This window comes from Strigops habroptila, chromosome 10, assembly GCF_004027225.2.
Source record: "Strigops habroptila isolate Jane chromosome 10, bStrHab1.2.pri, whole genome shotgun sequence".
NCBI lineage: Eukaryota > Metazoa > Chordata > Aves > Psittaciformes > Psittacidae > Strigops > Strigops habroptila.
Window position 1 is genome coordinate 16,086,878 of NC_046359.1, and position 132,708 is coordinate 16,219,585.

Here is a 132,708-nt window from a genome sequence, read left to right on the forward strand (position 1 = left end):
TCTCTGCGAGATGCCTCCCAGAGATCCCCATCTCCACCCAGCACCTTTTCCTTCCTTCTCTCAGAGAATCCAGAGAGGAGCTGCTTTTCCACCTTTTCTTATCTCAGCCAGGTTTTCAGGGAGGAGGCAGCTGGGGGGTAGGGGAATGTCTCTGCTTTGAGCACCATGGCTTCACCTGAATTGTAGTCACAAATCCTATGGGAAGAAAGGACACATAGAGACATGTGCAAAGTGACATGCCTAGGGTTTCCCATTTCCAGACTTACACCCCTCTCATCCAGTTTGACAGCCACATGATGTAGTCCATTAACAGAACTTTCCCACTTCATCATTTTTAAAGTATGCAAGACATGAGAACCAGCAGAAATTGATCTGGAGCAAGGTGTGCAAGGTCCCTAAATGAGAAAAGGGGAAACTAAGCCAAAACCATATTTCTAATCTCAAACAACTTGATACAAAGATCTGTTTATTACCCAACAACATGACAGTATATATACAAAGACAGTGTGGAATGTGACATTTACAGGAAATTTCAGTACACATCATGCACAGATACTATTGCAATGTTATTTGAATAGTTCCAGAATGTTAAGCTGAATAAATATTCCTTGCTTCAAAAAAATCATTTTTACTTTTACATAAAAATATATAATATTGCACTCTTTACAAGGCCAATAGTTTTGCATATTGATTTGTAACAAGTGGAATTCTACTTTATAAAAATAAGCCTTTGTGAGCAACACCCCAAATCAGGGAGCACAAAAAGACCCCCAAACCACAATATTTGTGTGGATTTTTTTCTCTTAGATAAAGCACATCACTTCAACATGAGCTAGGAAGCTTTTCAGTCTGTATTTGGACCTTACATTAACATTTAGACAGTGAAAAACATGACTAAAGCCAACCCATACAACGCTGCTACAATATACACAGTTTAAAATTCAATTCATACAGTATGTAGCCACTTGCTTAATTAAACCAGAGACCAGGTAATGTGCCACGGACCATGAGAATATTTCTTAAGTTTTTCTAGTTTGAAAAGTTCTTCAGTTAGGAAGTTACAAGAATTTCTGAAGACTGTTTGGAATTTTCAAAAGCGGAAAGATTCCCTGTGTGTATGTTGTCTTCCTCACAATTTGACAATTTCATATACAATGCTGTGAAGGCAGATGAACCCTCACATGAGAAAACATAGCGGTTCATCTGTATGGCAAGAGCAGAGTATGCCAATGATCAAAAAGTAAAGCAATTTAAAAGAAAAATGACATCAGACTTGCGGAGCACTCTTGTTTTACCATTCACATAACCGGTAGGCACTCATTTGTGGTGTCAGGCTTAGGGGTCTTCAAATCCACCAACTGACATGCTAATTTTTGATCCGGCCTAAGAATTCAAATGTTAAGCCTTTATGGAGGCTTATTTTCCTTCCCCTCAAAAAAATAGCACCTAGGAATAAATAACATATTTGCACAGTGTATCTGTGTAAACTCTCCCAAATCACCTGACGCCTATGAACATTGATTATTCAAGCAGTTAGATTCAAACATTTTACGGTGTATTGAACTTCAATGACACTAGAACAGGAGCACGTTTGTGCCTTCCTTAACACCATTTTTAGAGCTCTGAAAGATAAGCTGTGGGTATATATAACATATTTTGCCACAGAATTGCAAAAGCTAAGTGTTGCAAAGGTTGGGAGTTAACACCACATTAACAAAACCAAAACATGATCTATTACTTTGTGATGCCATGAGGTGTCTACCCATCACTAAAGACAAATTTTAATTTTGCCTGTTGCAGACTATTATGCTAACAGAGAAGATGACAAAAATTACAAATATAAAGATAACAGAAATTCAACTTTTAGCATTACAATACCATAAGATGGTGCAAAAAGCACCTACTGAGTTCTTTGCTTCTCAAAAAAGCAATTTTAAGTGGCCTTGGATTTTTTAAGTTTTGGGTTGCTTATCCCAGATCTAACTATACCACGCTCAACAAATCAGATATACATATGCTGACATTTTAATAGATATTTACAGAACTTAACGCTGCCGATATTTTACAACAGAAAAGGGGGAAAAAGCATTATCAGTTATTTTTTTTAAATACTTCTGTTCAAGAAGTGATTTAAAAAAATACTATTATGTTTTATATTGCAGCATTTGACTTGTATGTTAGAGCATTTACGAGTCACTTTGCTGGTATTGCAGTATATGACCAGAGCTTCCTGGTGACCTGGATATGCTTCAAGTTTGTGCATGCACATACATAATTTTACAACCACCTTAGACTGCTCTTTTTCAAAGATCTGTTCAGTCATTCTAGAGACATTCAAACTACTTCAAAATCCAGTTAAATAAGAGATTCTATAATCTATTTTGGATTTAAAGTGCATCAGAGATGAGTTAGCGGCGAAAATTGTCATCACCCAGCCGCATAGCTGCTAAGGAATGAATAGAACATGGGTAGCTTCAAGCGCTGCTGGTCCTTGCGACACCAAGCTATAACGTTCCCATCACTATTAGCTGTGAACAAGTGATGACCATCACAGGAAAATGTGAGGCTGAAAAACAAGAAGACAATCTATTTTTATAATAGATTTGGCTATTTAAAATGCTAGAAGACATAAAAACCCCTTAAGAGTATAGCCAACAAAGATTAGCTCTCCGGAGAGACCTAGTGAGTACCTTTACATAGTAATACATTTGTATATACCCACTTACTCATTTTTATAACCAAAAGGCTGAACTACAGCTTTGTCCAACAGTTCAATGCGCAGTTTAGTACTTATTTTGTTGCAGTGTCAAAGAAAAGCGTAGGATCAGCATCAGAATCCTACTCTCTCTCTGGGCTGCCCCTTCTACTTCTGAAAGAAAGGCTTTTCAGCAACCGAACTCTGTGGCCTCTGAACCTGCTTGCTGACAAAGGCAGAAACTAAATCCGTCAGATTTCATGGCACAGCATAGGACTTTTCTTCAGCCAGTCATTTCTTGAGCTATAACAGTAGTAAAGCCCTTCAGTCATGCTATGGGTAGTGTTAGAGAGCATGAAGGTCTGCATCCGTTTTGTGTCTCATTTAAACAGGAAACTTTAAATTATTAAATAGCCACTAAATCATTATCAACAAGCTTTGTGAAATATGCTTCTTAAAGGAGGTAACAAAGACAGTAACTGCTATCAGTCAATGTTTTTAATTTCTAAAAAACAGTGATTAGTGGTTTGGGTTTCAAATGATACTTCAGCAATGGTCAAAACATTTTTCCAGAGTGATTTGTTACTATGCTAACATTAAGATGATAAAATTTTGGCATAACTCTAAGACCTCTGTGCAGACTATTGTACCACTGGGGATATCAAAGACTCAATCCTCTGACTGTGCTCTGAAAACTCTTTGGCATGAGAGTAATTCTGCTTATATAAATCATCAAGGGGACTTGGAAAAAACTGCACAAGCACTCCAAAATGGCAGCTTCCAGGCTCCTCCGAGTTTCCTTTACTCCTTTCTCCACAGTTTTTCCCCCCAGCATCAGAAAAAAAAAATAAAAATAAAACAAAAAAGTCAGTGAAACTGTGGTGTTTTAACTTATTTCTGAGGGAGACAAAAACTCTGATCTATTGGAGTCTGACAGTTATCTCATGATTTTTACACAGATTCTGGGGAAAAAAATACTAGACTTAAAAAGAGTAGCTATTGTTCAGTTCTCAAGGGAATCCTGCTTATTTCTATCTGTCAGCAGCAAAACCTACTTATTAGTGCCATTACAAATACAGTACGCTTGTGCTTATTTTGCTTTCATGGACAATTAGCAGGATTGCATTGTTCTTTTTAGACATGGGTGTTTACCTCCTGTTCTCATGTCAAATCCACGTTTAACACTCAAGGCTATTTTGTCGTGTTTTTGTTTCTTGTTTTTTTCTAAAGAAAAATATCCATTTATTGTATACTGAAGATCTTTTTACCTTACAATAGGTTTGGCTGACTTCGAAAATGTTATTTCTCGTACTGGCTTCAAGTCCCATGTACTCCATAGTCTGAAAGAAAGTAATTTTTCTCCACATTTAATTTTACAAACATTTCAGTGATAAACAATCTATTTAGCAACTGTTAAGATCAGAAACTGAACAACAGCTTGTCCACCTTCTTCAAAGCCAACGATCAGCATGACGTTTGGCTACATGCTCTCAAACTGTGAGCCCAAGTTCTAAGGCATTTTAACAAAAATATTTCAAATGCTTACCTTACAACTCCATTTTCAAGCCCCCCTGCAATCACATTGACAGACACTCCTTCAGGCTGGTTAGAGAAAGCAACAGAGCAAATACTTTCCCTGCAGTGTACATGTCCCACGAGATCACCGTTAACAGTCCAAAGTCTCAAATCACTACCCCCTCCAACTGCAACAGAACATAGCATAGGAACATTAAAAATAAATCTAGACCACAGGTAGGTCTATGCAACAGAATCTTTAAGTGTTAAAGAATTAAACTCCTTGAAATATCACAAGGTTTAAATGACTTGGAGTGATGTGTTATGCAGTGAACAATTACCTCTTCCTTCCTTTTGTGACAGGGAGCATGCAAACCACCAAGCCACTGCAGTGATTTAGAAGATATCACTTCATGTTTATGGAACATTGTACTTACAAAATGCTATGTGAATTTAATGACCAATTTTCATGTACTAACAGAAAAGCACTAAGAGCTTCCCTGGAATTCATACTATCTGCTTTAAACAGCTAGTTCTTGCACCCTGGCTTGCATTTTAAGTAAAATGCTTAGAAGTAACAAGCACAGTTATCTTACCTGGTTATCTAGGATTATTTGATTCTGTTAAAGAACTAGCAACCCAGCTACTGCTTTGTCTTAGAAAGGATTGAAACTCATGTCTCTTGCCAGTTAAATACAATCTTTTCCAGAGAACAAAACCAAAAAACAAAAGAAAATCAAACCCCCCCCAAAAAAACCCCAAACCAAAAAAACCACAGCCCAAAAAAAAACCAAACAAAAAAAACCCAAAACAAAAAAAACCCCCAAAATACCAAACCACAACCAAATCCAACCTGATTTGTGAGCTACAGAAATGGAGTTGAAAATCTCCATGTCAGTTTGAAACTTAAATACTAGGTTTCTGAAGCTATCAAATAATTTTCCCTTGTCCTTTAATACCACAGACTTGTACTACTTTGCTTCTCCTCCCAATTTGGAACAGTATTAGTTTCAGTTTAGTCTGTGGAGGACTACAGTAAGAAAAGGTGACTAAAAGATATTGCACTATGCAAGGCCCATCTTACTCAAGGCAAAAGAGAAAGAAGATTGCTGCAAAGTGAGAATTGGGTCGATAACCGTCTTCTAACAATACGGATAAACAAAATTAAGCTCTCTTCCTTTTTATTCTGTGCCTCCTTGGATCAATGGAACAATATTCTGGCATTTAGATGGAGCCTATTCCCCACCCACTCCCAAGATAACACAATACACTCAGGTATCCTTATAGACAGCAAAATGGTGTGAGGACTTGGACTTGGCCCTGCTTTACAGATACTAAGTCTTGCAGCATGCAGTCAATCTTCAAGTCAATGAGCATACCATTTACAAGACACTCAAAAACCCACTGCTCAAACAGGTCATAATGACCTCATTGAGATACAGGACTCTGTGGAACACAAGACAGTACAAAAACCTGGTTTAAAATAAGATGGGGGAGGATCTATGCTTGCTTCTAGGGATATGGAAGCATTTAAAGTGATCAAGTGAATAACAATTCTGTTGCTCTGTAATACACTACTCCCCTGAAGAACTGCACCTTTGACAGCAAGTCTCCTAAAATGAAAGCAGCCAACTTCACAGAATTTAGGTCTCCCAAGAATCTGGGAGATTTAAAGTCTTTTTATAAAGAGATCAAGCTGTTAGCTTTTATATCTCTCTATTTATTCCACCACCTACCTAATAATTTCTGGATAAATTATGTTACTATGTAAAAAAAGAGTGCTCCTATTTGACCAAATGCATCCTCAGATGATTAACGCACACTCAGTAACTAATTTAACAGCAAGACTCATGATATAGTTGGTCTGCAAGACAAAACAGTTTTCTCCACTAAAAAGTATACCTGAATCACAAACTGTTGCAATATCACCAGTTGTTTCGCTAGCTGAAACTGCAGTCACAGGACTCTTGTGTCCAGCCAGACTCTGGACATAGCACAGCCTGAAGAAAATAAAGAAAACAAGCCTTAAGTTCAGACTCAAACACAGAAAAGGTTCTTTGAGGAAAATATTCAATCAGCATTTGCATGATGATGGTAGTTTTCATATTCATTATAGAATTCCAGCACTGTTCATGGGGAAAAAAACAGTAAGGGTTTGACCTCACATTGAGATATACACAGAACAAACTGAGTTAACTTGAAAAGGGTAAAGATACCCTTGAAGCTAGAGAACAGGCATTTAAACTAAAGCCATTGGAAAAAGCTACATATGTACTTGTACCTGTTCAAATCCCATATGATGCAGGTTCCATCTTTGCTGACACTTATCATTATACTGTACGGTTTGCACACAAACAAGCTTGTTATTTCTGCTGTGTGACCATACAGATGGACTTGCGATTCCATTTCTATCTCTGAAGGCTGGAAAAGAACAAGGTAAAATATGAACTCATTAAAAAAAAAAAAGTTTGTTTTTGCTGTTGTGGTGTTGTTCCGGGATTTTTTTTTCCTCCTGAAAAGGATAAGCCTAGGGACAAGTTTCATTCTTAGATTTCAAAAAATGGTTCCTATTGCTTTTAATGATGCTGTTGATGCTTTAGTGTTACGTTTACTGCCTTATAATGTGATCATTAATGTTCAGCTTTTTGCTTCCAGTGCATTAGTCTAAACAAACATTTTGATGTGGCCCAATGAATCGAAATGAACTATTGTACTTCTGTCTCAATTACACACCTCGAAATTGGATGATTTGTTTTCTACAAGACTGCCATTTCCACATGACAGCAAAATGACAGTCTCAATATTTTAGCATCCAGAGGAAGCACTTGGAAATAGAAGGGAAACTCAGCTCAGCACGTATTGCTTTGTGTACAGGGAATTATTGGGAATTCCTCAAATTGGTGCCAAGTCCTTCAGTGATGCCAAGATGGAAAAATACACAGGAAGTCAATTTAAATATAGAAACTTCCAGATGAAAATTAAAGCAGCAAATTTAACACTAAATAATACTTCTTACTCAAGTTATATAATTTGAAATGATTCAGACTTCCTGACAACTGGGTAAATTGAAGGAGCTGCTTAATCAGAATACTAATGCTTTAGGACAACTGGCTGTACAGAGATTAGAACAATCTTTGTAAAAGGACAGAGCCTTTTTCTGCTTGTTTCCTCACCTTTTTAGAATTTTAGCAGCAACTATGTTAAGGTCTAATAAGTTATTAAATAATTACCTAATGGCTAAAATAACATCCCCTTTTTACTTCCCACTTGCTTTTTGATAACAACCACTAAACCAATATTCAGGTGTGGTAAAACATGCAGGTATGCATCTACCTTGAAATAGCAGTTCTTTCTGCTGGCTACCCCAAATGATCACCTACAGCATTTGAAAGGAGAATTTAAACAATCAGTGCCCAGTTTTACTCAAACAGATCATTAAAGAGTGCTCTCTTTCTGTTTGCAAGACAACCCCAATAGTCAGCAAATGGAGGCTGGAGTACTTTGTACAACCAGAAACCCTTGGCTGAGGTTTTCTTGAAGGTATGACTTATTGTCAAGATAGATCACAGTTTCAAAGCAGTACTTCATTGGTTTATGACCATCTTAAAGGCTAGGAAAAAACAGAGCAACTGAGATACAGAACAGAGGTATTTTTGAATTCTGGCAGCATGCTTTTGAATTCTCATATTCAATTAACAACATGATCTGTTTTATGCCTATGCATTGAAATTTTAAATGTGAAGCAGGGCACAATATTCATGTTTCAAGTACTGCATTATAACACACAGTTCGCTTTATCACCGAACAGCTGACAAGATGCATACAGAACAGATGCTAGGAAGCACATTTGCATTCCCTGCAGCCCTGACTTGGGTAACTGAACTCAACAACAGGAGCTACAAAATTGGCATACGGTCAGTCTGCCTGGGGCATGTAAAACTGTCAGCACTGAGAAATTCAGCAAAGAGAGTCTCAAAGAGAACATCTGCGCAGCTGAACAAAAATCATTTGTTTGTAGGAAATGCAGGGAAACCCCACTACTAGTTTTTTAACATTGCAGAAGGCAAGTATATGGAATTTCTACTTTAGTACACCAAAAACCTTTTAACCGGCATCCAAGTCTCAGTACAGGTTATTTACAAGTTCACTATTCTGGTGAGCAGTTAAGGTGCCTGACTTCAGATCCAACTGACTGAAGCTTGACTTGCTTGAACTGTTTGTGCTCTTCCCAGTCTAAGCGTCTGCTGTTTGCCACCACTGAAAACAGGAAACTGGATAGGCATAGCAGATCATACCAAGGTTCCTTCTAGCCCATACTAATGCAGTGATTCAAGAGCATCAAGGAGCACAATACTATAAATGTGTCTGCCAATACCTGTATCTGCATTAACCTAAATTCAAGAATTCAGTTTAGTTACTACAGCTCATCCTACAGAAACCTAAAAGTTACCTTTCGAGAAAGCTGCAAACTCTTTGTTAAAACCATGAAGAGTAGAAGTTACTGTTGGCAAAGTCGGACAGAACTCAAACTCAGTCTGAACCAGAAGATGCATTTCAATTTCTATTTATGCTTTTATACCATGGTTGTTACCACATGGTTTTAGGGTGATCTCTACTAGTATCTCAGTATCTTCCACTAATGCATTAAGTAATACAAGTTACTTTTCTTCCTTCCCTCCTCGCAGCTTTTCCCCTTGGGGAATAAGACAAAGTGAAGAAAGAAGCTTTGTGGTTAATATATACATTGTCTGAGATTTCATCCTGGCTTTTCATAGTCTAAGTGTCTTCTGCATTTGAAATGTTTACTTTGGGAAAATGCATTCCACCGTTTCAATTAAGGCTTTGAAAAGCTCTGTATCCTTCACAGGAATTACTCCTCAATGTAGGGGACTTCATTGTGCCAGAGTGCTTCAGTTCCAAGCCTTAGCCTGAATATAGTTGGAGCTGTATGTGTATTCAGATGATGGGGGCTGACTGGAGGCTAGCAGTATGAGCACATCATCTTAAGAAAAACCCACAAATAAACATGCTGAGACAAATCTATTTACCAATGTCAAAGAAATACTAAACAAGCACTTTAAATTTTTTGAAATCATATGTAGAATTAAAAAAAAAAAAAAAATCTAAATCTTTTTAGAAATTGTCCTGAATATAACAGTCTCCTTTTCTCACTTTTCCTGTTTAAAGAAAACCTGAAGTAGTGAATACAGCTAAATCCTTAAATATAAATCCTATCCAATGGAACTTACCGTATTGCTAGTAAATCTGTTCATATATGCTGTGATGACACCAGATTTACTGCCTGTGAACAGCTGACAACTGTCTGGCACCCAAGCACAACTTGTTACCTTGGAAAAACAAAACAAAGCCGGAAAAAATTAGAACAGAAGCTATTCTGACTGGAAAGACATGTAAAATACCTAAGCTAAAGAAATCCGTGAGTTAAAATATACCTGCTCTAGGTCATATTTGTTATTACTTCAGAAACCAAGCAAAAGGAAAATTCTGTGTAGCTCAGAATTTACAGCTAGAGCAGTGAATTACTGCAGACTTCTAGATCTACAGGCATATCATCAGCCAAAGTCTTTTGTGTAGAATCTCACCAAACACTGGAGCACAGAGATTATGCAGTGTTCCTCAACAATCTTTTAGACAATCTTTTCCAGAGGAATCCTAAACTAGAGAGGAGTTCTGCTTCTAATATGAAGCATCTATATTGTTTTCTTGTATTCATTTTTCTTGACCCAGAACTTAAGCTTTTATAAATGCACACCAATATTCCATAGGAGGTAACAGCTACAAAGATCGAAGGCATTCAAAAGGTATCTTTACCTAGTACAGGAGCACGTTCAGGGATGATACACACTGGAGTAATGAGACACACACTCCAAAGCAGAATCAAACATATTAGATAGTGGTGTTTGGATGCTCATCTCCAAGTAAAACGAAAGCAGGAGTACCTACTGCCAGGTCAGGCCACTACTTAAAGGAACAGTATTAAATTGAGGAAAAATCTGATTTTTTTACCTGATGGAACTGTGAACTCTGTATAAAGTTGACTGGAGGTTCACTTTGCTTGCTTTTCAGTCTTAAAATGTTATCAGCATATCCCCAGCTCAGGATAGCTGACCACTGAATATCTGTACTGTGCATGCTTCTCACACCTGAAGGAAGGCACACAATATTGCATCGCATGCAACCAAGAAGTTGATCACTTTTTTAGTCAACAATAAAAATCTCAGGTCCATGTTTTACCACAAGCTAGAATATAAAAACCCCAGAAGTTACAAAACAAGATATTTTCTGTTGAGCTATGGCTTAATCCATAGTGTATTATAAACAGCTTTCAGAAACTATGTAAACATTGAGCGTTCTTGAAAGACAGTTTGCAACCTGGACAAAGCTTTTTTGAAGAAATGTTGTATCTACTGAGAGTGGAGAAAAGGGGAAAAGGCTGATGATACTTCCCAGATAGAGGATTGATTGTTCATAACTTCATAGAATCATGGAATGGTGTGGGTTGGAAAAGACAAAGATCATCTAGTTCCAACCCCCCTGCCACAGGCAGGGACACCTTCCACTAGACCAGGTTGCTCAAAGCCCCGTCCAACCTGCCCTTGAACTCTTCCAGGGATGGGACAGCCACAGCTCCTCTGGGAAGCCTGTTCCAGTGTCTTCTCCTTCAAGGAGAAGGTCACTTACTTTTGTTATCAAAAATATCAACTTAGAGGATACCTCTACTGAAGTTTTGAAAATTGCAAGTAAAATCCACCCTCCAGGAAAGATACGACACATGGGGAAGCTGTTACTGGATTTATAAACCAGTATTTGGAAAAAGTGACTAAATTTGGGAAGTTAGCTGGAGAGTAACAGTAGCATTAGATTTAAATTTTTTTTTATGGCTCATTTTCACATGTATTGCACAAGTAGCGAATAAGCACAAATTCATACCTTGCTCCTTGCTATATATCATCAAAAGGCAAAACTTGCGGGACAAACCGCAGATAGCTTTAGTTGGTAAAGCCTGGAGAGAGCCAAACCTTTCTCCATGTGGTTGGCTAAAACAGACAACAGGATCTGGAGCACTTGGGGAACCGACATATTCTCCCCACTTCAAGCCTTTTATCCATGGTAATGGACTCTAAACCAAACACAGATAAGGTTCAAATTAAAAGGCTGTTAAAAGTTTTCAGAAAATGTTATTTCATTAGTAAGGGAGAATTATTCATATCACATTCCTGTAAGCAATGACATGGTAAAGGACTGTGCAGTATTCTAAAAATACTAGAAAGACAAGTATGAAGCACTGTAGTGTCATCAGGTGAACTATCAGCTTTAAGGGAGTTCTCTCACTTTAAGGGCTGAGGTAGCAAGCTTGCAGTTTAGGTAGTTTAGTGAAAAATACTTATTTCTTTAAGTGCAAGGATTCAGTTTCTCACTGGACTTTAGGGAAAACAAATATTTAAAGTGAAGAAAGTTCAACTTTGTCTGTAGGACAGTTCAGGATGGAAGAAAGCACAGTATGTGGTTACCTTCTATAGGTTTGCAGAGATTCCAGAATTCACCACTGAAAGTATGAAACTGGTTAAGTGAAATGCTTTTCAACACCTATTTGCTATAACCAAGAGTTCAGATCTTAGTTATAGACAAAATATAGATATATACAAAATGTATCAAATACATGAAAATAATTTTCACTATCACCTTGTGTATTTTCTTTACAGAACAATATGGGTAGGAAGATGCAGTTTTAGGGAGAAAATTGTAAACACAATGGTACAACAATTACAGCATATGAATGATAATTAAGCCATCTTGAAATCAAACTGACGTACTGGATATATTATTTCTTTAGTGTGTTCTCTGGTTTCTCTGAAAGCAAACTGCACTAGTAATCCCATGGCAGCAGGAAGTTCTCCTTCCATGATAAGCCTGGATCCAGGTCTGCTAACATGAGCTGCATGGAACAGCTGGCGAGGTGTTTGCCCATATGTTTTTATCATTGTTTCAAGAGCTCTTCTCTGAACAGGATCCTCAACAGCAGAAACATCCATCCCAAAGTAGGTCTAGAGAGGGAAAAAAAAAATAAAAGGGGAGAGGCAAGAATAAGGTTTGTCTTTGGGAAAGATCTCTCAACACATGCACGCAAATTTAGAGGCAGACTCTTCACTTGTTTGGTTAAGACTTGGACCAGAAGCCATCCCACAATGGCTGTGCTGACTAAAGAGCCACTGAGAACAGTAACCTTGTCACCACTTTAAAGATTTACCATGGGAGCTGCTCCCACGTGTATTCCATGACTCATTTCTGTCAAAGAGGTTCTCAGTAGACCTTTACCAATCTGTGCAAAACCAGACAGGTTGCTGATAAAGAAAAAAATTGGAAAAATTTGTTTTCTTTATCTTTTTAATTAAGATGTTAAAGCTCTGGTTGGGGGTGGGGAAGGAGAAAGAACCTTCATAGTTCAGGAGAGCAGAAGTTCTTCTTTCTACTTGTCTGTTTCATGCCTCTCTCTGTAGCACACTTTTCCTCAGTCACACTGACAAAGGCCTTGACTTTTCGCTTTAAAAAAACCCAGTGAACACACTCACACAAACTTAATATCCGAGATCTAAGGTAATAACTAGATCGATACTTAAGCACAAAAAAAGGAAGGAAAGCAGTTGGATGGCTACTTCAAAAGAAAAAGCCACCACTGACAAATACTACTGTTTTATTAGCTCTTTCAGCTATAGAATGAACAAATACATGGATAACATTTTAATGCATTTGAAACCAGGACTGCCTGGTTGAGCCAGCCTTGTGATAGTAAGGATTGAAGCTAAAGAATACAATCCAAGATATCTGTGTTACAATTAAGCAGCGAAACTCTGGAATTCTTTACATTTAATGAAGACTTATTTGAAATTAAATTCACTGGAGGGGAAGTTCTCATTAGAGGGACAAAGCACAAGATGTATAGGAAGGGAAGAACACAGGTAATGAGCTCAGGACAAACTGAACTATTTTAATTGTATCAAAAGCTGCAGCACAATCTGCCTAAATTAAAGGCTTCTCTGAATGACATGGAAGCAGGTACACGTAATACCTACGTACCACTGCAAACAACTATCCAGAAAGGCTGAACCCCATACCTGATCCCCCCCGCCTATTACAAGGCAAGAAAGGCAAACAAATTCACTAAGTCTCACAACAGTTCCTGGGATCTTATCAGTTCTGCATTGAAATGGTTAAAGCCTTTTCTTATTCAAGACTTCACAAGTAAGGGATCTTGCTTCATGCTGGATGTTTTCCAAGCAAGGCAGACCAAACTTTCTCCCATTAAGTTACTATGTACAATGAGCAAACACACTGCTTAACAAATACTTACTGCAGGATGAAAGACATTAATAGCCTGAACAGAGGCCTTGCCTTTTTGCTTATAACCAAACACCAAGTCAATCCAGTGACAGATTGTCTGGGAAACATGGTCAGACTCTAGGGCCTGACGATGAATCAAGATGAAGAGACGAGGATCATTACGAGCCCAGGGTGGAAGATTGACATGGTTAACTCTGTCACCATTTTGACGTACTCCAAAATCAAAACCTACAGAGAGGGGAGTAAATGTTACAACGTTTTAGTTGACAGTAACTTCAAAAAGGTCTTTATAGGGTTCTATGAAAGGTAGCCATTAAGCACGGAGATTGCTGATCAGCAAAGCAGCAAGCCATTAACAAGCCACCCCCCTCCAAACACATTCAAGCTCTACATATTCTTTCAAATGGAAAAATCAGACAACAGGAAATGCCTTTGCACCACTGACATAATTATGAAAAGACTTCCCTCAAGTCCTACATAACAGCTTTTTAGCATTTCCTGCAAACACGTGCCAGTTTCTCCCATGCATCTACTACTTAGTATATTCAGTCTAGGCATATAAATGTTCTCAGTTTCAACCTATAGGGTCAACTGTACAGCTGTTTTGGGAATATAGTTTTATCATCCTTCAGTATACCTTCTCTGTTAACTAGAAAGTCAGGAAGATAAAAAAATTCTGGGATAAGCTCCTTTACGTCAGTCATTGATTCATACGAAGACAGTCGCCAGGTTGTATTGGTAGAGTGAAAAGTTCTGTCTGGGATGTCAAAACTTTGATCTGTAAAGAAATCCAAACTGAATTTGTTACATCAATGGCAGACAGCATAACAGTTGCACATTTGCAACTTTGAAGTTAGTTAACTGCTCTCCGGTTAGCTTAGAACATTTAGAATTCTCTCTCAATTACTGTGTGTTACACATGGACTTAAGGTCAGCTTTTCATTCTACATTAAGTTATAAATGTAAGATGTACAGCTTTATAGTCTAGATTGATAATTTCAGAATGGGTCTACTGTGAAAGCATACCAGATTCCATTTTATTGAACTCAGCTATTTGGAATTGATAAACTATGCTAAACAGAGTAAGAAATAGCATTCCTGGGTCACTGGGACAAGGCCCAGATGTGAAAGGCAAATGCAAGCAAAAGTAACTTTACCTTGATAGGCTAAAAACATTTTAGTAAAAGGTGGCAGCCTAACTAGGAAATGAAGCACAGTTCCACTGTTGGAATAATGAGATCCATAGTGATATGGTTGTACAGGAGGCATTGGATCATCCTCTCGTGCTCCTTTACGGTACTCTTCTTCCAAATACTAGAAAAATAGTAGAAAAAAATCATAAACCTCCTACTTAGACTGCACTCCAGTAACAACAACAATAACAAAAAAAAGAGCTTGCCTAAGTTGTCTAGGAATAAAACTTGAAACTTTTAAAGGAACATACATTTAGAAGTGATTTGGAATCAAATAAACTGTCTAAAGACATGATCACTTTCACAATCCAGGTCAGTATCAGTCTTAAGCCAATTTAAATAACCTGTTTTCCATTATTTATTACTTTTGCTTTAGTTTTTCCCCTCGTTTTCTAAGGGGAGGAGACAGCGGAGTCATTGCAAAGGTTTTTCAATACTAAATGGAAAAAAAATATTTGCAAATAATACACTAAACCACGATGATATAGACATGTTTGAAGGTCCAGCTGCAGATGCTTTCACTCTCCAGCACCTTCTAATTTCCTACAGCCTTTAAAGCATTCCAAAGAGAAAAAAAAAAAAAAAAAAAAAAAAAATCAAAAAGCATTGCAATCATATTAGGCCATGTTAAAATAACAGCGTACTGGAGGGAAAACAAGTACTTTCTGTTATCAAATAAAGAACAGACTTAAGTTCCACAGAAGTAATCTCAAACAAACAGCAGTAAGTTATCTTTCTGATCTTTGGAGATATTTAAATGTATGTGTGGTCATATGTAAGAAGATACCAGTTTAACCTCCTCAGCAGTATCACATGGAAAGACTAAACTGATTTAGGATTTCAGGTACAAGAACAAAAGAGAGGTTCCAAGCATGTTATAAAACAATTACTAAGAAACATAGCATACTGAGAGTACCAGAGGCATAAAATACTAGATATGTGGTTTCTTTTCACCCCATCAATATATGTTAGAAAAATTAAAGCCTCTGTAACATTTATACACAGGAAAAAGGCAAGAAACAAGTTACCCAAATTACCTTATAAGTATCCACATAACGATCCTCTTTTTCTTTAGACTGCACAGCTATTGGTTTGACCAGATTTCTGTAACAGAAGTAGTACTGATATCTTGTCATTTTTATAAAGATGTTGATTCACATCATTTAATACTGCATTATTTTTAATAATGCCTTTAATATAACAAAAGTGACAAGCAAAATTTAATAGCACTTATTCAGAAAATAAAAAGACCACTTTTAGTTAGTGCTGAAGGCAAACTCAGATCCACAGGCCACCCCATAGCACAGAAACAGGCAAGTGAATGCAAAGTGCCTCTGTCAAATCAGAGGCATAATATAAAGGCAAAGATTTTGCGCACACACATTAAACTGGCTTAACAGAAATTTGTTAGGGTGGGACAATTCACAATGTAGACAATATGATTTTGTAACTGGCCAAGTAATGTACAACATTATTTCCTTTTCTTTTTAACTTTGACTAACTGGCCTGCAAGTCTTCAATCACATCAGTTTAAACATCCAGCTTTTATTTAACTCTGTGGACTATCCATATCCCATTAAGACAGTAAATAAGTCCAAATCATAGCATCATTTGATTATACACACTCATAATACTAGGCATTTTATTTAAATAACTGAGGTAAAGCAGCCACTTATTGTAAAAAGCCTAGAGTTATTACAGATCAGGCTTGTCCCTGAACAATTCCATTTGTGTATGTGTGCAGTTTAGTACAATGAAGTTAAAAAGCTATACTGGATGATCAGTTCAACTCTTTGGAAATAACCAGTTCCAAGCATTTCATATTACCTATACACCGATGGATCATTTAGGTCCAGCGTTTCATTGATGTAGTCAGAAAGTATAAAAGGAAATACTGGATACTGCATGAGATCATTGAAGGAACGGCCCGCATGTTTGTTTAAATGAGTCAGATATTCAAAGTTAGTAATCTGTCCTGTGCACCACAGGTGGGTCAAAGCAGTAATATTTCCATATTCCAAAAGGTTAGGCAAATTGTTAGTTAAGATGTTGTGGTACACATCATCACGGACCTAGAAGAAAACACCACAGATTTAATCATGTAATTTAAAAAGCTTCAAACTATCAAGACTTAGTAGGTTTCTCTCATTTTACACATTTCCAGATATCTGCTGTAATGCACTAATGTTTATCATTACTAAGATTCTTCTGTGTCTTAGTACATCATAGATGTGTTTTACAACATGACTGTGTTTGTCTAGCAGTCTAGCTGAGCAGTTTTTTCTAAGGTATTAGAATTTAATTAGTCCATGCAACAGGTCTCCTTAAAAACCAATGCATGAACATACATGTTAAGACGACAAAGCAAAATGCTTTGACACATTATGTATCAGTGCCACATTACCTTTGTGTTATCAAAAGCCAAGAGTAAAGTTCTGCCATTTGTTAGAAATATTTCCACGGCATTGTCTCTTAACTGCCACCAGCGCTTATGAACTTCCTTAATTTCCTCATAGGTCCAAGAAAATGATGCTGGTTCAGTTTCTCCATGAAAACTCTGCAGAATTTGCAATTAAAAAAGTTATTTTATACAGTGGATTTTTAAAGAATAAACCCTTCAATGCAGCCAACATGTAGCCACGTGTAAGGCAAACTTTAATTTTGCTGTGATTCGTTAAGACATTGTTGTGATTTTCTTCATACATGTTTCCCACCCTCCACTCTCCTCAAGACAGTGGACAGAACATCATATGCATACTCCTCAGTTGCTCCAGTTCCCTAACACTAACACATAATGCCATATTTTTGCTGGCTCTTAAGCTAAAATATTGGACAGCCAACCAGAGCAAGTAAAGCTTTGCCACAAATCCCAATTCTGACAGTTCTAGGAAAGACAAAGCAGCAAAACAGCTAGTACCATCTTAAATTACAGCAGCTGTGTGCTTAATGGATGCAAAGAAGAGCTCCCTGAAAACAGTTTTATGCTTTCAACAGTATAACCCATATCTTCTTTATTTTTCTGACATCTCTTGGATGTACAAACGTATACAAAGGCTCTGATGTATTATTTATCAAAAGGATTAGGTCAGGTCCAGTTTCCTCCAAGAGACAGTCCTCTCTTGTATAGGATAAGGGGAGAGCTAGAACATCCTATGCTGTAGAGTACAGCACAGTTCATACACTTGTGAGTTTCTGTACTTCCTAGTGCTCCAGCTTCCAGTAAGGAAAGTTATCTCAGGTGCAGACCAAAGCAAGCTCTGCACACTTACACCAATGAACTCGGAGCAACAAACAACATGGTGCAGAAGCCTCCCCACATCCCTCTTCCTTCCTTCTCAGCCCCAGGCCCACATCTTTGTTTTTTTCTATCACCAGTGATTCCACGGCCAGAGGCAACAGAAGCCTTGTCCAGAGACTGTAACTCTAGTACTAATCAGTTTGGCTGGCCTTTCCAGAGACCTCTGACTCTAGCATTCTGGCAATCTCAGTGGCAGTAGACAAAAGCTACTCATGGTCATAGTTTGGAAATATTAAGAGCTAGACAATATGCTCTAATACTTACCAAGTTTTCAATTGTGTCTGAAGCATTGTCTTCAACAAAATACATGCCACATTTTCCTGCAGGAAAAAATAGTTGTAAAAAGGTACATGATATTACTATTTGTATAATGCATCTTACTGTTATGTAAACAGTGTCCAAGGGTTAGGAATACTAAGAACAGTAACCTGGGTAAGACAGTACTTGACAGAAATACAATTTATCATTCCACATCTTTTACCAAGTTTAACTTTTAAAGTCTGCAACTTTAAAACTTAACTGCAGTCCAAATAGCACTCATGCAAATAACAGAGAAGAAAGGCAAAACCAATCTACAAAGTATACAATCCAGGCATCAGATCAATGACTTTAAAAAGAGCTGAGTTTATATATACAGAAGAATCTTACACAAAAATCTATTTACTAGGACTGAAAAATCTACTTACCTAGCAGCAGTTCTCCAGCAGTCTCTCTAGAAGGTGCTACACTTATACATCTTCGATTAACTCTGAAATATTTCAAAGTGTATTATCGCTTATGGATTTATGTACCTTTCAGCATGTACCCAAGACTAACAGCCTCAAAGGCTACAGTTGAAGACTTTTCAACACCATGATTCTAATGACTCAAATCCCAAGGAGGGGAAGAAAATAGAACCTCAACTTTCTACACTTGCACATACTGTATTTGTATTTATTTCTTTGTGTGCTCTCAGCTGTTATTTTAGGCAGTATTAGTGCCTGTAATAGATGGTAAATTGACACAACTGCAGACTTGAGTAGCACAATGGTAAAAGCAGAAAGGATGAAAATACTGTTTGCTTTTGAACACTGATGAAAGACCTACCAGATCTAGTAGCACTGCCTGTCTTAGATATCTAAGTGACAAATAAGAAATCCCATCAGGTTATCCCACAGAAGTCCCATCCCCATATCACACCAAATGGTATTTGCTTTTAATGATTTTTGAAGTTGTGGAGATAGATTAAGACTCAGAAAACATACATGTTGGTAACTCTGATCTTTTGCTCATGAGTATAGCAAGAGAGTCTTTTATCTCGCTTGATTATTTTTCAATGTTTATTTAGACAAAAAGGTAAGGAGAACTGTTTCACTGGAATAGAAGAAGGCAGGAAAGGGACGTAAGCGTTACTCTAACCCTACCTTATATGTTCACTTGCAGCTTTGTCCTTTACAGTAGAAGAGTGAGAAGAATGTGTTTTGTCTTCAAATAGATAAGATAATGGAGTTTTTATCATGCCTATAAAAAAACCCCACAAATAATAAGGCACTAATAGTCATTACAATTCAGATACACTCCTAGAAGGTGCTGTAATTACCTTCCTGTTTCTGCCTGTCTGGGAGAAGATACTTGTTTGGAATAGTCAGGTAGCACCTCTGCAAGCGACGCCTCTCTCTGTTTGGGCCCTCTGTTGGATCCAGTTGCCAAGAAGTTGGGTAATAGACTGGGTCATACCAGAGTGCTCTAAAGAAAAAAGGTAAGAGTATACATGTTTATTCATTCTGGTTTTCTTTAAATAGTAGAAAGGCAGGAGTTTCAGAGTAGCACACTGGGCAATTTTTTCTGAAAAAGTATCAAAAGACTGAATCTGTAGTTTATTCTCATAAGCTATCCCATTGACTGACTACTTACGAGCTACTATTGCAAGACTGCTCTTGCAGTTGCTAATTCTGATAAGAACAGCAATACAATGCGTCCAGTACTTTATTTTGAAAACTCTGCTGCAAGCATGGCGTAATACTAGTTCTGCAGTGGTAAAAATACCACTGTTTTGTTTCTTGTCAAGACATGTTTTGCACTACACAGATTAGTGAACACAATACCTAGATGCTAATGTGTAACATGACCCCCAAAACATTGCTATTCCATCCATGTAATGCCAGATATGGAAGTTTTATGACATTCTTCATTCTAGTAGGCAGAGCAAAATATATCTGCCAAAAAAGCTGTCTAAATGGCATAGAAACAGGACTTGGCTACTAACCCTAAAAAATAGAAGAATAAATCAAGTCTTGAAACATATGATATTAAAATGAGAATTACTTTTGCTAATCATCTACATTTCATGTGCCTCTAAGTAGAATGAGAAGCATGTGTCAGGCATCAAGTCTGTCTCTCACTTTTTCACTGAGATGAGGGAACAACTTACCGATCATGGGTAAGCTGCTGAACAAGTTCCTCCCAATGTCTGCTGGCACTTAGCTCTGCCTTATACATCCCCCTGATGTGCTGGATTACTTTCTTCCTTTCCATTCCTTGGGACAGAGACACAGCTTGCGTGATGTCTCCAGCTATTTTAGAAATGTCTTTAGATTTTGTATCCAGACGTTGAAAGAGACTAAGGAAAAAAAGTTGTTTTAAAATGTCAAATAAACACACTGAAAAGAGAAGGCAAGACACCAAAACGCCTTATAAGATAGTCAACTTGGCAATAGATACCCATAGTTCATTACAGCAGATGCAGAGCAGCTTAGCCTACATGATTTTCACAATACACACAAATACCTTCTGCCTCGTAGCCTTTCAAAAAAGCTATTATTTGTGGTCAGAGACAAGCCAAGCCATCAGAAGATCAACAGATATATATTAGCATGGTTTACTAGTTCATGTATAGTCATTATAATAAACATCTTAAGAACAGTAATTTAACACTGCTCAAAAGATATTTAACATAGTAAAGTCTTATCGCTTAACTGAGCTGACCTTTACAGCTATTAGTTGCCTACACTGAAACATGGGTGTGCATTTCAGATCTGATTTTTATGGCAAAACTTGCAGTGTAAATTAACAGAAAAAACCTCCTGATCTACCACAAGCTACCAAAATCCACATTATGCCAAATAGCAGCAGTCTACATAGCTCACAAAAGTGTTCAAATAATACAATGCTTTATTCATTGAAGATCAGTTGATTGCAGGGGCACCTGCCTTACATTTATTGCACAGCCCACAACAGGAGAGGTGATTGGACAGACACAACAGCATTAAAGCTATAGGTGAAATGCCAAATGAGCAAAAACTGATCCATGCAGCCCCGTTAAGGCAGCACTTACTTTTGCCGATTGTTAGCCATCGTCTTCTCCCAAGCAGCTTTGTTCACACCTTCTTCCATCTCATATTTCTTCTGATCCTGAATGAAAGTTTTATACATTACTTTTTTTTCTTAGATGGACAAAATAAAGAAGCAGAAGCTAAAGGATGTGCCAATTTAAAGGAAGACTGACAAAACTGTTCAACTGATACCTTCAAGGTATTTCAAACCATCAAGACATCATTTCAGTTACTACAGTTTTATTAAATTATATCTAAATTTTATATTTTTTTTGAAAGGAACCATAAAAAATTCTTTTTTCCCCCCAACGAGATACACCAGTAGCTAATTACAAACTTTCACCTTTGCCTGGGTTAAGTAGTGTTTTTAACCAAGAAGCTTCAGCATGTGCTTGCTGTGAAGCAATGAGTATGAGTGACAGAAGTATTCAGAACCCAAAGAGAGTCCCCAAAAGCATAAGCCATGCACCAAGCAAACAAAACCACTGTCTGCAGAAAAACTCTGACCCCATATTACAGAGAATTGTCTCAAATGTACCCACTTTTTGAAGTAAATTTTCTATTCACAAACCTCTTTCAAAGCTTTTATTAGATCTGGTTTTGGTCGTGAGCTCAGAGGAATGCATTTATAGCCACAACATTTCAACGTATTCACAAAGTCTCCTACTGTTCTTTGTTCTTCTTTGGTCATTTCATCACTGTGATTGTGCATTAACTCACATAAATAGAGCATTAATTTAGGTCCATGCTAGAAGATGAAAAGAAGGGAAGAGAGGAACACAGATGTATGTTTATTCTTATTTCCACAACACAACACTGAGCACATTTCTTCTTCAACTTTATTCCCTTTCCTACTCAGCCTGGACAGATTTCTTCTAATTCTTCTGTGACTTAAAAAAAAAAAAAAAAAGGGGCAAAAAAAAGCGGGGGAAAAAAAAAAAGCCTGTTTTAATGTTTGAAGACCAACTTTTATGAAAGTAGAAAACATGCTGAATATAATCCTCCACATGCTAGAACTTCCCCCATCATCTTGTGACTTTTCAAATGGCTCATAGGAAATCCAAGCTTCTTTCCCAAGTACTCAGCTCCTCCAGCCTTGTTTATACTTCAGGAAATATGCACCAGACACTCCTATTTTTGCCTGGCAGTAATGCTGCATCTTGTTTGAGTAATCAAATTAGAGCTGACCTAATGACGTTAAGCAGACACAGGGCATAAATGCACTCAACGTGACGCTCTCTCAAAGCAGTCACTTCTAGTGTATCAGCTCTTTTCTTGCTGGTAAAAGTGTCAATTGAATAACATATATGTGATCGGAAACACATAAGTGTCATAGGTTCATCCAATAAGAACTTTCTCTCCTTAGTATATAGTGAGTCAAGCTGTGGCCTGTCTTACATAATTTATTTCATTCTTGCAGTTCCCAAAGATCTCAAACAGCAACATTCTTAGCTGATTTCTGATCATGGCTAAGAAATGCTTTCTCTCAAGCGTGCACTAAGAATACAATGAAAAAAAGCTTCTTCCTGACAAACCCAGAAAGGCCAGGGGAAACTGTTCTGCTATTTGACTTAAGAACATAGAATATGGAATCCCACTTTAAGAATTAATAAAGGCTAAATAAGAAAAGATAGAGTACTGCTTTGGTCGAGGACTCACTGCCTCTTAAGATCTAGTGGCAATCAGTTCTTAGAAGTTTCAGGGAATCTGGAGTTGAGAGTTCCAAGGCAAGGGTAATTCCTTCATTAATCTGCTTAAATTCTAGCACCCTTAGTAAAATTCTTCATGTTAAAACTAGTACAATCTTTTGTTTCTGCCCTACAATGGAGATGTGATGGTGATGTGCTACAGAGGCAACAGATCCAGACATCATCACAGACATCGTCATTTGGACCTCACAGCAGCCTTCCAATATCTGAAGGCAGCCTACAAGGATACCAGAGAGGGATTCTTCATCCAAGACTGCAGTGATAGGACAAGGGGTAATGGGTTTAAACGTAAACATGGGTAGTTCAGGTTAGATACAAGGAAGAAGTTCTTTACTGTGAGGGTGTTGAGGCACTGGAACAGGTTGCCTAAATAAGTGGTAAATGCTCCAACCCCAGCGGTGTTCAAGGCCAGGTTGGACAGAGCCTTGGGCAACCTGGTCTACTGTGAGGCATCCCTGCTCATGGCAGGGGAGTTGGAACTAGATGACCTTTAAGGTCCCTTCCAACCCAAGCCATTCTATGATTCTATGATCGTCATTCTATGCTGCCTCTTAGAAAACTGTCTACCCTCAGGGTAATACAGTACTTGCAGAAGTACACACAAGCATTTTGTATGACATAGCTTTGTCATTACACTAAACATTGCTAAAACATCAGCAAAAAACTTTAGCTATGTACAGCTCTAAATAACTGTAAAATTTACACAAAAAAATTAAATACAGGTTTTACAAACTTCTTTCAAACACTCTTGAACTTACTTGCAAATTTGGGCTGAGACAGTCACGCATAATCTCTTGGTGATTTATTTCAGGTACCATCTCCAAAGTCTGCTTTCTCTCTTGCAGTGGCCTTGTCGGAGACAAGTTGTGTACAAGAAGCCTACCAAGTTGTGTACGGAATGTGTCCTTACATGACAAGAGGATTCGCTTCCACTGTTGCTTCGGTGCATTCATTCTGCCGGTGCCCTAAGTGAGGGACGATTTTTTTAATATTACAGAGTTAGGATTTCCATTTACCAAGTTTTTCACATTACAAAACACACAGCGAATACAATCAAAATGTAAAGACAAAGATTCCTTTACCAAAATAAAGTGTTTAGTTTTAGTTTAAAACTCATTAGTACAGTTTAAAAGGTGTACTACTAAAAACAGAAGAAGGGTTTGTTTGTTCTAAGAAAATAAGCATATTTTTCTCAATCTGCCAATATTAGGAATGCAACTCCTAGTTAAACTGGATATTCAGTTAGATGGACTATACAACAATTGAAAGAGTGTGAATTGTGATGTAGAGGGTTTAAAAATCAAAGGTTTTTTTGTTTGCTTATTTTAATGAGTAGTCCTATGTTAATCACTAGCTTCTGAATGAATTACCTCACAAGATTAGAAATCAGGCACTGGACGAGCTGCTTGTGCTCACAAAAAGAAAACTTCCATCTTTGGTAAGTACAAGTAAATCATGATGGAAAGATAACATACCTAACAAACTTAATTTTCCAGAGCTAGAAAGAAAATTAGGTTGAGCTACTTTTTATAAAGATGGTCTAAGAGAAATAAACAAACACCAGTAAGTTAAGTTTTCCAATAAAACTATTTCAAATTACCCAAGCAAAACCTGATCACCTTGGATAGGTGAACAGGCTAACACCTGTATGCTACAAGAGAAAACTCTCAACCCTTTGGCTACAATTGACAAAAAGAGAAAATTCTCCTTCCCAACTCTAAAATATATTATAGACATAAATTGCTCAAACTCTCCATCATCTGTGGATAATGGAGCAGATCTTGTTTTATAGGCTCCAAACTCAAATGTTGAGGTTTAAGAGAGAAAGCAAATTTGTGGACTACACAGAAGTCTAGTGTGGTTGTTCAAGAAGCAGAAGTTTGCTAAATGTTAAGGTAAAAATTCGAACAGATGCATTTATTATTTTACAACTGCAGACTAACTGGGAAGCTAAATAGACTTTTTAATGCCACAGCTGAATTGAGAGATACAGTAAGAAAAGCATTTATGGACAGAAGACTTTATGCGTTAAAAGTTCCCGATGAAGGAACTTTACGAGACATGCTTCATTTAATGTGGACAATATCTAATTACTTACAGTGGCTACTTTGATGCCTTCCACCAACATTTTGAACATTTCTTTAAGAAAAGGATTTATTCTGCTAGGCAGTTCATGCTGGCTTTCCTCTTCAGGAACTTCCAGCTGGGATGCTGAAAGTTTGCCTTGACTTGTATTTTCTGTTATACCCAGTACATCAAGGCACTCTTCAGTAGATGCTTAAAATTAAAGAGGCACATATTGATCAGTACCATCTCAAGCAAGACAATCCTATGATCCTTTAGTTGGCATTAAATCAAATACTGCCTTTACTACTATATTTACCATACTTAGTCTTTCTTTCTTCTGTGGAATTTGAACTAGCTCCCAAAGTCATCAAGTCTTGCTAACAAAATGTAGCCATTTCACATGCAAACTAATGCACTTAAAGAGAACAGATGCTCCCCTTGGCAGAATTAAATCTTCAGGTAATAATTCAGGCAGTTAACACATGAATGGACTAACACAGAATTAAAACAACTCATCCAGTTCATTCAGATAAAAACTGTATCCAGATTGCCAGTTACATAATACTGAGACACAAATCACCAAGAGAATGGTTAAATCCATTAAACTAGCATCAGTGGTATTTTCCTCTCAAACATTTCGACACTCCAAAAGCAAGAATCCATTTTTCATACAGCACTACATTGGCTCTGTCAAAACAGAGATGAACAAAAAGAAATCCTACCTAAATAAATGAGCCTGTTAACAGCCAGAACAGCCAGCCTCTGTAACCTTTGTACAAACTCTGCCTCAGTGGCTTGGATAGGATTTTCTTGGCTCATTCTCCGCTGCATCATCATGTTGAATTCCTCACTTGCTAGTGAGCGCATTTTCATCAGCAGAGCATCAGACTGAGCAACTGGAAACTTTTTGGAGCCTTTAAGGAGAGAAACACTAATAGCGTCTTACTAAAATACACAAAGAGTTAATCATTCACCAACTGCTTTCATCCAAGGAGCTCACATCATTTAAGGGAAAAAAACATTTGAAATACGTAACTATTGAAGAGAACATGTGTGTTATTTGGAAGTTTGTCCTTCTTTTAAAAGCTTTCCTATTTGAAAATGAATACACAAAATTCAGGAAGTGATACCTTGAAATGAGTTATTCTCAGGATCAGATTTATTCTACAATTTGTATATTTGTGTAAAGCAGACTCTAAAAGTTATTTTTATTTATCTTTTTACCGTATAATTGTGATAAAGGATTAAAAAGTAATCATACAAGAGAATTGCTGCATATCAGAAAGCAGCTTTATCAGCAGAAATGACGAGTCAGTTATACTAACAGTTTATAAACAACACTTTGTACCACAGCCATTGCCACTAATTTTGACAGAAATACTATTTCTAACTTAAAAGAATATTCATTAAAATTTTCTTGAAATGAACTGGTGGGCCTTGACTGCACTTGCTTCTTTCAGAAATAACTATTTTTTAATTCATCTTTAGTGCCTTACCAGATTCGCTAATATAAAAGTATTTTCACTATACTTACTAGGCTGATGGAGAGGGGCCTCAAAAGCTGACCATATAAAGAGAAGCATTCCCCTAGTAAACTAGGAGTAATAGCAGTTTTGTTTGTTTGAGGCAGGTTTGCGTTTTTAATTTTTTTTTTTAATTAAATACATGTCAGGTTTTAAAGTTGCATCTTCTACAAAGTCTTAAATGCAGCTTCATTTATATGAGATATATAAAAAAAATAAATTTCAAGCCAGATGACTCCAAAACCTTTACACGATTCATCAGCTATCAAATACACAGAAAGTATTACTTCTACAGCTAGGACTGTACAAGTGTTTTACAAGCACAACCACAGTGGAATCTAGAAATCTCACATTCCCAACTATAGATTTGGAGTGCCAGGTATTCACTTCAGAATGATAACTAATTGGAAGTTGTGCAACAATGCAATCCCCACATCATAGCTTTGTTAAAATTACAATCACCAACTTGATTTTGGCATTTCCTTACCGTGAAGTTGTCTATTAAAACCACTCTGAATTGATGAATAAAGATGTTTTTAAAGTAACTTGTGAATTGAAAAGAATCCCAAAAGAAGGTAATATCTGTCTTTAGACACTGCAGTGAGAGTAAGGTGACAGATTTCATTTTTGTACCCTACTCCCTCCTTGTAAGACAAAACCCCCACAAGCTCAAAATGGGTAAAAGCTACACTATTCTAAAAATACATTTATTGATTTATAAAGCCAATCCCCAGAAAAAGCAAAAGCAACTGGACTCATTTGTTGGATCACTGAAGTTACAGTTTCAAAGTAATACATACAGGAGAAAGCACAAGGATACTACACTTCTGGTACTCACCAGCAATCCCCTTACGCTTTTGAAACATGGCACGATGTGGTGCAGATGGTGATGGGACTGAACTGACCTGCTCCTGAGCATCTTGGCTTGCTGTAGTTTTTATTAATTCAATGGCTGCTTGAAGAACTCTTAACTGCAGAACAACTGCCATATCTACAGCAAGAAGCATACAAAGGACACGTGACATTCTCTACACATCCTCAAGAATTTTCACCAGATGTTTGTAAAAAGTAAAAAATACACAAAATGTGCCAAGAGTTATAAAGCTCTCAATTTCACAGAAGTCACCTCACTATTTCACAGATACAGACAGTCCACAAGTGAGTTCTCATGGAAAAGCCATTGAATTTCAGGGTAATATGCTAAATGAAACTGTATAGAACATTTCCGTTTAAATACCCTTAATGACTCTCACAGTCATTGTCTGTTCAGATTAGCAGTAAACAATTCTTTACCACAAGGCAGACTCCTGAGGAAAACTACTACTTCAAGAACCACTTAAAAGAAAAATATCTATCACCAGAAAACTCTTCCTTCTCCCTCAGCAGAAATATTAAACAGAAATCAGTGGGGAAGGGATTTACTTCTCCAGTCCCATGACCCCAAAAATAAGCAGATAACTTACTTTGCATCCTTGCATTTTTACTATTTTGAAGATGACCCAGCAGCACAATGAGGTCTTCAATAACACGAAAATACTGAGAACCTGAGGAGCTGCAGGCATGAATTGCAACTGCTACCAGCAGCTGTTGTATATCGCATGCAAGTAACTTGTAGTCATTCAAGGGAATGCTGCAAACAAAGTTGTAGTTACCAGAAACATGACAATTCTAATAGATTGTAACCCATAACAAGACCGATTACTATTCCGCTTGTTACTGCCAACTGTATCTAATATTATTTTGTACTTTATATTAAAATATTACTCCTGAAGGCTAGAAAACTAATCAAAAGACACCTCTTTAATGTTAACTTTAGCAGACTGGATGCCTGCAAATCTTTGAGACATTCTAACATTAAAATTGTAACAAACTTTTATTGGAAAAGCAATAACATACTGTCAGATTTCTAAGTTAAAGAACAGGTCTGAAGTCCCGTATTTCTCAAAAAACCCCCCAACAGGGTAGTATCTCATTTTGTAACTATGCTGAACTAAAACCATACTGGGGTAAAAAAGGAAATCTGTATTTATTCAGGATACCAACTAAAGAAATAAATTAACTAAAACCCATCTCTCCTTCCTTCACTGAATAACCTTTGTTAAAGTACAGAATGTTTGTAATTAATGAAGTAATTTAGTTTTCTCAAAATATCAAATATTAAATCACAGGCAGCACAGGAGAGTTTACCTACAGATACAGTAGAATGCTACCATCTCCTGGGCCTTTATCTTACTTTTCAGGTGAGTTTTATTAGAAAAAGCATCCAAAGTGCACACAGTGTGACAGACTTGCATTTTAAAACGTCATTTCACTTGAAAGTTTCAGGTATGGAAAGAACATTTTATATTCCATTGTTTGAACTGAACAGCTAAACATTAATTTTCACTTACAGGTATAATTAAATCCTAAAGCCTCATAAACAGTATTATTTTGTACATGCTCTCTGATCATTTTAGAAAGATCAAATACAATAGAGTAATTTTTGCTAGACTCAAGATTGTGCCTGGACTATTTCATAGCAACTGATACAATACTCACTTTGTTTCCAGTCCATTGAGAGCAGCCAGCGTATTACACAACACGTAGAGTAAACCATTATCAAGCAGTAGGTCTGCAACTTTTGAGCAGGAATTTATGATTTGTAGCAGGAGACAGAAGCAGTTATGCAGCAGAACATTATCGTACAGAGAGCTCTCGATAAGACCCAGAACAGGAATGACACACCATTTTCGAAAGAGTCCAACATTCTTGACATCTTCCAGATCAAATCTATTAACATAAATGTGAGTGACATCCTTAAAATAGCAACCTGGTATATGCAACTAGTATGTGCAACTGGAATACCAGTCTATACCAGTATTTTGGCTAAGATGTAAATGGTAATTTCCTACATTTTATTGCAGTAACAATGCCTGTCTGCTAAAAGAAATAAAATATGGGGCAAAATAAACACTTCGAAGCACCACAAGGAAACAAAGTATCTAAAAAGTATATCTGAAGCTTCAACTAACTACCATCTACAATATCCATTTCATGAAAACATTTCTGGGGGGGGGGGGGGGGGTGTTTCAATCAATGTAGAAAAACATAATGAATCATTCCAGTAATAAGTATTACAACTGGCACAGAGACTATCAAGAAACCAGATAGAGCTTGGCATCAATATAACAATATACTGACAGCAGGCTTGATACCCTATATCCATGACTTCTGAAGTTTCATTAAGTTTTGCACTGCTGACTAAACTTAGATGCATGTTCCCTCTGTACAATAATTAAGTAGACAGACTAATTCTAAAAAATATCATTTATTTAGATAGTTGTCTTAGAGGCAATCTGCTTTCCTCTCAATATGAGGTGGCTCTTTGATTCAGGGAAATGGCGTACCTGTGGGATTTCCCTAAAGGAAATAGGGATTTAAACTCAGGGCCAAGCCAAGGAAGCAACTGTGGCATCAAGCTTTTTCCTTAATCACATACCAAAATCCAGTAACAGAAGTATAGTGACTACTACTTAAAACATCTAAGGATATAAATCAGAGTTTCATGCAGGCTCAGAAGAGGAAACATTGAACTGATTACAGGACATTTGAAGTGCAAAGGCCTCTGAGGCCCTCAGAAGGGCTGAGGGTTTAGAAGATCCCAGCTGACAGCATCCTTCAGAGGAAGTTGCTTACAAACAGCTTCAGGGCCACACAATAGTCATAAGAAGTTTAATACATTCAAATGTTAAAGGTACAAGCAAAACATTTCAAAACAGTTTTCAAGGAACATTTTTTTTTTTTATGGTTTTTGACTGCTAGGAAGAGGAGTTAGAAAGCTATCACATATCCTTGCCTCCTGCTAAGCTCACTGCTTGTAATTAAAACATTAAGTTACAGGATGCAAAAGCAAAGCATTAACTTACTCTTCTTCCAAGCCAACAGAGCGGCCAAAGAGCATTTCCAAGAAGCACTCTACAACTTCCTGAGTCCCCTGGTGAAGGTACAGCTGGTTGGCTAGCAAGGAGAAGCCACGATTCTTTAAGAATTTCTCCTTCTGCTCCCTCCTTGCTCTGTTGAAATATGCATCCAACAACTAAAAATAAATGCATAATTAGGATGTAAGATTTAAACATTTAACATAACTCCCCTGAAAGTTAAGCTCTTGTCTGTGGTTTGAACGGTTTGAAATAAAAAAAAAATAAATGTAAAATTTGAGATGAAAACCATCAGTTGCACTATTGCAACTGCAATCTATACTGCCCCGTTACAACCCTCAGCTGGATTTATCCTTTTAATCTCAAGACTCTGAGGGTTTTAGTCACTTGGGGGAGAGATGAAATCACACACGACAGTCAGAATGCACACATAAATACATTCAGACTTTCTATACTTGTTAAATCCTGCACTTGGGTGTGTATGCAATTTTTGTTAATAAAGCTACATAATCTTATTCTTCCTCAAATTTAAACAGAAATCCATGCAGTTTTCAACCTACACAATGTTATCATTCAGGAACACCGTCTTTGTCAATGCTACAAAAATCTCTAAAAACATTCTGAAGTCTCAAGCCCATGTTCAGGCCACACATATGTATGTAACACACCAGAATAACTGAAAGTCAACCGTGTTACTAGTCAGAACTTTGTTTGCACCTAAATTTAACAGAGCGCATCATGAATTTAATGCTCAAGAGATGGTCACTGACTTCCTGCATTGTTGCTTCCATTTACATCAGTAAAGCTGTCGTATACTCTGGCTTAGATCATAGACTATATTTACCTATCGCAAGATTCTAAATTTGTGTTTTGGTTTCTTTGGTTTTGTTTTGGGGTGCTTTTAAAAAAAAAAAAAAAAAAAATCTGCGTGTGTGGGAAATAAAACTCCTCAGAAGTAAACCTAGAAAATTGTTGAAAGGAAAATAAAAGGTATTTACAAAACTTGATATTTCCAACACATGCTAGTTAGCAACTTTTTAGCTGAAAGCATTTTGCATAGACCTACTTTAATGACTCCTTGTTGTATGAGAGGAGATGGGTGGTTCACAAGAACTATAAGATAATCAGGTTGGATAAGTTTGTCCATCACATCCTCTAGCATGATATCTGGTAGGATTAGGAGAACTCCACGCAAGAGGTCATATAACCCACAACAGATAAGCACAAGATAGTCTTCTGTACATCTGAAAGCAGATGAATATGCTTTACTACAGTTTATCTACAACAGGAAACATTAAAAAAACCCACATAATCTTTTGCTACTCAAGGGCAGGAGACGAAAGAGGAAATCTCGCAAACTTTTCTCCAATACTCCTATTACCACTCTTCATTAACACGTACTTTTGGATGGCAGATAGCAAAAAGGATAATCTGACCAGAACTATTTGTTTGAGATTTTTTGTGAGGTAGCATAAAAAGTTCCCACCCCAACTACAGATGTCAAATTCTTGATCTTTAAAAGTTTGCTACGTAAATAATGCAAAAATTGAAACAATGCAATTCTACAGACTAAAAGCTGAATGAACTGGTTTATGAGAGCCATTGAAAACATACCCTTCATTTTCAGGCTTCCAATTTTTGCAGAATGGTAATCAAGACCAAGAACTGTGAAATTAAAGCTCATATACTGAAGTACTGCTAATACACTATTTTACTTATCTGCTTACCTGTCATCAGGGCTTTCAGATGGTTTTTCGATATTTTCATTAGCTGGAGGAAAAGCAAGACTCTCCCAGTCTTCAGCAAGTACATTCTTGTCCGCAAGGCTTGGCCAGCGAGCAATGGCTGACGATCCTCCATGAACAGAAAATGCTAAACCCAACCCTGCAAAATTACTCTGAGTCTTCTGAAATGAAGGCAGTCCTTTCAGATTGTCTGGACGACTTAGTGATGGCTCAGCCGCAGCACCACCTTCATTACATTTGAGGTCTGCATCTGCTTCTTTACTCTCAAGTGCATTTTCGGTTAACTCTTCTTCTTTTGCAATATCTTCAAATGTTTCAGCAGATGTTAACTCTGAGTCACAAGCTGTTTTTGCAGACTCACAACTGCTAAGAAAGAGTTCTTCTTGTACTCTCTTTATGGTTTCAGAACTTCCTACAAAACCAGTTCTACCCTGGCGATCAATGTAGTCACACTTGCCAATAGCCTGCAGGTCATCAACACTCCTTCCCATTCTTTCAGTCAGTTTTTTTTGATGAACTTGAGATGAGGAAGTAGGAGATGCTGGTAAGCTTTTACAAAGCCTTTTAGGTGCCTGAGAGCTTATCTTCTGCTCTACACTAGCCTTGGAAGTGCTCCCTAGAGAAATAAGGATATCTTTAGCATTCATTTTACACTAGAAACAAGCTTTTCCCTCAATGTTACACTCCACATATATTTAAGACAGCGAAGACCCAAGCTAATTTTATGTGGCAAAACTAATTCAACACCTGGCATAGCTCAAATTTGGCCAATCAGGTAGCGATAGTAAACTATTATGTAGCAGGTCATGAATTAGAAAGATACATAAAATGCCAGATAATTTTTGCATATATACTGGAGTTTCTGGATTTACATTATGATCATCTCAACTAACCCTCAACAGGAATTTGTACAAAGTCATAGAAACATGGAGGGTGGAAGGCACCTCTGGAGACTGTCTAGCTCAACGTCCCTGCTCAAAGCAGGATCAAATAGAGCAGGTTGCTCTATTTGGAACTCTTGCATCAGAGGTCAGATCTACCAACATGTTTCAGTGGACACTGAAATACTACCCACCAACCCTTTTACACTAAGGCTTTACATGTACTTCGGATTTATAACAAATCACTGCATGTTTTATTTAACAGGGTTTCCTTTCAAGTGCACATTTTGACCTGAAACAGTCAAAATTTGAGCACATTACAGATGTCTTTCATAAAATACATTTTTAAGAGGGAAAGCAGTCTGTATATCAGACTGGTAGAAGAATCTGTTAGTCTAGGAAAAGTAGACTTTGTTAATTCAGAAGTATTTTGAAAATTATGCACCAGTTAGTACTAATGCAGTGATGATGCATCAGGAATACATTTTTTAATTATATATATATAAAGTATACATAAGTGTACATACATGTGCAAACATAGCCAGACCAAACTGGCTTTCAGACAACAGGAAACATCTATTTAGCTGCAACAATCTTACAGCCAAGCTCACAAACACGTTAGCAGGTAATGCAACAAATAGCAAACCCACAAAGCAGCAAGCTATCTAACAAACATACCATTTCTAATATTTTACCTATATTTAGAAATTCAAATTCAGAACCGCAACACCCAAACATCTATTTTCACAAAAGTTTATGTTGGGCATTCCTCTGGCACACATACCCTTATTCAAGAACACCAGTTTGGTGCTATTGATATAAAAAGCACTCAGTTTAGAGAAGTAAGATTTCATACATAATTCCATACACATTTTACTAATGTAGACTGTTCTTCATATAACCACTTTTACTAAAAGACACTTGAACTAATACTGTTTTAACTGAAGTAGTGCTTGAAGACTCAATTTGCTTCTCCTAAGCAAAGTAGCAACAAGACATCAATTGTAAACATCAATTGTAAAAGGTATTACATGCACAGAATATAGACGAGTCATACATGAGCTGAAATACATAGCAGCTAAGCTCAAGATCAGAGTAATTTGTTTCCACTCCTATTTTGTAGATATTGGTAAACTCGCTTAGATTATGCATTTTTATTTAGAATTTATTTCTCATTGTCACCCACGTTAAATAAATGCTTATGTCTAAAATTATATGTTTAAGCTTTCGTTTTACAGGTGATATTTGTTGATTGCCTATGCAAATATGTTAAAAGTATGATTAAAAATCTAATTTAATAATGATGCAAAAAACATCACACTGCCAACTGAAAGAAGTTACCAGCTTCAACTATTTAATAACTTCAACACTATTTCAGCATCTATAGCAGAAGAATTAAAAACTGATTAAAGCAGCTATCCTCATAGACCTCAACTTGTTTAGCAGGCTATATAATGAGACTGTTTCTAGAAAACTATTAAATTTTAATTTACATAATCAAGGTACCTAAGTTGTTCTTTATAAGATATACTTTCCCATCCTCTATCATGTAAGGAACAGTATACCTGCAGTATAACTAAATGCCAATACTTATGCACAGAAAAAAAAAAAATAATCAGCTTAATGCCTTTTGCATAGATAGGATAGCTGCTTACAGCTCACGATTTCAACTAATGCCTGCTTAAGGCAGTCTCATACATCTCTAGCAGGTCTGTTTAATAAATGAAATCGTTCAGCTATCTGGTACATTTCTCTGCCGAAGCTGCCAGTATGGCAATTTGTCTCAACTTGAGAATGAAGAGCAGTTTAGGCAGCATGTTCAATTGTATCCTCCTTACTCTGCTGTTCAGGCATCAAGCTCCGAGGGACAGAGGGAGCTTTGTAAGAAATATCTCTGGAAAAGTAACACTTTAAAGCACTCTAGTCATCTGCCAAATGACCGTGTCTTAAAGTCCTCGTTTTTCCAGCACTGTTTTACCTCCCAGTGGTAAAGCTGTAAATCCAGTTGGAGTTGTAATCAAAAATGCAGAGCTGTCTACTGACTTCCCACCACTGCTGGAATTTCTCAGGTACCTAAGTGATTCAACTTTCTCCTGAAAAATTTTGCCATCTAGAAAGAAAAGAGAAGGGGAAAAGTTACATAAGAGCTTTTTAAGTTTGCATTCTTCATATATATTGAGACTCATAGTAGCCAGGTTACATTTTAAGCTGATCACTGGAGGCTAATGAGAACTGCTCAACTCAAACATCAGAAACATTTGAGAAAAATCTTTTGGTTTAGTGATATATCTTTAAAGTTTACTTCAGAACACTGAAAATATTATGACGTTCTGAAGAAATTATATTTAAAGATAGTCCTTGCAGTCATACAAGCAGTTAATAACTGACTTTTGCCATGTTGAAAACAGGCAACTGTTCTCAAACAGCTTCATCTACTAAGGCTCAAAGTATCAAAAAGTACATTCTACTCTTACTCAGAATTTTACATCTCTTCATATTAGAGGACAGACACAGATAAAACAACTGTACTGCCTTTGAAACTGATCACTAAAACTGGAGTTACACAGGCATCTGCAAAAGAAGAACACATTTCAAACTTGGATAATGCTTTCCACATTTACATAAATTATGGTAAGGTTGTACAATGCGACATAAATTATACATCTACTAGTTTCTCATTTTTCAAAAAAACAAGAACAAATTTTTAAAGCTTTTATCACTCATTTTACCAAAGTGATCATCTAGTACAGATATATTTAAGACAGCTGTTGTCCTAGATCTAGACCCCTCCAAGCGCACAGGTACTTTCAGTAACTTGTAAGCAATGCACTGACGGTGCCTGTCAATGACATCTTGCAGTGCAACCCATCGTTTGCTAAAAATGCTCCTCAGGCCTTCGATTTTTCTAGAAATTCAGTGACAGGAAACAAGAAAGTAGATGTGGAAAAAGGACCACGTACACATGTTTCTGAAGAATCTTCATTTACAGGTAAGTTAGATGTTTTACTCTAAGATTTGACCACAGGCAAATGGGTTCATACAGGCAGCTAACGTTACACATTCCATTTAGCAGCATCAATCTTTAAACAAAGTTAAAGACATAACCACCAGAGAGATTATCTATGGCTGTAGATAGAAGAAAGCTCCCCAAGTAAGCCAAGCAAAGCCTAACTATGTCTCTCAATACTGTAAACTACTGTTAATTTACTAAGTCCAAATAGTTCAATAATTTTTATGTATAGTTATTACAATGTAGCAATCAAAGAATATATTCATAGAACAGTAATTTATAAGAGTGAAAGACTGAGATATTAATTCATGACTAGACTTAATCTTATTTATTTGTAGTTAAATGTGACATATCTACCTATGTGCAGGGAAAAGTAGAAGTTGGTAGGATTGTGACAAACATATGTATTAGTGGGAGGGTGAACTGCTAAGAGGAAATTGAAAACCAGTGTCAGCAGTTCCAGGTCTGGGGGAGATCCAAGTACTTCTTCAATTATTTTCACAAATGACCTGCAAACCTCCCGAGGCAGGGACGCAAGGAGCCCTTCTTTATGCTCCTAGAGAGGAAGAACAGTACAACTGTCAGTTAATTGTATTTTTCATTTGACATCATATACTTTTTTCTTTAATTTTAAATTGTCATGCTATAGAACAGACAAGTTAAAAAAAGCTAAAGTAATAAAGCCGGCACTCTTTAGAGAGGAGCTATTGTACCTTCTCAATGTTACTCAAGTCCAGCATACAAAATTCAGGCACAATCAAAAGTCTGCAGATGTTACAGAAGTTTATTTTCAGAACATGAAAATCTTCTACATTTTACACTACTCTGACTTAAAATGCTGGAGCCTTAGGACACAAATCACCATTAAAAGTGTCATTTACTGTCATTCACTGTATTACATATTTGCACAGAAATTAAGATAGTTGCTGATACCAACATGTCAAATATTAAGAACCTTCTGCACAGTGCCATACACTGGGTCTTCTGTATTTCCACTTTAATAGCTATTTTTATAAACAGATGTTTGAGATTTCATTGATAATTATATTCATAATTTCTGCTTGATCAAGCATTCTATAACATTTGATAATGGCTATTGGAAGAAATCTGTTAACTGAACAATGATTTTAGAACAGGACTTCAAGAAACTTGTGGTAAACCTCACTAATGTGAGCATGGTGATTAACTTGTTCCTAACTTCTCCAAATTTCACCTCTTTTTAGTATCTTTACTGAGACTGCTATATGAAAAGACTAAATGAAGTTTTCAAAGAGAAATGTAAGATAGAAAATACAGTGTAGGGAAAAAAGGGATTACAGTACGTGTTTTCACAAATAATACATGCTACAAACAGGAAAACACTTCAAAATCATGCTCCTATGAAGTGTCTATCAAAGGCCTGAAGCGCTTCCCCAAAGCCCTTTTTAGAATGGCTATCTCCTTGCCATGGAAGAAACTACTACTGGATCAAAATTTTGGGAAAAGTGCTCAGACTGAGAACTACAGGCCAGTTGCCCTGTTAGCTCCGGTAAAATTCAGGATAGTTTCTGCTACTTGCACAGTATCTATGTTTTTCAGCGATGAAGACTTCAACTAGTGAGAGACATCTCAGGTCTTTATAAAAGACTCACAGTTTATTTAAGCTCCCACTCATGCATGGATTGGGCAAGTAACCAGGTGCCTAGGTTTTCAGATAGTACCAGACAGTTAAAATCTCTTGCCCCTTTTCCCTTCTGTCCAGCAGTAAACAGAGCACCCGGAATGGAACTATATCAGTTTACAGAATGCCTGTTGAAGATCATGAAATGGGTCTGGAAGCATGGAGGACAGTCTACTGAAGTAGTTTTTTTTCTATAGCATTTAGTCTCCACCACCCCACCTCCAAGTAAAGCTGAGTATTTGCCGAGCACAAAGTAGGATTTCTGAGTGAAAATACCTGCAGAACCTGACAAGTTAACAGGAAGTGATGTACCACTTGAGCTTTCAATAGCTGCTTAATGTTAAACATCTGCTGGTGATGGTTAGCTCTGATAAGGATTTCTAGAGCTGCTAACAGTGTTTCCCAAACACCTTGCTGAAAAATAAAACAAAACAGGAACATGGCTTTAAAATATGTATTTCTGAGTCTACACACTGAGAATAAAAACCAAACAAACAAAACAGTTTAGGAACATAACCAAGTCAAGTTAGTTTTACACCTAAGAAAATGACTAAATGACTGCAAATGATCAGGTCAGAACTAGAAACTATGAGGAAAGTCATGCTCATACAAAACTATGCATATTTTTTATGATTAAGCTACCAAAAAAATTACTTCTTGTCTAAAACTCATTTTGTATACTCTATTAACACCAGATGGTTATTTTCAACTTAACTCCAGAGGGAAGCAGGTCTTCCCCAGTCTTAACAAGTATCCCTAAAAAATTAATCCATTCAACTCAAGTAATTTACATTTACAAAATTTAACACGCTAAGGATACCTGCATCATTGATAATGGGAGCTTGATGCTACTACCAGCTATTCAGAGAAAAGCCTATTAATTTTAGAAAGTTTTAGTAATTACTGACATCTAACTAGAGAAATTAATTTCAGACCTCATAGTAATTATTTTTTTAAATATTGACTTTTAGACTTAAAATCTTTTCCAAAACTGAAGTAATTACCTTTGCTTTAGACCATATCTTCCAGTCAAGCAGCAGCTTTTCTAATAGTTGAACGTCTTGGATGACTGCAGTAGAATCTGTGTCAAGCATGAATTGCCCATTTTCATTTATATAGAGAATCTCATCACTGCAGCATCCTTCTAAGAGTGTCTTGAAGAAGGGGGGAAATTTTTAATGTCATAAGCACAAAGCAGTACTTTTTCTATCCAACTTATTGGAAAAAAAACCCAAACCTTTAAAGAGACAAACTCGTAATAGGGAAGGCATGCATCTACCTGGTCAACTTTGAAAATAGTTATTGAGCCTAGTAACCCTGCTGGAGGCGTTTAAGAAGCTTCTTTGTTATAACACCACCACAATTTAGGGGGGGGGGGGGAATAAAGCTTTTCAAGTGCACTGAAATATTTTTATTAATTGCTTTCAAGTTTAAGCTTGCTCGAAGATCTTGCTCTGACAGCTGCATCCCCCCCATCTCTCCCGAAATCAGGACCTCTCAATACTTCTTTTTTCTCCCCTTACCTATCAGGAGTTACTAGTTCAAGACAAAATGCTCCTACACCAAACTTGCTCCAAATCACTGTTCTGCCTTTGTGAAGACAGTTTCAAATGTAGAACTACACTCACAGAAGTTTCTAAATTTGTGCTAACAGTGACCAAAATATCAGGTTTAAAGAGCACTCTACCTTCAGCATGCGAAATCCAACAATGCATTTCGGTTTGATCAACACTCGATGAATCATAGAATAGCCATTACAATTGTCCATCTCCTGTATTCTCTGTTGATTGTATTTTGTTAAAGATAGTATAAGTTGCAGTGCTAAAGCTTGAGTGTCTTCACAGCTGCTAATCTCTACAACCTGAAAAGGCAAATTTAGTAAAACAGTTTAGATGATAAACATTTAGAAAAAAAGCCTTAAAAACACTTTGTTGCAGTCTTAAATCATAACTTCTGGATTAAATCTGTTTTAGAGACTTTGAGGTTACATATATAACCTTCATTTTTAGCATATGTGTGTATATTCACATATGATATCTCAAGTGATAATTCCTGCTGAGGTAAATGATGATCTGCTAAGAAAACAGAAGTCCCATTACAAGAATCCCTTTTTATGAAAAGAATCTGTTCTAAATAAAATTTAGAATTTTTGCCATGCTACAAAGTCACAAGGTCATGAAATACATAATCACTTGTAAGAATAAAGTCTGTTGTTTACCCTGGAAAAGTATGTTTTCTAAATGTTTAAGAAAAGGTTTACTAAGGTTCCTGAAGGTCTAGACTATCTCTACATAGAAGTGTCAAACACGAAAGTTCTGTTTTGTCCATAAAGAGACAAGCAATTTGATAGATGAAGATCACAGACCATTCTTCACTCTTTGCTTCCCACTATTCTTGAATCCCAAAAGAGAGCGAGTGGTATTTTTACAGAAAAGGTGCAAGAAGGAAATATCACATGAACAGAAATTTAGTTCCAATAGGTTCCCTTCTGTGTTAATTCCCTTCTGTTAATTCTGCTGCACTTCTATACATGTATACCTCTATTGCCTGGCAGCTATACATGTAAACCTCTATTGTTTACTTGCTTTACTGATGCAGTCTGCAAGCAGGATCTGTACCACTTCACATACATTTACATAATGCAGTAACACGAATAACGATTTTCTCCTCATATTTCACTATCAATGTTAAAATCACAGCAGGCAGTGTCTTCATAACCAGAAGCCTGAACGCGTGAGTGCCTCTAATGTGCATTGGTTACTCTTCACACAACTTTCAGAACACTACCATTGCCAGAGGCATACAAAACTAACAAGTTTTAGGCCTACATTAGTAGGCCAAAGATGTGCAATGAATTTAAGTGCTTTTGAAAAATATGATCAGTTCTACAATACTCCTAAACTCTTTTGATATTTAGAAACCTCATCTCTAAATCAGAATGTAACACCACATATTACATACCAGCAGTATTATAAAAACCATACATAATTATAATTAAGTTTCCAAATTAAAACTACCTGTGTTATGCCACAGCTATTTTCCATAAATTTTCTGTAAGAAAAAAAACCCAAACAATCACATGCAGACTAGAGCAAGGCAGCTAAAATATGTGATTTGCTACCCAAGGTCCAAGGAAACTTATATGGGAGAACAGAAACATGCACCCCCCCTTCTCCAAACCCCTTACCCTAGCAAAGAGGAAAACAAATGCACCAGTTCCTCCAATTTCATGTAGTATACCCTGAAGAGTTTTATATTCAACAGGCTGAAGCGTTTTCAGGTGATGAGAGTCCAATACATTGCTCTGAACTTCTTTTAAACTGAAAGGTCTCTGAGAAGGTACAGTTTTCACTTGGCCTTTTAGTCTAATAACGGGTTCATATATGGTGTACTGACCAGGGCAGCATGTGGTATAAACAACAGCAAGACTCTCCTGAAACAAGAGAAGTTTATAAGCTTTTCAAGAAAGTTTAATACAAAACAAAAACAACCACCACCAAAAAAACCCCACACTACACACCAAAAAACCCACACACAACAAACAAACCAACCCCCCCCCAAAACCAAACCCAAAATCAAAAGCCAAACCAACACCCCCCTAAGCCACCAAAAGCCACACACAAAAGCCACTTAACAGCAAGTAGCAGCAACTTTGGCAATTCATTTCTATTTTACCATTAGTGTGCTCTTTAGTTCTGTGTGGATACATGTGCACTGAAATGCAATAGGATTCCTAAATTTTAGTAAATTTTAGCAATAGCTACAGCATAGAAAGTAAAGAAAGGATTAAAAAAATTCCACCAGGGATCCCCCTTTTACTCCCTGAAGAATTACAACTATTTTGCATAAGAAAAGTTATTGAGAAATTTTAAAGAATGTGAGCACACAGAGGTACTGGGCAAATTGTTTTTCCCTTTTTAAAGTGGTGAGTCAAAAATAGAAAGTTATCTATTTTTTAAAAATTCTCCAATTTTTTGGTTTAAGTTTATCCTTTAATCAGCTTTGCCATAAGACGATTTCAATAGAAGTTTCATTACTGCTGAAGAGACTTCGACCAGGACCAAAGCTCCTATGTAAGACTCATTTTCATGTAAAATGTAAAATCATCATATTTGGAAGGTTATTTAAAACAAAAATAATTACATTTAAGGCACTTGCATTCTATACAGAAGTGCAGAGATTAATTCATCACTTGAGCATAGTTCTCCCTGGTTACTTGGTGTTCTGTAAGGCAGAATAAGCTTAGAAGTTGCATGACTCATTTGCTAGGCTTTTTATTTATTCCATTCATTGTTTACCAGGATCATATCCAGACAGAATGACCCTTTGGCCACAGCTACAGAGCTGCTGTAGAACAAAATCAGAAAAATCCCTCTAGTGGAAACAATTCATACAGCAGGAATTACCAATGCATGAAGACAATTCCCCAAATATAGCAGGTTTATTAATATAAATCAGTATTAATTTTATTATAGAAGTCATTCTTTTTCTGGGATAACTATATTTACATCTGCATCTGGCATGGCTGTTTCAGTCAGGAAATTTGAGAAAAGCTAAGATATGTCAGCTAGAAAATGACTTTCCAGTCAAATTTGATGTAAACTTACTCTCCCAAAACCCTCAAAGAATTGGCATGAAGTCTTTTGGTTCCTGTTAAAGCCAGATAAATCCTCCTCTCTCCTCCCCTCTCAGTTTTAATGTTAAAAGGTTAACTAAGCTGTCCTGGGCTACCTTAACACTAATGGAGAGAAGAGCTATGTATTCATCCTAGGGCATTTGGAGGTGCCTTCTTATCTCATAGATTAAATATGCAATTTTATAGATGCTGGAACATCTAGAAATTGTCAGAATCCAACCTAAAGCAAGATGAAATGGCCACCCAGTGTGGAGTTCAATTCCCATTGAAATAAGTGGGAAGAATCCTGCAGTGATTTTAATGAGAATTGGATTTCCTCCTGCCTGCTTTGAGAAAGTGAAGCCCTTTGAGAGACAGCAGGACTTGTGTTCCCAGTTTCTTCATTAGTTCTGAGAGATTAAGAACCATTTTTAAGTAGAAACCTACAATCAAAGGCCCAACATCCACTTCCTTTTTTGCCATGAAGAGCTCTTTAATGTGTTCACATTGTAGAATCTCTTTACTTATATATTTAAAGCAATCAGACGCTGTTTTGCCATGTTTACAAGGCATTACAGATGTGAAGTCTGGCCCACATGTGTATAAGTAAAATGCTTCCTCCGGTCCAATCTTTGCACCTAAAATCCAGAAAAGAAGCTGTTAACTCTTTAGTATACAATAAAGCAAAATTCATACATTGGCTAGTAGACTGCGTCAGAGACTTTAAAGGAAGATCACTGGTTGGTTTTTGTAGGCCCTGCTGATGAAAAACAAACAGTACAGCCTAAAGCTCACTATTAGCTACTGTAGATCGGTGACTGTGGACACATCACACACCAGATCAATTCACTGGCAGAGGCAGTGAAACCAAGTCAGCAAAATGATCTGCATGAACTGAAGACCAACAGCTCTGAATAGTCAATTACAGTTTTTAAAACTGAGAAGTCGCCTATCCAAACCTCCTCAGTTTTCAAAGTGTAGCAAGATTACAGGCAGCTAGTAGTTTAGAAGTGGGTAGGTGAAAAGTTTCCATCTGGGAAAGACTGAGTGCTTTAAGAAAAAAAGGAGAGCAGGTACCACTATCTCTCCAACCCCTCCCTCAAGGTATTATTTAAAGAAACAGAAGTAACTGCAATTGCCAATTACAGCACTAAAAAGAAAGCAAGACAATAGTGGCAGAAGTACACATTATGAAGTAACCAACACAAACATTTGCCTACTGCCTCCCTGATATATTGTGCTGGCAAAAACTGTATTGTTGCTTTTATTGTAGAAGCTTGGCATATTAAAAAAAATATCAAATGAAGTCTTTGTTCTTGGAGGGGGAAGAGAGAAGACTTATTGAAGCAAAAAGCATACAAAAGTACCATTAAATAGAAGCAGATTTCCAAGATCCCATCTACCCGACAATCGAAGCAAGTCTTCTTGAGATGACGTACAATGGCCAATCATACAAAATGTTTTATTACTGTCAGCTGATAAACTTGATTTCCTTGGTAGCGCATAATCTAAATTAATCTCACATTTCCTAAAAATACATATAAAGAAACAAGATTAAATATTAAGTGACCAAAATTGCTAAAGTATCCTGCTTAGGCTTAAAATATTTCTTTGTATTTAGTAGATGATAAGCCATGCTGTTACCAACATTACATTACTAAAGCCATCTTCAACATCAAGGCACCTTAAAACTTAGTTACATAATGATGCATGTATGAAAATACTGCACAGAACAGAGTCCCAGCTAGGGCTGCCATATACACAAGATTTCCTAGATCTGAAATTCCTTCCTCCTTCCCTTTGACCTCAAAGAAGAAACTGTTTATAACACTATACACACTTCTAAACACAAATTTTCAAGAACTTGCACTATTCCTAAAAAGTCAAAAGCCTTTGAATATGCTAATGCACATCATGAAAACTGTGGTTCACATATGCCAGAAAATACCATGTTGAGGATTAGGTTGCTGTTCCCGACATCCTCAACCAGGGAATGTTGTCAGAGCTAGAATGCTGTAGAGCCATGGGCAATAAGCCTGATGATTTCAGAAAGCATCCAATTAACCTTACGTGCATTTACATACACAGACCAATTGGACTGTAAAGGTCATCTGGAACTTCCTGGAAGAGCCTAACCATTAGCAAACTGGCAACTAACTCTCTGTATAGATGTGCCTCATTAATTGCACATGTGCAGAAAGTTGTAGTATTTTTAGTTTCTCCTATATCTCCTATTTTTGGACTTTACTGCATATCAGCATGCACAGATTGAACAATGAGGGGGAGGAAATCAAGATGCTGAAAAATTAACTTTACACAGTTTCAAGAATAAAGCGAAAACAAGTATCATACTTTACAATTCCAGGTTTACATGCAGGAAGAATACCTGTGCAACCTTTTTTCCTAGATAGAGTTTGAGAAGTGTCTTTATAATGTTGCTCATTTACTGACCAAATTCTAAAGGAGTAGCAAAGAATTTTTGTGCTACCTCTAATTGTTCTACAACCTAGCATTTTGGCCACCTGCTTCATATTCAGGACACAAAGGAAGCCTTCACAGTCTGGACTTTGGGAAGAAAGGATGAAAACTGTGATATTAAAAAAAAAATTCCTTTTTCTCCAACCAATGAATATTTCATGCAGGCATAGGCCCACCAAATCTAGCATCAGGTACCTTATTTAGCAGTGTGGGCCTGAAGTTTTCAGTGGAAGGAGCAGTACTTTGCACTGCCAGTTAGATCTTGTCTGAAATATTTTTTTTGAAACTTCTCCCCTGTCCATCTCTCTCAAAACGATTACCTTCTCCCCATCTCTTTTCATTCCTCCTTAGAATGCCATTGCTAGCACATGAACTATACCTCCTTAACTCAGATTCTTAATTTAAATGGAAACATGTCTACTACTAACTTCATGCCATTGTTTTCTGGATCTTACTTAGGATTCTGTAGTACTTGCCTCTCTCATTTCCTCATGATGAACCAAAACACTGATGTCTGCAGCGGTTCATGGTGTGAACTGAAGATTCTCCAGGCAACCAAGACAATTCTGGATATTTCTAAGGATTTCCTAACAGTGTAAGACAGCTCTCTCCTACTCGCAGAAGACTACCCAACCATGACTTCAGTTTGCACCAAAATAGCACAGATGTTTGTCTACCAGGGAACATCTCAAAGATGATAAATATCTAGGTACAACTAACGTATACTTTACCTCTGACCAGAAATCCACAGCAACAGCTTTCCATGGATATTTTTCTTGCCTTCTGGCTGCTGCAGATATGTTATTGCCAAATGCTGCCACCTGCCCACAAGGAAGATGTTCTCCGGAGATTCAGCCTGTGCCAGCAGACCAGCTTTCATCTCATCGTTTGGATCCATGCACATACTATCAAAACAACAGAAAAGGAAAAATAAGCGTACATGATTTCAAATTTACAGTTTAAGCCCCAAATCTGCAATTTTTAGCCTCAGTTACTTTGAGATTGCATTCCTTAACTTTCACAGATGATTTTTTTGATCACAATGCTATATTTAGAGCGGTCAGCATAAGCAGGGAAATTCTCACATTTCAAATTTCAAATTTAATTTGTTTGTATAGTTCTGCTTGCATTTAAGGTATTATCTCTATTTTACAGAGAAGATAAATACAGTTTATTGAAAAAAATGCAGGTGCTTTGAACACCACAAAATAAAATGTTCCAAAATTGCAGCTTTAGACCCATTTTAAGGATACATTACTTATAAGAACTAAATCAAGGCTAAAATATGTTCAGAAGATTAAACTCAAGATTGTTATAGCAAGTATTAAGTAACAGCAATTTTCACACCTGAGGTGTGAAAACCTAGCTACAAAACCTTTCTGCTTATCTTCAGACATTTATTGGGCCATTTCATTAATGTGTGAATTGCTACCTTGCATTGCATTGTTTATGACTGAGCTTGCATCTTACTTGGATCAATTATCTATATATGATTACATCAAACATGCAAGAGCAGAGACTAATACTTTGAGCAAGTAAACCTGTAGATCCGTATGCAATAAACTTACTTGATGTTGCCATCACTGTGCAAGATGACTCTACCATAGAAATTAGTTCTCTATGCTCCACCAGTACTCTCTGTAACAAGCTGCTACTGGAAGTAACAATACATATGTTCACAAGACTGCTTTTGGATTAATACACCATACCGAAATATGAATGCTCCAGTATTCAAGTCTGCCCAGACTTGTATCATCAGTGCTTTGGAACCCAATGAAATTACATGAATACAGCCATCTTCGACAAGCTTATCTCCAAGGCTTAGGTATTCCATTCCTATAGACTTCGTTTCTTCTGGAAATATAACCATGTTTATACACAATTACAATACAACACAACAATGCCTGTCCTACCAGCTATCAAGTGTGAAAAGAAATCATTCCTGTACTTCAGAGAACTGTTTTTTGTTCAGTTGGGGTTTTTTTTTTAGCTAAATATTATGCACTATTCTCTTCAGAGATCTAGGTCTCTCAGAAACTGAAACAGAGGAACTTACTATTAACTCAGCACTTAACATGTTTTTGTAATCATGTAAATCCACTAAGCATGAATATGTTCTAATTCAATGATGCTTTTGACATACCACACCATATTACGTTCCTGTGTTGAACTGGCAGTTTTAGTGTGCACCAAGAAATCTTTAGATTTTTCTTCACAAATCATACTACCCTTTAAGTCTGATCTAGCATTCATTGTTTTTACTTTACTGAGCAAAAGCACAGACCTAACGAAAAACAGCTTCAGTGAATTCCAACAGTCAGAGTTGGGTTTTCCCTTCTTTTATTCAAATACAGTTGTGGGGAGAAGTACAGCCAAAGTTATCCCACATGGTGTGATTGGGAGGCATTTAAAATAACTTTTTTTCCTCCTACAAATTATAATCCAAAATATTCTGCTCAGAAGAGTTTGGGAGCAGGTGAGTCTCTACAAAAGTATAGACAGAGAAATGCTGTACAACTATTAATATTTCAAATGGCACACACACAAGGCAAGTTAGAAGATTTATACTAAGTCAACCTCAGGCTCTGACTTAATGGATTCAGAGCATCTTTTAGCTAAGTTCCAATATTTAAATCCTAACTCACGAAGTTTTACTAGCTCTCTATTTAAGAACACAAAAGCCACTTGCTTCATCATCATGAGACCAAATAAACTTGAGAACAATCTTTTCCCTTGAACTTCAGCTGCAGCATTTAATACTTTCTTCATCATAGCATGAAGTAGCATAAAGACATTTTACTGAAGCTACAGATTCAATGAGAATACTAAATCTCTAAGAAAGAAGGCATTAATCTAATGCTATCCAGCATTATATATATTATAGATCCAGCTAAAGCTGGATATATTTTATCTTGAAGCATATGATACATTACTTGAAGAAAAAAATTAGGAAGACTACCACACCTGTTTAATATCCATCATAAGAAAACAAAAATTTCAAGCTTTTGCATATGGCATATTGATTAGCAATACTTGTAACCAGAATCCTTCAGTGCTACTTAAATAGAAGCGAGAAGTACTATATCCTTACCTGCGCTGTCAAAGCTGTTCTCTCTTACAGCTACCGGCCTGCTTCTTCTCTTCATTTTTTTCCCCTTTTCTGTCGAGTTTTCTGTTTCATGAGCACACTCCAGACGAAACCACAGTGAGGCACTGAAGCCTTCAGACATGTGTGGCCAACAGTTTTGTCCAACTAAAGGCAAGTGAATTGGGGCTACATGCCAAGAAGAAAGCAGCTGGTGACTCAAATTTTCACCATCTGCCTCTTTTTTACTCTGCGAAAATTTTGCTCTTTTTAACACTCCAGCAGTTTTGCTGGCGGAAGTGCTAGCAGATTTTTGTGAAGAACTACTACTCAAATTTGTGCCATGTAGCAAAGGGAAGGCAAGGTACTGTAATGGATTCATATAAATATTGGTTTCTATAATCTTTAACACACCCTTGAGTAGTATCTCCTGGAAGAAATAAACCAAACAAATTAAAAAATTAAACATCTACAACAAATAGACAAGTGTCATCTAACTAAACAGAACACCACTCTTGAATTTGGATTTATGTTTTCCCAACAGAGGTGGACTTCCATATCCAAACGGACATACATTTACTAAGCATCAAGTAACAACTTCAACTGACTATGGCCCAACAATCTGGGGGATTTAGTCAGGGCAGATCAATCTTCAAGAACCATGCTTAGAAATCAGCTGAACCACAGCAGGTGGTCATTGCACAATCTTAGCACATAAATATGTGCTAACAGATCAGCTTATACCTCAACAAAAGACCACACTTTTTACCCCGTGTTTGAGCCTGGTTAAGAATGCACACACAGGCCATCACTTTGTTATTGTATAATCAGTAAAAAAACTAGCTGAACCCTTAAGCCAAGTTAACCCTTAGGCTTAACCCTAACCCTTAAGCCAAGAAGTTTCTCTAGTTACTTAGCCAATTATTGCAAGGTACCTTTGAAAACTTGACCTGTGTCTCCTTGCTTGGTACTATTTCAGACTTCACAGTATTTCTTTTTATTCCTTTCCACTTTCTTTTTCCCCCTACAGACTCCCACACAAACAACAGTTTGTATTTCAGCAGTACATCCCACACAAGCGTAGTTTCCAGTGTTACACAAACCAGCTTAAGACACTGTTGAAAGTAATTCTTGCTACTGAAGCATTCCTGAAATACCAAGATGCTTTACAACTTCAAAGGAATGACTTCAAATTTTACAGTATTAGTGTTCTGTCATTCAGAACCACAACGCCAGTCTCCTCAAGAGGAATCTTGTTTTCTTGTGAAGAGAGTTCTCAGGACTTCAAAACTGTCTCATCTCCTATTTCCTTTTCATATTTCTAGAATGAATTATTTCAACAACCACATTTTATTTGCTCTGATCAGTTAGAATGTTGCTGTTAGTCTCCTTATTTCCTAAAATATTTTTTTGCTTCATTTTTCTCATTAAGCCTCTGAATTTTGCTATGTGCTACTTCATATTTACCGTACAAGGTGTCTTCTCCAAAAATATCCTTAGAAGAAGAGTTATCTCTTCTGAACATGTCTGTGAACTCATCAAGGAAACTAACAGGTCTACCAGCACCATCTGACATGCTAAAAATAAGGAGACAAAATAATATTATTGAAAATCATTTTTAAAAGCTTTAAAAATTCATATTCCATGCTATTATGAGGAAAGATTACTATGAATTCATAGTGCTTTGTGAAAACATTTAAAATTCAGGAAGCAGTGACAATAAGATGAATTCCAGAGATCCAACAGTACTTCCTGCACTATCATTCCAAATTTCATTGAATGAATCTAGATGGCTATACCAAGTCTGGCTCCTAGGTTTGCAAAGAGGAGTCTGGAAGTCTGGGAACCTAGCATCTCATTGCAAAGGCTCTCCCCACAAAGCCAGGGATCAAAGTCCTGGGATGGGTTTACATCATCTCACACTGTGGAGCAACATCATTAGGTGTGAGGCTACCTTAGGACAAGCATTTAATTTGCTTCCACATTCTTGGCTTAGCTAGCGGTTTTCCAATTAGAAATAAAACTCTAGACATCACCAAGACCTATGTTACAAAGAAATTTGAAATAAAAACTTACATTGTGATGGAGTAAGATACAATCAGTAAGATAACAAACACTGCTCAGAAAAATAGCAGTTAACACTGTCACCCTAGGGTTTATGATTTCAACTATCATTTTCAGGTCTGCCAGCAGGTGTTTAAATAACAGATTTCCACTAGCTCAGAAATAACCTTGTATTTATACGTAAGTTAGATACTTGTCATAAGTTAAAGAAGCAGCTGCATAAATTCACACATGCCAATGAATTTTCTTGTTAACTTCACATTTGCACTGTGAACTAAAAATTTGTGTATATCTTAAGTTACAGAAAACCATACTTAGGTTACTTAGACCTCGAACTCACCATGAAAACTAGATTCAGTTCGCGTCAGTATGTTCAGAAATCCTCCCAAAAGATGTTTAACAGCTCCCTGTGAAAAAATTACAGGGAAAATTGATATCTGAAGAATATACACCAGCTCAAAGACCTAAGAAATAATTACTTTCAGTCAATTCTTGTCACTTATTGATCTTGATGAAAATAACTCCAATTATTCTAAATTATGGAAATAATTTTTACATTTGCTAATGAACATTCTTTCATGTTCTGTACAGTTCAGTTACAGAAGGCAGACTTTGAAGTCCAAATTATTCTAGAAAGAAACATTTGAGCCATTATCAATTCAGCAGCTGAGATCTCATCTAGTTGAAGATGTCCCTGCTCATTCCAGGGGGGTTGGGCAAGATGACATTTAAAGGTCTCTTCCAACCCAAGCTACTCTATGATTCTATCATCTCCCTTGTCTTCTCCCCCATAACAAACAGAATTAGGGGATTTAACAGGTTGTGACAAAATACAGCATGTTGGTATATACTGATGCAATACTGCAAGCAAATTCAACCTTTCCCCAACTTTTTTATGCAAGCTAGCTTTAAAGAGTAATTACGAGAAAGCCGTGTACTTAGGAGCATCCTTTGCAAGGGTGTCTTAGATAAAGGTAATTTGAAAAATCACTGAAGATAATCAAGATCTCTAAACTGATTAGTTTGATAGACTGCTCTTTCTAAACAATATTGAAAAGCAATGAAAATGAGATTATACTGAATTAAGTAATTTCATGTGTAGAAGTTCAGAAAAAAGAAATGCGTATGTGCTAGTGATTTAAAGTTAATAATTCAGACATAGAATTGGAGTTCTAAAATGTTTTCCTTTCCTCCTTTTGATTTATGCTGTGAAGCACTTTGTTTCTTAGTCATATGATTATATAAACAAGCACTTAAAGCTTAAATTACTTAACCATATTTTCCTCTTTTGCAAGAGGCATACCTAATTTAGTTAATAAAAAGCAAAAAAGCTGACCATCAGAAATTCCAAAGGATTATGAGGACATCCACGTATGCACAACTGATTTCTAATATAAACTTAAGAATAAAAGCATGAAATATTTGAGGTACATCAGTGAAAGTTTCTAAAAACACATGTTGAATACATACAAATTTAGAATGTTTACACATACATATACAGGAACATATTTGCTTTAGTGTTTTATTTTGGGGGTTTTTTTGGTTGTTATTTTTCATTTTTTCAATGGCCTAAGTCATTAAATCTCTCTCTATAGCTCTAGTGATTGAACAAGCTTGATAAGACAAGGCAATGTAAAACTCAAAAGTTTTGTAGGTCAAATATTTCTCATATCACTCTATTAGATATACTAGTACTTCAAAACTGAAGAAAATAAGATATACAAGTGCTAAGCTATTGCCTTTGTTTAATAACCTTTTACCTGTTCTATAAGTACAGTGGCATTTCTCTCCTTCTGAATGATGATTTTCAGGCAGCTTTGGAATACATGAGCAAGCACATCTAAACTTGCATTACCAGCTGACAGCAAGTTTAATTCTAACATGCAGATTTCAGGATACATTAATTCTCCTTGATTGATGTTTTCAGCTAGGTCATTAAAATAACCTGAAGGACCAGTACGTCCTGGCTCTGCCTTTGTGTCTGCTCCTGAAAGAAAACACTTGTTTTACTCAAACTTACTCAGCTGAATACAGTTTGCATGATTTAAACAGAACATCCAAGCACACACTTTCTCCAACCTTCTCATAGATACAAATCAAAACCAGTCACTAGCTTACGCAGTTTTCAGAAGTTAGTATAATGTTTTATTCTGCTTCAAGTTTTCCTATTATACAGAAGGGCAAGGATACAGTCTCTCCCATTACATGCTCTTAAACTACGTGCCTTCATTTCTTGGGAACTGGACACATAGTAATGATGACACATGCAATTCATGAAACATGACAGTAAGATCATTGTAATAGAGCCTCAAGCTTCTATACAGAACCCTAAGCCTGCCAAGAAAGGAGATAAATTTAAATGACTTCTGTTAAAAGGTCAGGGGAAGCAGCTGTTGGTTATTTAACTCAGAAAATGCCTATGACAGCACATGACAGAATATTTGCATGACAGTCAAACAAACCCCCAACAGTTAAAGCCTCTCCTCTTACATCTTGGAAAGACTTCAAAACATGTTACTTCAAAATTATTTGGTACAGACATATGTTTCATGCACATGGAAATATTTCTGGTTAAATTTTTAATTCAAAAATGCTTTTAAAATTATGTGTATCTGTTAGCAAAGCCTAGTCACACAGATAAACAGTTGAATGCAGTTCTATTAAAGGCTGTTACTGCTCATGCTGACCTCATACAATAATAGAAGCACCCAGGTGTTCAGCATAAAGGAAAAAATTGAAGGAAATTAATGTTCAAAATTAATTACAAACAGAATACAGCAAGAGATGTGCACATCAGTTGTTGAATGAATACAAAGAGATCACAAGGGGGCTATCACAAGTCAAATGAAACATGTGAGTGGGAAAAGCCAGCAGAGAATCACCAGGGGCAAATCGTGCTTGACAAACCTGATCGCCTTCTATAACAAAATAACCTGCTTGGTTGATGTGGGGCGAGCACTGGACATCATCTACCTGGATTCTTCTGAGGTCTTTGATACAGTTTCCCACAGCCTCCTCCTAGAGAAACTGGTGCGTTATGGTCTAGACAAGTGGTCTCTGTGGTGGGTGGGGAACTGGCTGCACCCAGAGGGTGGTGGTGAATGGCTCCTTTTCAAACTGGAGACCTGTCACTAGTGGAGTCCCCCAGGGGTCGATACTGGGACCAATGCTGTTGTCCTGGTGGGCAACAAGCTCAGTATGAGTGAACAGTGTGCTGCTGCAGCAAAGAAAGCCAATAGAATGCTGGGTTTCATCAACAGGGGCATCACTAACAGAGATAAAGAAGTGATTATCCCACGCACTCTACTCAGCGCTTGTCGGGCCACACGTGGAATACTGTGTTCAGTTTAATTCCCACTATGCAAAATGGATGTGGACAGGCTGGAAAGGGTCCGGATAAGGGCCACAAAGATGACCAAAGGATTGGGAAACCAGCTATATGAGGAAAGGCTGAGAGAACTGGTTTTGTTCAGCCTTGAGGAAACAAGGCTCAGGGGAGACCTTATCACCATGTTCCAGTATTTAAAGGGTGGCTACAAAGAAGATGGAGACTCCCTTTTTACAAAGGGTCACATGGGAAAGATGAGGGGTAATGGGCACAACTTACTCCTGGGGAAATTCTGGTTGAACGTAAGAGGAAAATTTTCCACAATGAGAACAATCAGCCATTGGAATAATCTCCACAGGGAAGTGGTGGATTCCCCAACACTGGACATTTAAGATTGAGCAGGACAGGGTGCTGGGTCACCTTGTCTAGACCATGCTTTTGTCAAGAAAGGTCAGACAGGTGATCCTTGAGATCCCTTCCAACCTAGTATTCTACAACATCATTAGTCTAATCTATTTTTTAACTGGTTTGTTATAATACTAAATAAAAACCTGATAATTCATTTTGAGACAAATAATAAGCATCTCTGGAGAAAACTGCTTCCAGACCACAAAAATATGTTTGAGCAACATGACTTTAGAGTTAGAGTCGCATAAACCAAGACAACCAAGACAGAACAGTTCTGTAACATTCAGTAAGAATATTCACAATCTCTCCATGTGTAACTGCATTTTACTAGAAGTAAAATAAACTATTTCTGTTAAAGATCTCTGATGCCCACCCTACTTTAGTGCATCTCAAGAGACAAGCAAGCTTTGCTATGTCATAAAGACTACTTTGTATATTCAGGAAGTAGACATTTACCTTCATTCCTGGTTTCGCTATCATCGGGGTTACTTTCACTATCTGCTTCATATCCTTCCTCTTCAGCAAAAAGTTTAAGACTACAGCACTGTGATTCTTCAGTTTCTTCAGAAATATCTCCAGGTTGTGACACAGGCTCCTTTTCAGAGTAATGGGCCTGTATAACACATCAAGCAGATTTACCATCTTTGGACAGAAAAACAAGTAATTTAGAACCTTCCAGATGCTTATTTTCTCCAAGCCCATTGGCAAAAGAAACTAATTAATCATACACTTCCAAGGAACTTGAGAACCTTTTTAAGAATACTTTATTCTTACGTAAAAAAAAATGGATTCTGCTGAGATGGATTTTTCTTCCTAACTACCTGACCAAAGCTTTGGCAAGCAGATGGCCAATGCATTAAGAATAATTGTTTCCAAAATCACTATCGCTATAAACATGCATCTTGGCATTCAGACTAACGTGAAGATACGTCTGCAGCCACTAAGGTCAGTCAAAATCCGTCTGAAACTCTCCCTTTGAAAGTTTGTCACACTGTTGTTGGATGAAAGAGTGAAGAGAACATGAGGTTTCAGGTATATCCATAAAGTGTAACACAGCTTGCTCCTTTTTGGGGCATGACTTATTTCTGAGCAGTAAATGTGGGGGCCATATCAATAATCAGCATTCAACTTACATACTTATGTATGAGAATCAGAGAAATAGTCTTCCACTTCCACAATAACTGCATTTAAACATGTCCTATTGATTCTAAAAATAGTTTTAAAACATAAACCTGACTGAGCTAACCTTGCAATGCTTAGAATTACATTACTCAGCTGGTGTGCCATACCTTTTCAATTTTTTCTTCAGAATGATCCAGATCAGCAGAAAAAGTACCCAATGCCACACGAAGCAGTGAATCAAACAGAGGCTTTGCCAAGTCAGTTTCTATCACTTTTGACAGAGCAAGTTGCTCTCTTATTTGAAGTAAGATATCATCCACACAAGTATTCTGCATTTTATGGGAGAGAAACATTTTGATTCACGTTATTCCATTTTGGTTAACAGAAATGGTCTAGTACTTTCATTTAAAAACTTCCTCTTCCACCTACACTAATCTGAGTTCTCAGCTAAAACCATTAGACTTCATCCAGTCTCTTTCAATAAGGAAGATTCATCCTGTTTGTCAGGACAGAGATTTAGCAGTTTAAGCAATCTGCACACTGAGAAAAGTCTGCCAACATGCTGTTTCCTAAACATTGCAAGGGAAAGCACTGTTTCAAAACCAAACATCTCAGTTTCAAGTACACAATGCATTCAAACCACACCACAACACTACCAGCAGTTAGCAAGACAGATGATGACATGTCCAAGTCCACAAAAACAACAAGTGGTCTAGACAGAACTCCAGTTTCCAGTTCTCTTCCGTACCTAACACCTTCTGCTTTTGTAATAAACTGCCAAATACAATTCAAGACAGCAATTAAAACACTAAGTTGCAGTGAAGGTGTCTTCTGTGAATTAACAACTTAGTGGTACATTGAATTAGTTCACCTCTAAGGCTTCAGTTTTTTCAGGTGTCCTTTCAGTCCCTGCGCCCTCTTTCTCAAGCACCATGCCCTGCTCAGAACCATCATCAAAAATGTGACATGTGAGTCACTGTGTATAATGCTCACGTCTCGCCTACACAGCTCTCCTTCAGTGTCCTTGTGTCACACATTCTCCACTGAATACTCTTTCAAAAAACCCAAGTCTCTCCCACTGTTCAAAGCCCACCAGCTCAGGCAGCCTCCAGAGAATGTGAGACTGGACAAATGGACTACACGGCAAAACAGAAAAAGCAGACTGTAACCGATCAGAAAAAAAAAATGCAGACACAGCCAGAAAATCAGAATTGTTGACATCCACTACTGCATTTGTGGCCAGTCTGGATCAACCTACCACTCCAGAAAGCTCCCTCCCAGCCCCAAGAAGCAGGGAACTGGCGTGACCAGGGATTCAATTCAAAAGAGCAGAGGACAAAGATCATGCTGGAGAACAAGAAGGCATAAAGGATCCTTACCAGCATCTCACCACATACAAAAACTGACAGGTTAACATGTGGGAAGATGCTGCCTCAGAAATCACAACTGGTTATCAACCCACTCCCATCTTTCGTGCCTGCTGACCACTAGCCCTAACTACTAAGCACATCTTTTAACTGCATGCTTTCAGCAATACACCAAAAAAATATGGTACCATAATAAGAGCACAAGCTTTTTTTATCTCTAAAACAACTTTTGATTAAGTCATTGATAAAATAATATTGTATGTAACAAACATAAGTAGGCTAAGGGGAGTTTCACAGTACCTGGTGAAACATCTCCACTTCCATCTTCTGCTGCATGGTGCTTGCGCTGTGTAGGCAGATTGTCAGCAGAGCTTCTAGAAGTCTGATACCTTGAAGTGCCCACTCAGCCTCTTCTCTTACAGAAGTCTTTACCCCTTCAAGATTGGCAACTGCAGTAACTGAAGCATGTCCCCTACTCAAAGAGCCATCACAAGAGACACATTCAGGCACCAGCTGTTCTGCACCAGCAAGACTGTCAGAACTATCAAGCTCCAACTGCGCCACCTCTCTGCTTTTAGCGAGCTGAGAGTCATCCTTGCTGAGAAGCTCACCACGAGGACTCCCATGTGAACTTCTGCTGCTTTCACTCAATACTCTCTCCCTCTTTTCTTGCTCCTTTTCCTTATTTTTTGCAAGTTTCTGAATTATCAGCATTAGCAATCTGTGGCATGCTTCAAAGCCTCCAAGTCTATGGAATTGTCTCTGGAAAACTGAACTATACAAATAGATGCAACGACACATGGACCAAATATCTGCAGCCCTGTGAATATGTTCCAGAGAAGGCAAAGTAAGGCTTTCCAGTGACAGATATGGTAATTTTTGGCCTAATGGCTCACTAGCTGTACTATCATATCCTGACGTATCTTCTGAGTCATTAGCTGAATCCAGATCACCATCTGCTTCTTTACTTACACATAAAAAAGCAACACAGAGGAAGAGGTTTATTGTGTTGACGTGAACGTCTTGGCTCACAAACTTTTTCTTTTTTGGGTAAGCCTCTTTCAAGCCAGCATAAAACTTGCTCAGACTTTGAGGAACTTCAGAAACAGTATGCTGGCTACAAAGAGAAGCAGGCAAGTCGGATGTAGATTCTTGTTCGCTGTTCGGGCCTTCCAGCTCTGGCATTGCTTGGTCTTTCTGCTGATCACCAAGGCAGAGTATCAAAGTCTCTAACACTTTCAAAGAATGGCTTCTTAAAGCATCTAAGTAATTTAACTCAATCATTTGATTCACTCCATTACAACTCAGAAACAAGTCCCTAATAACCCTGCAAGAGAAAGCACAAGAATTACCTTATAAATCAGCCACAAATTCATGTAGTTCAGATGACACAACCAAAACCAACCCTCTGTTCTACATACCAAGTAACACCAAGGACTGATCATGTTATTTATAGCTTATAAATGTACATTAGAATCCCAAGTAAGCATCATCCATCTGGTAGTAGAAAACTCAATTTTTTTTCTAGGATACAATGTAGGAAATAAACCTCTGAAATGCAGACCACAAAAGATGTATGATATTCAAAACACCAAAAGATGTTTAATTAACTTCTGACATTTGCTCTTTAGTGGTACTTTTCCTACCTTTTCATTAGCAATTGGAGCTAGTAAATCTTCCTCTCAGTTCTATGACTTCACCAGAAAGTAGAGATTCCTTTCAAATAACTTGAAGACATTTTATTAGCTCTGTCTATTAGTTGTATGGATAATATATTTCAGAGATAATTTAGGAATGCCTTTCAAACACAACTTTTTGTGCAGTTGTTACAACAGTATGTCCAATGTTAAAAAAACCAAAAACTTTTGGTGTATTTGTCTCCAAGTATATTTTCCCTTCTTCCTATCACGCTGAGTTCATTCAGAATTTGGGGTAAGGATCTACAAGCTTCTTAGTGTACTATGTTTGCACGTACACATTCACCTTCCTTACCCTCCCATCTCCTTCCCACAGGGTCAGCTTTTACTATAACCAAGTTACACACTCTAGAATCAAATGAATCATTTACTTTTATATTCCCATCTTTAAGCCAGTGGGAAAAAAACAGCATCTCTTAAATTTTTTAAAATCTAAACTTTACTTCTCTTGCCTCTTTGCCACTACATGCATTTTGAAAAACTTAACAGCTTCTGACACATTTTATGTTAGGATAAAAGTATAAAATGTATTAGACAATCCTTTACACAAACTGGAATACTAGTCTATTCTTTGTAATTGTCTCAGATAACCCTATTAAATTCATTTGAGTTTACCAGGACTCCAACAGAATATATCAGAATCTTTTCTGCACAACAGGACTCATTCATACTCTGAATAAACTTCCATCTATTGTATTAAACAACTTCTTCATCAATTCACCAACAAATAGGAAAGTTTCTATTTCATGCCTTGGAAGAATGCTTGGGGGGTGTTTTTGTTGGTTTGGGTTTGTGGTTTGGGTTTGGGTTTTTTTTGGTGCGTTTTTTTGTTGTTGTTTTGTGGTTTTTGCCTTTTTTTTTTTTCATGTTTAAATGAACAGGATTTTTTAAGTTAGGAAACAGGATTTTTTCAGATAGTTATTTCAAGACAAGTAAACCTCTCAAGCCTTATTTTTGAAAGGTGGTTTCCAGGAAGACCATTCTAGAAGGAAAAGGGAAACAAATAAAAACCTAAGTAGTCTAATTCCCACAGAAAAGTGACATGTCAATCTGTTCAACATTCCTGACTCACTTTAGCATGAGGAATAAAGAGGCAAAGAGCATGCCACATTGGACAAAGGTTTTTATTTGTTTCTACACACTTTGGCTTGTTAAAGATCATAACTCATCAGTATAGAGCCCTCACTTTCTATGGTTTATGAGTCTAGGATTACATCTTACGTTATTCAAACATTTACCTTGTTGCCATCACCGATGCAATATCCGAGTGCTGCCTACAGTCCAAATAAAACTTATGTTCTGATCAGTAACAAATATACGAAGTTCTGTACATAAATAAAAGATCAACCAACCTGGATTTAAGTAACACAGGGAGCATCTGCAAATAAATCTGAAGTACTTCAGAAGGCAAACACTGGCTATGGTAACTGAATGTGTGTTTATCAACTGTAGTTGGTCCAAGTTGTTGAGCATGGCAAGCTAGCTCAACTCCTCTCTGAAGCACAGGATTATAAACACAGTTATATAGTTTCCATTGGACCACTGCATTTCCCTTTTGAATTAAGTGGCAAATATGGCTTGCAATCTGCACGCCACGTAGCTTGTCTTCTTCAAAAACAATGTCCTGATAAGCCTCCAGTGCATGCCATCTCAGCAACATGTCTTCAGATCCAGTGCTAGGCAGAATTCCCTGAACTCTGCAAGAGGAACTAGATGCTGGACCAGCATCACCACAGTTGCCCTGCAAGGCATCTTTCAACTGAGCAAGTTGATCACAGTCCACAGTACATATATTGCATGATGCCTGTATAATTTTGGGCGGAATTTCTGCTCCACCCAGCTGATCCAATATGAACTTGTTAAGGATATTCAATATGTGCTGTTGAAAGTTTTTTAGTATTGGTAACTTGGAAGCATGAAGCAATGGGACAATCACAGACTTCGGATCCATACAACAACATATTCCTACATTATGTACACCCGAGAGAATCTGAACACAGGTACTGCTCAAAGAAACTTGTTGCAACAAGTGCAAACACTGATGTGCACAAACAGCAATGCAACAGCATCTGTCGGGATACTGAACTTCTCCATCAGCAGTTTCAAAGGGGGTTTTGGATGCTTGGGTTTTAAAAGTGGATACAGAGAGCCCAGAGAGATCTCTGTGGTGATGCATGAAGTGAGAGTACTCGCATCGTCTGTGCCGCTTTCTTGTACACATTGATTGATGGAGCTGCTCCGATTTTACTTTTTTGACAGTGCTGATTATTTTCATGATGCTGTTGATTAGGACTTTCAAATGCTCTGAGGCTTCCCCAGTTACTCCTTCATTCTTTATACACAGCCATTCCATCTGAAGGACTGTTACTTCAAACAGCTTAAATCCCTGATGCTGTATGAACTCATGAACTAGATCTATAGCTTGACTAAAGTAGAATGGATTGGAGGCTGCACTTTGTAGGCAGCATATCAAAATCTGCAAGACCCCTTCTATAACCTCAGGTAGAAGCAAGGCTCTGTGATGGTATCTAGAAAATATGTAGTCATCCTGAACTGGCTGCTGTAGTGTTTTCTTGTATCTTGGAACAAAAGGCTCAGGTTGTTTTTCCAAGGAAATTCTGATTTTTAATGCTGCTTTAAGTAAGTCTGTTAGATTTCTTCGTAAGTTGTCTGGCATTGTTTCCGTATTGCTAATGTCTAAAGACATCAAATGCAGCACTGTTCGAAAAAGCATCCTTTGGATCAGAGCTACAGGTTCTTCTGTCCACCCTGCAGAAACTACTTCATTTTCTGTGTTACTACTTAGATTGCAACAGTCTCCGAATCCTGATAAGAACTCAGTCAATGTGGGCACCACACTAGCTGAGAGAGCAGAACTGTGATTCAAAGCAATGTCAAATTTGCACACTTTCTCTAGGAGAGACAGTAAGACATGGCATAAGTCAAAAGGAGAGTTATCCATGTTGCTCTCAGCAATTCCTGCAGCTGGCTCACTCAAAGTCTCTGGGTTTAGCTCATGTGATGGAATAATTTTGCTGGAATTTTCTAGATTAGGGGCATCAGGATGAGAATTCGGTACTGCTTCTGCAGATAGGCCATCACTTCTACCTACAAGGTAGCTGTCCCTAACTGGATGTGTTAAAAAAGGCTGCAGTAATTGGGAGCGTCTGTGTTTCCTGATTACAGTAGTCTTGTCATCAGAATTGCCTTCTGAATCTGAAGTGGACAGCTGAGATCTCCTTGCATCCCGCACAGAGTAACGATGGGTGGTTTTGCGCAGGCGCCCACTTTTTCGAGACCGAAGATTCAGTTTTACAGAAGGCTGAAGAGATGAACGAGTGCTTCCATCTAAGCCTAGCTTTTCCTGAGTAGATTTCATGGAACTTGCATTATTGTCTTTGGTCAGGCATATGTCTACTGTAAAAGGTATATTAAAGTCTGTTGAAACAGAAAGATAAGGAACATTAAAGGAACATTCAAGAATATTATGTAAATAATTTTTTCCTAATGTTATAGTTTAACACTTCCAGCTTAAAAATATGAAGCATGCATATCTTAATAGGCCACGGTTTTGTATATACCTATGTTTAACATTTCCAGTATAAAACATGTCAGCAACAATTCATGTTTAAGAACCATACTGACTATTTTTAAAGCAGAAGCAAATGAGTTCATTTTCTAACCAGGGTTAAAAATGTGCTAGAGAGTTGCCTAAAGTTTTTTTGTAGGCACAGCTATTTCATTCTCTCAAGAAAAGATGTTACCAGGGTAGATGAACAGACAGCTTGGTAAGCAAAAGGAAGAAAACTTAGTCTGAAAATCATGGAATGGTTTGGGTTGGAAAGGACCTTCAAGCTCATCCAGTTCCAACCCCCTGCCATGGACAAGGACACCTTCTACTAGACCAAGTTGTTCTAAGCCCATCCAGCCTGGACCAGAACACTTCAAGGATGGGGCATCTGCAACTTCTTGGGGCAACCCATTCCAGTGTCTCACCACCCTCACAGTGAAGATTTTCTTCCTAATGTCTAATCTAAATTTACCCTGTTTTGGCCTGTTAAAAATCTTTTTTGCCTGTTACACATAGGATATAAAGGAACAATATTGCCACAAGCACCTAGTTGTATCTAACTTAAATTTCAATAAGTTAGACATACTAACATAGAAGTTAAAAAAAAAATAAAATCAATCAGTAGGATACAAACTCCGAGATCTCCTCTATTACTGCAATGGAGTTGCAGTACAGTTGGAGTCTTTTACAATTTGATGACCCATTGTCACTCTTTGCAACTCAGCTGCTATTGGAACTTGGTGCATTACTTACAGCCCTCTTAGACTGCATGAAGAAATTGTTAGTGTACTAGTAGTAATAGAAAAGATAAATTTCTCTACCTAGAAACAGTGAAGATTTTCAAGTATACAGACCTTCACTTCAGCATTAATTGTTTCAAACACAAACAGCAGAGGGAGGTGGAAAAGAATAATTTTAGGGTGCTCAATATTTCCACAAAAGCCAAGACAAAAGAAAATTCAACTACACAGTACAAAATAGCAAATATAAAATTTAAATCTGATTCAGTGGGCAAGAAGATTTTGAAGAATAAAATGTAAGTACTACCAGTTCATTTGTAGTGGTAAACTCAGATCATAAATTGTTTAAAAGTGGGCAAGGAACTTTGTATGTTCTTGGATTAAATCCATTGCCATTTTTTAAGTAGTGACAGGACTGTCTCTGGATGCTTTGGGCAGTAAAACACTCAGCACAGCACAAACGCAAGCAGCTACCATCCACCAAGCTCAGCATTTTTAAAAAAATGTGACAGTTGTTAGCAGTAACAGCCCCCATGCCCACAAAACCCCCAAAGCCCACACAACAGCTACAAACAACTGAAAGAGGAGATGCTTCCATGTGCAAGCAAGACTGTGCCTTGCTGTTCCATTCACAACTTCCTTGTAATGTTTAAGGAAGAATCATCGTCTGCTTTGGAGGCAGGAAATTAACCACGAGCACTTTATTAAACAAAGGATACTTCCCACAAATGAAGAAAAAAGCTGCCCAATACAGGTGGATTACAACTGAGTAAGCAGAAAGTTTATTATATAGTAAGTGCTATGAAACTGGCACTTTAAATACTCCAAGTCTACAAACATTAACTAAAGCCTTCAATTTGCATGATTTTAAAATAGTAGAAAAAGAGTAGGAGAGCTTCAGGTAAGAATCCTTAGGAACTCTCAGACAGGTAGATTTTTATCCTCTAACAGGGAAAAGAATGCATCAAACAAATGCAAGAGCCCAAAAGAAAAAAGCCAAGCAAACAAAAATCACTGCCATTTCCTGATTCAGCTTTTTCAGTTTATTTTGTATTATCCCTTTCATTTCTTTAATTCACGCTAACTTTCTGGCAGTTAAATCCTTGTGATTTGATTCTTCAATGACCACATCAGTTTCTAACACAGAACATCATATTTTCTCAGGAATGCAGTCTGGTTCTTTTTATAATGGTCCAGTATTACTCTATTTTTCAGGGCCTGCCTCCCTGGTAACATCACACTTGCTTCATGCTCAGTTGTCCATTGTTTGGCATTAAGCTTCTTCTCTACTTCCCATTTCTGCCATTTCAGAAGAAAAAGTCTGTCTCATTCTGCCTCTAGTGTCAGCATGTATCACTTTTTTTACTAAAAGAATCAGTATGTTTTCCCCTTCTACTCACCATGAAACACTTCACATTAGCAAAAATATTATATACCGTTTCAAATCTCCCCCCCCATCACCTGAAGAAAAAAACCTCACCACCATCAAGTTCAGCTACACAGTAATATGAGAACTGCCTTTCACACTGACCAAGAGGATCTTCCTTCTCCATACAATTTCAGTCTTCTTATATGCTGACAGAACATTAGTATGTGTGTTTAAACTCTCTGCAGAATCCACACCTTCAGTCTATGTTAAGAGGATAAGTATTACAATGAACTACTACTCTCTAGTCATGAATCCTAGGCTCTGTACTTGTTTTAGGTCCTTAATATTGTAAATGATAAAACATACCTATTGCTTTTTCTTCTTGGACAGGGATTTTCCACACCAATGGCAGAAGTGACAGGAGGAGGGTCAGAAGTTCTTCCCGACACGTCAGCTCCTATGTTAGAAACAAAGTAGAAACAAAAGGTTTTGTACTTTTAAAAACTAGACTGACCTTCTTTGTTTTACACAGCTATTCAACATTCAGTTCCCTATGCCCTTCTGCTTTTTTATGCACTGAAGAAGTGACCTAACTGCAAAGAGTGCTATAATTATTAACTATAGCCAATCAGAAAGCATCCAAGATATTTACTATGCCTCTGCAACTGTTTCTATACAAAGCTCTCCTAATCTCTCTTGTAGAAGGAATTTCCCACCCAAAGAACAAAGCCAGAAAAGCCAAAGCAAATAACTCGATTTAAACAAAGCCACCATGAAGTCCAAGACAAGTTTGAAACTTCTGTAGTTTGAAACAATGTAACTTAGACAAACTTTCTGGGAAACTTTGTACTTTCTCCAAAACAAAACCTTAAGCAGATAAAAAAGGCTGCATTTATCAAGTGATGTTACTGACTCACAATAGAGAGGTGAGATTTTATGGGAGGAAAGAGAGAAGATCACTCTTAATTAAAAACCCAAAAAAACCCAAAACAAAACTAAAAAAACCACCCCAAAACAAACCAAAACCAAACCCAACAGAATAACCACTAAACCCTACTGAAGTTTTAAGATTTATACGCTAACAATTTCAATGCAGAGAGGAACAGTAGAAGGCACAGAATTCAAACACGATTCCTTTAGAGGGTGCTGTGCAGCTCTATTGGAATGGTTTGAAGTCCTAAGGATCAAAAGTTTTCAAACGAAAAGCTGACTCCAGCATTTTGGCAGTTAACATCATCTGGGGATACACAGCTGAAGCAACATCCTTCTCAAAAATTCAAGGCGGCAATGAAATTCAAATGTATGGAGACAGGCAATTTAAATAGTTATATATATCAAATACATAGAGTTATATATAGTTATAGAGCAATATAAATAATAGTTAATATTTGTATGATAGTATTGTTTTAAATGAAAATTTTTAAAAATCTATAATTATTGATACAATACAATGAGACCTGGAAAGTAACTGGTTTTTTTACTGGAGGGGAGGCACATGGAATTCCCCATTTAATTCCTCCATGAAAGCCAGCTGGTTTTGCAGCAGCTCTAATCCTGAAGCTGCTATTAACAGCAACTATGCAGACCTTGAGTGACATCTAAAAAACCCCATGGCTCTAGAAGTGGCAAGGGGTCTTCTTAGCTATTATACACAACCTCAGTGTTAAGGATTTACTGTTCAGCCAGTACACCTATTGGAATCCAGAACCAAGCCAGCAGACCTGACTAGAGGCTTAACAGAAGTCACCTCATGGAGGGAAAGCAAACCTCCAAGATGAATTTTACCAGCATTAACAGCTGACCTCACTTAAGACAAGGGCTGAATAAACTCCACCAGGATTCACTTGGTACATTATTTTTAAACACTGAGATCTGCAGTTTCAAAGCACAAAAATTTAATGAGCATCTCATCCTACTCCATTGCTTAGTATTCTATCCAAGAGTGTTGAAGAGGAAGAAGAGAAAGCGAAAGACGTGGACATCAGCAGCTACAGGGATATGTGCTAGACTTTTTACCTAAAAAACCCAGTATAAACTGATTACCTCTTCTAAAATGCTCTTTTGAGCTAAAGTCACAAAATGTTTACTTTTTATTATGTTCAAAAGCAAGTTCCTAAAGAGCAAAAACATATCTCATGGCACATGAACAAAATAAAAAGGTGTATATCCTCTTGAACTCCTACTTGTCACAATTAACTCGTACACTCTACCACAAAAAGGCAAGAAAACCAGCACTAAGCCAGACAAATTCACACAGTCAAAGCTCAATAAAAAATTATAACCAGGTAAGAAAAAGTATGACCTGATCAATAGTCGAGTTCAGTGTGGTAAGCAAAATAAACCCACGGCCTTGAACCAAGTATTGTCCCAGTGCTGCCATATGTGTTTCTTCTTCTTCATCTTCCTTGGCCTCTGCCCTCTGCACCACTGCATTGCACAGCCTGTTGACATCCGTCAAGAATTCCCGTGCCAGTGAGTTACTGGCACTGCTCATGTCTGAGCTGTAAGTAGAGGAAAGTACAGAAATTAAATCCATCAGAAAATACATTCCTTATGGAAAGAGGACACGGTGGGGGTTGGGAAGAGAAGAGTTTTTCTCCTCTGTATCCCACCCTACCTGCACCCAAAGCATGGTCTGTAGAACTAAAGAATAAATATACTAATGCAGGTGGGAGGGAATGGGAAGGATGACCTTAGAGAATTTCTTTTATTTCACTGCAACTTTAGCTCACAACCCCAAACACTCATTTTATTACTCTATCAGGTAAAAGCCGGTGACACACAGCATTCCCTCCCACTGCATAAATGAAAGCTAATGATGTAGTTTCAGCTTTTCTTTGTAACCTGTATGTGAGCTTCAACCTTTATCTGCTTCTAAAAGGCATTTGACCTGAAGCATAAGGGGAAATCGGGCAGCTCTTACACAGCATTGTACAGAAAACATGTTCTTTAACAGTTTATTTGAATACATTATCTTCCATCATGTTATGTATTCCAACAGTACACAGATTGTTCCAAGGGAAAAAAGAAAAAAATTAAGTATTTAAGATGAATGTGGGAGTTTCATAAATACAACACTTTAGATTTACCAACTCAGTGTTTTCCCTCAAGCCAGACTGAGTGGTTGGCAGACACTGCTATAGTATACTTAATTCAAGATATAATTCTATTGCAAATGTCCAGGAGAAAATTCCAAAAGCGTTGGTACTGTTTCCCAAACTGAATGATTTTACTTTAGATAATGTGCACAGGCCCTCAACACTTGTCTATTTACTCTCTTATAAAAATGCTTTTTTGGTTTTCTCTCATGCCACAGCATTCTTTGTTGGTCAGCACTACTACATGATGGAACATTTAAACACTAATCAAACAAAACAAGAAATGCAAGACACAGCTGTAAAAAACTCTCGAGAGTATTACTGAGGAAGGAAAAACAAAAACAAGAATCAGTGATAGCAGCTACAGAAACCAGAACATTTAATCCACATAAAACCCACTCAATTGATACTACAGCATATTGAACTCCTTTACTTTCTATATAAACAGCTGAAGTAAAAGCTTAAAAAAGTCAATTTTCTTTATATGCAAGCATAGAACATGCAACAGAGCCAAAAAACTTAAAATATAACATTTAAAAATAACAGATGGATTAATACTGCTTGACCAAGAAACATGTACATGTGATTATTAGGTGAAAAGTAAGACCCTATATGAAAGCACAAGTCTGTCAGCATTCGTGGAACAGAATGCTCCAAGGGACAAAACTGCATACTTATAATGACATTCACCACAGAATTAATGGGAAAATTCTTACCAGAATTACTTTGCCAGCTTAACACATTTATCTTCTATGTGGAAGAAAAAGTAAATATGTTCTGGAAACACACCACCCTTGGTTCACCTGTTTTTAAGAGGAGAAAAATACAAAGAAATTCATATTAACAATGATGTTTTTAAAACTCATTTAAGCTACCTATCTGAAGTTTAAGAAGAGTCCTGGAGGGTTTATGAGCTTTAAAACTCTAGTTTTCACTTTTAACTTATGACTGAGCACAACCAAAATCCTACGACAGAGAAAATAATTGCTGCATATAAGATAAATTAACATAGTAAAGTTCACTAGTTTTTAAAATGTAAAACGTGCTAGGTATGCAAGTTTAAACATTTCCTTCCAGAAGCAGTACGAATTTTTAGTGACTACAATCTGCATACATAATACTTGAAGCACCTGCAGCTCTAGGTACAAGTGATGGATAGCATGAGAAACTGAATTATGCAGTCAGATGCTGACACAAATGCATTTTAAACCTGTCCTTCTATTTTGTCCTGACAGACAACCAATCTGTTACATTAAGGACTGGGGAAGATGTAATAAAAAAATTGGGAAGGAACAGTATTTTATGTGCTCTGTACAGTCCACTAAAGCGATTTAAGAGTTACTTCTCTCCTACTCCTTTAGCCCCATACAGTCCTATCAGAGGATCAGAACAGGCAATGCACTCCCCCCCCCCAAGCAATATTTTAAGCTATCCCTATTTTATCTGCAATTAGTCATGAAGAAAAGACTATGATAACAATAGGGAGAAGCAATCTCCCAATTCACTCCAGAATGGCCAGAAATCGCAAGACATTTACACCTAGGGCATGTTCTAGCAAAAAAAGTCAGAACAAAACAACACGCATGCCAGCCCTGCTTTTGTGAGCTCTGCACAAAGGGCAGAAAGATTCTGTAATAACTCAAGGAAAATGATTGCTGTACAGAGAATACATTCATGAAGTCCCAACATCCTATATTCCTTGCTCTAAGCTAAAATGTCAAAGGGTTTACAAGTTTTTTGTTTTAAAATGAGATTTTCAGCTTTACACTTAAAATTGTAATAAGCATGAACATTACAGGAAAAATGTCCTTAGGGAAAGAGAGAAACACAAGGTTCCCCAGGCAAGCTCCTAATATTTGCTTCCTGCTTTGAGTGCATGGGAACAATGCTTTTCATCCACAGCTTCACAGAAAACCAACTTACCCATGCAACTATCATTCACAATTCATTGGAACTGATCAACTTAAGCAGCTAGTGGTTTTGCAGTTGTAGCAGGCTATTAGATGTAAAAATATGCTGTCCATCATATTTTAGTGTCCTTCCATCTGAAAATTCAGTCTCCAGATTTCCTGCATTGTTTGCACTGCTACATGGATTTAACATATACTGACATATTCTAGCTAAAGGGTGAATTCTCAGCATTAGCATTAAGATACAAGTACTATTTTTATTGATGCTAATGCAAAAAGGCACAAAGCATGGCTTCTTAAGACAATAATTTAATATATCATTGGCAAGGAATTAAGATGCTCTTGTCTATAGTGAAGAAGAAAAAAAAAGTAAAGAGATATCATGCTGGATAATGAAGAGCTTCTTTTAGAATGCCTCACTCCAACAACTGCTAGCTACTTCTCAGTTGTACCTATTTCTTTTTCTGCAATTAAGTTTTAAAATGGAATGACAGCACAAATGTGTCTTTGGAAACAGATCTCGTTCATCCCACCTTGAAGCTAGAGACAAATAATAATAGCAGGAGAACAGAAACAATTAAGAAGCTTCCAAAAAAAGCTGCATACGCACAGACAACCTTCTTCCCTTTCTTATTTGTTTCCTGACAAGTGATTCAAGCACTTAAAGCACATTGCTTTTCAAAGAACTCAGTGAACAAGTTGCCCTGCTGATGCTGTAACACAACAAACACTCTGCAGAGGTGTTTTCTGGGGAGTTGTTTGGTTTTAAAAAACAGTAAATCCACCCCCACTCTAAGGTTTCTGCTTGCCTGTCACAATTCTGTTGCAGATTGTGGTACACTGATGCTACAAGCTACAAAGCACAGCATTTCATCTCACCCCAAGAAAGCATACCAGCCAACTTGCTTCATGTAGGAACTACTCTACTGCAGAATTTTTCTTTTCTTTAAAGTGACTCTTCTTTAACTGCGTGGTGATACCTAAGCAGATGCTACACAAAATGCCTGTACGGAGGTAGAGTGCCTTCACCTCTTGCCAGACTTCACAGGTCACCTTAATTAGGGAAAAAGCCCAAAATCTAAAACATCACACATTAAACTATATGGGAGCAGAAAGAAATGTACCAGAATCTCAGTTCACAGCACAGTGAGCAGTCCCAATGGGACACTTGGAAAACACCTTGTGTCAGGGCTTCCAATAGCTTGCCCTGAAAAAAGATAGGCACATTCTTAAATTCCATTTCACCTCTAGAAGAATATGATTTTCAGATTTCATAAAAAACACCTCCACTATTATTTATTTCTAAAAGGAAAAAATCCACAAGCTCCAAAAAAATAAATCACTTAACCATGAATAATGGGACATTCACAGTAAATCTGCCCTCTTCATGCCCATCTTCCTATCATCCTCGTAATTCAACCCATATCACATCTGCCCTCTGGCCCCCTTCTGCACCAGCTCTCAAGGGACTTATTTCTATTGTGGTATAAATCTATTTCCTGCACTTGAAACTGGTTGTTTTTCTGAACTTCTTTCCATTTTTGTAAAGGTGCTCATTGGCTGAGCATCTTAAAGTACAGGAATGCCTTGTGCTTATTTCAATGGACTCAAGCCTTTGAAAGAAAATACCAAAAAGTCATTCTTTAGATAATTTAAAGGATAGAACTCAGAAGTTAGACCAATTTAGCACTCAAACACCGAATCATGAATATGCTACCTTTACATAGTGCTAATGATTAGTAACATGCGGAATGCAGAAAATGCAACAAAAGCTTAAGGTCAGAGCTAGTACTCTGTATATGAGAGTGAACTCGGCCTTTTACCTGGTTATGTTTTCAGCAATTCATTGCCCAGAAAGGCCTGGAATGTCCAGTAATACAATAAGAAGTAGTAGGTACTAAATTACTACAGCAGCTTTGTCATAAAATATAGTACTAAGCCAAATGAAGTAAAAATCCCATAATACTAATTTAAATTACTACTTTCAGTAACTGTTGTTCAATAGCTATAGCAAGAGTAAAGGAGAGGCAGAAAGTTTGGTGGTGGTCTCCACTTCACACAACAGCCCCACTTAATGCTCTAATAAACCCTCCTCCCCATAGCCTTTTTGTTAAAAAAGTCTCTTTAAAATGTTAGTTTTGTAGCACTAGAAAAAAAAGAGCTACTTAAATAATCTCTATTTGTTGTGAAGTTAATGTCAATAAATTTCTTCAAATGGCTCATTACTAAATAATTATATCAGTCTAAAATGAACATGCCACTGAGTGATGTTCACACAGCTTGACTGCAGAGTAAACCAAAGTGCTAATGTACTAAGAAGGTATGCATGGCACATCTGAGCCACCTGCAAGCTTTAGTTTCCTGTAGCTCACTATGTTATTTTCAATAAAAGCAGCCTTTTTTACCGGGTTATATGAGCATCTTCATGCACCAAAGGAGTAATAGCAGTCTCATAAGAAAAATAAACTTACAAGAAGCTATTTTACAGATCATGCAAAGAGGAGTAGAGAACATACACCTAACAACATATGTTTAACATATAATTAACCTACCTCCCTAGTTTTCTGTTTCAGATGAGAGACAAACACTGATCATGCATAGCATGGCTGCAAGTCCTTTTGAGTACAAAGTACAATGAAGCTGCATTTGTAGTAGACATTAATACTTTGAAAAATGTAGTTTTTACAAGCCACTGTCAATCCAGTTATTTCTGGCCTCCAGTTCAAAGCTTGTAGCTCTTTTACCCATTCTCTAGAATAAAGTATATGTGCATATGAGTCATCACTGACCAATAAACACTACATTTACTTTCTACAGTATTCATTTCATTTAGAAAGTACTTGTCCCAGACTCATTGCTTGTACTTAACATTTATGCTCTGGAGAACATGCATGTGACCTCTTTGATGATTTTAACATTAATATTAATATGATTATATAAATTATTTTATTCAGATTTACTTTGGGGTTAAACTCTCAATTTAAGCTCAAGCTTCTGTTAGCAGAGGACAACAGGTATAATGAAGAACACCAGCACATTATTAACACTAAGACACTCCATAATAGGCTTTTGCAATTGTAGCACCAATTGCCATGTTTTTTACAGAAACTAAGTTTCTGTTGTTAGTAGCTGACACCAAATTCAACTGCCTTCTGTTTAAAGAAATTTGTTAACAATAAGATTAAGGGAATACTATGATTCATTTCTCTGCACAAACTGGAGAAGAAGAAGAAAATAGAGCATGAGTGTGCAACAGAAATATGTATCTAGCATGGCCTGGAACATATGCTACAGTGTAGCCTTTAAGTCCGTACTTAGTGGTGAAATGCAAGGAAAGCCTCAAGCTAGCATGTTGCTGAAATCAGCATTTTTCCTTTTCTTTTTGATATCCTTCAAAACTTTCAGCAGGCTACAAACAAATATGCAGCTGACATTGCCAAAATAGGTTACACAGCAGGAGCAAAACACAAGCCTTTGAAGAAAACAGGAACCTGCAATTCAAGCAAAGCATCAACAGAAAACTTGAGATACTTGAGATGCTTTGATGCCTTGTTCTACCAATGCAAGGCAATCAGCCAAAAGCTAGCTCATAAAAGGCAGGGAACATTTGCTAACCATCCAACAACTCTGATAACCAAAAACATAAGCAAACAGCAGCAAAAACACGACACTTCATGTTTGGTTCTTTCTCAAAAATGAGACACCAGACAACACTCCAGCTCCACAAAAGAGCTCGTACTTACTAAATTTCCAACCACTTTCTTCTCTGTCCTTTGCTATTATTTACTATTTGGAGTTACAGAAGCAGACAGCTCACTAAAACATACTAAGGCAGTGTTGCTCCAGTCATTAGGTTGCACATGCAAAGCAACCTCCTAACATACAGAATTTATCATGAGACTGCAGGTAGATGTCCATTTTCTTGGCGCAGTTCTACCTCTGACAAAGTCCTTTATTTTATCAAGGAGTTCAGTAGCTAGCTTTTAGTCTTCCGCATAATTCAGTAGATCAATACGATATCCAAGTAAGTTTCTCAGAGTCTCTCTCCCCAGAATAAATAAAAAAGTGAAAAATAAAAATGCTTAGTACTTCAGGATAAATAGCACATGCACTGTCCTTTTAGCTAACCAGGGAAAAGCGTGTCAAGTTCGCAAGATGGTAAACAAGCATTATTTTAATGAACACTGAAAAATACGTTCAGACCATTGTAGCAATGGTGTTGCTGTGCATGCAGGTGTGTTTATGTAGATATAATCTTACTAATACTACTTCTGTGTAAAATCAGAAGTACATTTAACTCCCACCTCACCTATGTGGCATGCTTGTCTTGCAATACCAAAGTATCTTATGCCTCCTATAAGTATGTAGTCTACTTATGTTCTGCTACCTAGGTATTAAACCAAAATTTAATCCATGAAGCTCAGTGCTTATACAATCCAAGAATTAGAAAATTTCTGTCTCTAAGTGGATGTGAAAGTACTGTATCTTCCACTGAAAAAAAAAAAAAAAAAAAGAAGAATTTTAAGGAATTACATTATCTATGCTTTCTGAAAATAAAATCCTTAAAGCAAAATTCCTCATTTTCATGTTTTGTATAGCCAAGAAACACTGCAACATGGATGGCTAAACTAACCACTCCTGCTGTAGAATAAGAATGCCAAGGAAATAAAAGGCAAACAAGATCAGACAACTACTATGCTAGATTTGTCTAAATTAAAGAAACAGGCACTTTCCAAAATACCTATCATATCTACAAACAAGTCAGCAAACTCATAATTAGCAAACATACCCAAGGCTACAGGCACCTAGAGATACACAAAGTGGCATTACAAGTACAGGCAGGTCAACTTCTCAGTTTCAGATGTCATTCTTCTGATCAAGACCCAGACCTGCGGTGCACCTCACTGAATATAAGTGAGGTAAAAAAAAAAAAAAAAAAAACCAAACTCTTCCTTAACCCCAAATCATTGCCATGTACTTTCAGGCCTCTTGTTTTTTTACAATTAGAAATGAAGCACATGGGTAATTTCTTTAGGCACAAAGTTTGTTCCAGACCACACTTCCCAAACTTGGGCAGTGTATTTTTGCAAAGGTAATCTAAAATGTATTTGCTAGAGTTTAATCTGGCTCCTTGGATATATTGTGACCCATAAGTGTTCAAGTCATGTCCTCCCCAGCATGACTGTTTCTAGAATTTCGCTTTTCTCTAGCATAATTATTGGTAATTATGCTCTGAATGAATGACAGAAGCTCAACTCAGAGACATAACAGATGAACATATATGCAATATTTTTATAGAGTAAAAAAAAAAAAAAAAAAAAATCTCATTTACCCACAACTAAGTTTTCCTGTTCAACAGTTTCCAAAGTGTGAACTTAAGACATGACTTCCATTAAAGGAACCTTGAGTTATATCCCTAGTGTTTCCACTGTATATCATCATTTCATTAGTCTGCGCATCTCACAAAGATGTCTGCTCCTTAAACACAAAATGTACTAATGGCCATGAAGCGCATAAGCTTGACGTACAGTGCCACTGGAGGCTATCATCTCAAACCAGCAACTTTCCAATTTATTAGCTGCCACTGAGTAGAAAAAGACTGTAACTAGTAGCAGCACACAGGAGGCTGGAAACCAAGGCAAGCACATCAAGATATAATAAACTGTGTTACAAAGGTTGACTAAAGAGGGACTACCAAAACAAGCAGAGAACTCAGCAAGAAAAGATCAAGTGATGAAAGGTCTGAGCACCCCAAACGCAAGCCAGTGCACATGCAAACTAACTGCAGACTTTTCCACATATAAGCAATGCACCAGAGATCTAAAAATAAAGTTAGGCATACACAGTTTTGTATGATGCTTTAGAAGTCTGTAGTTCCAAAGGTTAAAGCCACAATCATTATGATTATTACAATCATTATGATTATAATGAATATTCTACTTCTGATAACCATCACAAAGCTACTGTCAAAACTCCGGATCTCAACAACAGCCCTAGCCTACCAAGGCCTCACAATCTGGGGAGAGAATGCACAGCTGTATTTATATATATATAAAAAAAATATAATATAAATATAATATAAATGTATGTATATATATACACATACACACATACATACACACATATACATATATTACAAAGCCTGTACTAGAGTATGGTAGAGGCCTACCTACATGTTACTCAATCCTAGCAAGCTTTAGAGATTGAGAGGGTTAACGACCTCCTCTCATCCTAACTCTTCTTCAGTGTCAGTTGTCCTCAGTCACACCACATCAGCAACGTAATACTTTCTAGAACATGGACAACAGCTTTCCATATCTTACATGAAAACCCTAGCATAATTCTGTATAGCAACTGTACTTTGTTCATTGGTCTACTTTGTGATGAGTCATTTTTAAGAATATTTCATTAAAGTCAATCCAATGATTTTTGGTGCAGCTTTTAGTACATCATAAGCTACTGAGGCATTTACAGCAGTGAAATACAAACAGCATTTAATCAACATTTAACTTAAACTACAAGTTCTTGTCCTACTTGATTCTGAAGTATTCACATGATTTGTTCTTCATCTAAGTCTACTTGCAAAAAATAATTTGTATTACCTGCTTAACTCATGACAGGGCTTTTACAAGTAAATCATTATGTTGCTGTAATTTCAGGATGCTTAAAAATGAAACTTGACACATATAGCACCACCAAGCCCTATTTGTGCTTAATATTTACTTCTTGGAAAGTACTATTATCTTGGGGAACTGGAATTAAATGACACCCCACTACTTGTACAACACATATCAAAAATTTTGACTACATGTACCAACATGTAAGAAAGGGGAAGGGAAAAAGTGTTGCCAAAAAAAATAGGACATTTTTATTTTATGTCATCCTAGATTTTCCACATATAAATACCTACTTGATACATCTGACCCTTGTTTGGAAAAAGGGTTAGATTAAGATGTATAGGAGTCTTTGGTGCAAAGTTTTAAGAAGTGTTCACTGCAATGACAACTAATGCAAGCTGTAGTAATGGAACAGTGCAATGCAGTATCAACTGTGTGCTAAGAAAGAAGCACCAGAGATTAAGTGATCAACACTAGGAAGGTTGTTCTTGCTAAAATTCAGCAGGTTATCAGGTTCTGTCTTGAACTGTGAAGATCTGTATTCCCTTTCCAAGTTAGCAGATCATCAACAATTTCCTCCTTTCGAGTCTGTATGAAATACCATTGAGACAGTGGCAAAGAATCCCACAGGCTACCTGCATGTTACACAAGTGCTTGGGGACAGCTTCTCAAGTAACATGAAATTTTATTTAGTCATCAAACAATATAAAACACCTGTGAATGCATTCTTGTTGAGCCTGAAATGAAGCTAAAGATGAAAGATGATTCATCTACAAGATAAAAAGTACAGCACTAATGAAAGAGGCTCTCAAACAACCACCTACACACTCAAGTAATGCACTGAGCCTGTACATAAACTAATCAAGTTTATATTTAGCTTGTGATCTTATACTATCCAAAAAATCAGTAACTACAATATAATTAACCACATTAAATCCATTCCAGTTCATTTAAAATTTCCATATTTCAGACCAATGCATGAAGGCACAGAGAACAAACATTCCTTAGATGAGGCATGGGGAAACCTGGGGGCCTTCAAAGATAAGCACTGCAACATTAACTGTGTTAGAAAAAAATATGCTTGCGATCACGGAAACCAGCTATAACACATTGAAGAATACCAAGCTGTTACCAATACCACGAAAATGCTAAAGCAAGCTTTGTTAGTAGAGTTGAAGACAAGGATCTGTTCCAGATCTTACCTGGAGTTCCAGAGGACAACACCTGTAAGAAACACACGGTACTAGAGAAAGGAATTAACAAATATTCCACCACAAGATAGAAGCTATGCAGAAAATAAGGTGTGTGAAGGATGAAGATCTGTAAAATCATTCAGCAGGGAAAAGGCTGAAATGGCATAGCTCCCAAGTGAGCCTTATTCTGAACACTACTCACAGAGTGCTAACAAGTTCTTCTCCAAATTAAAATATATACAGGTCATAGTCCTAAATATATTCTTTCAAGCTTTAGGTTTGATATTTACCCCAAAACCAGACTACAGACCAAGCCTCGACAGCCGTGGTTGCGCAGCAATGACTAATAACTAAGTCTAAAGATCAATAACCCCCACAGACTGCAGAGTGAACGGAAAGAGGCAGGCTACTACAGAAAGTCAGTCAGAAGTTCAGGGCCTCTCCAGCAGCAAGCCTGCACAGACCAGCCCTGCAAGACTATGCAGACTTTGAGAATACCATCTTACATTAACCTGCAGTACAGCAGACAGCATGGCCACCAGTGCAACTGGCAAAATCACTGTAGTTGTGGCCACACTACAAGTATGCAGAACTGCATGTGCCTGGAGATTATTTTAAACAACAAATGTACCATTCAATGATCATACGAACCTTTTCATAAATCATGACCATAGAACCTTTTCTGTAATTTATAAGATTATACATTTTGATTGCACCAGTACTCAGACACATGGAAGAGGCAAAATGAAGTTGAGCAGCATCTTGAAGCACTTCTGCTAAAGGGATATGAATGAGTAAAGGCTGTAATTGAAACTGAAAGCTTAGTAGTTAGAGGATTAAAACTAGAAAGTAAGATCTTAGCATTGTGTCCAAAGTACCCGCTAGAAGCAATTAAGTAAGAGAGGAAGGTCAATGATCAGAGTTAACAAGATGACGACTAACTCTGCTTCTGGGACTTTAAAACTGGTCAGTTTTACAAGTAATCAAAAGTAATTTCTATGGATAATCAAATGCAGACAAGAAAGCAGGCAGCAATGATGAAGGTGGTACTAAAAAAAATTAAATATATGTTACCTAAATATCTGAGAGTTTCATATGCAGTTATCCTTGTCAAGCTCAGTCTGACAGCTTCTTAGCTAAGCACAAAGAGCTTCAGTCACTTTAGGGAAGCAGACCCTGTGCTTTCCCCGGGCTTTACAGCAAAGAGGTGTTTGTTCCAGCTGTGCTGACCCCTCTTGCACTGAGCTGCCCCCAGAAGACCCAGTCATCAACCAAGAAAACTACAAGCAAAATGACTCATGTAACATCTCACTTCAGGTAGCTTTCCTCCAGTGGGAGCGCAAATAAGGAACAGCTAGGATTTTTATTTTATTCTTGAAGTTTAAACAGCATTCAAGTCAAGCAGTGTAGAGAAACTATAATCAATAAGCACACTTAATTTCGTATAATAATAATTTAGAGTATAAAGTTTCACAGTATACCTAGTACTAGATAGACAAATATTTAAGAAAATTTTGAACCACCAGAGAAACCCCTTAATTCATCAATTCAACAATGCAAAAGATAACCAAACTATGTTTAAAAAGTACCCAAACTAGATGTCTATCAAACATGCACACACAAACAAGATGTGAGAGATAGGTGGGGAGATGGATGAAGTGTGCTAGGTGAAGGCCACTTACACAGCCAAGCAGTACTTCCAGTAGTCAAACATCATACAATTTTTCTGCAAGTGCCAAAGATTTAGCAGGACTCCAATAATCAAATTGACACTGTAATTGAAATAATTTAGACTCCTAAAAATAGTTCTAGATTAATTAGGAGTAACTTCTGGAGTTGAAAAGCCCCTACACAGCATTTCATCTATATATCCAGACATAAACAAAATTCTGCTTTCCTTTAATCTTTTGTTAATTGAAACATACAAATCAAAAATGAAACTGTACACTTTTCAGTGACTCAAATATCCCTTCAAAATTGAAAGATGCGACTAATACAAAGATAAATACGTACCTCAGGTAGCACACAAAGTCCTACACTTTGAGGCTTTTGTTTTGTTTTCTCTACAGCAAGTCATAAGAATTTTTGCTCTCAATTCTTTGAAAATAGGTTTGTTAACTCTTGCCGTCCAATAGAAAGAGAATAGGAAGGTGAAAGACTTGCACTTTTTGGTTAATTTTAGGACTATTTCAGTGTCTTCTTAAATTACTGAATCAAAATCGGACAAAATTAAACTTTTGAAATATTATAATGAAAGTATATGGCTGGACTTTCATCAGTTCCTGCAATAAAATTATGAACTACCAGGAATATTTCCTTAAGTCTTAAATATTTTCCTTACTAATTCACTCTTTTCCAGAACTAAGAACTATTGATCTTAATAATGAGAACTATTCATCCCTTCAGACTGCTGTTGCTGTTACTCATTCCTCATCTTTCAGTTAATTACACTAAAACTTAACAAATCAGTTGCTTAATGAGGTTAACACATCTTGTTTGATGCTTTTTGCCATTTATTTCTCCCTCCAAAGAAAAATAAAAAATTCCTCACAGATCTTCAGTAAATGCCTCCACAATACTAGAGAGGAATAAGTGAAGTCAGGTATTTGCTGAAATAAACCTGGATGAAGTTAACATCCGTTTTAATGCTTTCAATGAAGCCTGGCTTTGGCATTACCTGACAGTAATTCCTTCCAGTATTTCACCTTCCCAATTTTCTCTTTGGAAAGCAGAAAGGTCACAAGTTTCAAGAACCAGGAACTCTCGCCTCCTGCCTCACATTTAGTACTTCATGCTTCCATACTTTTACAAGAAGCACAGTGATGCTTTTAACTGAAGCCAAGGAGCTCAACTTCCTGGGTGCTCCAGTTCTGCACAAACATATCACAAAGCACAGCCCACGGTAACGCAGAGCCCGCAGCATCCCAGTAACCCCAGGCTGCAAACATGAACCACAAAGAGCCAGTAGCTTATAGTAAGAAAATCCTCAAGTCTGCACATTCTCACACTGCGTTTTCTCCTTTCCCTTCCCCTTAACACATTCCAGTAAAACTTCTGTACAGAGTGCTTCATCTGGAAGCAAGACACTGTCATGCACCATTTTCAACGAGTCACTGAAAGACTTGTTCAAACATAAGGCCTGAATCTGAACAGAGTTAAAAAGCATGATCTAGTGCATACCTTGCTGCTTTATCAGTTCTTCTCAAATGACCATGACAGCTGAAGCAGAGACCCTGCTGAGTCTAAGCAAAAGCCCCCAACTTCTGAGGAGCAGCTAAGGCACAGTTACACAAGACAGTTCAGCCCACCTGATAACTCATGACTAGCAAGAGGATGTTTCTGTTCCTGCCCAGCAACTCTTCCCTTCTTCCTCCAGCTCTGCACTCATCCAACTCCTTTTTGATGTGAGTCATCTCCACATGTTTGCAGAAAACTCTTTTTTCAGCTGGAATTTCGTTGTTGTTGAATTGCCATGTTGAGAGATCAGAGAGTTGTCACTGTCAAAGGAAGAAGGCAGGAGGGAGATCTCCCCCTTCAGCAGCAGCAAGCTGCTCAATCAGCTTAGCCAGCTCAGACTGGTGAGTCCAGGTGACAGAAGCAATCACAGATGTCTTCTACCTTGTCTTGCTCCAGCCTAAAAAGAGGTCTATCACCTCCAAATCAGTGCTATCACAGGCACTGATAGCTCTGATGACACCAGCCCGATTACTGATACTACCAAAAGTCCTGTGAATTTTCATCACACAATTTGCCAAAGTAACTGACATTCTCACAGCCATCTCTGAACTGGAGAAGAAAGCAAAGAGTCAAAGTAACCCCAGATATACATACATAGAGCCCTCGCCACACTGCATATTACAATCCTTTCCCAACATTATAATCCTGTTTTCCAGCAAACAAAAAAGATGACTTTAAAGTTAACTCAACAGTATGAAGTAGTGACATCTCAGCCTAACAGCCGTAGTGGCTGTTCGTCACTAAGGAAGCCCACAGATCCTGGCATCTCCTCAAAAAGGAATAAATAGACATTAATGAGGTCTTGCTGATGACGGCTGTTCACTCCAAAGGACTTAAATTCACCTGCAGAGGACAAGCAAGCATGTCCTGGACAGCAAGCACCTCCTGGGGCAGCAGAATCCTCTTACCAAATAATCATTTCACCCTATGTTCCCTCTGTGCCCTTCTGCCCGCACAAGACAAGTATTAAAGCCAGTTTTGCTTCAGAATTCCTCTATGTGCAACTTTATCTTATTTGAAAAGAGACCACCATGACATTGGAAGAATTCTTCAAATACAAAGGAAATTAGCTCCCCGTAGAAGCTGCAAGGGTGTACAACTGTACATTAATAAGGACACATGGTCTATTAAAGAAATCACTAACAATAAAAATACAGAACTGATAGCTTCCTCAAGTTTTGTTCATATTTCAAAGTACTTGCTTATGCTCTTTGAGCTTAACTGTAAGGAGAACTATATAAAAGCAGCAACTTTTAATAAGCGTTCAGGATGCAGTTTCTCTTTTCTGATATTTACGTATCAAGTATCTTACTTTCCAATAGATCCTATGCTATTGTTCCAGGTGCTGACAGTCTCTTTTCTTGTCTTAAACTGCATTAAAAACTGATTCAGAGGCACAAGAAAAGCCTAAAAGGGACAAAGAGAAAGGAAAAAGCAAAAGAAGCATTTAAGAAGGATCTTCATTAAATGATTACTAACCTAACAGAAAAACTTCTTAAGATTGGTTATACATTTTAATGGAAAGCTGTCTTTGAGTACAGTAAAAAAATCTAATGGGCGAAGTAGAGAAGGGAAAGCAGGAAGGGAGTGACATTAAAAAAAGCTCCTCTTAAGAAATCTGTATACAGTCTTACAAACCAAGTGATGACCGGCTTCCTGAGGTCTCATTTACTGTTGACTTTGGTTTTAGAAGTAAGGCATTGAAAGCTACTTGCTCTTAGCTTGTAAGATTCTCTGTCCAAAGAATAATGAGGGAAAAGAGTAAAATTAAAATACCCTAGAAAAAGCTGATTTTTTTTTCTTCCTTATTTATGACAATATATAAAGACATTCTCATTTTTCATTCACTCTATTTTGAACGTCCACCAGAAACTCTAAGAGCCACTAAGCCACAGATTTTCTAAGGTATCCAAGAGGATACTTTCTTCTTTCCACTACTGGTCTGTGAGCCTACAGTTAAAAGCAGAAAGGAGATCAAGAGTATTTTCCCAACTTCTTACCACAATGTAGCCCTCTTATGATAAATGACTAAAACAGATGTCCCTGCTGCTTTTTCTGCCAAAGGTTGTCCCACCACCTCATAAGCAACAGCACAATTGTTAGTGATGCAGGCTTGTGTCACTAACTCCAGGTTTCTGTAGATCCTAATAAGGATTCTTACTGATTCATGTAGCACTACAACTAACAAGATGAAAAAAAAAAGTCTCACATCCACACTTTCTTCTCTATCCCTTTCCCATGTATGACCACATTTGATGCTTTTCCAACTCCGAGGCCGCTACATTTGGTCATCTGATCCTCTCTCCGAATTTACTCAACTGCTCTGCTTTCTCTTACACAAGAGGTTTTATTCTCCCTTCCAGTCATGCACCTGCTTTCCCTGCCTTCTCTCGCACGCTACAGGTAACTAAAAGGCAGCTCTTCAGTTCATTTGGGGATACCAGGTAATGTCCATTTCTTTATTATTTTTTCCCCACAGAAGAGTAACTTCACCCATTCTCGCCATGCTCAAAAACTACCTAGGAGAGTTCTCATCGCTCCTCTGCTCACTCCTTGATTAAAAAAAAAAAGAAAAGGATGGTTCAGGTGCTGCGACTGTCTTATTCTACGTCCATCAACGTTATCGCGTTTCCCAGAACAGCCCAGATCTGCTTTTTTTCAATTATCTCTCGCCTTCAACAAACGCCTTGCTGCCAGCGAGGCTTTTATGCTCCGGTTCCGCACAAACGCATCGCAAAGCACAGCCCGCCGTGACGCGGGGCCCGCAGCATCCCAGTGACACAGAAAGGAACGGGAAACACACACCACCTGCACCCGGAGAATTACATGTTGCTTTTCTGTAAAAGCAGAGGCCACAACGCAGGAAGAACCACTCTGGGCCGCAAACCGCCTCACCGAAGCTACCGAACAGGGGGCCAGCCCCGACCCCCGCCCCTGAGAGGCACGCAGGAACCGAGCGCGCACTCGCCTTCCCCCCGCCGCCGCCGGACAGCGTGGCCCGGCCGGGCCAGGCCCCTGCCCCGGGGAGACTCGGGGCGGGCAGGGCCCCGCCTGCGCCACCAGCGCCCGCTTCTTCCGCCTCTCACAGCCGCCGCCGCCAGCCTGCCCTGAGCCGCCTGCAGCAACCAGCAGGCATCTTCACACGGCCGAGGCGACCAGCGCTAGCTGACAAGACAGCCCGCCCGCCCCGGCCCAGGCTCCACGGCTCCCTCCCGCCGGGGCGCCCCTTCGGGCTTGTGCCCGCCGAGCTGCCTGCCTCCCAGCCAGGCCCCGCGCCGCCAGGCGAGCCCTCGCAACGCAAAGCCGGAGGCAGCGGTACCCGCCGCGCCCTCACCCGCTCCTCGCTCCGCAGAGGCAGCGCGCCCGTCCGTCCGCTCCGCTCTTATCCCGCTGACAGCGCCCCGGCAGCCCATGGCGGGACGACCCCGCCCGCCCCCGTCTCCCGGGCAACGCAGCGCCCATGCCCCCGTCCCGCCCCTGGCCCCGCCCCTCGCCCCACCTGACTCCTCCGCTCCCGCCGCCGCCGCCGCAGCTCCGCCACCACCGGCGCGCGCGTGGGCGGTGGGCGGCATGACGCGCGCACCGACAGCCAATGGACGCCGCCGCCTGGCCCAGGGGGGGCGTGGCTTCCCCGGGGCATGCCCCGCCCCCGGCGGCCCGGTCAGCGCCCCCGCGCGAAGCCCCTGCCCGGCGGCGCGCGCGGCGGGAGTGCCACACGCAACAATTCAGACCCGCTCTCCCCCCACCCCCGCCCCGCGCTTTAACGCCGGCGTTAAAAGGCGCCGGAACGCCCGCGCCACACCACTGGCACCCAGCACGGCCGGGCCCGGCGGCGATGCTGCCGGAGCTCCAACCCGGTGCCGCCTGGTGGCTGCAAGCCCCTTCCCGGCTTGCGCTGTGCCCTGTTACTCGACTCGCCACAAAGGGCTCTGGATATGGCGCGCTTTGCAAGCAAAGGAGAGTTTTCGTAGAACCATAGAATGGTTTGGCTTGGAAGGGACCTTAAAGCTCATCCAGTTCCAACCCCCTGCCATGGGCAGGGACACCTTCCACTAGACCAGGTTGCTCCAAGCCCCGTCCAACCTTGAACTCTTCCAGGGATGGGGCAGCCACAGCTTCTCTGGTCAACCTGTGCCAGCGCCTCAGCACCCTCACAGTAAAGAGCTTCTTCCTTATTCTAACCTAAAGAGTTTGCACTCTGCTGTGCGTAAATTCTCAGAGCACATTTACGGCTGCAGAGCTGGGCTTTGGCACTCAGCTGAGATGCCTGGAAGAAAGGATTGCCCTGGATGCTGCTCAATTGACGCCCTGTCAGAGCTGGTTCACATCTGCACATAAATCGATAACGTGCCCTGACCCCATGTCAGTGCTCCTGCCCTCACCAGGAATTCACCTCACGCAGCCAGAGCCCTTACTGACTTTCTGAAAGTGGCAGCGACACGTTACCAGCGATGCTAACAAGCACATGCTCCATACATTGACACATGCCTACATTTGACATAACCTTCCTGAGTCTTGAAATCAGACCTTAGCATGACCTTACCTCCTCACATCCCTCCCACATCCTTAGGCCTCTCCCTGGTGCTTTGGCCTACTGCTCCCTGAGCCTTGCTGCCTTTCCTTGGTTCAGCTGTGTGTTTGCATTCCAGTCACCATCCCAGGGCCCACTGGCTACCTCAGTGGCACATTGGGTTTGTAACACTTAAGCCAGGCTGCCTGCAAGGATTACATGGATGGACAGAGCCAGATCTTGGGAATGCTTCAAACAGCAGGATCCCAGGACCCACCTGCCAAAGTAAGTTTAGATACACATGAGATAACAGCAGTTAAGTCTTTTGCCTGTATACCCTGCTTCTCATACTCTTTCTCATGGCATCTATTTATGGCCATGTTTCTTTCAGGTGCCTTTTACGTACTGGAAGACTGTCACAAGGTCTCCCCAGAGCCTTCTCTTCTCCAGGCTGAACAACCCCAGCTCTCTCTGCCTTTCCTCATAGAAGAGGTGCTCCAGCCCTCAGATCATTTTTTTAGCCCTCCTCTGGCCTCAGTCCAGCAGGTCCATGTCTTTCTCGTGCTGAGGACTCTAGAACTGAGTACTCTGGGTGGGGTCTCAAGAGAGTGGAGAAAGGCAGAGAATCACCTCCCTCGCCCTGCTGGTCACGCTTTAGATGCACCCTGGGCTGGCTTTCTGGCCTGCGAGCGCACACTGCCAGTTAATGTTCAGTTTCTCGTCGACCAACACCCCCAAGTCCTTCTCTGCAGGGCTGCTCTGAATCTCTTCTCCGCCCAACCTGTAGCAGTGCCTGGGATTGCCCCGACCCAGGTGTAGGACCTTGCACTTGGCTTGGTTAAACTTCATGAGGTTGGCATTGGCCCACCTCACGAGTGTGCCACGGTCCCTCTGGATGTGTTTCTTCCCTCCAGAGTGTTGACTGCACCACACAGCTTGGTGTCATCGGCAAACTTGCTGCACTCAATCCCGCTGTCCATGTCGCTGATGTTAATTCAGGCAGACTAAACCCTACTTTCAAGCCATTTTTTTTTAAATTCCTGGAGAACATGGTAGGAGGATTTGGTCCAGCCTATCCCAGCTGGCACTTCATCTACTAAAGAGGAAAGTGAGTCAAGATTCCCCACCCTGGGCTCAGGGAGTCCTGGCCCTGAAGCAAAGTCCCTAATGCTCTCGTGAAGCCACTCCACTTCCTGCAGCTGAGAAGAAAGGGAAGTCTCTTTTACCTCTGAACCAGGGTTTCCTGTTTACCAAAAAGAAGAGGTAGAGCTGTTTTACCTTTCTTTCAGATCTTCCAGCTGCTGAAGGATGACTACATTCATGTGTCCATCCTCAGCGCTGGCAGTGGCAGGAAGACAGAGGTTTCTTCTGGCCTTTCCAATGAAACTCCTGCCTGCCAACAACTCCAGGGCTTTTTGCTGGTACTTCTGCTGCTGCCTGGTTTTCCTCAGCAGCAGATGTAGGGCAGAGCCAACATGGTGCTCGACATTTACACATTGTCTATGGTATTCTCAAGGAGACCAGTGAAATGAAGCAGCCCATATGAGCCTGTTTTATGGCAGAACTGAAATAGCAGCAATGAAAATGAATTCATTGGCCAACAGTACCTCAGCTCACCCTTGGAATATTAGCTTTTAAAGTTCAAATAACAAAGCATTTCAGATTGGTAACAAATTTTACTGAAACAAAGAGTTTTCAGATGGGAATTGGCGACCACACACAAACATATGAGAAAATTTTTGCAAGGTATATATTAAAACCGTTGGAAGGGAAGTTAGCCATAGCCTAAATCAAAATGCATGGAAGCACTTGTCATGTGTGTGCTAAAAAAAAGAGATTATAAACTGTTTGGACTAAAGAAATTGTTGAGAAAAGTAAGTAGGTGCAATGAAAGATTTCATCAGAACAGTGATGTCCTTTCTCACTTGAATGCTTCAAAGTGCAACTTATCTTCCAGCTCTTGCAGATTTCCTGTAATTATAGTAATTAAAGGTCCTGCCACAGATATGACAGCATGCCTGTTGCTCAGTTTTAAATCTGACTTTTTCAATAGAGTACTATGCCTTCTGAATCCATGTGTGTCAATATAATTTTGCAGCAGCACCATGAAAGTGAGTAGAATGACACCAGTTCATGGCAGAACTTTAATATTAACTTTAAATCAAGCCTGGTTCTTCGTATCAGCATTGATTCACTGACAACTCACGCTATTCTACAAGATGTCTCTGAATCTCACTTGAAATTTATGAAGTTTTTCAGCAGATTCTTCCTGAATTTCTACTGTGATTTTCTATCTTCTGCATACATGCAGAATCTAAGGAGATGGAAAACAAGCAAGAAACAAGAAGATGAGCAGTATTTCCCTACTGTTCTCCTGGACATAGAAGAAAAACACAGCACTGAGATCTGCACAGGTCAGAGTGGCACACAAGTTCCATAGAATGTGGTATTAACATTCACAGACAGTAGATTTAGATCAATAGTTCCAAAATGTTGGGGTCAATGAGCCACTGTCCATTCTCAGAACTTCTTAAATACCCACTACACGTTATTCATAAGACTCCATTTACTCTCATCATTAAAGTTTCAGCATAAAGCATTACAAAGATAATGTAAGGCCTAGATTTTGTGGCCCATTTCTACAGTCTTGTTTTCTCTTTCTCCTTTCCAATGAGTATTTAGCTGTGTAGGAAAAATTACCTATGTTTTAATGATGTAATAAAGTCAATAATAAAAACTGTAGAGTAACACATACAACGTGCGGGCTGTCTTGAATCCACGATCTTAAACCAGAGGGTTTTGTGGAAAGGGCATCTTTTGTCAGCTGAGATGAGCAGCCTTTCAGCAAGGAATGAATAATGGTCGTTTGCCCAAGGAAGCACATTACTCCTTTTTTTTTCCCTATGCTACTGTAAAAAATCTGAAAGAATGGATAAAATAGCCGAATAGTTTTGCATTTAGGAAAGCAAGGGGTGGTTGAAGGATTCATAAAAAAAACCCATACAAGTTTAGATGTGGGTCTATGTATATCATGAGGAGAAACAGCCTGTGAGTAGATGCACTTCCAGATCAATGTTGGAGGAGACAGCTGTTGAATAAATTTGAGGGCAAATCCAGACTGGTTATGTTTCATGTCTGTGTTCTTCATGTTTGACTAGTTGACTCCAGTGGTATAGAAAGACCACAGAGAAAAGGAAAACATAATTCAGCAGGTAGAAAGCAATTAGAAAGGTGGAATTAAATGCTTCCAAAAGGAAGCTTAAAGCACGAGAGTTGTGGGAAGCCTTCCCTGTTTGTAATCCTTGTTTAGGCTTGCCTACTGCAAGGGCTTAATTCCCAGTGATGCTTGATAATTTATTGAAGTAATTCCTGGTCAGCACACACTGATGTAAGGGTGTATTTACTGATGTTTCTAGTTCCTGTTTGCAGAATAGAAGAGCAGGTAGCCAGATAGCCTGGCTGTAACACATTGTATGACACCTAAATTTGTTCAGTGTCTAATCTAGATGAAAGAATTAAAAAAGACTTGCATGGTCAGTTTTGAAGCACTGGGCCTATTTTGTCTGGCCTTGGCTTTCCCATTTAGAAGGAATTAATCCAGTTTAAAGTTTACTCAAAAACAGTGGAGGTGAATCACTGGTTGCAATGTATGCTGAGCTAGGATTAAATTGCCTCTAGTGCAGTGAGTTTGGATGAGGTAACAAAACTTCATTGAAATCAATTTCTATAGAAGTGATTGAAGCTAGAATAATTCCCACTACAAAGAATGAGAGAAGCCTAATGAGAAATGCAAATAGTGTAAAAACCTATATACAGGACTTTGAGCTTTAATTTGCACCTTCTCATGGCTCTCAAATGTATGAATTACACCAGATCATAGTCTCTTGCAGTTACACATTGTCATGTGTCTGTAACTACATCTAAAGACTCCTCCCTGTTCTATAGTAAATAATCAGACGAAGGATGTGTTTTTGGACTGAGCCAGTTCAAGAGGTGAAATTGAGATGAAATCTCAATAAAGGCATGTCAGGCTGCAGTTCTCACATGTCCTTGTTAGGTCCGTTGTTGCCTTCAGCTGGATCTACAAGCCATGCAAAAATACTAGACCTCCTTATCTCCCTGATCTAATGCAAGAAGTATCTGTAGTTCACAATGACAAATAGTTAATATTTATCTTTTCCCAATAAACACTATGAAATTAGCTAACTCATAGAAAGAAGTATTATTATTTTTTAAAATTTCTTATTAGAACTGCTTCATAGGAAAAGCCCTGGCAGATTTTCATTTTCTCATACACTCATACACCACTTCTGAATTTTTGCCCTTCTTAAAATAATAAATTAAGGTTGGACTGGAAAGTTTAGGATGGGTGGATATTTTATAAAGAAAAAGCAAGACCAAAATTAGGTACTCCACAAAAGCAAGAGGAGGCCCCTGAAAATGACCTTGTTGCCATGCACACATTTTTGTCATAACTTGCTGATTCATTCATGTCATAATAAAGGTTATCTGTGAGAATTTATCAGGATAACAACCTCTCTTTTAAGGGAGCATATAATCAGAGTGGTAGATCTGGAAACTGCAGAACCAAGCACCACTGACTGTATGGTAGGGGCAATAGGAGTTTATATTTGCCTGGGCAAAGCTTAGCCAAGCTTTCATGGTGAATCCTTTCACCCTGTCCCTCCCACTCCTGGCACACCCTCCTTTTCCTTTTGCAAGAAAGAAAAGTACTCATTTTGCCTGGACACAGCTGAAACAGTCTGAGACCACTCATTCTTCTGATGACAGCTAACCTTTCTTCACTGCTGTTTAGTTTGGCCGGGGGGACACTTTTTGGTTCTGTTTCAATGCAAATACCTCCATGGCTTTCTCATTGTTCCAGTTGCTTGCTGGATTCCAGACATGTCTTAAAAATGTCCAGACTGGGTCAGACCTTAGGGTTGATCAGCCCAGCATCACTTGAAGTTGCTTGCAGGAAGCTACACGAACAGAAGTGTACAGTGACATGTAGTACCTGTTCCAGCTTGCAGCAGTCTGCGGCTCACTAATGTCCTGGGGCACATGTGGTATCCTCATGGTTTGCAGGCTGCGATTGATTTTGCCTCTGTTGATTTGTCCAGTAGCTGTGGGAGCCCATGTAAGTTTTTGGCACCCACCAAGTCCTGCAGCGTTCCAAACTTCAGTTACACAGCTGGCTAAAAAGTACCTCTTTTTATGTGTTTTGGACTTTTAACCTGCCCATTTCTCTTGGTTTTGTCTAGATCTTCTGCTTTGTGAAAGAGGGGATAATTACTCTCTAGCCCCATTCTCTACACTGCTCATGGTTTTAAGACTCATTGTCAAACTTCCCCTCTGCTCCTTTTGTTCCACTCTGGAGAGTCACAGACTATTTAATCATTCTCTGTGTACCATTTGCTTCAGCCTTTCTTTGAACCTTTTCTTGTTCTTTTTAGCACAAGAGAACTGAAGCTGCAGACAATATTTGAGTTCACCGTAGATTTCCTGCATAGTATGCTTACATTTTCTTCTCTATTCGTTCCTTAGTAATTCCTAAGGTTATACTGCCTTTCCTCCTCCACCACTGAGCACTGGGCTGACAACTTCATAAAATTGTGTGCTGTAACTCGGATCTTTTCTACCCAAGTAATGGGAATTCTCTTTTCAGCACTTCTCTCTCCATGCAAAGTCAGGATTGTTTTGACTGGGGTGCATTCCTTTGCTGTTATCAACATGGATTTTTTAATTTCTTTTTCCTGCCATTTTAAGCCAATAACTCATAGCTTTCTCCTTTCTCCAGCTGACTTTCATTTTTGCTGTCTAGAGTAATTTGCCATCAGGAAACTCTCTCACCTCAAACTATGCTTCTTTTTCCAGATAACTTCTATGCCAAACAACAGAAGCTCAGAAGCAGATTTCTGAGACTTCACAGATCACTTCCACTGCTTCCTCCTCCCTAGAAACTCCAGGAGACCTGTGAGATATTTTTTTTCTACAAAAGCAATACAGGTTTTTCCTCACTATATCACATATGCTCATGCACCTGCTAATTATACTACATATTATAGTTTCTACCAATTTGTTCAATATTTCTGCAACTCTTTATGGTCACTTAAGGTCAGATATCAAAATAAATATAAACATAAAGCATTTGTTGTGATAATCAGTTTTTCTTTTCCTTTTTTTTCTTTTTCTTTTTTAAAGCTGGGCCTTTCTAAATTTAAGGAGTTTCATGATAGGCAGTGTAGCATTAGAAAGATTCAGCAGCAAAACTTTGTCTTTCACACACACAGCACACACACACACACGCGCCACTCTATATTGATTAGTTTTTGTTGGTTTTGTTAGAGGAAAATAGATAAGCCAGATCAACAACACAAAGTTGTTAATCACAACACTACGAATAAATCATGAGATAAACAGCATCATTTTCTGGCACACTGACTGTGATTTTTACAAACATTTTAACTCTGCATAACAAAAAACCAAACCAACCTGTTTAAAACATTTCGGCTCCTGCATGAGACTCATATTGCATTTCTCCCTGTGATTTCTGATTGGTAATCTCATGGTTTGTTTTCAGTCCAGCTGTGCCTTTCTTAGTGAATTATCTTTGCTGGAAAAGGAAAGGTAATGCAGCAAAGGTAAATGTTCTATGTTTATAGACACGTTTTTTCTGATTAGAACATTGGATGTCTCCATCTTCAGAAGCAGTATCCCACCTCCATGTATGGAATGCTAAGGAGCATCTGGGATGCTCCTTAGCTGCTGGTAAAGCAGACACAGCGCAATCAGGGGGCTGCTCTCAAATACTGCTCTGGCACTGAGGGGTTTGTGGTTGCCTGTCCCCCCATGAAGGAAGTACTGGTGTGATGTCAGGGGGAGGCGAGGGGCTGGTTTGGTGCCTGTCCCCCACCTATTCGCAGGAGTTTGTGTCAGCATTGCAGAAGGAATATTTCCTTAGGGCTGCTTTAACGGGGACAGGCTGCTCCCCCCAGCCTGGCAGCTCTGGAAAAAGGACATTTAGAAGCATTGGTACATATACCAGCTTCAGCTCTGGCACAGTGGGGAGATCTGACAAGAATGATGATGCTGAGCAAGCAAAAGGGTGCAAGAGAGCCAGTGTGGATGGTATGTATGGTTTGCATCGCCTGCTTTGGAATAAACCGAGCACATGAGGTAGTCACTGCAACAACACTCAGCCTTTGTGCTTTTCTGATTTCCTTTAGGTAGGGCTGTCTCCAGATTAGCATTTTTGGACAAGCACTAGCTCTGAAGACACAACAGGGCACAAAGCATGCTCTATTTCAGATGCCGTCATTTCCCCACAAACAGCAGCAATCTGTGCTTCAGTCTTAACCTTTTTGATGGTCTTATGCCAGTTCCCCTTCATGCTCATTTTACTGTGTTTTCTGTCTTTCTCCGATTGTCTTGAGCATTGCTCCAAGGCACCCGTTTGATGCTATATTGTAGCATTCAGAAAGAGGAAATAGCATCGATTCAAGGCAAGGAAGGGAGCCAGTTTTGTAGTTTTCCGTAACTCAGTGGAGCTCTGTAGTTATTTAGTTGCATTGAATAATTCAGTGGGGAGGCTGTCTGAAGCGCACCAGCCTCTTTGTTTCCTATGAAAGGTGATGCATGCTCGTAGGGCTTCAGACATCTATCCAGCAACCAGCACAGACTTCTTTAGAAACACATGCATTTATACATTCAGAGACTAGCTCCTAGCAGCCCTCCAGGCCCTCTGCCAAATCTTCCAATTTTCACATCATAAGGCCAAATCCTGTTCACAGTTTTGTCAGCATTACTCTACTGCTTAGAGCAGTCACAGCAAAGTCACACTGGTGCAAATGGGCTTGCTCTAATCCAGTGTTTCCCTAACCCAGCACACACCATCCTAAGCCTTCTATCCCACCTGGCCAGCAGCGCTCCCCTGCCTGCTGACCTGACACACAAGCTGACAAACAAATACCAAGCCACAAATGTCAGTCCCCAGACAAGCACCAAAACATGTGCGACAGCTGCTACTCACTTCTGAGCCCTCACACAGACCTTGCCAGAAACCTCCCTGCCAGCCTGCACCCAGGCAAATGCCCCAGCCACCTCTGCTCAGGCTCATTTTCCTGCGCCTCCTCCCACAAGAAACCTGATTACCAGCGCTCCATGGTGGGGGGAGTGACCCTCCTTCGGGACCTTTCTTTCTCTCATCGGTCTTCCCCATTTCCATGCAGATTGCCCTTCCCTTGGAAATCAGGCATCATCCTAAGGAGTAGAAAACTGTTTAAAAACCTGTACAGCATACCTGGTTTCCTCAGAGAGTTGCAACTAAAAAGCAAGGGGGCAGTGACACAGAATTGCATGGGCATCCTCCTTCTGAGAACTCTTCTGCTAGCATTTCACATGGACCCGGTCAGAGGGATGCTGCTGCATCTGCACAATGTGCTGCAGTGAAGCCTCAGAGTTTCTGTCAGACTGGATGAAATCCCAGCTTCCTTGCTGTATGCTCTGGCTCTTTTTCAGCTTCACACAAGCAGCCTGTCCTGCAGAGGTCTGGAATCTGGAGGTTGCTTTGGTTTGTTTTTCTTTGAACTGGTTGTGCTACTGTGTCTGCAGTGCTGCTGGAGGGGGAAAAAAGAAGAAGGGAAAGAAAGAAAGACAAAAAGAATTCCTGCAGGCTTTTACTGTTAGTGGTGCAGGAGAATGAGTAAACAATACAGACAGCTAAAAAGATTGTGCTAAGTGGTGCAAGATGCTAAAAGCTTTCCAATATGCCATTCCATTGTGTTTGCTTGAGTATTGTATATCGGCATATAAAAAAGGAACAGTTCAGCCTTAAGGCCACATTCATGAACTGAGATGACTGTGTGAAGAACTCAAAACTCTGTCCTGTTCTGCCAAAAAAAACTTTCAATGAGAAATTCTGAGCTGATTTTAAAAGAAAAAAAAGTTTCTGGTCTCCAAGTGATGTTATTTCTCTAAGCACAATATTAAAAAAAACCAGAAGGGTGATCAAACCATGCAATTCAAAATCTGCACATACACACACGCATCTCTGAGCTTGCAATTTTAGATGTCTCCTTGTGAATTTCCATCTGCAAGGACAGCAAGGCTAGGATCCCCTTATTCTAGTCACAATAAAGCAATTATATTTGTTCTAAAATACCAAATTATTTATTTATATGTGAGTGATCCCAATTGCATTGGCACCAACTCTTTTATGGCTAACACTGGTGTGCTGGTTTGAGCTCAGTGGGAAGGGATCCAGAGCCATGAACCCTTTAAGGCAGTGCAAAGATCGCCTTTGCACTGTGAGCTCGCTGGCAGCAGCCAAGTGCCAAAAGCACAGCTAGAACTGAGAAGTCACTAACTCTTGATGCACTTCCCTGAGCACTGAGCTGAACTGTCAATGTAATATTTGTGTTTCTCATGAAGAATTGATCATTTAGACTGCTTCTTTGCGCTTCCCTGCCATATATCATCATGACAATTTACCCATTAGTCTTAATATACTGAATTACCTTGATGGCTTCTCCTATACGTACAACATGGTCTTGGGTTTCGCCTCAAATATTTACTGGGCACATTCATATTTTACTTTCTGCACAGCCACAGCTACATCTCAGCGCATGGTTTCACTAAGCCCAGATGCTGGAAAGGGAGTGCTCGTGCTTGTCTAATCGTCGGCTGGATCAGCCCACAGACCCAGCTGAAAAACAATCTTATGTGTTTCTAGGGCAAGTTTTCAACCAGATCAGCTTGCTGACCTGCTTGATGGCAAAGTCATGAGTACCATGCCAATGCAAGGGAGGAGGGGGACACGCATCTGCAAGATGAAGGGCAGCACCATCCATTTTGATATCAGGCTGCATGTCACTCTCCTAAGCCTCGCTATGAAGGCAAATTTTACCATGCGCTAGCCGAATATTGAGGTGCTGGCTAAGCACAGTTGTATTGTGCTTAAGTCTGCATTTACAGTCACCAGAACTACACCACCTTAACTTCAGAGGATTTACTCCAAATTTATGTTGTCTGAGTGGTAACTCAGGCAATCTCTGTGCAAGGAGCAGCTTGTGTGAAGGAAGAAGATGTAGATCACTGCCAGTGCAATGTTGCTGAAAACAAGTAATCACTATTTAATTTGCCTTCTCAATTTTGGCAAGCTCTTGGAAATTCTCCAGATGTAAAATTCCTTCCTATTTTTATACCAAGAGAAAACTGCTTCTCAGTTTCAAGGATACAAAACCTGGCACAGGAGGCTATGAAATACTATGGTGGAATTTTGTGTCTGACACAGAAACCTAAAACAATTCCTGCACTGGTGCTGTAGTAATACTGTGTCATAAGATAAGCGGGAAATCTGTTTATACATCTGCCTGGACATTTATACAAATTTTTATGGCTCTTTAGAGTTTTGCTTGGAAGTTGGACATCTGCAATAGGCAGAGGAGGCTTCAGGTTTGTCTCATCTAATTCTCCCCCCAGCAAATTAGACATGCAGTCTAAACCAAAATTCTTCTATGGCCCATGGGGAGAGATAGGAACCTCCAGAAGATGAATCAGTCCATCCTAGCACAGGTATGTTGCATAAATAGAGTGAACTGGCCTCTGAAAATGCCCTTCTCCCTCTCTCTACACTGACAATAGAAGAAGCCAAGGCAACTACCTTAAACTGAAGAAGGAAAGGAGTTCCTCTGTGCTCGTTAAAGGCCTCATATGAACCAAAGAAAACCCAGATTCATGGGGATGAAGCTGTGTTAGGTGCTGTCTAGGCTATGCAGAGGTCTGTCAGAAACTTGTGCAAGCCTGTTTTCTTCTAACTTCTTGAGTTACCATTTGCCTATGGAACAGGAAACCAGAGCATCCATAGGGTTGGAGGTCTGCTACACGGTGTACTTAGGTCACTGGGAAGTCCCAGGGCTCATGCAGTTGTACTGAAGTGGGAAGGGGGTCTCCTCTCTCAGGTAAGTGAATATTATGGGCAGAGGATCCACACACTGAGCAGGAGTGCAAAGGCCTGAAGCCAGGGCAGAGTTTAGATCCTGCTCACCCTGAGGGTGCGCTGGAGACAAGCACAACCACCTGATGAAGGTACAGAAGTTTGCAGCACCTCGAAGTCTGGAAATGCTCTTCTGGCAGGGATTGAGAGCATCAGGCTTTCAAGCCTATATGCACGTTATACAAAGTCAATTTGTCACTTGCTGGCTCCAGTCCAGGTAGGACATAAATCTTTCCATGAGTGCAATTTTAAACAGATACTTCTGCTTAGACCAGATTGTAAGTATGTGTAATTTGGGAACAGAAAAGCCTAAATGCTGCACGCACTTAGCACTGAAAGGTACAATTTCCATGGCTTGCATGTGTCACAGCTGACGGCAGTGGAGCCTGAGTGATGGAAATGGCCTCCTCCGGGCAGGACAGGTTTGTTGCTATGCTATTTTCGAGCCCTCTGCTTATTTCTGTTGCTGGAAATGACTTACATTTGTTTCTAAATCTGTCTCTATTGATTAGCACTTAGTAAGTGGCTGCACGGCTTAATATAATGATCATAGCTCTCACTCCTTTTGTTATTCCTGATGCACAGAAGACTGTTCTTCTTTTAGTTGCAGGATGTTCTTGTTAGCTCAGCCTAGCAGTGTGCATACTTCACAACCCCAGGTATCTGTGATCTTCTTTTTAAGTATTTTACACTGGCAACAAATAGAAAACAAAGTGCATATTACTCATTTTTAATAAAGCTATGACTATCTACCAAAACATCAAAATATCACTTAGCTCATCAGGTTGTATTGCACTAGGTATTTTGTTGGCTATCTTTATTACAGAAAACGCTCGGTTTCCCACAAGTGTATTAATTACAATTAGTTTTGGTTTATGCTGTTTGTAAGTCGTGCTTTGACTGAAAAATAAAGGAGCCCACTAACATTTGCCTTTAAATTCATCCATTGCAAATATCACATTATACTATTATCTGACAAGCTGCTCAGTTCTCTCTGTACTGATTTCATGACTGTGGCATTACACTTTTTGTGATTATATCTCTAAATAACTTACTTAGCTCATGCATTCCAGCTCCTCTATTGAGGAAAACTTGTGTCAGATGTGCACTATTGGTTACAGAAATTCATTCAGTCATTTTCTTCAGCACTTTCTAGTAATTTTCGTCCTGGTATGAGAGTTAGTTGAAAATACAAGTAAAATTATACATGGTTACCCAAGCAGTCAAAAGTAACTCTCATCAATGCTGCTTGTATATGTCCAGTCAGATGCTCAGCAGGACAGTAACAATAGCTCCAGTGTAGTTCACTTGGAAAGAGAGTGTATGGACTATTCTTGCATGCCGTGTGTCCAGTCACGGGATAGTCATGTCCCAGCCCGTACCACAACAGCCCTCTAACATCTGCATCACCACAGATTGGTTTAAGTTATGGTTCTCCAGGGTTTGTTGGAGAAGAAGACCAAACAGTTTAAGTTCTTCTTGAGGTTTCTTGGGGAGCTCATCTATCTGCATTTCCCAGGAGTGCTGCTGTACCGTTCATCTCTGCCTCCAAACTCAGCACGGACTCCCAGCCACAAGCCACTGCCTAAGCGATACTGCCAAGGGGAAAATGGAAGTTTCCAGGTGGCCACCACTGTGCTGTTTTCAAACTGGAAGAGCTGTGGTGCAGTCTGGCAGGGACACGGACAAACTCGTTTCAACATCTGGCAGTTCTGCAGTTGTTATTCTTCATTTTGGGACCCAGGAACATCACTTTGTGGTCAGAGTCTGGATCTAAAAGAGGTTGCAAAGAGCTCTTTCAGGTGCAGCATGGAGCCATCCTGTCAGACTGCTACTCAAAGGTGTCTCATGACAACATCATGAATTCTGGGAGCTATCTTTGAGTCTCTGGCTCACCCTACAGAGTTCTGGCTTGTCCTGAAATCTTCTCAGCTATCTCTCAGCTATTCATGACCAGCAGGAAATCAAAACTTATCATTCACCTTCATCTCTCTCCCTAGAAAAGGACTTTAAAGTGGTGCTGGCACTGCAGGACTGAGTGCAGTAGCCCAGCAGATTATAATAGCATTCTGTCCTCTCCATTATACAACAGGGCTTCCATTTGAAAACTTATGAGAAGCTATTGCTTCAAGTAGCTGGGACTGCTGTCCAAGTCACTGTGACTATAGACAGAATTGATACGAACACCATGGAGACAGAAGGAAGACCCTTGCATCTGGAATAAAGTCTTTACAGTGTATAAGCAAGGTCAGTTTTGCTTATGCTGATACTGACTTTACCAGGTCAGTTCTTGAATACGTATTTTTCACAAGGCAATACTGGAGACCAAAGAGTCTCCCCTGTGGCATGCACTCTGCATAGCAGCTGCTTTAGCACATCCCACTCCTACTGAACACACTTAGGAAACCATGCTCTAACACTTTGGATGTCGTAAGAAGTGTCACTGCAACAGCACTGTCCTGTCCAGTAACAGCAATGCTAGGCCCTTTAAGAAAGCTAGATGCCTATTTCTGGTAACACAAAATCTCTAAGAGATGGATGAGAAAGACTACAAAATTTAGAAGATAACACTAACGTAGACAGCCAATGCTGATTTAGCTGCAACATACAACAATTTTTAGTCCCCCTTCAAAGGATGCTAATCTTAATCTTGGCAGGCTGATAAACAAAACCACAATCACAGCATACACAGATGACTCATCCTGGAGGGCTCTGCTTCTTCAGTGCCAGCGTGATGTTCCACCTAAAACACATAAATGCAGAACGTCATTGAAGAGTTAAGGAGGGCTGGGGGTGGTATCCTTGGCTGTATGCTCCACTGCTCTCACAACAGCCTCCCTCCCCACCCTGTGTACAGTGCAACAGCTCCAATATTCTGCTCTCAGGACTGCAAGAGAAACACAGTGCAACTCAGTCAGAGATGGAGATTGTAATTTCGATAAAATGGCCAGAATCAAACCGTGCACCTACATTCAGGGAAATAACCATCTTGAAAGGAAATGCTAAAATAGTTCCTTTCCTATCTTCACCCTGACCTAAAATAAACAGCAACCTACATCCCTGATCTTAGTATTTAAGCACTTTCAAATGAGAGACTTTATTTTCCCATTTCAATCTGGTTTTGGTTGCTGCTTTTTGGGAGGGAGGATGGTCTTGTGATTATTAGAGTCGCAGGCTGCAAGTCAAGAGATCAACGTTCAGCTCTCAAATATTTTCCTCAGTAGCTTTGGTCTCTGTTTGCCATAGGAAATAGTGAGTGATGCACTTCCTTAGCTTACGGGATTCTAAAGACTTTTAAGATGTGAAAAAATGCTTTCAAGGTTTCTGTCCATAATGTCAAGTCTTTAATGTGGCAAGACCCTGACTTCACATGCAAAGTTTTTGCAAACAAACCACTTTTGTCTGAAAAGGCAGGCCTATACACAGAAATGAAAGGCAGAAATGTGTACGTTAGTGATCCGAGGGGAAGGGAAAGCCTGTTGCTCTTTGACTGTGGCACAGATGTTCCAGGAGAGTTAGTTGGTGGAAATGTTGACAGCGATTACACCACCAAAATAGGTGTCAGAGGTGATGAAGACAGGCCATGTTATGATCAACACTAGGGAAATGTTGTTTGTATACAGGACCTATCCAGAAGCACTTTATAGTTAGAATGGTGTAATGTCGTTGCCTATTATTAATCTGATCAGTCAAACTAAGACCTGTCATATGTTTGGAAACACAGGTTTCCCATGGGAACACGGCATCATGTCCTTCTCCCTGGACATTACCTGTCCTTCACACCTAGAAGAAGGCTGAACTTGGGATAGTGCAAGCCCTTTTTCCCCAAAGTTTGGCTCACAGACGTACGAAGCAATGTACACTGTCATGCAGGATCCCCTCCTGTCCATCCCTGCCTGCTCCCCTGCTGTATGCGCAGTGAGCCTGCCCTGTTGTCAAACAGCAGTTTCACGTCAAAGGTGGGTCTGGTGCATAAACCTTAACTACAACTGATGTGAAATAAGAAATATATCAAAAAAGCACACTGTCCTACACAAATAAAACATTTACAATTAGGGACCCAACAATCTGGTTTTTCCTGCTTTCTGTAACATTTCTCCATTGTTGGCCAAATTGTTCTTTGAGCAGATCTTTGACTCATGCTTTCAATAGAGCTGGAAAAGGTCAGGATTTTGGTATAAAAAATGCTGGATCAAATGTCTGATGATTGGACCATATTTGCGTAACTAGGTCTAGTCACATATCCAGCAGAAAGTTTGACTAAATGAGTGCTCTGTATGCGTCTAAATCACTGTGGCTGCTCATCTTACCAGTGAGCTTGGAGTAAGCATTCAGTGGCATACTGATTGACACATGGCTCTCCTGCAAGATGCCATTTTCAGATCACAGCCATGTAAATACAAAAATGCCAGTTCGCAAATTGTCACAGGCTAAGCTTTTCCGTACCAATGTGACATGGAAACACCAAGTAGTTTTACTTGTGCAATCTTGTCAATCTATTAACATTTACACTGTGGTACAGCCTAAAGGCTAGCCCATTTGGGGTCCCAGTGTGCCAGGTGTGGTACAAATAAATGACTTCCTTAAAGGAGGTTGCAATCTTTGGAGGCAGGGGAGATCTTGCTGGCTTCATTGTGGAATTGCATGCTCCGTCTGACAATGTTCACCACTTCGTGGGACGTTTGCAGGGAGAGAAACAAACCCAGCAAGCTTAAGCAGAAAGGGCCGCTGCTTCTAAAAGCTTTGCTAGTCAGAAAGGAGGCAGCCCTGAGAGTGAGTTCTGGCTGCCTTGAGCTGTTGGAAACCTCTAAGAGGGCAAGCTGTGGCAGGAAATAAAAAAGCACATTGAATAAATCACTTGATGCTCTGATTAAAAGGCATGGGACTGCGTATCATGTGATAGTTAAAGCCATAAGCTCCAGCCTTAAAGATATTTGGTGCACGAGCAGTCTGAATGGGCAGATGGTATTCATGAGCAGGATTATTATTCCTAGCAAAACAGGTCAAACCAAGTCACTTAGAATTGGAATTAAAAGGTAAAGATTGCTATCTCTGAAGGTGTATGACTTTTAAAGAGAGCTAATTAATCAGGCTCATTATAATTGCATCATTTTAAACAACAAAATCATTGTTCTGTGTAACAGAGAAAAGCTTTGCGTTCATTCCCTTTCTGTCAGGTAACTTCACATGCATTTTCCAGCATGAAATTTGCCTCCAAACAGGAATGGGTCAGCTGGATGGAACTGACCAAAAGTATTCATTTGAGTGACATTGTGTTGTGAGTAAAAGTAAATGCTACACATAAAGGGCGGCTCATGTATAGCAGTGCCTACCTTTCTGCGCAGTACGCAGCCTCACTTTCCTATGGCTTTTCTGTAAGCAGACACCCTGATGGGTGGCTGACTGCCCTGAGCCAGGGGTTAAAGCAGGTTGCACCAACAAGCAGCTCAGGGATGAGGCTCTCTGCCCTGTGAGGGTATGGAATTGTTCAAATCAGCTATGTGGCAGAGGGGCAAGACAGGCATAGGGCTCACATTACTTCTTATAGCAACAAGGGGACAACTTTGCTACCTCTGCACTCTGGTAGCAGCAGCAGAGGGTAGGAGAAGCTGCTTTTGCAAACACAGGTTCTGGCAGCCTCTCAAAACCCCTTGATCTCCCCACACTGAGGGAGGGGAAGCGATGGAGGTCCCAGGGTGACAGCAAGACCCAGGCAGCTCCTTCCAGGGGCAGGATGACAAGATGGTGCAAAGTCCCTGCAAAGGGCTGGAAGGTGCTTTGGAAAGGGCATAGAGAAGGAAGTATCATTCTGCCTTTTCTACATGGCCATCAGCCCTCTGGGACCGTGTTTCGCAGACCCATCCCCAGCATTTTTCTTTGTCATAAGACCCTCCAAACCCCAGCACATTAGCAGAGTATTAGCAGGAAAACAGCATGTTGGTTGATTTTAATGGACACCAACCACCTGGGAATATCAAGTGCTCTGCTTTGGCTTCCTGAGCCTGGGTGAACGAGACCCTGCTCTGCTCTCTGCAGTGTGGCCCAGTGCTTCAGCCCTGGGGCAGCCTCCAAGTGTCCTTGGCACCGGCTGACATGGAGCTCCTTGAGGCAAACCTGGGAGGTCTCACAGGCACTGGGGAAGGCACTGCCAGGGCCCGCATCTCCCAGTGCTGCTCCAGCAGGCTGGGCCAGCCAGGGCTGTGGAAGGAGGCAGGCAGCTCCCTTGCCTCAGGCAGGGGAGAAGGCAGCAGCCTCACAAGCCAGAGCAGGAAGAGGACACCTGACTGGCACAGGTCTGCTTGCTTGTGAGAAACAGGGTGGCTTGGCCCTGCTCCTCCCATGCCACTTCTACATCCCCAGTGCTAGGAGCATGAGGAACTAACTTACAACTGGGGCTGCCACCAAGGTGGTAAAGGCTTGGGCAAGAAAACAGAGTGCACCTTGCTCCACGGGCTGTTGGAGGTATAACATGGAAAAGCCATGGAGCTGCAGAAGAGCACAGGTGGGGTGAGAGAGGTGAAGACTTAAGGGAGTTGTCACAGAATTAATTACTGCTTGAGGAAGATGCTCATTATCAGGCAGCTCCTGTATGAGCCATGATTTCAGCTGGGCCTTTGGAGGCAGCATCTGCAGCAGGGGCACAAATCACCTTGTTACATCCATGTGGGAGGGAGAGCAGTGCTGTCCCTATACAGGGGACACCAAGAGGGCTCAGATTGCATTTGGACATTTGTGTGGTGGGCACTGCACAAACTCACAGTAAAGCAGTCTTTGCTCCAAGGGACCTGTGCTGCAAATAGGTCCACTGGTAAAAAGTGGTAGGAGAGAGGAGAAGAAAGACCATTGCAATTTTATCTGGGGGAAGAAAAGGAAGTACAGTGGGAAACCAAAACTGACAGTGGGAAACCATGGGTGAAGGACAAGTGGAAAAACAGGCAGTGAAGCTGTCTGGAAGTGAAGGGACTGGGAGGAAGGGATGGCAAAGAGTTTGGCTTGCTAGCTGATCTGCAGAGGAGGTAACCAGGGACACAGCACAGCCCAAGCACAAAGTCAGCCAGTTTTGCTCCCCTGATTTCACTTAAATGAATTCCCTGCATCAGCCAGCTCTGCCCCTGGTGCCAGAGTATAGTGTATGCAGAGCAGATATTGAGCAGTATGACCCTGAAGAGAAATATTGTGTTGGGTCAACATCACACCAATTTCTGTGCCAGAAGGTGTGAAGCAAAAACTATGTATTTTGGCTGATTGCTATATATAAAAGATACAACCTTGGTCCCAAAGTGGGGGTATAACTCATTCTGCAGTGATACTTTTATTCTAGACCTCAGACTCTTCTGCATATAATCAAAACATGCTTTGTGTTTCTTCTACCCATGACCACATATTAATTTGTGTGATTGTAACACTTGTGAGAAATACCAAACTGAGGCTCTTGGAGAGTAAAGCCATGCATTTAACCACAAGACACATACAGCTTAAGCAAGGCCCTTGCTATGGGCACCACGGAGCATGAACTAGCAAAGGGAAATCAGTGACATTCCTTTCCAGCTTATAGAAACCCAAAAGGTTGCCAATGTATCAGCAAATATGCAAAGAACTGAATGTAAGCACACTCATTCGGAGTTGTAAACAATATTTAAATGTTGCATTGGGCTTGTGACTTCTCTTTTGACTTCTACTATCCATAACTACTAGTTTCATGTGACTCGTCGGCTAAATCATATGTGTTATTTCTGCTATGCGCTTGCCTGCTAGTGAGTTTATCTAAAATTGGTCTATGAAAAGAAAGCTCCCTGAAATGTGAGTAAAAAGAAAACCCTTTTTTGCAAATGTTGGTAGAAAATAGAAGTAAAACAGAAGTAGGGTAAGCTTGAGCAAAGATAGCTCTTAGATGGATAAAAGATTTGGAAATAGTTTATTTCCTTTTTCATTCACCCAGAGAGAGACTAGGCACAAGAGATGCAAAGGTTATGTCTGATACAGATAAACTTCTCTTTTACCACATTATGTGGTCAGTTTCTGAGCTGTAATTTGAACTGTGGATCAAGTCAGTGTGACAAAGACACAAAGCATTGGTCAGACTTCAGTAGGCACGGGTCCTCAGATTCAGTTTCCAAACTTTCCAGTTTGTGGCAAGCATCAGATATCATAAGCTGTACATCTGTTCTTTTAAAAGGATTCAGCTGTCTGAAGGGAAATTAAGAAAGCCAGTGGCCAATTATACGGTATGCAGGTAACTAGGTTTGCTTGCTCTTTTTTGCCTCCTTGCTCCATTTATCAGATTTTATTGTAAATTCTTGTCACTTCATGAGCACCTTTATTTGACAGTCCCCAGCAAAGCAGCAGCATGTGATGGTTTGGCCCCAGCCTCTCAGAATGATAAAGAGTAGTCTGGGCTTTGCAGACCATATGCCCACTACACAGGTGCAGCTGCATTTAGACTGAGGTGTCATCACCACGTCTTAGTGCTGGAGTGATTCAGAGAGACATTAGTATAAGTACACACCGGGCTCCATACAGCAAGATGGCCAACATGCAAATGAAAGATAAATAAATGACGAACTGCTACAGCTTCAGCTTGCAGAGTGTCAAGTAACTCTTGGAAAGTGTTTAGCACTTTCCACTTCAGTTAATTTCCATGGAAGCTGAGAGATTTCGGCATAGCCAGAATTGCTCTGCCACCTTGTAGTACTGAGCCTTAGAAAACAAGGGGAGCAAGGAGCTGCAGAGGCCTGGGACTGCGGGAGCTTCGCCTGTGTGACAGCTCAGTAAACACAGCTCTGGCCGTGACTCCCGCAGCCCATTGTTTTCTATGGCAGATGAATGGAGGTCCTAGGCGCACTCTATGCTCTGAAGCATTACTGAATAAATATGAGGCCACCTCTGTCTTGTTAAAGGATTAAATTCTTATTTTTAAGTCTAACTGTGTTGAGGAAAACCCTCCTTTCCTCCATCTCTACAGGGCAGGCAGTGTGTTAGCCTATAGACTGCTTATGGTATAGGTATCACTATCATGGCAAAGGTGACAAGTTTACTGGCATCTACATGCAAAAGGAGAAATTCCTACTTAGTATCTCTGTTTTTAATATCTGTACTAATTTATGCTAGCTGGTCAGGTTCATTGAGAAGAGATGAGTTTGTCAAAGCTGGTACATTTATTTTAGTGAATGTTTACATACGTACTCCCATAGCAGCTGTGTACATGACGGGCTAAGTATAATCAGCCTAACAGAACAAACAGAGCATGAGAGGTAGCAAAAGCAATTCTCCAGGCTGTGCTGCCTTGCCCAGCAGAACTCACACCACCTCCTTTGGTCACTCTGATATTCAGTAACTTTCTAACTTTACTATGCAAATAATTTACAAAGAAGTTGGCACATTTGTGTTGCTTCTCTTAAAAAAGGTTTATGTCAGAGTGTTTCTCTCAAGCTGGGGCTCACCCATGTGCTGCTGTGCCTGCATATCCCCAGGGGTCTGCAAAGCCTCCAGTGATGGGGACAGCCATTTAACTGCATAGGAGCCACTGCAGGATCAGGATTTCTGTATGGAAGTAGTGGGCTGTGAGGTCAACCTGGGACTAGGACATTTCCCTGCACTACTGCAGGCTGTAACAGTGACTGTGTGCTGCACTTGGAATCATAGAATGGTTAGGATTGGAAAGGACCTTAAGATCATCTCAAGCTGAGATGCTTGAGATTTCACTAAATGGGCTTGCAGAGACATGAGAAGCTAGTCACTAAGCACAAGGAGTGCTGCTCAAGAGAGATTTAAGTGCCCAGCAGAGATGCCTCATTAAACTGATACAAACCTAATAAACAGAAGAGCTGCTAAGTATCAGAAGGAGTTAAGCAATGAAAAGTGGCGGAAAGCCAAGCAGCAATGAGTCTTCTTAATGCACAGGGAAACTACCCAGCAAATACACAGTTCGCAATACAAGAGGGAAGAAGAGACAGATACCTTTTAAGATGATGATTTGCCTTGTATCAGTAATCCTTCAAGTATTTTTTATTTTACTGACGCTATTTATATAAATCCAGTTGGTGAAGGATGGTCGAAGTAGCTATGTTGTTTTAAAAACACACTTTGGAAGCCAAGTGATTCTCCTTTGCAAATGAAAAAGAGGCTCTAAAAGTGTTTTAAAAATGACAAGGGGAACTACTTTCCATAAGCCTGCTGTACTTCATGGCTATAGTATGATGGTATATTGCATGCATGAAGGTATATGCATTCAGATATATTCAGGAAAGGGAGAAGCCACAGAAGAGAAACATTACACATGCACTTGCATTTCTCGCTCATGGAAACTGGTCACTATGGTTACAGACAGATGTGAAAGCTCCCTTTGAACAGACCATCAGCTGCTGTAACTGAGTGAGGCCCACAGACAGGCAGTGAGAGATGGGAGAGTGCAGCAGCCCTTCCCCAGCCTGCAGAAGAGGATGCCCATGGTGGGTCAGAGGTCTCCCAAAACCATGCCCTGCTAATACTGCTGGAATGTACTGACTGTGGCAGGGTTAGCACAAATGCCACACAGATAATGGGCATGCCTCTGAGAAGCTGATCAGCCTCTCTGATGCAAAGGCAGGAACAAAGTGGGCATTAATTCGCAGCAACCAGCACTTAGGCATTGGCCCCAAGCAAAGCAGCCATCTTCTTCAGAGGTGGGGCTGAAATGGAGATAATGACTGAATGCCACAGGGCTACATCCCAGTGCAAACCAGTTCTCTTCTTAGCCTGTATTCCATATGATTGAGTGTTTACGCAACAAAAGTGTCCAGTCAACACAACAACATGCAGGGACCCGGATGTTTCCAGGTCAAGGACTCTGGCACAAGTTTTTGCTTTCACCCAAAGCGTGAGCAGGCAAAGATGAAATCAAACCTACCATGACTGGAGTGAATTTTAACTTTATATAATACTGGATTTTGGAAGGAATCATTCCCAGCGATACTCCCCTGACTGTACTGTTTGTGCAGTGAGTCAGGAAGCCTTGCATGCCACTTGTAATACCCTGCCCACTTCTCCTTGGGCTATGTCTGTGTATGCATGTGGATATCACACATCATTATACATATTGCTCTAGCCACACTCTCGGGGAAATATATCATTAGGAGTTTTTCCAGTCTTGTTATTGACTTGGTTAACCATTAACAGAATCACCTTTTCTTACAAAGCCCTCACGAAGTCCATAAAGTGTAACATTCTTCCCGTCTGCACACCAGGCTCTGGTCTTCAAGGATGCAGGTGGTCAGTTGCAGACCACTGAAATGTTGTTCCATTTGCACATGTGAATTAGAATATTTAACTCATTGCTGCATGCAAAACTTCGAGAGCCCTTGGGCAACTCTTCTGTACCCCTATATGAACTCTCAGTGAGGACTGAAGGGCTTTGGGTATTATTTTTATGGACTATGTCTGTGCTTCTCCAGCTTTCGGTGTGCTGCTGGACATGAGAGAGGTGGAAAAATAGTTAATCGCTAGCCCTGAGTATAGAAAGCAAACTATGGGCAAACAGTACCCAGGGCAGGCTGGTATGAAATGATCTGTCAAAAGCTGAGCAGGCTGTTTTCCTGAGGGAAAAGCCTGATGGTGGAGATAACAGAAGGTCTGGTAACTGAGGAGCAATTTCAGTAATTAAAATTTTAACAGCACGTAGCATAGTAGGCAAAGATACATAAGAGGAGGCACACAGAGGGAGAGAAAGCAGCAAGATATTTCCTGGGAAAAGCAAAGCGTGGCTACTCCTGCATCTGTAGGCATAATCTGAATTCTGACTCAGCCGTCTAATCAAAGGGCACTGCCAACTCTGTCCAGGGAACTAAGAAATGCTGGTTTGTTTTGAAGAGAGAGCTGCATCACTACAATTATTTCTGACGGCACTACTTGCCCGGAAGGTACATGGCTTAAAAAACAGACTCCTTGGCATGTCCATGGAAATGAGTAAGAGCTTGACTCACAGACCTTGTCTTGAGGGATCTGTTGAACCTACCCCATGAAGAAGCTACATTGTCTCTTGCTTTAGGAAGACCGTAAAAAAGGCAGGGATCTTGAGAAGAAACTGTGACAACTTATTCCCTGAGGAGAACCTATCACATACCTTCAAATCTTACTATCATCCAGATGCTTTTCCCAAGTCTTCAAAATAAAAAACTCTTTCTGTATTGTGTGGCAATGAGAAAAACTCATCGATTAACCACTGCAGGATGGGAAAAGTGAAACTCTGGGTGAAGCTACATGCCTTATGGCTTTGGCATGAGCTGATCTCAGAACCACCCAAAGGGGATGGCATCCTCTCCCGTGCCCCAGCTTTCCCCTCCTTCTTTGTCTTCTGGCCCTGTGCTGCCAAGCCACCAGGCTGCCCCAGCTCCCTGACCGGTCCCATAAGTAGCAGTGGGCAGAAGGGAGAGCTGGGGACTGGGCAGTGGGAGGGATGTGGAGAGGAAGGAAGACCTCTCTTTCTGCTGGCAGGGAGGTGTTGTAACAATTTAGTCACAATGTGCAGCTTTGGGTGCTGAGAACTGCACAAACACGTCAGTAAATGTACGAAATAGATCGTGAGGGTCATGGGGAAATCACTTCTCCCTCTATCTGCCTTTGGTTGCTGCACTCTGAAGAACCATAGTAATTGTTGTGAGAGAAGGTTGACTCTCAAGCTGCAAGCTCCGTTTCAAGCCCAAAGTGATAAACCTCCATCAAGTGACTTATAATTTGGAAACTGAAATTACACCTTTGAGAGAGGACATCCTGCCACCAAGAGACCGTATCACACACGCTTGCTGGCCCCAGCTGTGCTCTGACACGCCACCAGCAGCAACTGGACCAGGGCTGCTCTCCCTCCTCTGCAAGCCACTCCGAGACTCAGTGCAAAACACCAAGAAAGACTCTGCTTGCATTGAACGTAATGTGTATTGAAGCCATATTTACAGCTTGCTCAGAAGTAATAAAGGGTGCGGTTTCACAGGTAGTAATGAGCAAATACAATAAAAAATGCAGGCTAAAGCCAGAGAGGAAGCAGGTGCCTTTTTCATACAGTATGTCTTCCTAGCCATAGAACAGATGAGGCATCTGTCATTCACAACAGAATAAAGATGGTTGGAGAAAAAAAAAAAAATCCCAAAGATCCATTTTACATCTCAAAGATGCAGGCAATAAAGTCGTGACTCACACTTAACAAGTTCATCTGCTATTTTGTGACTAATGCATTAAATTCTATAATTCACAAATGTCCTACTCTTTAGGGTTTTACTAAAAGGTATTTGCTGAATTAGAGTTAGACTTAGAGATAGCAAAATGAAGTGAAAAAGCAGGGCCTTTTACAGAGAGGGAAGCAATCATCACTAATGGATTTATCGTGCAAAAGCTTATGCGGTTGAAAAACCATGCACGTACACACACATCTGGCTGCTTCAGCTGCTGGTGGCAGTCGTGAATATAGCTTGCTGATGCCAAACAAAAATCCATATCAATACAATCATCTATTTATTCATTTTATAATGTAGATCTCAAGATATCAGCCACAACTGTAGCAACAACAGAAAATAAACAGCTAGGTTTTCCAAGAAAAGTTAAATTTGAATGAAAGTCAATCAAAGTCCATGCTAAACCACTTAGCTAATAGATTGGCAGGGCTTACCTACTGAGTTGCAGAGGCACCACTCCAACATTTGCAATGACAACAGCTGGGATATCAGTTGAAAAGCTCCTTCCTTTTCTGATCCCTCTGGCCCCTGCATATAGGTCAGCGTAACTTTGTTACTGCATATATTCAGCATGTTGTCACACGAACAGCATATTTAAAGAAAATATAACCTTAGAGACACAGAAGTACCAAATCTTTTACAGGTGGTAAGTGGATCGAAATCATCTGACCTACCTTAGGTAAAGAAGATAAATCTCTGCACAGTATTATAGACAAGCCAATCATGTTTAAATGGGTGCATGTAGGAAAACATTTGCTTGGTGCCTGCAATGAAAAGGAACAGTGACACTGAACTCTCAATGCAGGTACTTGGCTTTTGGCATGCAATGCCAGAGCTTGGAATTATTTATTCCCCCTTCACTCTGTTCATTAGCACCTAGTACTTCTCGCGCCCTAAGGCTGTCCTCTCAGCCACGCGAATTCTGATGGGTTCATCACTAGTTTCATAATATCTTTATGAAAGTTTATCTTTCATAAAACCCCAGCTCTTGCATTTATGTGGCCAATGAAGAAACTCCACTTCCCCTTTAGAAATTACTCATATCCTCAGAGTTGTGGATCAAAGCACAGAAAATGAAAGTACCAAAGTCTTAGAAAACAGAAGGCTAAAAAAAAAAATTAATATTTAGTATTTTCAGAAACATTATGAATTCTAAAGCAAATGTAATGATTTCCTGTAGGAAGATTTTTTCACAGCTTCTGGGGCCCTGGTATGATAAGCAGAAGCTTACAGAGCCTTCCTCACCCAGGAGTATACAGGAGCTAAATAATTCTCTGTATTCTGAGGCTAGTTAACATCACACACAGCACAGCAGGATTTTTCCACCAGAGAGAGAGCTCATGACACATGTCCAGTTTCTAAAAAAAATAAAAAAAAATGAGGATTTGCCACAAATATATATTTCCTTAAAAAATCCACATTACTGAAGAAATTAGATTCATTCACACTTCAAACTGTTAAACATTTCGTGGTGCTTTAAAAATCTGCAGGGTTCTCATTTTCTGTTTGGAATTTTTTTTCCCCTACTTGCCAGCACTGCTTGGCAGAGGCTACCACAGGAAGGCTTTCAGAAGATTTCAACCTCTGGTTAGTGATTCTTAAATATAACACTCTATCTTTAAAATCACATTCTTAAAAGACCCCACAATTTGGGGGGATAGTGAGGGGGAACCCTTGAAAAAAACCACAGTATGCTTCGAAAATTAATGTCGAGAAGTGATCCTGAATATCAGGTTTTAATAGTAATGATTTACAACTGATTTTTAAAATGCCTTACAGATTGCACTGTTATTCCCTGGTTAACTATGATCACACTATGAATAAACCAGGACACGTTACAGAAAATATGATTAATAGATTGCCAGCTTTAATGGGAAAACTGTGTTTTCAGTGGTTTCCTTGAAAGGAAATGGATTATAAAGCTGTTCTGAAAGGACTAACTAGAAGAGCTGTGTGGAGGCATGTCTTGCAAGCATGTCTTTGGCTCTGATAACAACGCTGGGCACCCACAGAATTTGCCACTTTTAGATCAGTATGGTACATTTAACACAACAGGACGCATCAAATGAAAAGCAGGATGTATTCATTTCAGCACAGAGTGGGTAGGTTGAGATGAGTTAAATGAAGCTGTGATTCTATCCATGGCACATTTTAATTGTGTGCTATGCTTTGAATATAAAAGAAGACCTAGTTTACCCAACATTTATATAACATTCTTCCTCATTAAGAATTTATTAACAGTGTCATCAACACTGAAATCATGAAAGGGGGAAAAAAAAACCCAAGTCCATTTAAAACCACTAATTAGCTGGGCAATCTGATTATACATGCACAGTAGCTGTTGCCTTCTTGGGGTTTCAGTGACCAGCTGCGGAAACAAATGCACACTGTAACATATTTAAGGAAAGAACAAGCTTTTTTGTATTAAAAAAATTAAAAATCCTCAAAGGTGAAAAAAGTCCGTGAAGGTGTGGAGCACATAAACCTGCACAGTCAAAAGTCTGTTTGATTTTTCCGGGGGGCATTTAAAACATTGAAACTGCTTCTACATGATTTACTTTCCTAACAAAAAACATTGGGTGCTTTCCTGAATCACAGCCATGCAGGATTTTACTGCATACTGAAACTCTTTGTTTCATTTATAATTATCTAATAGGATTTGCAGCTTTGGCCTCTGTTTCCCCTGAAGACAACGGGGGCCAGGATGTTGGTTTCAAGGAGATGTAATTGTCAGCAGCTTTTCCATCCATAGCAAACACATACATGCAAGAACATGCCACCTTAGGCTCCGGTTACTTAGTTAAAAGTTAAGTGTACAGAAAAACAGTACATCTTTAACTACTCCTTACTTCCTGCTCCCAGTGAAGACAGACACTAACAACACTGACAGCAATTTCCCTTTTTGTCTTAAGACATGAGCTCTGATGCCACTACTACCTCTACAGAGAATCAGGTACTGTTATACTGTGTTACTGCCAAGACTGGGAGGACTTTTTAACCAAGAATGTTTCAAACCTGAGGTCCTCTGAAGGACAATGAACTTCATTTTTCCTTGAATAGAGGGTGACTGACTCGATTCCTTTGCATACCATGGTTGAGTAAAGTAAGTAAGTAAGTAAAGTGGTAACTTTAGCCAAAAAATAATAGCTAGCTAGTGTAAATCACCCACTGCTGATATCATATGCTGCTTTGAATGTAATTTTAAAAGTGGTCTGTTAATGCTATGCTTGCATTTGTGTCTTAGCTGGTGCAGGAGGTAGTTCCTCACAGATTGTTTCGTGTCTGTTCCAGAGGAAACATGAGTCACTATAATAAGATCCACGTCTACCTTCCCTCCTTCCAGATGATCACAGTTTCCACGAAATCTTTCTCATGTCTTCCCTTAGTAGTAACTGCAGACCAACCACTAAAAAATTCTGAAATCCCATCTCCTCAGGCAAGACCATACAGCAGATGGGTCACATTCACTCCAAGCATCTCTAATTAAAGAGCAGGGTGGAATATAGTAAACATGTTAGAAAGTAAAACAAGTTCCAAAATCACAAGCCTAACCACTGATGTAACTTCTGTAACAACTTCCACAGGGAAGATGTGTCCACTCATTTCTCATTCATCACAGAGAAAACAGAAAGAACTATACTTTGATGTTCAAAAGAGCAATGTCTTGTCCCCAAAGTTAGGAACTCCAGCTTTTAAAAGAAAGCTGACAAAGACTTTGGCATTTACTGATATTATCTAATTTGTTATATGCGTCAGAGGCTTAGAGAACTTGTCAATCACTGTTGGGTTGGGGTTTTTTTTTGTTAACTCTTGGTTGTAAGTTACTAATTCTACAGGCTGGAAAATATTTAAGTAGCAGTTTTTAATATGAAATTTTTCCTAAATACTTTTGGAATTAAAGTGTAAAATTTGAGTGTACTGTTTGCTTTCTTTTTAAACAGAGAACAGAAATAGCTATATCACTGTTATACGTTCTGTTCCTGACAGATTAACATCCCCGTCTCAGAACGCAAATAAATATTTGGCTTTGATGTCTTTTGTTGCTCTATGGGTAACAAGGTTGGGTATCTTCACTGATACTGTATGAAACCTGTAAGTCTGTTTTTCTAATACAGAACACAGCTAATTAGGATTTTGCTGCATTTCATATTTGCTCAGAGTTTTCATTTCTGGATTTTCAGTTTACTTGAAACCAAACAGCTGTGAAACACCAATTCTGTACAGGGAAAAAACACAGGCTGTCTCCCTGAAAATCAGAAAGGTTTAGGTCGGACGGGACCTTAAACACCACCTAGTTCCAATCCCCTGCCATGGGCAGAGACACCTTCCAGTAGACCAGGTTGCTCAAAGCCCCATCCAACCTGTCCTCATCCTGAGACTGTCTGGAACAACTGCCTCATCTCCAGACTCATTATTCTTAATTCTTAGTGGACTGGAAGGAGACCTACATTTTATTTAAAAGGAAAATAAACTGATCTAAAATGCTTCATAAACTGTTGCTACTTTCTGTCATGAAGAACTTAAGGTTATTACAATTGTTTCATGTGCTCTGATAGAACTGCTTATGCTTCTGTTATAAACTCAGAAGATTCTAGGGTTTGTTTTACAAACACATTTGCTTCCAGTTGCCAGCCTGGTCTGTGAAATAGGATATTCTGCAAGTGCAACTTAAAAACAAAACCAAAAAACCAAGGAAGAGCATTTTGCAGTCAAACAAAACAAAAAAACCCAAAACCCAGTATGCATTAACTGGTGCAAGAACTTGGTTATTTAAAAACCAACTAGTCCTTCAAAGAAAAAAAGAATAACATCTATTCACAAGAGATGTTAAAATTCTTTGACATATTGAAGAGAAGAAACCACATATATTATTTTGGCAAAAAGACTGGCTCCCAATTGTGCTCAGTAACTTCCTGCCAGTGGAAGTGCCTTATGACTGTTAAATGCAAATACACGGCAGGCGCACTGGAAAGTCATGCTGTACTTCAATGTGTTCAACTGAACTTTCACTGCTTCTCAGGCCAAAAACGTGTGACCCCTGCCTGGGTCATCTGAGACCATGGTAGCCAATGAGACCACCGGGTTGCTGTGTTATGCCGTATAAAGCAAAAGAGGAAAACTAGGGGGAAAGAGTGAGCATAAGATTTTATGAGCAGCATTTCTAGAAGATTGTTGATGAGATATGAAGGACTTTGATTGTGAATTGTTCCCGTAACAGACACAATTCTGCTTTTCTGTGCACCAGCTAAACAGGAAGTCACTCACTTCATTTCACTTGACTGATTTAGAGCATCTCTGCAGAGAGCAGGGGTTGATCAAATGTAAGTCAATGTGTTCCTCAGCTGCTGTCAGCCCCAGAAGAAAGGACTTATACATGCTCAACTACTTGGAGTTTCTGAAGAGCCATGGTTGGTAAAAAATGTTGAAACTTAGAGACACAAGATGGTTGACCCTGGGATTTCACACAAGACCAGGGAAGAGAGGGAGTACAGTCCCTTCCTCTTCTGTAGAAGGTAAAGCCATGCCACCTACACTGATTCTCTCAGTTCTAAGTCCAGTCATGCCAACAGTTGAATCAGCTGAATCCTCTCTCCGGGAGAGAGAGGAATATTTTAAGGCAGGCTTGTAATAAGATGTTTGTAACATGAGGGTAAAATCTTAGCTACTCTGCAGTGTAACTTTGTGCAGCTCTAGAGTCTTACCGTGTTGACGCTCGCACTTGACAAGCTAACTCAAGAAGAGTTTGCTTGGAGAGCAGTTTATTTGAACCAGTCCTGCAAGGAAAGCAAGCACTCCAGTGCTATCAATGAGCTTTCATTCTTGAGTATGAACTATGTTGTAAGGAGTACACATTTTATTAAAGCTTAAGACTTCTTCTTTCTCTACCTGTATTCTATGGAAAGTATTTGCTTTATCCATAGGCTTTGGGCTACATTTTTATTTACTGTGGGCTACTAGCTCTTCAGGTATTACTCCTTGTACAACAGATGATACTACTAAATGTGTTATGCCTAACAACCTGGGCAGTGTTAAATCAAATTACAAAGACTTCAGAAAAAAAACATGGTTAAATATTCATGGTAGCTAATACTATTAAACTATTGGATGTGGACTGACCACTCATTACAAATAAAGTTACATAGTTATAACATTTAAGGAAGTAGAATAATAACCTGATTCTGCTAAACACTCAATTTTGGTTATGTATGAAATGGCTGCAGTTTTGTACTCCTGTTTTATAAATGAATCTCTTTGCAAGATGTACTGGAACTAAAAATATTATACATATTGTTCAAAAGAAAAAAGTATCATGGTATATGACCTATGGCACCATATATAACTTGTCATGCATTAGGGCAACACAACCTGCATCTAAAATGAATAGCTTCTGTGCATGACTCATGCAGCAGCAGCACTTGAAATCATCAAGCAGACTGTTTCAATAGATATGAAATCCACCACTGGCTCCTAAGAGTTGCTTTCTGTCTCTTTTCAACCAGACAGATGTCAAGCCATTAGCAATCAGTGTTTCTCTACTTCGGTGAAAGCACACAAGAGCCATGGCTCAAGTGATGAGCGAGAAAAAGCTTCAAGCTCTCTACCTTATGTTACAATGGAGACAGGAAAAAACCCCAGAGAAATGCTGAAAAAAAGTATGAACAAAGCCTTGAAATGCTCAGAAGACACTGCTTCCACATGCGCGACAAGTTACACCTGTAAACATAACCCCAGAGTACTACTTAGCTGGACTTCTGCAAGAAGGTGTAGTGAAGCTGGAGAGGAAGTCTGAAGGGTCGTCACAGGGGCTAAAGAGGCCACTATCTGTCTGGTCTTAGATAGGTGTGCCCAAACTGAGCTCCAGCCAGACGACAGTGCTCTGTCCTTGTCTGGATTCTGTAGGTCTTTTAACCCGTACAACAGAGATGGTGAACCTGTGAGCATGGCATGCTAGGGCACCTTCCAGGGCACCTTCCAGGGCACTTCAGGTTTCTGCGTGCTGGAAGCCTTGCTGTGCTCCTCAGCGGTTCTGCCAGCTGACAGTCAGAGTGCTTCCAGTTACCTGTGAGACAGCCATGTGTGCAGAACAGGAGAGTTACCAAAGTCTCAGCTGTGCTTTCGAAACCCCTGCAGGAGCCATGTTCACATGCCCTACTTACGTTGGATAAAGTAAATACTTTTCAGCAAGGAAAAAAATGCTACTCTTGTGTTTTTTCATACAGAGCTTGGCCCAGCTATCCTTGCTGAAGTTGGATACTGAAGTCCTTCTACAAATGCAGAGTCAGAAGACACCAAGAGAAAGAATAAGTAGTGTAGTGTCTCCTGCAGAGAGGAATGCCACAGCAGAGCTCCTCTCAAGGGCTGTCAAGGGTCTGCTCTGCTGGCAAGCAACAAGCCTCCAACAGCTCAGAAGAGTTTATAGTGTAATTTTCTTTGGCCATAATGTGTCTGTGGTGTGCATATCTGCACATTAACCACCGGCTCGTTTTGTGTCATTGAACAGCAAGAAGTAGATAACAACCCTCTCCTTTTTCTCTCTTTATCCCTACTAATGGAAAAGCAGAGTTGGATTATCCATGAGCCAACTTGTTTTCAGCCACAGGAGGAAGCAGAAGAAATGGTCTTACACTCTAAAGCAGGAACAGGGAACATATATATAGCCAGCCTCTACCACTCCCTTAAGCAAACTGTGCCATAAAAGAAGAGCATATTTCTGAAGAAATCCCCCAAGCCCATTTTTGAAATGAAGAGGGGTGAGTTCACAAAGCGTAATTCTTCCGCTGTTTGTCCCGTAACTGTGTATACCACCACTGGTATTTCCTGACTATCTGCAAGTATATTTGCATGCAGAGTGCTTTTTAAGCTGAGGTTTGAGATCAGTATCATAGGAAATGTAGGGGTTTTAGATCAGAAGCAATAAACCCGATTTGAAGCAGTTTATGAGGAATCCTTAAACTTTAGTAACTGGCAAAACACAATACTACTCAAGAAGGAAGTCTTCCTATAAGGTACAAAACCAAATTTGAAAAGACATATGTAGATGGCAGAACCTCATCAGTACATCATTATCACATATACAATATATCTGACAGTATATATATGCAGACAGACACTATATGTATTGTTCAAAACCAATGTTTTCTGTTCAATTTCTTTGCTTTTCTTAAGAAAAACAGTGATACTTGCAGCAAACTCCAATTCAAAATAGTTCTAGGTAGTAAAAAACATCCAAAGCCAATAAAACATTAGCTGTTTTCTTCCCTAAAAATAATAACCAATCTATTAATATATGGAAGAGTACAAGGTAAAAGTTACCCAATTTCTTTTAAATATGAGAAGTACATCAGAATCGCTGAAGACTTCTCTTTCTAAAGCTGGTGGTGACTTAAATCCTGATTTTTTTCATCATATGTCACAGCTTATTAGAGACATACAAATAGTTTTCTCTCTTCTTTCATCATCAATATGACAGTGGGCTGCAACATGACCAGCAGTCCTACCTGCAGTGGAGCAGGCTGTGAACAGAGAGGAAGCTATTGGCAGTGGCTGACCTGACCAGAGGAGAAAGCTCGTGAGTCACAGAGTCTTTGTTGATTTGGAGATTAAGTTTGTACTCTCAACAAGAAGGATTCTCCCCCATTGTTTTCCCCAGGAGGAAAACTAAAACATTAACCTGATGGAGTGTGAGCAGTGAGAGAGTCCCTTGTGCAAGTGATAGTTTCAATAAGAAAAGAAACTGTGTGAAAGTGGTTGATCTCAATGAACATTTCATTAAACTAAAACTAGCTCTTTGGTCCTGTCGTGGTTTGAGCCCAGCCGGTAACTCAGAACCACGCAGCCGCTCACTCACTTCCCCCCTTCTTCCTCCCCCCCGCTCCCAGAGGGATGGGGAGGAGAATCGGAAGAATGTAACTCCCACGGGTTGAGATAAGAGCAGTCCCGCAACTAAGGTATAACACAAAACCACTACTGCTACCACCAATGATAATAACGATTAGTGAAATAACAAGGGGAGAGGATACAATTGCTCACCACCCGCCGACCGATACCCAGCCCGACCCGAGCAGTGATCTGGGCCTTCCGGGTAACTCCCCCCGGTTTATATACTGGGCATGACGTGCTGTGGTATGGAATACCCCTTTGGCCAGTTTGGGTCAGGTGTCCTGTCTCTGCTTCCTCCCGGCTTCCCCTCCCTGGCAAAGCATGAGACTGAGAAAGTCCTTGGTTGGAATAAACATTACTTAGCAACAACTAAAACCATCAGTGTTATCAGAGTTGTTCCCAGGCTGAAAGTTAAAAAACACAGCACTGCCCCAGTTACTAAGAAGGAGAAAAATGACTGCTATAGCTGAACCCAGGACAGTCCTCAGTACCATGACCAGCTTTGGTTTGATACCCCCATTCACTTTTAGAAGCATAATTATAAAGATTTACATTTTCACTCGTGTATTCTACATCTTGACCAACAGCTGCTTGTATTTTTTGGACTCAAAGTTCCCTAGTTGCATTTTCACTGAAAATTACAAGCTCAATAAGTTATCTACACCACCTCAGTTTAGAAGGCAGAATAGAAGAGCTTTCCAATCCTCACCAGGTGGCAGAAATAAAGACATTCAGAGGTTTTCTTATCACCTTGGCCTGGGGGTCAGTAGCTCCAGCAGACAAAGCCAGAACAACCCTCAACTATCCAGACTAAGAAGAGCTGAAATTTATCACAATTTCCAGAATTTTACTGGAAAAGAAGCAATTAGAATAAGATAGAGCAAGTATCTGTAGACTAGATGTAAAGACCTTTCCTTCATGTTTTAGAGGTACGAAAGAGACTGCTGTATGATTTACCTTCCACCAGCTCTTAGAATGAGACCTTAATAACAGGAATCGATTTACTTCAACATAAACCTAGTATCACTAGAAATATCTAGTGATACTTTCACAACTGTTAAAGGTTTTCCAGTACCACAAACAATACATTTTAGGCTGCTGCCCTCTACCATAGGATGACTTCTGAAAGGTTGTGCTGTGTCTGTGTGTACAGACTTCTACTGTACTACCTTTGAAGTCAATGTTAGCATTTCCATTTTCCTCTGTATAAATGTCAACCAATCTCGATTAGAACACTTCATCCCCTCCAAGTCAAATGTTTCAGAAATAAATACTAAAATGTGAAAAAGTCAAAAAGCCCCATGCTTTAGAGACTAAACCGATTCCAGTTCCCAGTGCTTAAGAGAGAAGATTGTAATAGAAATGGGTTACCCCACATTTATCACTGCTTCACCACTTACAGCCCCCACTGTCAGGGATGGGACAATGGAATAAAGGGGTGATGGGACTGGACCTGGTAGTCAGGAAAGACTTTGCATGAGTGTCAAGTATTGTTTCACTAACAACTGGTATAAATCAGTGCCAATGACGTCATCCAACCATCAATGATGTCCATCAGGCTGCCTGCTTTCCTTCAGACACACCATCTGTTTCAGTCAAGGGTGCTGGAGGCTTGAGACAAAGCCCATTGAAGTTACTGGAAAGACTCCCATGAATCTTTGACTCTGTGACTCATCTGTAGCTTATACAATGCACAAAACGTCAGGCTCACAAACTGCACTGTGCAAGCAGGACACCTAAGGCTTAAACACAACACAAAGCAGCAGCCAGCTCACACCAACATATGCCAGGATTTGATCTGCTGAAGCTATCGCAGCTGCAGTAATGTACAGCAGGAGTAGGCAAGAGCAGGAGAAAACTCTAAACTGATACCTTTTATTGGCATGACTTTCGAAGACAAGAGGACTCTCAGAGCCAGACGACCAGTTCTGTTTTCATCTCTCTGGGGTGATACTACCATCACGGGGGATGAGGTGCCTAAAAGGAAAAATATGAGCCACTATGCCTGAGGAAATCAACCACCACAGGAGAGGTGGGAGGAAAGAATCTCTGAAAGAACATTAACAGTAGACAGAATTCAATGGCAGTGAGCATAATGGGAGGCTGGTATAAAAATAGCCAGCTATATCTATGGATTCAAGTTGCCTTCCTTAAGTGAAGATGACAGCACTTTTCTTCCCCATGATTATATAAACGCACTTCCCTCTGTGGAGCTCCCAGTGAAGTCAGTGTGAGTCACTTGTGCAGGCTGCTGGGAAGCACATCCCCAGGAGAGCTAATTATTGCCTATATCATAACAAGCTCACAGAAGAGGTTTTATAAACACCTGCCACTGTTTCATTATCTCCAGTTCAGGAGACAGAACAACTGTCAGCCTAAATGACACAGTTTGGTATTTTCCACTAATTCTGAAAATAGAGAAGTGAAGAGCAAGTCCTGACAACAGCTTCAGTTTCAAAGTTATTTTCAGGTAAAACATGCATTTTAAAAAGTATGCCAATTTTATCTCCAATCCCCCATAGGGACACGCAATAGTTAGGACCTCTTCTCTCAGTTTATAGACAAGGAGAGAGAACCAAAAGGCCCCCCAAGTGCCTGATTTCGCTCTTGGTCTTGCATAAAACAAAACACTCCATCAGTGCTAACTGTTCAGCAGAATGTAATCATATGAAAAATATAAAATTTGATTGTACAAAGCCAGCAGAAAAGAAAGGAGGTTTTATTAAGGGTAATGCTTATGCATTACACTCCATAGATTAAAAAGATCTATTGGTCTAAAACTGAACATGGCTGGAACACCAGTTCATGACTACAACCTGTCCTATCTGCAAAGACTTATTTATATTTTTATTTATATTTCTGGCCCTTTAAAGCACAAGGCTGCTTGTGATCTAATCAAGATCTTCAAGTGATCAAATCCTTTATTGATCAAGTACTGAACCTGAGCCTTATGTATGGCAACTGAGATCTCTGTCCTAGTATTAGCAATGGTAGAAGCTCTATGACAAGCATTTAGCTCTTTCCTCAAGGAAGTAGAGTGAAAGGCACCAACTCTTGTTTAGCACTTTCTCCTCCTGCGAAGCAGACACATAGATAGACAGACAGATAGATAGATAGATAGTAAAAGTTTGTTCTTACTTTCTTATTCCAGGAGAAAGATTGAGAGGCTAGAGGCAGGCAAAAGGAAAAGGACTTCAGAAGTCAGGAAGATGGAAAATGAGGGGGAAATCTCAAGCAGAACACCTAATCCCAAACCAAAACTGTGGGATTGGCAGCAGAATTTTTCTGGATCAGTGGTTATTTATGTGTCTCATACTTAAGAAATCCCTTCAGCTGAGGGACTTTCCTTGGGAGGGTAAGTGAGAAGGTGTCATGTGAAATTGCTTATCTCCATATGGTCGGCAGCATACTGAGGTAACCACATCTCTCGCTAGGTACAACCTATTGAAAAATACAGTTGTGATAAATACCTGCACTCGTCTTCATTATCTTGTATTAGACAATGGGGGATAAATAATAATAATAAATATTGATCAAAAAATAAAAAAGAGGAATAGGGATTACGTGATTTTTCTCAGGCCAACAATGTTTCTCAGAGTCCATCAGTTGTTCTGTGCAGACCCTACTTTTATATATTTTCCTCAAACTGTGCCAGAGGAAGATGCAGCTACATGCCTGTTCCCTGTACAGCCTCCGTTTTAGGCAGTATAGCCTTCCACATTGCAAAGTGGTCCTCATTCAACAGAGCAAGGCAACAGAACAGATTGACTGGCTCAATATCTATTTAAAAAACCCTCAAGTTGATCTATTTAGTTGTCATGAGCTTCTATATCTGGACAGCTTTATCTTTCTAACACTTCACTGACTTTCATACAGTAGCAAAACAATTCAAGAAAGAAAAGCAGCAAAAGCAGAACTTGGTACATAAGAAGAACAGAAAATACAGTCAAGGACTAAGATAGCTGAGGATACCGCCTTTAATTGGTGGTTGTTTTCAACTGAGCCATTTTCATTAGCTTGAAAAACACCGAACTGAACAAAATACACTATTTACTTTTCATTTTGTTCAAATGCTCTTTCCCATATTCCTGTATTCTGACCAGGTACTAGTATAAATGAGAAATTACTCCAAAGAAATCAATGGATATTAACTGGAAAAGGCAAAACGAGAACTCAGTTCAAAAAAAAGCAGTAGTTGTATATACCCTTAGAGCATCTCTGACACAGGAACCTATGGTGTCCTTCCAAACACTGTTCGTGGGCAACAGTTCTACTCCCATTTTGTCACAGACTCACAATCCAGAAAATACAGAAAAGCATTTTCCACTTCCTATAAACTCACTGGTTAGAGCAGGTTTAGGTACAATTTAAATCTGGCTTTGTCCTTTAAATAACATTAGTAGGCCTAAGATGTCTTAATTTTAAAAGATTCTAGAATGACAGTTTCATTCTGCACTGTGTAGCAGGGATATGAGACCCTTTGTTATATTTGTTACTGCTTACCCAACCCATATGCCTCAAAACTACCTGGGAAAGCACCGGCATCAGACATTATCTGGCCAAACTGGAAGAACTCCAAGTCCTATCAAACATATAGCACTGGCTGCACCTAGTATTTTGTGACTGTATTTATAGAACAGGGATATGGAAACATTCAATAAAGGATAAAACACCCTCTTATTATGGGTGACCAATTCAGAAATTATAGAGTCTATACTCACACTGCTCAAAGCATTGTCTGACGTGGCCTGTCTAAGGGAAGATGCCTGGAGCTGAATTTCCCCCTAAGTCCCAGTTCTTTTAATTTTATTTCTTTTTTCTGCCTCTAGCTTGCTTCCTCAATGGAGAGGATGTAATGACATAGGACACTCAGCTGGGCTGGGCAGGGCATGCCTGGGATGACGGATGATGGGACTAGTTGCCAAAAGCTTGCATGCACTGCAGTAATCTTGCAGAAAAGCCCTGTACACAAATTCCATGGTGTGAGGCATTGCCTGGATGAGACTTTTCCAGAACAAAGGACAGCATCATACCCCACCTTGTTCAGGAAGAATGAACTCATGTTGGGAGGGGCACAGAGAAAGATGTTAGGTTATGTTAGATGTTAACATCTTAACAAAGACGTTAGAGAAAGATGTTAAAACTATCTTATAAGAGGAGACTAAAACAGCTAAGCTTGTTTTATCTAACAAAGCCTGGAAGGGCATTTCTAGCTTTTTGTAAAAACACTGTAAAGAAACACAAAGAAAGAGAAAGAGCAATTTAGTCTGGAGTTAGAGAATTATTTGTACATATCAATAAAGTGATGTTCTGGAACAGACTTCCAGGCAGGAACGATGGCTGCAAGAGGCCTAATCAGTTTTAAGATGAAGCTTTATAAATCTGTTAAAAGGACAATATGACAAGGCTGCCTGCAACAGCAGACAACTGGACTTTCTGTTTTAGAATATCTCTCCAAGCACTAAGCTGCCAGGCAAATGTGACAGTAATTTCTCATGCTAGGAATACTTGTTAAAAAGTATATCGACTCCACTAAACTCTTTGCAGTATTTGGCCTGGAAATGTATACTTAATTCAGGTTTTGGCTTAAAAACATTGCTATTTTAAAGTGCATATATAAAAGGCCTTTTGCACAGAGAAGATAATTGAATGGCACATTAGTACTGAGACAGAATTATCTCAGATTTTCTACGTTTGTATCATCCGTTATTTTGAAATACTCAGATGACCCTATTACTGTAGTTTATCCTTCCATTATTATTTTGCAAGGTGCTTTTTGTGCCTTTAATACAAAACATTTAAAACCTTTTCTACAAAGGGGGCAGTTTATTAATTAATTAATAAAGCATGCTGTAATGCACACAATCACTCCATAGGAAAGATCTTTCAAATCAGAGATAGAACACTACACTCAGAATTTGGAACCTCTCCCTGAAACAGTGGAGTGGAAAACAGCTAGGCCAGCTATCTCAGCGCTGTTCAACCCTGGCCCAAGGACTGCTCTGGAGTGGCCAGGTACTCCCTGCTCGACTGAGGCGTGTTGGTGACCCAGGGCACTGACAGCCTGACACAGCAGCTGGTCCCAGCGGGCTGTCCGGCAGATGGTCTGACTGACAGGTGGGAGAACGTCCTAGAAGAAAAATCAACCTATTGGGGTTTTTTGGCATGTTTTACTGGAATTAACTTTTTCACAATACATTGTTTTGTTGGAACTTTTCTTCCATGGGGAATTATTTCATGAGAAGGTCACTGTCCAGCCCCAGTATTACCGTGGGCTACTGCCAGTACAGAGCAGAAAGAAGGTTATTTCACAGCTTCTCTCTGCCTGCACTTCGAGTCTCTCAAACTGAACCTTAACATTGTCGTTCATAATGCCTTGGTTCAAGAAAAACTGTTTCAGTTGCCAAGACATATATTACTGATAGAAATGAACTTAACTCTATTTTAGTGCAGCTTTTTGGGAGATTTGCTGTGAAGCATAGTACTGCCCAGGGACCCATAAACTAAAGATTGCCTAGGCCTAGATGCCTTAATGCAGAGTCATCTCAGTAGCATGACAGCAGCTAAGAGCTCTAAGGCAGTTTAATAAAATGATAGCAGCTTCCTTAGAATAGCTGTTTTCCAGTAATCCAGAAAGTCTGTTTGGTACAGTGTCAGCCCAAAGGGTCTGCCTCACCGTGTTCGGCCAGATTATGGCTCGTCTCTGCTAGTTCTGCTCTTTAATTTTTAATGGAAAGAAAAGAGATCCACTTCCAGAGCTGGCTGCTCGTCTTTTTTGTTCCATTTTCTACTAACATTTTGTTTTCTGTACCTTCTGTACTTCCTGATGCTACCGTTCAAATCACCAGCCACCATAGACCCTGCCCAGCCGTTCCCTGATTGCCCCTGCCTGAGGTCTGACAGGCTCAGAGCCCGGGGAAATCCATGCCGTGTTGGTACACTACCACCTAGTGGTAAGTACTGCTCCCACCCAGGCTTCCGTGTGGGACATTCCCCATAGCATGCTGGGTTCTCAGGCTCCCGATCTGCTCGCACGGTTTCAGGGTGAAGTCCTAAGAAATATCATTGCTAATGCTGTGCCCAGGCGTTGCTTATGCAGCACCTTCTGGCTGCTGATACTGATCTTTCACTAGGCCACCACGAACAACAGCATTGATGCTCACCATCACTTTTTTGCAGACTGGCTGTCCACCCGCCAGCAAGCTCTGCCCAAACCATCAGTCCTTCCATTATGGACCTGCAGCACACAGGGCGAAATCTGTGTGAGCAGAAGTGTTTAAGTACTATCTCAGTAGAAGCTCTTGCTATCTGGAGCTCAGCTTTTCCTCCCCAAAGTTAAGCAGGCAGCTGGGCTGGTGATTGCCAACATGGATCCTTCAAAGTAGCTCTGGTTCCTTTGGGCAAACTCCAGCTGTGACCACCAGCTTCCCAGACAGACAGCCTGTACCTGTCCTCAGGAACAGAACCCTTCAGCCCCTGGCTGCACAGCTGACACCACCCACCTTCAGAGGGCAAAAGCAGACACCAGGAAACACCTTGCGCTGGAGGAGGACTCCTTATCTAACACAGTACTCTCAAAAGCAGTTCTACTTCTACTTTTCTTTTCAGGCCTTGCTCTAGAAGGTGTGCAAAACATATTAAGCTAAAGACACTGTAACCTTTTAACCCTTACCAATTTTTGAAGATCTGAGAATGCTATGCCTTCCTGTGATGCTATGCAGGCCCTGAGAAACCAGAGAATAGAGGGTGTATAAAAACACCCTTCCAAATACACAAGTCAAGAACATCCCACAAAAACCAAGGGCTGCAGTAGGACAAAACATTAGATGACATTCTGCTCCCCTGGTTGATCAGTGTGAACATGCAGTTGCAGAGCACTCACATTTGCTTTTTGTTTGCTAGTTAGCAGATTTTAAAACTGAAATGCAGAAGTGTTAACTCTCCCACTGGTTAAAATATGTGGTGAAAACATACAATAGCGCAGAGCTCTAACCTCAGCATTCCTTGGAAGGAAAGTAGAGAATTCTTTGCAAAAGTCCTTGACATTTTGTTTCAGCTGATTTTGCAACTTGGCAATTTTTCTTCATGCTTTATCCAAGGATCACAGCCACTACTTGGGGATTGCAGTGAAATATGAGACAATTATTGTTTAGCAGCTCTCTATATGAAGTATTTCTAAAACTGGTGGACTGCCTTTGACCATATAGGAAGGGTTCCATTTGTGGAACCCTTTACAAAGGTGAATCCTTTTCCAGCTCTCAGAGGGTAGCTGTACAGAAGTGGGGGAGAAGAGAAACAGCACTTCACATTTCAGATTCTGTACTGACCTTTTTACAATGCATTACTAACACATTAATTGGTAGCTTTCTCTGTCACATGATGGATTATGTCAAATTACTTTAAATTCTAGATTGAAACTATTATTTATGTCTTTATGTATGTTATCTTTTAAGTCTTTTGCTCCTCTGCTCATAGAACTCTTTCTTCCTTTAACTTCCTTTTAGTGATGCTTCTCTTTTAGTGATGCTTATCTCCTTTTTACTGTTGCATTCAGGTAATGTCACAATGCTTAGCATTGCCTGCTACAAAAACCATGTCGGCAGACCTTCGCACAAAGCATAAAACGTTGGTTACAGAGATGTGTTAACCGCTTCCACTTGTCCTGCAGGGTCAGAGCACAATACCCAGCCTCCCTTCTGAAACCTCCTGCTTTTTCTGTCCAAACACTCCTTCCAGCCAGCCATATCACCATTCAAGTCCATAATTAGCGCTGCTAAACATGTCTTTCAAACCTGTTAACCTCTTGTTTTGGCAACTCATCTACTCCTTGCTGATCCAGGTGCCTCTTCCTCTGAGTCATCCAAACTGTCATGAGTTTTGGATCTTATCATCCTTAACTTTAACCTTTTCTGTTGTCTCTAGTACCAATTTCTTGTCCTTTCTTCAAAAACTTTTACAATCTAGTTTTACCCTAGCAAAAGGGTAGATTTTCTGCTTCTCTTCTTGCACTTTCACAGTGCCTCCTATGTTACCTCTGAAAAACCTTCCTCTTGCAAGTCACTAAACCCACCAGTGGTACACTACAGAGTTCCTCTTCAAAAGCATGCCCTTCCCTAACTCAGCCTGGTAACTCTAACACGGTAACAAAGGTAAGCAGTCAGGCCTATGGACAAAATTTTTACCTGGTTGTTTCTGTTCATTTGCCCCAGATTCAGCCTGCTTTTTGGGCTCACCTACCTATCGCATATCTTGTTTCAGCCTGTAACCCCCCATAGATGGGGCTACCATTTCCATTTTTCTGAATGCAGTTGTTTTCTCTCACATGAATATACACATGGGATGGAATTTAAATCGAACCAAATCAGCAAAAGCTCCTCATTGCCTTAAGTCTGATAACCTCTTTATAGGCAGCAAACATATGCTCACAAAGCATTTTCCCAATCTTTACTTTACAGCAGGGTTATGAAGAGTTCTACTTGTTTAAAAATGCGAGAGGGCCCAGAATTTCCATCATCTGCTCCTCCTTCATCTTCATGAATCTGGCTTTACCCCCCACTCAAGATATCTTAATGAACAGCTCACACACAGGAGTAAAAGGTCTTGCAGTGTGGTGTAAGTGAGGAACAGACAGGCTTACTGAGTGGAGAGCAGAGCTGTGACCCACTACTGTCACTGCCAGTGGAGCAGCAAATGCGGTGAGACCTATACAGCCTTCCTCCTCATCCACATCCCCACATTAATCCAAGGCTGTATCTGTCCCAGTTCTGTCAAATGACAATTCTGTAGATGTTCTCATACTCATGGTCTAAAGTTGATTCTGACAGCAAAACCACAAGGTGAGAAGCTATTATCCCCTCAATTTTAAAGTGAAAAAAAGTGAGCAAGTCATATTATCTTTCTGTCAGAAAACTGCCAACAGAAAAGGTTTAAACATAAAGCCTTGTGTCCAAGCTTGGAACATGGGATGCTCTGTCCTCTCTTCCATGTCTGATTTACAGAAGAACTAAGACATGTAATATTTCTGAAATTACCAGTTATTTTTTCTCAGGCCCGTGAAAGTTCTACCACGCACAGCTTGCAATTCTGCAGACTATTCAAGTAGAACGTGCACCTACAGAAGCAAAGCAGAGACATCAGACCCCTCTGCCAACCCCCAGCAAGTGCTACAAAACTTTAACCAACTCCATGACCCCCCTGACCTCTCACTCTAACAGGCACTAACCACCAAAACTCTCACCTTTCCTGCTCTGTAACAACCTCTACTCAGTAGCTGCCAAATACTCTTTTAAATGCAGACTGGCTGCTTCTAATCCACAGTGAAGTATGTTACTCCTATTTCACACCTGTGCTTAAAACAAATTCCCCCCAGCTGTTTGCTGTAGTAAATCACAGCTTCACACTAATCTGACTTCTTTCAAACAACAGGGATGTCAGCGATTTCATTTCTGTATCAGATCAGTCTGTTCATCGAGTTCCTCAGCCAAAAGCAGCATCAAAGACAACTTGTTGGAGTTGTACAAAACCAGGCAGCTGCCAGTGAGGCTTTGAAGGGAGGAGGTGTCTGGAACAAGCTTCCTGATGTTAGACCACGAAGAAAGAGCTGGTGGTTTTGCTGGGTGGGTGAAAACCTGCAGGTGTTGAGGCTATGTAAGGCTGATGCTGCATTTATGCTCATTTCCTAGGAAGGTAGAAAACGTAATTCAAAGTGCTGTCAGCACGTCCGGGTGCAGTGTTGAAGTGGCTGCGGGGTGTTCCCGCAGGGGCTGGCTGAGGATAGGCTTTCATGGGTGCCTCTCAGGAAAAAAGAAAGAGACTGTGGTATCAGCATCGGGCTGTTTGCTACTTGATACTTCAGATATTTTACCTAGTAGTAATGGGACTGATTAATAGCAGGATTTAAGATAACCCATTTGTGTTTCCCACATCAAAGAATGCAGAGGCAATATGGTAAGAGTTTTCCAGTATAGATATGCTGGAGCTTGAGGCTTTAAATTTAGTCCACTGGTTACATTGATCTCAACTTTTCATGTGGTTCATTAGAGACACTGGGTAAAGCAGGACTGCACCTACTGGGTTTTCTCATTTATGACTGTTAGTGCAAGATCTCTCATTTCTTCTGCTTTTATGTGCACAATCTGTCCGTTTTAATGCATTTACTTCAAGACAGAAGTTCATGCCTCAAGTTTTCCGTGCACAGCCTAAAGCTCTGGTAAAATACGAGTCTTTTCATAAAACAGAATGAGACCCAGCTGTGAAGTTTCAAATTTCAGCCCCTCTCCAGTTCCTAAACTCCACTTTCCTCTTTGGATGCTGTAAAAACCCAGCTGGTTTATTCTTTGGGACAGCTCTTTTTTGTTCTCAGCAGCTGATATTAGATGCCAGTTTAAGACCTTTGGGCTTCAAAAGAGTGACCTTGTACTTCCACTTAGCTATTGAAGAGTGAATGATTGTCATAAAATGAAGTGAAAGGAATTGAAATGCACTACTAACAGGTGACACCTATTTGTGTTAGGAGACAGCTCCAGCGAGCAGGATGTAAAGTCTGTACCAGCTTCCTGTGCTTGAAAGAAATATTAATTTTAGAGAAGGGGATGCATTTCAAATTTGCAGTTCTTCAGAGTTTTACTTTCTTTTGACAAATGTTCATTCCTGACTGCCAGGCCTTGCAGGCTTCAGGAAAAGAAAATACCTAGTACTCTTCTCAGGTTTAGTACCTCTAACAATATATAACAAGTCTGTATAATTAAGGTTGAGATTTGTTCTTTATTTTTAAATTTGGCTTTATTCTTCTAAGAAGAGAATTTGTACTATCAGCTGAGAGTGTCCACAACTCATCCATCATGCTGTGCTCGCCAGCACAAAATTAGTTACTCAACATCCTGTTTGCAGCACACAAGCAAGTAGAACTAAAAAAAAAAAGTAATACCTTATTTACAAAAACTGTTTGTTTGTAGAAACAACATCCAAACCAAACACTGAATTGTCTTTTGCATTTTTTACACTGTGTTCTCCAATAACCTCAGAACAGCTGAATGTGTGAAGTTTGAAGCAAATATTAGCCAAAACCCATGTTGTGAATACTAAGCAGTACTTCCCTTGCAAAGTTGTTCTTCAGCACTGCACTCAAGTAATTCATGTTTTTAAATCAGAGCAGACAAAAAAACCCCAACCAACCAACTTGCAACCAAAGAAAAACCCATGCATGCCTAGGAACCAACAGGTTTCAAATGCGTTACTGAATTCTACACATCAGACTACTCCAAACTGTCTGATCATACTGGCTGGAAAATAATTTCAAATTATAAATACACTGGTGATGGTTGCAAACTGTTAATAGATGATTTGACAAGAAACTGACTTTTAATTTCCTGAGTTTATGAATCACTACTACAAGTAAGTTTTTGGTCTGCGATCACAGAAAGATCTTAAGCAACTAGACTCAATATATTGCCCACCGTAAGCATTTGGATAAACCCCAGAGAATGGATCAACACATGATTGCAATCAGATTATTTTTGATCTTGTGCCACTAGATGGTGTCCAGTTACATGAGCTGTAACCACACCTGCATTAATCAAAACACAACGTTCTGAATTGCTGAATGCTCGCCCTTACAGCTTTTGCTGATATTTTGGGTAAGCTATTTTCCAGGGAGATTCAGCTTTTCAAGTCTTACTTTTGATCTCTGTATAGTCCTTCAAACGGGGAATGATAAAGTCTTTGATGTGGATTCTTCCATAAACAGAAGCAATGAACTAGAGAGCACCTAACTGCAACCAAAGAAATGTGAGCCAGAGTTGAAGTAGTGCAAAATATCCTCTCTAAAAGTAGGAGGGGGGTTGGAGGGAACAGAAAGGAGAAATGAAAAGGGGAGTCCAGAGAGCAAACACTACCACCACTGTCCAACAGAGCAAGAAACAGAGGTTATGAAAGCCAGTCTGAAAAAAAATGAAACCCTTCCTGTGTGTTGTGGCGCTTGGCATGTGGTCTTTTACCTCTCATTTGAGAGCTGCTGTAGAACCATACTGTTATGAGGAAAACTGCAAGAGAATGAAAGGCTATGAGAGCACTGGAGAAATAGGGAATCCAGACACGAATGTGTGCTGGAAGAGCATTTTCTCCATCGCCTTTACTCCACTTTTACCCGTATAATTAAACACAAGGACAAACGGAAAACTCAGTTACCGCAATGCTTCAGTCTGTTCCCAGCTCTGCTAATAAATAAGGCACCAGGGGGCCTCAGTAATTCACTAGCAAGAAAACCATTAACTCTTTAATTGCTGAATTAGTCTTCATTTAGCAAGACTAAGAGCAATGTCTGCAAGGCAAAAGAGGAAGGAGCAATAGAAAAGGAGTATTAAAGTGCATCTATGCAGAGATTTGCAGTGAAATGACTAGAAAATGTGGCTTGAACTCAGTTTTACTGTTTGCATGGCAAGTCTCTGAAAGCACGGTTTCATAGTGAAAAAACAACAAGCACCCTTACTTTCCAGTATCACAGTGGGGGATGGAGTGATTTAAAACTTAATATAAGAATTCATTTGAGACCTTTTGATCAGCTCTAGTAATTGGTAACGAGAGATGTTTAGAGCTACCTATGCTGTTCATGGAGGAAGCCAAGCCAGTGACGGAACTCATGACCTCAGGCTGTTTAGCTGTAATTTCAGAGTTCTCTCAGCTTTTCCTCAGAGTGGTACCTGCACGTACAAGCACAAATCGGACTCTTACTCTGTAAGAGCGTTACAAATCAGTGTGCCCACCACAAGCAGACCTCACTGATTTCAGTCAGGTTACATGTAGTCTTTCTCCTACAGACCTGGGGCTTGTAACTGCTAGCTTACTCTAAGCCATTCAATTCTCATTTTCTATGGAATTACCTTCATTTTACTTTTATTTTTTTCCTCCCCTCTCCCCCCAAAACCTACTACAATTACAGCCATCGGAGTTGCTGTAAGGGGACTGCACAGCAAAATAATGAGGCTCTGGGTTCCAGACAATTGCAAGCAACCTAAAAAAAAGTCTCTGATGCTCAATCTATTTTCCATTTGAGGCAGCTGCAGCTGGATGCATCTTGGAGCTCCAGGCAGCACACAGATCCAAGATACAAAGAACAAAAGATCATTCTCTTGCACAACTTTGGGAAGCCTCATGGAAATAGACAGGCGCCTATCAAAACTATTTGTGAAGCCTCTTTCTTTGGAATTAGTGATTTACCTAGCTGAATTGGAAATTACTATAACTTCAGTGATACTGGGCAATTTTGTGTTAGATAATGACACCTGATCCATATGCAACACTATGGCTAACTTGAAAATTATAAACTGTGTAGTTAAGTAGCTAAACATTGGTAGTTAGGTGGTTTAAAACATTGTGTTATGCAACTTGTTGATATACCTTGACATCAAGGATTAAATTCTGTGACTTGCCTGGAAGTACATTGTACTCAGCTGTATTTGCTGCTGAATACTTTGATATCTTGTGACTGGACTGACTGTCTTTTAAACATCTATGAGCTCATGAAAGCACTGGCAACTCAGAGTGGAGCAAATGCAGAATCTGAAATACAGACAGATACAGAAAATAAGAGATCTCATAACTTTTTGTGACACAAAACTAGTTTCACATTCTCCAAACCCATTATTATATGTCAGACTGCTATATTAGAACCATTATTTTGTTTGTATTATGCCTTGTTAGTAACTGAAGTAACAAAATCTTTAATTTAAATGTGTTCCAGAAGGCTTCCTTTCCTCTGGCAGCATCTATCAGGACTTCAACATAATCAGTTAAATGAAGGTCCTTCTTGCCCTATTGATCTTTTGAGCAAATGCTTAGCCTCCTCCCATCATCCTACACCTCCTCCCACCCATTTGCAGCACATGTATCTTTGCAGATAAGTCTGAGGGCTGCACTCCTGACCTTAGTTTAAGGTTTAAGACTACAGCCTGATAGGTAGCAGAGCTGCTGACATGATTCCTGTGTTAATAATCTTTCTTTTAACCACCTAAAGTTTGGAAATTTTCACATCCCACTAGTGAGTTTGAAGCTGCTGATACCACTTCATGCCAAATGTTTATAAGCAAACAGTAATTTGGCACAGAAAACCTCTTGACACTGGAACACCACCAGTAGCCATCACTGCTCAGTGAATCACATGAAAGGAATGAGGAGCAGACCCAGAAGGGGTCTTACTCATCATCATAGATGCAGCACTGAGACCCTCACACCCCCTTCTGCACACTCAGTCACTGCAAGGTCCAAATTTCAGCTGGTGCATATCCAGCTCTATAGTTTGACCCTGCCCAGTGCCTAGGCCCCAGCAGAACTTCTTTGCCTCATA

At 39.5% G+C, this 132,708-nt stretch overlaps 1 protein-coding gene and 1 long non-coding RNA gene across 10 annotated transcripts; both read right to left on the reverse strand.

Annotated features, from left to right (window-relative positions):
* Positions 1 to 449: 449 nt before the first annotated feature.
* On the reverse strand, positions 450 to 83,221 carry LYST (lysosomal trafficking regulator). Of its 9 annotated transcripts, XM_030500274.1 has the most exons (55): positions 83,118 to 83,221; positions 79,855 to 79,991; positions 67,543 to 67,629; positions 66,031 to 66,229; positions 64,095 to 64,185; positions 59,401 to 61,486; positions 56,652 to 57,678; positions 55,152 to 55,313; positions 54,319 to 54,475; positions 51,887 to 52,113; positions 50,467 to 50,533; positions 49,530 to 49,639; positions 48,069 to 48,492; positions 46,687 to 46,831; positions 45,709 to 45,882; positions 43,867 to 44,027; positions 42,947 to 43,137; positions 41,072 to 41,317; positions 39,572 to 39,745; positions 38,889 to 39,038; positions 38,161 to 38,298; positions 36,582 to 36,780; positions 35,193 to 35,324; positions 35,053 to 35,106; positions 32,316 to 32,949; positions 31,655 to 31,832; positions 30,577 to 30,746; positions 29,210 to 29,440; positions 28,135 to 28,301; positions 27,510 to 27,662; positions 25,871 to 26,062; positions 25,180 to 25,358; positions 23,840 to 24,046; positions 21,944 to 22,120; positions 21,375 to 21,451; positions 20,472 to 20,660; positions 19,641 to 19,786; positions 19,465 to 19,561; positions 18,748 to 18,809; positions 18,326 to 18,381; positions 17,168 to 17,320; positions 16,591 to 16,835; positions 15,801 to 15,867; positions 14,728 to 14,884; positions 14,208 to 14,348; positions 13,581 to 13,798; positions 12,046 to 12,276; positions 11,162 to 11,351; positions 10,238 to 10,374; positions 9,460 to 9,558; positions 6,492 to 6,631; positions 6,113 to 6,210; positions 4,242 to 4,398; positions 3,964 to 4,035; positions 450 to 2,566 (listed from the first exon to the last, which is right to left on the reverse strand). In XM_030500274.1, the coding sequence occupies exons 4-55, from the start codon at positions 66,220 to 66,222 to the stop codon at positions 2,428 to 2,430; spliced, it is 11,466 nt and encodes a 3,821-aa protein (XP_030356134.1). In that variant the 5' UTR covers positions 66,223 to 66,229; positions 67,543 to 67,629; positions 79,855 to 79,991; positions 83,118 to 83,221; the 3' UTR covers positions 450 to 2,427. The 9 variants fall into 9 exon arrangements, with proteins under 9 accessions (XP_030356134.1, XP_030356135.1, XP_030356138.1 ...); XM_030500275.1 differs by lacking the exon at positions 79,855 to 79,991; XM_030500278.1 differs by lacking the exon at positions 83,118 to 83,221 and having other exon boundaries at positions 67,552 to 67,629; positions 79,855 to 80,084.
* A 12,782-nt stretch (positions 83,222 to 96,003) lies between these two features.
* LOC115614034 lies at positions 96,004 to 109,428 on the reverse strand. Its single transcript, XR_003993603.1, has 3 exons — positions 108,923 to 109,428; positions 97,978 to 98,032; positions 96,004 to 97,062 (listed from the first exon to the last, which is right to left on the reverse strand). It is a non-coding gene; the product is annotated as an uncharacterized LOC115614034 (long non-coding RNA).
* Between the last annotated feature and the right edge of the window lie 23,280 nt (positions 109,429 to 132,708).

What these genes read in the sequence shown, in the direction of transcription:
- LYST (XM_030500279.1), bottom strand. Translation starts at nt 66,222, where the DNA reads ATGAGCAGTGCCAGTAACTCACTGGCACGGGAATTCTTGACGGATGTC. An exon ending in AGATATGGTCTAAAGCAAAG is followed by an intron (nt 38,299 to 38,888) that starts GTAATTACTTCA and finishes TTTATTTTTCAG; the next exon opens with CAAGGTGTTTGGGAAACACT. An exon ending in CAGCAGCTTACCCATGATCG is followed by an intron (nt 19,787 to 20,471) that starts GTAAGTTGTTCC and finishes TTTTTTCTTTAG; the next exon opens with AGCACTCTGGTATGACCCAG.